The sequence below is a fragment of the Desmodus rotundus genome, chromosome 3 (genome assembly GCF_022682495.2).
Source record: "Desmodus rotundus isolate HL8 chromosome 3, HLdesRot8A.1, whole genome shotgun sequence".
In the NCBI taxonomy this organism is placed as follows: domain Eukaryota; kingdom Metazoa; phylum Chordata; class Mammalia; order Chiroptera; family Phyllostomidae; genus Desmodus; species Desmodus rotundus.
In genome coordinates, this window is record NC_071389.1 from 101,458,131 (window position 1) to 101,580,026 (window position 121,896).

The 121,896-nt window shown below is 38.2% G+C and overlaps 4 protein-coding genes and 2 pseudogenes across 7 annotated transcripts; 2 read left to right on the plus strand and 4 right to left on the minus strand.

Moving 5' to 3' along the window:
- Positions 1-1,130: 1,130 nt before the first annotated feature.
- On the plus strand, positions 1,131-80,690 carry ZDHHC20 (zinc finger DHHC-type palmitoyltransferase 20). Of its 3 annotated transcripts, XM_045188091.3 has the most exons (14): positions 1,131-1,354; positions 17,193-17,219; positions 22,631-22,734; positions 34,650-34,770; positions 37,695-37,764; positions 38,936-38,968; positions 39,594-39,714; positions 46,573-46,608; positions 47,610-47,742; positions 52,654-52,780; positions 61,930-62,019; positions 63,472-63,587; positions 68,824-68,894; positions 70,361-80,690. In XM_045188091.3, the coding sequence occupies exons 1-13, from the start codon at positions 1,237-1,239 to the stop codon at positions 68,859-68,861; spliced, it is 1,134 nt and encodes a 377-aa protein (XP_045044026.1). In that variant the 5' UTR covers positions 1,131-1,236; the 3' UTR covers positions 68,862-68,894; positions 70,361-80,690. The 3 variants fall into 3 exon arrangements, with proteins under 3 accessions (XP_045044026.1, XP_024436516.1, XP_045044027.1); XM_024580748.4 differs by lacking the exon at positions 46,573-46,608 and having other exon boundaries at positions 1,133-1,354; XM_045188092.3 differs by lacking the exon at positions 22,631-22,734 and having other exon boundaries at positions 1,242-1,354.
- Positions 48,077-51,044, minus strand: LOC112323104 (TP53-regulated inhibitor of apoptosis 1 pseudogene; annotated as a pseudogene).
- Positions 80,691-89,539: 8,849 nt separating the features above from the next.
- MRPL57 (mitochondrial ribosomal protein L57) lies at positions 89,540-91,131 on the minus strand. Its single transcript, XM_024580835.4, has 2 exons — positions 90,975-91,131; positions 89,540-90,857 (listed from the first exon to the last, which is right to left on the minus strand). The coding sequence occupies exon 2, from the start codon at positions 90,847-90,849 to the stop codon at positions 90,541-90,543; it is 309 nt and encodes a 102-aa protein (XP_024436603.1). The 5' UTR covers positions 90,850-90,857; positions 90,975-91,131; the 3' UTR covers positions 89,540-90,540.
- SKA3 (spindle and kinetochore associated complex subunit 3) lies at positions 91,119-106,213 on the plus strand. 2 transcript variants are annotated; one of them, XM_024580834.3, is made up of 9 exons: positions 91,119-91,281; positions 95,863-95,924; positions 96,036-96,201; positions 98,256-98,679; positions 100,363-100,442; positions 102,256-102,341; positions 104,006-104,206; positions 105,437-105,568; positions 106,044-106,213. In XM_024580834.3, the coding sequence occupies exons 1-8, from the start codon at positions 91,179-91,181 to the stop codon at positions 105,539-105,541; spliced, it is 1,227 nt and encodes a 408-aa protein (XP_024436602.2). In that variant the 5' UTR covers positions 91,119-91,178; the 3' UTR covers positions 105,542-105,568; positions 106,044-106,213. The 2 variants fall into 2 exon arrangements, with proteins under 2 accessions (XP_024436602.2, XP_053776641.1); XM_053920666.1 differs by lacking the exons at positions 95,863-95,924; positions 96,036-96,201.
- On the minus strand, positions 93,484-95,573 carry LOC112323133 (DENN domain-containing protein 10 pseudogene; annotated as a pseudogene).
- A 6,414-nt stretch (positions 106,214-112,627) lies between the features above and the next one.
- Positions 112,628-118,931, minus strand: SAP18 (Sin3A associated protein 18). Its single transcript, XM_024580854.3, has 4 exons — positions 118,785-118,931; positions 118,558-118,667; positions 113,405-113,527; positions 112,628-113,022 (listed from the first exon to the last, which is right to left on the minus strand). Exons 1-4 carry the CDS (start codon positions 118,854-118,856, stop codon positions 112,866-112,868), a joined length of 462 nt encoding a protein of 153 aa, XP_024436622.1. The 5' UTR covers positions 118,857-118,931; the 3' UTR covers positions 112,628-112,865.
- Positions 118,932-121,896: the final 2,965 nt, after the last annotated feature.

Here is a 121,896-nt window from a genome sequence, read left to right on the forward strand (position 1 = left end):
CAATAAATTTTTGTTGGGTTAAGCCACCCAGTTTGCAGTACTTTGTTATGGCAGCTCCAGGAAGCTAATAGATGATGTGTTGCAAGCAAAATAGCAGAAAGAAATCATTGCCAGCCAATGTGATCGAGAAGGACTTCTGCAGTACATAACATTCGTGCTGAGTTTTAGAGATGGCAGATTTAATTTATTGTGTTTCTGTCAATAATCCAAATACCATTTGAAAGGGTGACCCTTTGAAGCAGGATCTCTGGAAAACAAGCTGAATTTTTTCGCTTTAATGCCTTCAAGCTACTGTCAGCTTTGACACCATCATGACTTTCAAGGTATAAAATCTGGGAGAACAAAACATTTACACACCTTTTAGTATTTCTAGCGCTAGAAATATTATTTGCTTTTATAACCTTCACATTACACTATAAAAGGGGGAAATATGCTTCATGGAGACCTTACTGAAAAATAGACATGAAGTGTCAGCAAATGCAGTTTGGAATTACTTGTATTAAGACATCTTCATAGCGCTCCTTTTTAGGTTATATTAAGATTAATAAGTATTGTTTAGAAGAATACTCCAGTTGTAAATAAATTCTCGAAATTTCAGTAGTACTTGGGGATCAAGGAAAGGGTTGTTGCTCTCCTTTTCCAATTCAGATTTCAGTTTGTGTTTTAAATCAAATTGACAGACTCTACAGGCTTCCATGCTATGGAGGGGTTAGGTCTGAAGCAAAGGATTTCAAAGTTCAGGGTTCCTAATCAGAGGGGCGCATTGGCCTCCCCGAAGGAGCTTTACAATAACGGAAGACCCTGGCCTTCAGTTGCAGGGGCACAGCCTCGCCCTATTTGAAAATGAGCCCCGAGAGAGTAGTTTGTGCACTCGGAGCGGTCCCTAAGTCAGCTCTGCTATCCAGGAAGTGCTTTCTGACTCAGCACACCCAAGGAAGGCACCAGCCCTCAACCCCGGCTGCCCCAGTAGTCTCCGCCAGCTCCAGCTGCCTCGCCCCTGGGCGTCTGGAGCCGAAGGCCCGCCCCAAGAGCCGGCCTTCCCGTTTTGGTCACAGCAGCCCTGCCCCAGGGTGAGGCGACAGCCAGCGCGGGGGCGGGGCCTGGCGCGGGGGCGGGGCCTGGCGCTGCGGCGGGGTCCTTGGGGGCGGTTCCCGGGACTAGCAGTCGCCCGATTTGCGGCGTAGCTACCTTGGGCTCGGTACTCCTTGGGCCTTGGTGCTGCAGCCGCCCCGGAACATGGCGCCGGGACGGTCCTGGCGTTGCTGCCAGCGCGGCGTAGGCTGGGTGCCAGTGCTGTTCATCGCCTTCGTGGTGGCCTGGTCCTACTACGCGTACGTGGTGGAGCTGTGCGTGTGTGAGTACCAGGAGGGCGTGCCCCGCCGCGGAGCCCGAAGGGGTTTCCCTGGGGCCGAGCGGTTGCGGAAGTGTGTGGCGGTTCCAGCGTTGGTACCATTCACAGTGAAGACTCGGGCCTGTTGAGTGGCGGCCGTGTGGACCGCGGAGCGGAGCGAGCTGCGCTGCCGGGCAGCCGCCGGGCCCGTGGGAAGTTCGTTCTTCCCAGTCAGAGTCAGTAACTCTCACTCAGTGCTGTTTTTGGTCAAAGAATGAGTGAGACGCTTAATCCTTTCCGCGGCTCTTTTCTTACGGAGATTTCTGGTCCGCTCCTCCATACTGTCATTTCCTTCAGTGGTTCTCACCCAATCTGAAAAACAGGAGGAACAGCCTAGAACACTTCAAGGATTTAGGGTACCGATTTACTTAGGTTGTCCTTAAGAGGGGAGGAAATGGGCTGTCAAAACATTGATTGGTTATTGATTGATTGATTAAGGGAGTAGTTGATGGGCTTTATGCAGCTGTTTCAGGTTTACATTGGCCTCTGGGTTCTGGTCAGCTGCTTACCTCCGTTCTTCTGAGAACTTGGGGCCACGTGGTGAGTGCCGTTTGTGGACGCAATCCCTCGGTATCCCTAGTCTTTGTGTCCGGACTGAGTGCCCATTATCAAAAGAGAGCTCTCGCATAAAATAGATAAGGATTGTAAGAATGGAAGTGTACCACGCACTCCACTTGAAGGTGGCACAAACAGGACTCCCTGTTGTGTGTCTGGGTTTGCACATCTCTCAAGTGGCAAAAACCAAGTTCTGCGCGTGGAAGAGAGTGCTTTGGCCCAGAAAGTATGGAGGTAGGTTTTTAAGTGAAAATGCCTAGCTTTTAAAAAAATTACTTTGTACTATAGAATATTTAATTCCAAGGAAAACTCCCTGCAAGTAGGCCCAGAATAAATTAGTTGTGGAATACATTTCCAAATAATAATAATTGTTGAATATTATTCAGTTTCATCCTTTTGGATACCAGAATATTTGCCAAAAATGTTTGAATGAAATTGGCTAGATTGGGTGTTTCTTCCGGCCACTTCCAGAAGGTGATGGTGATCATAGGATTCTCATCAGCTTATGATGATACTTTTATCTTAATTACTCTGAAGTGGGCATTTATTACAAAAGTTGTACCAATCTTATTTAATTACGTCGGAAGATTATTCCCACCCTACTTTAATTCCATAGTGGTTTTGAAGTAAAGCTTCAAAAGTTCCTTTTAATGTTCCTTCTGAAGGAACATTAAAAATGTACATTTATGTTGAAATTGCGCATTTAATCAATAGGTGACTTCAAACATGAAGGAAAAGAAGCATGAATTGAGAAGTGCTGTGTGGAGGAGGCATTTCATAGTTCTCCCCTCAATATGCCACAGATGTAGGAAATGAGACTGAGTAAATAGTCCTTTTGGTTAGGTCACACAATTGTTGAGTGGCTGTTAGAATGTGACCCACAACTTTCTATTCAGCATGCAACTTTTAGTGAGCCATGGGGGTATTTTAAAATACTGAAGGTGAAAGGTCTTACATAGAACATGCATTTAATACTTCTAAATTATCTGAGTTTAGGGAGAATTTGGGAGGTCTGCAGTGTTACTGCATTACATAGTTGAACATGAAAGCTCATTCAGCCTCATTTAAAACTGTTCTTTAAACTACTTATGTATATTTATGTTTTCATAAGCACAGATCCACTTAAATACATCAATATATAATTTAATAGCTTGAATTTGAGAGATGTGTAAGTTTTACTTAATGGGCTATTTCAAAAATTTTTATAAAATTTTCATAGCTTCTGATGTTCTTTTTCAAACTAGATGGGAGAGGAAGATAATAAGTAGTACCTTTACATGTGTTGATTTATTTAATACTCATAATAATTTCCATAAAGTTAAATAATTTGTATAGGGTCATACAACTAGTAGATGGCATAATCAGAATTAGAATTCAAATGGTATGGCTCTGGAGGCCATGCTTTTAAAATTGACAATATGCAAGAGTAGTTGTTCATCCAGACCCAGATACTCAGGGCAGATTTCAGTATTAGTTGAGGTCTATTTGCATAAGGTAATATTCTCCTAAAAGATGGCAGAAGAAGTTTTCTAAATATTAGACAATAAAAATGCCTGGTCCACAGCAGGACCTTTGACCAAATAAATTGTTTATGAGAGGCTCTCATTTCATCCCAGCTTCTCTAAAGTCATTTTGTAATTTCATGCACACTATATGTGTGTGTGTGTGTATATGGTCTGTCCAGAAAGTATCCAGCCGTGCAATATGAAAAGTAGGGAGAAACATCATACAGAGGACAATAATACCCCAGTCCCCTTCAAAGTAAGCACCTTCTAACCTTACACAGCTCTCCCTATCGCTATCAGCAGCCCCATCGTACCTTCCTGAATCTCATCAATGGTCTGAAATCTCTTCCCTTTCAAAGGTGATTTTAGTTTTGGGAAAAGCCAGAAGTTGCAGGGCTCCAAAACTGGGCTGTAGCGGGGCTGAGTCACCTAGGTGATTCGATGTTTCCTGGGAAACCTCTGCAGGAGATGTGCTGCATGAGTGGGAGTGTTGTGGGTGAAGCTGCCAGTCACCCTTGGCCCATAGCTGCGGCTTTCTGAATCATCCAAATAGTTTTTACAAGGGAATGTTCAAGCGTAAAGCAAAATTGAATGCAGATTTGTTGCTCTGCTTGCTCAGCCATTTTGAATGCGAAGGCCACACAGAACACGTGCTCACTAAACAGCGTCTACTGCCCTCACTGACAAGTACAGTGAAGTTGTCAATGTTCACACATGTGCATTCCAGTCCACTCTCCTTGCCAGGTTACATCATTGCCAGATTACATTGATGATGTGCAATCGGTTCTCGTTATAACAATGGTTGGACTTTTTCTGCACGTACCTCCTATTAGTCAGGAATTCGTATTACTGGAAGGAGTATGATTGAGGACAAAAATTGAGTGGGAAGTAATACATCTAACATGGCTTTCTCACAGGGGTAATGAGTGGAGAAGTGCCGATTAAGTTAATTAGTAATATTGGTCTTGATTTTAAATTGAACTGAAATTCTCCTTTCATTTCCCCCAAGGCTGATATTTAAATATATGAATTTAGTTATGGGTGGAGTGACCAACTTCTCCCCAGGTTCCCAGGGTTTTTTCAGAGCATCTTGTTCAGGTCATTTGTAGCTGTTAGTAGTATATATGTACCTTTTATTTGGCATGTAGAGAATCGTAGAGTTTAAAGAGATTTTAGAGATTTTCTAATTCGATCCCTTTATTTTACTTCCAAGAAAACTGTTGTTTGGAAGAGCTATGTGGTTTGTCTAGGGATCAATATGCCTTTCATATTTTTCAGAGAAAAATAGGTAGATTAGAACTGTAACCTCTGAGTCTGTATATCTAATACTATTTGTGTCTCAATAATTTCTTCAAATTTAGAATGTAACAAGATAAATAGCTTAAAGATCAACAATGAGCACACTGTTGATTCTCAACACAGTTGATTCCTATGTGTTTTATTGATTTCAAAAGAACCAGCTTTTGATTTGATTTTTCTTTGTTTTTCTATTTTCAATTTCATTGATTTGTAATTTGATATATATTATTCTCTTTCTTTAACTTTGTGTTTAATTTGCTCCTTTTTCTAGTTTCTTAACGTGGAAACTGAAGTTATTGAATCCAATCTTAGGTGTTTAGTCCTATAGATTTATCCTTAAATACTGATTTATTTGCACCCAATCAGTTTTGATATGTTGTATTTTTATTCAATTCAAATTATTTTCCTATTTCACATTTGTTTTTATCTTTGAACCATGGGTTAGTTTAGAAGTATGCTGTGTAGTTTGGAGTTACAGTATTTGGGGATTTTCCTGGTATCTTTTTGTTACTGATTTCAAACTTAATTCCATGTAGTTAGAAAACATACCTTCTGTAACTTAAGTTCTTTAAAATGTATTCAGTCTTGTTTTATGGCCCAGATGTGGTCTGTCTTAGAAGTGTTCTGTGTGCATTTGAGAAAAATGTATTCTATATCCAGCAGTACATTTTGCTGTTTATTGTTGGGTAGAGTATTCTGTTATGTCATAATGCTCCATGAATGTCAATTAAGGAAAGTTGGTAATCTTGTTCAAGTCTTCTCTGTACTTGCTGATTTTCTATTTCGTCAATTAATTATTGAGAGAGGTGGCACTATAAGTGTCGATTTGTCTTTCTCCTTCCAGTTCTATCACTTTTTGCTTTCATGTGTTTTGTAGCATTGTAATTAAGTACATAAAATGTTTAGAATTGTTTTGTCCTCTTGATGAATTGACCCTTTAGCATTGTAAAATGTCTTTCTTGTCCCTGATGATATTGTTTACTTTGAAATTTACTTTGGCAAATATTAACATGTCCACTAATCTTTCTTTTAATTAGTGTTAGCATGGTATGTCTTTCCCTGTCCTTTTATTCTAACCTGTTTATATTTTTATATTTAAAATGCATTATTTGGCCCTCCCTGGTTTGGATCAGTGGTATGGGCCTCATACTGCAAACCTAAACGTCACTGGTTAAATTCCCAGTCAGGACATATGCCTGGGTTGCCCGTTAAGTCCTTGGTTGGGGGTGTGTGAGAGGCAACTGATTGATGTTTCTCTGACACATCCATGTTTCTTTCCTTCCCTCTCTTTCTCCTTCCTTTCCCCTCTCTCTAAAAAATAAATAAATCTTTTAAAAAGTAAAAAATATTTTATTTATTTTTTAAAAGATTTTATTTATTTATTTTTTAGAGAGAGGGGAAGGAAGGGATAGGGAAAGAAACATCAATGTGTGACATTTCCCCTAACTGGGGACCTGACCGGCAACCTAGGCATGTGCCCTGATGGGGAATTGATTGGACAGCAACTTTTTGTGTTGCAGGACAGCACCCAACCAAGTGAGCCACACTGGTGAGGACTGTTTTAGGATTTATAGTGTTCATCTTTAACTTATAACTTACCTTCAGGTGATATACCACTTTACATGTAGTAGCTTATAAAAGCATTCCTTCATTTCTTTCCTCCTAGCCTTTATGCTATTGTTGTCATGCATTTTATATGTTGTAAAACTCACTATATTGCTATTATTTTGTTTAAACAGTTTATTATCTTTTTAAAAGATTTAAATAATATGAAAACAAATGTTACACATTTATACATGTAGTTACCATTTGCAATACTCTTGGTTCATTTTTTATGATTTGAGAGGAACATCAAATTGTTGTTCTACTTTATTTATTTATTTTTATTATTCTTGTTTATTCTGTTACAGTTATCCCAATTTTTCCCCCTTTGCCCTCCCCAGCACCCACATCAATCCCTACACTGTTCTCCATGTCCTTGGGTCATTCGTACATATTCTTTGACTAATTCCTTCCCCTTCTTTCCACAATTCCCCCCACTCCCTCTCCCCTCTGGCAGCTGTCAGTCTGTTCCATGTTTCCATGTCTCTGGTTCTGTTTTGCTGGTTAGTTTATTTTGTTCATTAGATTCCTCTTATAATGACATTATATAGTATTTCTCTTTCATCGCTTGGCTTATTTCACTTAGCATAATAGTCTCCAGTTCCATCCATGCCGTCACAAAAAGTAGGAATTCTTTGTTTCTGCTGCGTAATATTCTATTGTGTAAATGTATCACAGTTTTTTAATCCATTCATCTACTGATGGGTACTTAAGTTAATTCCAGCATTTGGCTAATATAAATAGTGCTGCTATGAACATAGGGGTACATAAGTTGTTTTGAATTGGTGTGTCGGGATTCTTAGGATATATTCCCAGCAGTTGAATCACTGGGTCAATAGGCAGTTCCATTTCTAGTTTTTTAAGGAAATTCCATACTGTTTTGCACAGTGGCTACACCAGTCTGCATTCCTACCAATAGTTCCCTAGGGTTCCCTTTTCTCCACATCCTTGCCAGCACTTGTTTCTTAATTTATTAATGATGGTCATTCTGACTGGTGTGAGGTTTTGGAATCTCATTGTGATTTTTATTCGTTCATTCATTCATTCATTTATATTTTATTGATTGTGCTATTACAGTTGTCCCATTTCCACCCCCCTTGGTTCCCCTCCACCCAGCACACCCCCTCCCACCTGCATTCGCCCTCTTTAGTTCATGTCCATGGGTTGTACATATAAGGTACGACCCCCCCTTTGGCTTCTACATTTCCTATACTATTCTTGACCTCCTCCTATCTATTTTCTACCTACTGTTTATGCTACTTATTCACTGTACCTTCTCCCCTTCTCTCCCCCTCCCACCCCTCTACTGATTACCCTCCATGTGATCTCCATTTCTGTGATTCTGTTCCTGTTCTAGTTGTTTGCTTAGTTTATTTTTGTATTTTTTAGGTTTGGTGGTTAATAGCTATGAGTTTCTTGTCATTTTAGTGTTCATATTTTTTATCTTCTTTTTCTTAGATTTAACATTTCATATAATAAGGGCTGGGTGATGATGAACTCCTTTAACTTGACCTTATCTGGGAGGCACTTTATGTGCTCTTCTATTATAAATTTTAGCTTTGCTGGATACAGTAATCTTGGATGTAAGTCCTTGCCTTTCATGACTTGAAATACTTCTTTCCAGCCCCTTCTTGCCTGGAAGGTTTCTTTTGAAAAATCATCTGACAGTCTTATGAGCACTTCTTTGTAGATAACTGTCTCCTTTCCTCTTGCTGCTTTTAAGATTCTCTGCTCTTTAATCTTGGCTAATGTGATTATGATGTGCCTTGGTCTGTTCCTCCTTGGGTCCAACTTCTTTGGGACTCTCTGAGCTTCCTGGAAGTCTATTTATCCTTTGCCAGATTAGGGAAGTTCTCCTTCATTATTTGTTCAGAGAAGTTTTCAATTTCTTGCTCTTCCTCTTCTCCTTCTGGCACCCCTATGATTCAGATGTTGGAACGTTTAAAGATGTCCTGGAGGTTCCTAAGCCTCTCCTCATTTTTTTGAATTCTTGTTTCTTCATTCTGTTCCTGTTGTATGTTTGTTTCTTCCTTCTGCTCCAAACCGTTGATTTGAGTCCTGGTTCCCTGTAGATTTTTCATTATTTCACATAATGCAACCTTCATTGCTGCCTCAGTCTTTTTTATGCTGTTGAAGTACCCAGTGAATTCCTAGAGCATCCTGATAACCAGTGTTTTGAACTGTGTATCTGGTAGGTTGGCCGTCTCTTCGTCACTTAGTTGTATTTTTTCTGGAGCTTTGATCTCTTCTTTCATTTGGGTCATTTTGTTTGTTTGTTTATGCACGCCTGTTACGTAGTAAGGGCGGCGAAACCCTGTTGCTGTGTTGTGACACTGTATGTGGGGGAGGGGTCAGAGAGGGAACAGTGCTGCTTGCTCCACTCTCTGCTGGTTTTCAGTCACTTCCCCGGCCACCCACAAGCAGTTGGGCCTTTCTGGTGCTGATTCCCAGTGGGTTGGTTTGTGTACATTATAGGACCCTGTGGGTCTCTCCAACAAACTCTCCTGTGAGGCGGGGAGTTTCTCCTGCAGCCACCTCGACCCCCACAGGTGTTTTCAGTCAGAGGCTTTGAGGCTTTATTTCACTTGTACTGGAACCCTGGGTTATGCGTCTGTCCTGCTCCCTAGTTGTCCAGCCCAGTTTATCTGCACGTGAATGTGGGACTGCCCAGTCTGCAAGCCACTGCCTTGCCCAGTCCGCCAACTGCCGCCTCCCCTCACACCCCAGTCCTCCAGCTGCTTGCTGCCTTGCTGCGAGTCCTCTCTACCTGGCTGTCCTGCCTCTGCCCCATCTACCAGTCTGGATGAATGTTTCTTAACTCCTTGGTTGTCAGACTTGCATACAATTTGATTTTCTGTGAGTTCTGGGTGCTTTTTGGATTTTTAAATTTGTTGTTGTCCTTGTTTTGGTTGTTTGAGGCACAGTGTGTCTACCTACACGGCCATCTTGACCGGAAGTCCTTCATTGTGATTTTAATTCACATCTCTCTGATAGCTAGTGATACTGAGCTTCCTTTCATATGTCTCTGGGCCCTCTGTATGTCCTCCTTGGAGAAGTGTCTGTTCAGGTCCTTTGCTCATGTTTAAATTGGATCGTTTGTCTTCCAGGTGTCGAGTCATATGATTTCTTTATATGTTTTGGAGATGAACCCTTATCAAATGTATCATTGACAAATATGTTCTCCCATACAGTCAATTCTCTTTTTATTTTGATGATGGTTTCTTTAACCACACAGAAGCTTTTTAATTTGATGTAGTCCCATTTGTTTATTTTTTCCTGTATTTTCTTTGCCCTGAGAGAGAGATCAGCAAAAATATTGCTCCATGGGATACCTGAAATTTTACTGCCTGTGTTTTCTGCTAGGTCTTTTACAGTATCACAACTTATATTTAAGTCTTTTTCCATTTTGAGTTTATTCTAGTGTGTGGTGTAAGTTGGTGGTCTAGTTTCACTTTTTTGCATGCACCAGTCCATTTCTCCCTACAGCATTTATTGAAGAGGCTATTTTTACTCTGTTGTGTGCTCGTTTCCCCTTTGTTAAATATTAATTGATCATAGAGATATGGGTTTACTTCTCGGCTCTCTGTTCTGTTCCATTGATTTGTGTGTCTGTTCTTATGCTAGTACCAGACTGTTTTAATTACAGTGGCCTTGGAGTATATTTTGATATCAGGTATTGTGATCCCTCCAACTTTATTCTTCTTTCTCAAGATTGCTGAGGCTTTTCAGGGTGTTTTTTTGGTTCTATATAAATTTTTGGAATATTTGTTTTAGGTCTGTGAAATACGCCATTGGTATTTTAATAGGAATTGAGTTGAACCTATAGATTGCTTTGAGTAGTATGGATATTTTAATGATGTTAAGTCTTCTAATCCATGAAAATGGAGTATCCTTCCATTTATTTGTATCTTTCTCAATTTTTTTCTTCATTTTTATATAGTTTTCCGAGTATAGGTCTTTTACCTGCTTAGTTAAATTTATTCCTAGGTACTTTATTTTTTTTGTTGTTCCCATAGTAAATGGGAATTTTTTTCTTAGTTTTGCTTTCTGATTGTGCCATTGATTTCTGAATATTGACTTTGTATCCCATTAATTTGCCATATTCACTAATAAGTTCGAGTAGTTTTTTGGTGGAGCCTATAAGGTTTTCTATGTACACTATCATCTCATCTGCAAATAATGATAGTTTTACTTCCTCCTTTTCCATTTGGATGTTTTTTATTTCTTTTTCTTGTCTGATCACTGTGGCTAGGACTTCCAGTACTATATTGAATAAGAGTAGTGAAAGTGACACCCATCTTCTTCCTGATCTTAAGGGAAATGCTTTTAGTTTTTGCCCATTGAGTATGATGTTGGCAGGCAGTAGGTTTTTCATATATGGCCTTTATTATGTTGAGGTGTGCTCCCTCTATTCCCAGTTTGTTGAATGTTTTTTGTCATAAATGGGTGCTAGATTTTATCAAATGCTCTTATCAGCATCTATTGACATGATCGTGTGATTTTTGTCTTTTTATTTTTTTATGTGATGTAATTTTTGAATATTGTACCATCTTTGCATCCCTGGAATAAATCCTACTTGATCATGGTGTATGATCTGTGTAATATATTGCTGGATCCAGTTTGCTAGTATTTTGTTGAGGATTTTAACATCTATGTTCATCAGAGATATTGACTTGTGATTTTCTTTCTTTGTTGTGTCTTCACCTGGCTTTGGGATTAGGGTAATACTGGCCACTTAAAAAGAGTTCGGTAGTCTTCCCTCTTCTTCAATTTTTTGGAATAGTTTGAGAAGGATAGATGTTAGTTCTTCTTTGACTGTTTGGTAAAATTCACCTGTGAAGCCATCTGGTCCAGGGCTTTTGTGTGGCAGGAGTTTTATGATAACTGCTTCAATTTTGCTAGTTGTTATGGTCTTTTCAGGTTTTCTGCTTTTTTTCTGCTTCTGATTTAGTTTTGGGAGATTTTATGTTTCTAAAAATTTACTCATTTCGCCCAAGTTGTCCATTTTTTTTGGCATGTTCGTAGTAATTTTTTACTATCCTTTGTATTTTTGTGGTATCAGTTGTTACCTCTCTTTCATTTCTGATTTTGTTTATTTGGGACCTTTCTGTTTTCATCTTGGTGAATCTGGCTAACAGTTTATCAACTTTGTTTATCTTTTCTATAAACCAGCTCCTGGATTCTTTGACCCTTTGAATTGTTTTTTTTTTTTACACTGTCATTTAATTCTGCTCTGATTTTGATTATTTCTTTTCTTCTGCTGCTCCGGGCTTTGTTGTTGTTCCTCTAGTTCTTTTAGATGTAGGGTTAGGTTGTTTGAGATTTTTTTGTTCCACTTTGTGCATTTATATGCAACCCCTAACTGGGCTATCCAGCCAGAGCCTCATTATTCTTTTTTATGATTAGTACTCCTCCTCCTGCTCCTCCTGCCTTGGAATGCGCGTGCATGAACAATGACAGTTTCACTGTACTAGTCAGTGGGGGTGATAGACACCGTTTAGTGAGCGTGTGTACCGTGTGGCCTTCGCATTCAAAATGACTGGGCAGGAAGAGCAATGAACCTGCATTCAATTTTAAGCTTGAACATTCCTTTGTGGAAACTGGATGATTCAGAAGGCTGCAGCTATGGGCCACTGGTGATTGGCAGCTTCATCACAACAACACGCCCACTCATGCAGCACATCTCCTGCAGAGGTTTTGGCAAAACATCGAATTACCTAGGTGACTCAGCCCCGCTACAGCCCAGACTTCGATTCCCATGCTAAATTCCACAGTCTAATACATACATGCTTTCTGACATTTCTGCTTGGATATTTAGTTGATATCTCAGACATACTAGGTTGAAAATAAAACTTGAGATTTTTTTTCTCACTCTTTCCTGAACCTATGCCTTCTACTCTAGCTCAGTAAATGAATTTCATCATTCCAGTTTGTTGGTTGAAAAATCATTCCATATCTAATTAATCAGTAAACGCTGTCATTAAAAGTACTGAAATCTGGCTGCTTCGCACCACTACTGCTGCAACTATATTCATTCCAGCCACCATAGTCTCTGTCTTGTGCATTAGATTGGAAAACACGGCCATAGTAATTTGTACTTCCTCCCATCAAGAGGTGGTGTCTGTTTACCTACCTGGTGAATCTGGGCTGGCCTTATACTTGCTTTGATCAGTAGAATGTAGTGGAAGTAATGTGTGAAGTCTGGAGCCTAGGCCTCTAGACAGCATGCATCTTTTCTTTAGCTCTTTTGGAATGTTCTGGTCACCATGTAAGGGAGTCCAGGCTACATGTAGTGTGTCCAACCTTTTGGTGTCTCTGGGCCACCCTGGAAGAAGAGTTGTTTTGGGCAACACATTAAATACACTATGACACGTGATCACACAAAAAAATCTCATCATGTTTTAAGTATATTTACGATTTTGTGTTGGGCCACATTCACAGCCATCCTGGGCTGCATGAGGCTGGAGGGCCGCAGGTTGGACACCCCTGAGCTAGAGAGAGAGGTCTGGCCGAAGTGAGCTAAGCACCAAAACCCCTGTTATAAATGAGCCCACCTTAGATCTTTCTGCCCCAGTCAACCTACCAGTTGACTGACTACATCTAGTAGAAAAAACAGTTCACCTGATTTTTGCCAGAACTGCTGACACACAATTGTAGGAAATAATAAATGGTGGTTGTTTAAAGTCACTGAGTTTTGGGTGGTTTGTTACACAGCATTATCACCTGTAACACCATAGTACCCTTGTATCTTGTCTCTCCCTTCTTGCTCCAACCCCATCCTTATGCTGTACCCTGTCTATTCTCCATGAAGCAGCTAGAATGATTCCTTTAAAATTAATACCAGATTTGTCACTCCTTTTCTGAAAACCTTGTTCAGTGGAACACCTTAAGTCCTTACCATGTTGTCTTCCCCTCATTACTTCTCTACCATAATTTCTTTTCTACTCTTCCTTTAATTTGTTCTATGGCTGCCATCCCGGCCTCTTTATTTTTTTAGTATTTGTTGAATGAGCTCTGAACTTGTTCCCATGCAATAAAATTAGATAATACCTGTCTTACAAAATAATGTAAAATTCTTAGCAGAGTAGGCTTTCAAATGTTTTGGGAGTAGGGGGAAGATTTAAGTAGCCACGAGCATACTTTTTCTTGTTTTCCCTCTTTTGGCAGGTTAGAGTTGTGTTGTTCTCTCTCCCACTACCCCCTTACACATTTTAGTGGGTGAAGGAGCATGTTCTTGCACAGTTTTATACATATATGTATGCATATGTGTATGTATACACACATCTATGTGTGTGTATACACACATATGTGTATGTACACATACACACGTGTATATGCATATATATATAAAGAATATATGTTATTTTTAAAATTAGATGTATTTGAAGATCATATTGCATGTGCCTATTTTTCTATGAGCTTCTGGTAGTATCCGAGTATATTGCCTAAGGGAGGGAGCCACGGCTATTAACTTTTTTTAACTTGGCCTGGCTGGTGGTGGCTCAGTGGATTGAGTGGGGGCCTCTGAACCAGAGGGACGCTGGTTCAATTGCCAGTCAGGGCACATGCCTGGGTTGCAGGCCAGGACTTCAGCTCTGTGCGCACAGAGACAACCGCACATTGATGATTCTCTCCCTCTCTTTCTCCCTCCCTCTCCCTCTCTCTGGAAATAAGTAAATAAAATCTTTTTAAAACATCAGGAATTGATAATTGGATTTTTCAAGTGCCTTTTTGGCATCTGTAGAAATAAAGATTTTTCTTTATTTGTTTTCCAAGTAAACATTTTGTACCTCACACTCTGTTTCAGCACCTGACTGCAGAAAAACTCAGACAATATCTTTGTAGGGAAATCTATTCCTGATTTCTTGCACTTACTCTTTTTAGCATCTCTGCAGATTCTTGCTTGAAACAGTTATTGTGCTGGTTGCCAAATGGTGGCTTTTCTAGTTCCATGATTTCTTCTATATAAGAATTCTACTGTAAAGAAGTTTCCCTCTTTCCCATTTTTAATTATTCATTTAAAGATTTTATTTATTTACAAAAAGAGGGGAAGAGAGGAAGAGACATTGACGTGAGAGTGGAACATCGATCTGTTACCTCTTGTACACACCCTCACCCAGGACTGAAGCTGCAACCCAGCCATGTGCCCTGACTGGGAATCCAACTAGTGACCTTTCACGTTGCTGAATGATGCCCAACAGACTGAGCCACACGAGTCAGGGTCATTTACTCATTTATATGCGCATGGTCTCATGGATTCTTCTTTTATGGGTTATGATCTTACCATTTTCTTTGTTGTTGCTCTGATTCTCCCAGACTTGGCCAATAGGATCTCTTTCAATTTGGTTTCTCTGTCCTTCTGACATGTCCCCATCATTTATTTCTTCCTTACTTTTTGGCAATGTGATTTTTAAGGCTTATCTGATGCTTTTCCTGCCCCTGGAATCTGCCATTACAAAGTGGTACAAATCTGAATGTAAAAAATAAAAACATTCAAGTACTAGAAGAAAATGTGAGTGGATGTTCTTACAACCAGAGATTAAGGAAAGCCCTATGGGGTGGCGGGGGGGAGAGGGGGGAGGCTAGATAGTTCAGAGTAAAAAAAAAAAATGAAAATGGCTCATAAACTTATGAATAGATGCTTACTCTCACTTATGAGATAAATGCAAAGTGAAACTACCCTGCAGTACCAAAATTTGAAAAACACTTTATTGGGTATTGATGCAGATCCCAGCCAGCAGGATCCTGCATTGTGGCAGCAATAGACAAATTCACACAGACTACAGAAGTCCTGTGGAGAAAAAGGGACTCTCTAAGTGAGAGGAGGCGTGAGGGCCAGAGAGAGCGTAAAAGAGAGACCCTCTCCTGCCTGGACAGGCTTTTATTGCTCTTCTGGGCACATTATATCAAGGATGGTCCTCATTTACTATGCACAGGTTCACTTTAGGTGGTTACCTTTTACAGAAAACAAAGGAGAGGATGTTGCTAATTATATCAAAAAAGAAGGATATTTGCAAATATAAAGGGAAAAGTGGTTTAACTGGTTACACTTGTACTTGGAAGGTTTGGCATAGAGTTTAGGAAGTTACTTTAAAGATATGCAGTAAATGTTTGCTGCCTCAATCCAAGGTGAGGGAGTTTTAGCAAAAGCAAGTCTCATAGCAGCCTAGGTACAATGCAGGCCTGATTCCCCACGGGAGAACTTGTCCGTGGTCTTGGGTCCTGCCTGCCCGAACCTCACACCCACTGACTTTTCCAAGTGGGAGCTGGGCTACATTTCCCACACTTGGAACAGTTCCCTATAGGGTATATCCTAGAGAAACAGGCAGTTGCATACATTGCTGGTAGGAGTGTAAAATGGTGCAACCCCTATAATGCGGATTTGAGGGATAAGCAGACAGATTTACTTTTTGTCCAGTAATCCTACTATTGGCATGTACACTGAAAATAAACTTTCACAAATAACACATGCATAAGGTTATTCATTGCCACATTGTAGCATCAGAAAACTGGAGACTACCCAGATGTCTATCAAAAGAGGCCTGAGTGTATCACTGGAACCCCCACACAGTGGAGTACTGTGCAGTGCTGTATAAACAAGCCATGGTTGTGTCTATGTAAGTCGGTGCGGAATGGTTTATAAATGGAGAAATTGGAAATAACAGGGTGGGTAAAAGTAGCTTTACAATTGTGAGTATGTGAAACACAGAGTTTATTCTTGTGTTATTAATTATTGTATTATCATCCATACAAACTCCTGTAAACCTACTTTTGCCCCACCATGTATATACTTACTTGCTTATTTTGCTAAAAGAAATTATAAGAAGGATGAAACAAATACTAATAAAAATGATTACTTGGGATGAGAAATGAAAGCCAGGCCTTTCTGAGTACCTTTTTATATAACTTTGACTTTTAAACCATTGACATTTTATGCATATTGAAAAAATAAAATTAAAACAAAGAGGGGAAAAAAACAAACTGTAAAATCTGAAATCATGATAAATGAACTTAATTTATTAAATTATTTCTCTTTTTTTCTTCTTTTGTTTTTCCTTTTTGTTTTTTTATTTGCTAATTTGAGAGAGAAGGAGAGGAAGAGAGAGAGAGAAGCAAGGATTGGTTGTTCCACTCATTTATGCACTCATTGGTTGCTTCCTGTGTATGCCCTCACTGGGCATCGAACCAGCAACTTTGGTGCATCAGGATGATGCTGTAACCAACCGAACTACCTGGTCTGGGCTTCAAGTGACTTTTGAACATAGTACTCCTTAGTGGGATATACTTTAAAGCCAAAACAAAATAAAATGAAAAAGCTGCAAAGAAATATTATACTAGTATGCAGTTTTTAAACTATTTTATGTATATTTTAGGATAAACCAAATTAATTAAATGAATTGGGAACTAAGATCTTCATTGTAAAAGCAAAGAGATACAAATATTGTGCCAAAGAAATTGAGGAAAAACTCTGTACTCAGAGGTACATCATGGACTAATTAAGTAACTGTGACTGCCATAGAGGAGTCCTGTTCAAGGTAGCACTAAGAGCTAAAGAAACAGCACAACTATAACCGTATGGATACACCTAAAATGAACAAAGTTGTGAAAGAAATGTTTAATGTAATTGCAGTGTCAATGATGAAGAAGAATTTGAGTTTTAGCATTTTAGTGTTTTTAGGATGTTTTAGAGTGTGTAAATCTGAAGTTGCATTAGTGCTTACATTTTATAATTAAACCTTATTTTTATGAAAATGATATTAAGGTGAATAGTCAACCTGTGATAAAATTTATGTACAAAATGTTTAAAGTATATTAATTCACTATTTTTTCTTCTATTCTAGTTACTCTTTCTGGAAATAGAGAAAATGGTAAGGCACTTTTAGTCTCAATTTAAGTAGACTACTTAGGGTATCATAATTGCAACCCACATTCTTTTTATTTAGTGATGACTGTGTGTTTTGTTTTCAGAAAGACAATATATATTTTTTAAGTTTAAGTAATTAAAATGAGATGTAATACTGAGTTCATTTCTATACATTAAATATATTCTCATTTGCATTATATTTATATAAATTAAAATAGTTGTTATTTTGTAAGGCATCTAGCCCAAACTTTGTTGATGTACACATTTCTGCCTTGTGTGTTCTTCAGAACTCTATAGTAATAGTTCAGAAATATTTAATTTCTAGGGTGGAGGAAGGGATTTTATTTTCTCCTGTTTATACATTTGTTAAAAATAGTACTTTAGTACTACTCACAGACATTTAGTTAAATAGACTGTAAATTTGTAAATTGTATTGCTGTTTCATTTTGAAAGGGAATTAACAGTCTTTATCATGACTAGTCAAAGACAGTGACTAGAGGGAAAAATATTTGCTCAGTTCACTTGAGATAAAATTAAATTTTAGGTGTATTGAGATTTCAGGAATAAAATTTGATGATTTGAGATACAGAAATCCAGAGAATTTCTAGAACAGTTTTACAGTTAGAAATTAATATTTATTCTTAATAGTAAAGAAATAATAATAAGGAAATAATGGAAATAATAAGGCATAATGATAATAAGGAAATACTGGAAATAATAAGGCATTAACTATGTAAATCTCAAGTTGGCTTTGAATCTGATTTCTCAGTAACAGAATAAACATAGAATCAATCTTGGTATGTTTGTTTTTCTTCCTTTAAATCAAAACTGTGTCCCATATGTTGAATGAGCACATACAGAAAGCAGAGAATTTCTGAAGATCTTACAACAGAACTTTTAATTTGTATCTTTATTTCTTGGGACTGTTTTCCCCATGTCTTCCAAAGAGTCTTTTGATGAAGTTATTTGCTTGCTTATTGGTTTGTCTTTAATTCAGTTAGAGGTGATTTATAAATCAGGCTTTTTGATTTATACATTCCATTTTTCTTTCAGCTTTGATTTAATTTGCTTAGTTAACTTACTTTATATATTTCTTCTAGCACATATATATGCACAGAAGTTTGTTTTAGCAATAACATTAATTCAGGCTTGTTTAAAAGCAGTGTTTCCTATTTTTTACATCATAATTTTGATGCCAGAGTGGGGAGTCCCTAGTGGGAACTCCAGACCTGAGCCAAGAAGAGTTGAAGACGCAAGCCAGATAAGAGATTAAAGTGGAAAAGCAGGTTTTGTTGAGAAGAGGTAACAAGCAAGAAAACCCACCCCACTCCAGACAGAGAGTAGTGGACTCTCCTCACTAAAGAAGAGAGGCCTCAACTGTCTCTAGAGGTTGAGCTTATATCTGTTTGTAGTTTCTGTGGAAAATTGCTGGTATGGGAAAATGGAGAGTGGAAAGAGGTTGAGATTAATTTTGACCTTTACAAGGTATTTTTTGTGGTGTTGTGTTCTCCCTTTATGGTATGGGTAAACAATAAGGTATGAATGAGTAGCTATTAATCAATCTTAGGCAGGAATTTTCTTTGTCCAGAGGTTCCTCATGGTCTGCTTGCATTTCTAGTCAGCCGGGTTCTGTGTCAAGTAGCATGTAGCAGGCCCCTGACTTACATGGGCTGTGAAAGAATTCACAAAGAGAAGGTACAGAGAGCAAAGTTTTTATTTTTACTTTCCCAAGGGAGGGAAAGGGCTAGGTGTGTAGAAATGCACCAGCCCTGGGAGGTTAGGGCTTTGGGCATTTATCGGGTAATGGGGTGGTTTATAGAGCAGGAGGTTTCAGTTGGGCTGCAACTTGTTTTGAAGGTACAGGGTCCAGTTTGGGTGGTTGTGGTCTGGTATATCCTGTTTCATAAGTTCCTGGAGTCTCTGCACCTGCAGGGGGCTTCCAATAATTTTCTAGTCCTGAAAATAAAGGCTCTGAAACAATTAGGGTCAGTCATGCTTTATGGGGTCCAGCTAGCTCTGGGAAGAAGGACCTGAAAAAAGGGGCTCGTGTCCTATTATTAAGTACTTTCAATATTTCAGGCATTATGTTGAGAGATGTATTTTACCTGCGTTTTGTAAGTGAGAGTTACAGGTTTTTAAAGCAAAAGCCATTTTGTTTTTGTTGTTATGGAGAGCAGAATATTCTAAAAATATGTTAAATGTTTTTAAAAAATGTTTTCAGGCTATATTGTTTTACATTCTAGCTTTAATTATAAGTAACTAAATGGTCAAGAGGTTTAAAGTAACTCTAAGCTACCATTTATTTCAAAGCTATACAATAGTGTATAGATGAGGATTGACAAACTTGACTGAATGTCAGGCCAGGCAAAAATAAAGTGAAGTGAGCTAGGTGAAGATGACAGTTGGTGGTAACATTAGGAGACTGAGCTCCAGCATGCTTTTCCAAAGGAAAAACAAAGAATGGTATTGAATCTGCTGAGTGGACCTTGGTATTCAACATGGAGGGAGCTGAGATGATACCAAATGCGGTTTGAGAAACCAGTCTTTTTAGTGAGGATGACAATAAATTTTAATGGAAGTGAAAAGAAAGCAAATTTGAAAATAGAAGGAGGTTGTAGTTAGGACTTTATCTTGTCATCAAATGTTGGCTTTGAAGTAGTCTGTGACCACTATTGTTGCCTGAGGTAAACCAGTCTGGAAATAGGTTCTTGCTAAGTCACAGGAAATGAATTTTGGGGAGTCACACACAGGAAGATTTGAGCAATAGTAGTGGCAAGATTTAGTGGAAGGGCACACAGGACATAGATGCCCCTGAAGAGGGTGCTGTACTGCCTCTTCCACAACCAGGTGGCTCAGCTCTGTCTCACTTCAGAAGTCCAGCCTCTTCTACAGGGTCATGGTCCCACACTTGTCCACACTGAGTCCAGGAGAGCCAGGGCCCAGAGCTACAGTGCCATGAGCCTGGGATACGAGACTCCAGTAGTCCCTCATAGCCGCTGTTCCCATGTGGTCCCCAAGGCTGCTGCAGAGAGAGAGTGTGAGACTTGGGCCTTCTTTAAGCTTTGATTACATTTCCTTGGGTTTGGGAAGGAGTAAATTTTCTTTCAAACTACACAGTCTCTTTCCTGGATCTTCCTGGGGCTCTGCTGGTTTCCTCCCCCTATCCAATCCGTTTCCTAGATTTTTCTCTTCCCCTTTATGGTCGTTATTTTTGCTCCTGTTGCACATGCCTCAGCAGAGGAATTTTCCCTGTTTATTCTCCCCTTCCCCAGTCCCTGCAAACTGATGGGTTGTTCTCCCAGGGACATTGAAAAGCTGGTCTTTCCTGCCTGCTCCAAAATTAACATCCCTTTGGGGGAGGATGGGGCTCTCATGTTGGGTATCTGTGAAGCATTAGCCTCCTGACTTAGTAAGGCTTAGCCAGTTTTGCTTCCTTCTCTTTTGTTAATACCTAATTAGCTGCCTATGCTAACAATATGATGATGGTTCAAGAAGTAGAGGAAAATATAACTTTAGGTACGACATAGTGAAAACAGCCTTGGATTTTTATCAAGCAGATATGGGTTTGAAATCTGGGTTTCTCATTAAAGCTAAATGAAACTGGGCAAGAGATTAAATTCCCTGAGCCTCAGTTCTTACCTTTGTAAATTGAAAGAATACCTTACCAGACTGTTGTGAGGGTTAGAAATAAGGTCTACCTTATATGCCATCTCTTAGACTTTCAGTGGCAGAAGTGGTGATTTGAATGACTATGGTCAGATATGGTTACTAGGAAGTCCCAGAGTTTTAGAATGCATTCATTAGTTATATAGATGGAGTTATTTCCCAGGAATTTCACTGCTAAGGGGTGGGGGACTAAGCAACACATTTTACACTGTCCACTGAGATGGGTTGGAAGTGAGAGAGACTGGACTGGGGAGACCAATTGACTTTTGCATTAATCCAAGTGAAATAAGCAACGGTTTATGAACTATTGCACTGGCAGTGAAAGTAATGAAAACTTTACTTTGAAAGAGATTTTAGGAGCTAGAATTTGAAGTACTTTTTACTGATGAGCTGTAGGATGTGAGGAGTCATTGAGCCCTGGCCTCCTGTAGGCTTCCTTCCTATCTCCTGGACCAGAATAATTGAAACAGAAAATGCTGGGGTCCAAGGAGTTGTCACTTTTTACTTTAAAAAGAACACTTTTAAAGCCAAAAACATAAAGAAAAATAACCTCAGACCATAGGAAGAACAGAACTTTGAACTGAAAACGTGTTGGCTCTATAAAAGCCTTACCACGTTGTTACTAATATTTCTCATTTCATTGTAGATCAGTGAAAACTTTTATTAGTCCTTCACTTTGGGAAATGCTGACAAAGAATACAAAGAAGAACCACCTTTTGAAAAGAAATTAAAATTCCTGGAGAGTAATAATAACCAGTATTTATTGAGGATTTATTATGTACCAGGCACTGTCCTAAGTGTTTTTGCATTTATTAGCTCATCAGTATTAAGCAGCTAACTTTAATGAATCAAGTTAAAAGGTTTAATTGAAGTCTGAGCAAATTATTTGGAGAGTAGAGTATGAGGGTGTAATGAATTCTGCAGGTAATGGAGAAGGCTTTTGTAAAAGCCTACTTTGGAAAAAGTAGTATTTGACCTGAACTTTAAAATGCTTTTAAAACTGCTTTGTTTTTCAGTGGGTTTGTGGTGTTAAGTTCCAAACTTAGAATTTAAGCTCCTGGTAGATAGTTTTTGCTTCTTGTGGAAACCAGTCCCATTTCTTCCGAATAGAAAAACTACATAACCCAACAAAAAGCTTTAAGTTATTTCAGTGAGTTTAATATTTGGAGATAAAGATGGTGGAGTGTTACACTAATCCATTTGGGAAACAGTTATGGCAGAAATTCAAAGTGGCTAAAATTTTTTTACCCTGTGTTGAAAAGGATAATAACATTTTTAATACCTTTTCTGAACAATCCAGGGATTGAGTTTTTCTGATGTACTGATTATTTGCTGTGATAGGAACTTCTTTTTATTTATTTTCAGTTCATATTTTATTGGATTTAATGTTCATAGTAATGGAATCTGTTTCGAGTCACTTAAAGTCTAACTCTTAGGAAGAGCTTTGAAATGCCATCAGTGAAAGAGGTGTTTTCAACTTAAATCTTCAGCGGCTCAATAAAATCAAGTCTTGTCTCAGACCAATCTTATACTACTTACAAACTAGAATGATAACCCTTAAAAACAAAATGTTCCTTCATATCTGTAACTTTACCTCATGCAGATAAAGGACCTAATATATTTGATGTCTTTAGTATGTTTTAATTTTTTTTGTTATATTAAACCTCCTGACCCTAAATATTGTGTTTTAATGTAGTGCTTTTTCCTGTTTTCACCAGGATTCAATAAAATGTTGTTTTTATTTACCAGGAAAGGCCGTTGTTTACCTTGTGGCTTTTCATCTGTTCTTTGTTATGTTTGTATGGTCCTATTGGATGACAATTTTCACCTCTCCCGCTTCCCCCTCCAAAGAGGTAAATTTAATATTGGTAAATTGCCAAATGCTATAATTAATTAATGGAATTATTTTCCCTGTGTTATCTTTGTTAAAACTTTATTACATGATACATTTGTTCTGTCTCCATTCATGAAAGTGCTTGTTAATTCTGCATTGTAGATGTGATCATCAGCCTATTCTCAGATAGTACCCCACGAACACAGCATAAAGATTAATGATGTGTTAAAGTTTAGCTGTCCTAATATTCCTCTGCCATGTTATATTTTCTTAAATTAAAGATATACTTTATATCACTGGAGTAAAACATTTTTAAGGGACAGAATGGAGTTAGGAAAATGGGGTTTGGTTTTAGAAATCTTCTAACATTTATATTTTCTCAGGCCTGAACAAATATGCTACAACTAAAGAGAGTGATTTGATTGTGAGAACAAATTGTCTAGGCTGTTGCTTGTTACACCTTAATCTGGCCAGTTGAAGGTTCCACCTGGAAAATTAGGTGACTGAACATTCATGTGGAGCACGTTTCAAGACCAGTGTCTCTCTCGCCTTGACATCACCTGAATTCTCCTTCACCTAGAATTTAGTATAGCTCTATGGTTAATAATATATTCCATAGGGTTAGGGTTATCTGAGTTTGGTTTTTCTGCTGTAACACATTGGTTAACGACTCTGAGCCTTGGTTTCTCATTGGAAAATGAAGTTAATAATGGTGCCTGTCTCTGTAGGATGTTTGTGAGAATTAAGTGAGATTCACTCATGTAAGGTTTTTAACATTGTACCTGCCACATGGTTAGGACTCAGATTATTAGCGACGATGATAGTATAATTATTTCTCTTAATAAATTCATTAAAAATTATAGACCAGATGTTTAAAAATACCAACTTCCATTTAACTTTTTATAGAAGAACATATATGCAGAAAAGTATATGTACCATAAGTGTACACTTGATGAATTTTCACAGATTGGACACACTTGAGTATCTACCACCTAGGTCAGAAGCATAACATTATCAGATTCCCATAGCCTTATACTCCCTTCCACTCACCCACTTCATGGGAAACTGCTCCAGTAGCACTGATTGGTTTTGTTTTGCCTGGTTTTGTACTTCACATAAATGGAGTCATATAGGAAAAATGCTTGTGTGTGTGGCTTCTTTCATTAACATCCGATTTGTCCATGTTGTATACAGCTGTGGATCACTCATTTCATTGCTTATGTTTAGTTGAGGTCTGTAACACAGTTTATGTGCCTGGTGTAATGTTTGGTGGGCATAGACATCTGGGTAGCTACCAGGTTAAGGCCACTACAAATAGGGCTGCTGTGAACCTACCAGTACACGGACAAATGCACACACACATGCCTACGTGCACATATATATAGTTCTTTTGGGTAGATGGCTGGGGGTAGAATCTCTGGATCATAAGTTGTATATACATTGATCATTAGTAGATAATGCCAAACATTTTTGCCCATTTTTTTCTTATTATGTGCTTTTGTTTTAAGGGGTTTTATAAACTGTCAATAAATCTTAGTGTTTCTTCAAATATATTCTTCAGACATTGGATAATAATCAACCCTTAGAGTTATGCCATCCATATCTTGATGTTTTAAGTTGAAAAGGACCTGATTTTATTTAATCAATTACTAGTCATGGTGGCTGTTGAAAACATAGCATGCATGTGAGTTTAGTTCTCATTACAGGAAATAAAAAATATAATAGGAAAAGCAATTGGTAATACTTTTGAAAAGCAGTACAGTATAGAGGTTAAGAACTCAGACTAGCTCCATACTGTCAGGTTCAACTCTTATCTCTGCCACTGAGCAGCTGTGTGATGGCAGAGACTTTGCTTAGCTGTCTGTAGCTCAGACCTCTCCTCTGTAAAATGAGGATGACAGTAGTACATATCTATGGGATTGTTGTAAGGGTTGAACCAATTAATAATATATATGATTAATAGATAGTAATACATAATTAATATTGCATATAAAGTGCTTTAAAGAATGCCTAGCACACAGTAAACGCCATCTAAATGTCATTGTCTTTTGTGGTGGTTGTTTTTTGGCATAGCACACCCATTTAGCCTTCTGACCAGGGCTTAAGCCTTTATAGCCACTGCTTCCCTATTTCTGCAAGTTTAGCTGCCTGCCCAATTCTACATCCGGGGACCCTGCTGAGCATGTCTTACCTCCTTGTCATGGCTCTATTATAGAGTATTGTAATTGCCTGTTTTACTATACAAGTCCTGTTAAACTTTCAGCTTTTTGAGGGAAGGGATCATTTCTATAATGTTCTCCACTGGATTCCTCCCCCCACTTTTTAGCACATAGTTGGTATTCAGTAATTACTGAGTGAATGAATGAATTATTAAATCATTAAGGGCTAGCTAAGCTAAGTTGCCTTGACAAACAACAGGATTTTAAGTTTCTCTTTCTGAGTAAGAGTACAGTGTGCTTACTGAGATACTCTGTAAGTAATTACAAATAAGTATTTAATTATGTAATTATGAGTTACAAATAATTACATAATTATAAAGTGATAAATTTAGAAAAAGAACTTCATGTGGTAGAGCACAACAGTAGAAGCTATTATAATAAAATATTTTAGATAGTGTGATCAAAGAAGTCTTCTCTGAAGAAGTGACAGTTAAGCAGAGATCTTTGTTTTGTTTCGTTTTTTAAGATTTTATGTATTTATTTTTGAAGAGTGGGGAAGGGAGGGAGAAAGTGAGGGATAGAAACATTGATGCGAGAAAGAAACACCAATTGATTGCCTCTTGCACTTGCCGCAGCTGGGGACCGAACCCGCAACCCAGGTAGGTGTCCTGACTGGACATTGAACCAGAGGCCTTTCACTTTGCAGGATGGTGCCCAACCAACTGAATCACACCAGTCAGGGTGAGACCTTTTTTGTTTATTGCTGTGTCCCCATTACCTAGAATCAGACCTAGTGTATAATGGACAGATTGCTAAATACATGAATGAATGAATGAATGAATGAATGAATGAATGAATGGTGAGGAGAAGACAGCATATGAATAGCTGGTAGGCATCTTCCATCACAAAGTGTCATCTTTCCAAAAAGAAAATATGTTTCTATCATTTTTCTGGCAACCCTTCAGAGGTTCTCAATCAGCTACAAGATGAATGTCCTGCTCGTTTACATGGTACACAAGATGCTTCATGAGCTAACATCCTACCAACTTCATCTCCATTTGTTTTTCCTGAAACCCAGCACTCAAATAATGTAGTATTGCTTTGAACATACTGTTTTTGCATCGTTGTGCTTCCTATACCATGCATGTTCTTTTTGGCAAAATTCTCTTTCCCTTCCTATCTTCCTGAAAGATTCCTGTTATCTCTCAAAACCCAGCTTAGATACCAGTTCTTCCAGGTAACTGTCATTGACAAACCCCTACCCTCCAAAGGAGCTTTTATCTTACCTTGTAAAGTTAATGTATTTGTTTGCTGATTTGTAATTTGCAGTTCTTCGTTTACATGGCTAACATTTCTACTAGACTGTATGAGTGTACTTTTGAAGGCAAGGTCTACATTTTATTGGTCTTTAGGTTCCTGATACCTGGGACAGTACAAACTCTTAATTGGCTTTTAATATATATTTAAGAAATTTTTTTTAAAAAGATTTTATTTATTTTTAGAGAGAGAGGAGAGGAAGGAGAAAAAGAGGGAGAGAAACATTGCCCATCACATGCCCCCAACTGGGTACCTGGCCTGGAATCCAGGCATGTGCCCTAACCGGTAATCAAACCAGCAACCCTTTGACTCACAGGCCAACACTAAGTCCGCTGAGCCACACCAGCCAGGGCCTATTTAAGGAACTTTTTTAAAAATTGATTCTAAAGAGAGAGAAAGAGGAAGGGTGAGAGAAAGAAAATCATTGATTTGTTGTTCCACTTGCTTATGCATTCATTGGTTGACTCTTGTATGTGTCCCGACCAGGCATTAAACCTGCAGCTTTGGTGTGTTGGAACGACACTAACCAGCTGAGCTACCCAACCAAGGCAGTATATATTTAAATTGAACTGCCTGAACACTGAATTTAAAATGACATTTCATAGTTTGAATTCTGTTTGGTAGCTTTTAATGGAAAATACAGTTCTAATAATAATTTCAAAATTCTAATTCATTTTAAACTTTGCTTTATTCCATACTTCATTTAAAATTCTGGCATCTCTTTAGATTTTCATTTGGTTTAAGCTATTCATAAATTATGACCTTAGTTCTTAAGGAAAAGTAATGATGTTGAGGCCTAGAATACTATGGCAGGCTACAAATAGGACAGCCCAGAAAAATTTGTTCAGATTTTACAAGGAAATTAAAATGGGGTTACAACATCTCCTATCCAGATATGTATTTAATGGCATGTTACTGGCATTGGGGTTTTTAGGTTCCCCAAGAGAGAAATCAAGAGGAAACCCCAGAAAAATTTCCAGACAGATAGAAATTTTTTTTATTTGTTGATTTTAGAGCAAGAGAGGGAGGGAGAAAGGGGAAGAGGGAGAGGGGGGAGAGAGAGAGAGAGAACAAGAGAAACATCAGTTTGTTGCTCTACTTATTAATGCATTCTTTGGTGGCTTCTTGTATGTGCCTTGACTAGAAGTGAACCTGCAACCGTGGCATATCAGGACAGTGCTCTAGCCAACTGAGCTACTTAGCCAGGGTCACACAGCTATTTTTAAGTTACTTTTTAAATTTTTAGTACCATATCATTATTAGTTTAAGGTATACAACCTAACAATTAGATACTTATGAAATGATTACCTTGATAAATCTAGTACTCACCTGGCACCATATATAGTTATTAAAATATTATTGACTGTATTCCTTATGCTGTACTTTACATCCCCGTGACTGTTCTGTAACTACCAATTTGTACTTCTTAATCCCTTCACCTTTTCTGCCCATCACCCCCAACCCACCTTCAACTGGCAACCATCAAAATGTTCTGAGTCTGTTTCTATTCTGCTTGTTTGTTTATTTTGTTTCTCAGATTCCACATACAAGTGAAATTATCTTACATTTCTCTTCCTCTGTCTGACTTATTTCACTCAGCACAATTTCTTCTAGATCTATCCATGTTGTTACAGATGGCAGGATTTCATTCTTTTTCTGGCTGAGTCATATTCCATTGTATATATGCACCACTTCTTTTTTATCCTGTCAACTATTAATGGACACTTAGGTTGCTTCTGTATCTTGGTTACAAAATAATGCTGCAATGAATATATGGACGTATATATGTTTTTGATGTAGTGTTTGGGTTTCATTAGGTAAATACCCAGAAGTGGAATTTCTGGGTCCTTCTTTGTCTTGTTATAGCCTTTGTTTTAAAGTCTGTTTTGTCTGATATAAGTATTGCTACCACACATTTCTTTTTGTTTCCATTTTCACAAAATATCTTTTTCCATCCCTTTATTTTCAGTCTGTGGGTATCTTTCAGTGTGAAGTGAGTCTCTTATAGACTGCATATATAAGGGTCTTGTTATCCATTCAGCCACCATATGTCTTTTGACATATGCATTTAAAGTAATTGTTGAAAGATATGTGTTTATTGCCATTTTATTATATTTTTAATCTTTTTTCTTCTTCTTAAAGAAGACCCTTTATCATTTCTTATAATACTGCTTTGGTGGTAATGAACTAACTCCTTTAGCTTTTTCTTGTCTGAGAAGCTCTCTAAATGTCCTTTGATTCTAAATGATACCTTTGCCGGGTCTAGAAATCTTGGTTGTAGGTCCTTGCTTTTCATCACTTTGAATATTTCTTGCTAGTCCCTTCTGGCCTGCAAAGTTTCTGTGGAGAAACGAGCTGACAGTCTTATGAGAGCTTCCTTATAGGTAACCAACTGTCTTTTTCTTGCTGCTTTTAAGATTCATTCTCTCTGTCTTTAACCTCTGTTTTTTTAATTATGATGTGTCTTGGTGTTGGCCTTTTTGGGTTCATCTTGTTTGGGACTCTCCGTGATTCCTGGACTGTATGTCTATTTCCTTTACCAAGTTAGGGAGATTTTTCTGTCATTATTTTTTCTAATAGTTTTTAATTCCTTGCTTGCTCTCTTCTTCCAGGGCCCCCATAATGCAGATTTTGGTATGCTTGAGGTTTTTCCAGAGGCTCCTTATACTATCCTTATTTCTTTGGATTTTTTTCCTGTTTTCTGTTCTGATAAAGTGTTTTTTGCTTCCTTGTGTTCCAAATGGATGATTTGATTCTTGGCTTCATACACTCTATTGTTGAATCCCTGTAAATTATTCTTCATTTTAGTTAGTGTATCCTTTATTTCTGACTGGTTCTATTTTATGCTGTTGAAGTTCTCACTAAGTTCATTGAGCATCCTTATAACCAGTGTTTTGAGCTCTACATCTAGTAGATTGCTTGTCTCCATTTTGTTTAGTTCTTTTTTATTGAGTTTTATTTTGTTCTTTTTTGGGGGCCATGTTTCTTTGTCTCCTCATTTTGGCTTCCTTCCTGTTTTTGAATCAGGTAGAGCTGCTGTGTCTTGGTGGGGTGGCCTCATGTATTACAGTTAAGTGTCCTTTAGGGCCTAGTGCAGGGGTGTCAAGCTCATTTTCACCAGGGGCCACATCAGCCTCGCGGTTGCCTTCAAAGGGCTAAATGTAATTTTAGGACAGTATAAATGTAGCTATTCCTTAACAGTTAAGTGAGAGCTCAGTGCTGCCGCCAGGTAGAAACAAGGTGGAGGGCTGGATTCAGCCCACGGGCCTTGTGTTTGCCACCTGTGGCCTAGTGGCACAGCTTTCCCGGTGATCAGAGCTGGGTGCTCATGTGAGCTGTGTGCACCCTCCTTTTGTAATTGAACCTTGATTGCTATTGGCATGTCAATGGGAAGGATTAATTCCTAGGCCAGTTGGCTTCCAGGACTGGCTATGATGATTGTGGAGGATCTGCTGTGCAGCAGTCGACCCCATGAACCAGGACTCTCTTCAAGGGCCTCTGGTGCCCACTGAGTCTGCCTCTTGCATATGTTGCTTGTGGAGGTGGTTGTGTGGTGCTTTGGCATGGTTTAAAGCTGTCTGGCAGGTGCACTAACTGTGGATCATCTGGAGAAGTGCAGGCCCAGTTCAGCTGCCTGAGTCCTGCTCAGGGCCAGTGGATATGACCTACAAAGCTCTCTGTTGGCTGCTATTTATGCTGGGATTGGTGGCTGTTGCTACTACCAGGCCCGGGATCAAGCAACAAGTATGGAGTACACAGGGGCTAGATGCTGCTTGTTTGAGAGATATTAGGAAAGTCTGAAGCATGAGCCAAGATAGGCGGTGTGTATGAAAAAGCCACAGGAAATGACTTAGGTGGGCCCACAGTTTGAGTGGGGCAGGGTCTCTGGAAATCAGCAGGGTGGGGCGAACAGTATGAGCTATGTTGATGGAGACTCAGATATGGTGTCCACCTGCTGCTTCTATGTTGGGAGGGCTCAGCAAGAGAACAGTGGCCTCTGCCAGCACTTCTGGGAGAAAGCTACCCCTCCAGCCCTCATACTGAAGCCAGACAATTCAGTTCCTCCCTCTTATGTACCCATATGAAACTTTTTTTTAAAGATTTTATTTATTTATTTTTAGAGAGAGGGGGAGGTAAGGAGAAAAAGAGGGAGAAAACATCAATGTGTGATTGCCTCTTGCACGCCCCCTCCTGGGGACCTGGCCTGCAGCCCAGGCACGTGCTCTGAGTTGGAATCAAACTGGCGACTCTGGTTCGAAAGCTGACACTCAGTCCACTGAACCACACCATCCAGGGCCCCATATGAAACTTTCTGAGTGTTGCCTCAAGGCTGGAGCTCAGAGCGAGTGAGATCATCAGCAAGTTTATGCACAGGCCCTTTAAGAGGAATACCTGGGACACCAGGAGTCCTCAGCCTCACTCAGCCACAATCTTTGCTTTTTATAGCCAGAAGTTATGGGGAGTGCTCTTCCCAGCAGTGGAACCCTATTCTGGGGGGATACATAATGTGGGGCTGGGACACCTCACTTCTCAGGATGTAACAAAGTGGGTAGTCAGTACAAACTGCTGGAGAAGGCAGGGGGGCAGAAAGAAAAAAACCCCAAGGTGGAACTGAAGATTAAAAGCAGCTTACACTCCAGAAGGAGATTCTCCAAGGCAGACAAGCAGCTCGCGTGACTCAGCAGAAGGGAACTTGTACAGAGTATGCATGGTTCAAGACTTTGCCCCCTTGCTAATAAACATGTAGGCTAGAAGAGGGGAAAAGGCAAATAATGGCTGACACTGGCTCTCGTTGGTTGAAAAGCTGGACATTCCCACTGGTTTTCAGTGTGTATGGGATTTGGGGAGAGGCCTTTTAAACAGAAGGTGGGCAGAAGCTCACTCTTGGCTTTTGCCCTCTGGGCCTCTTGGCCTTTTGTCTTCTTGCTTGCCTCACACCCCTGGTTGGAGTGCTCAGGGCTTATGCCTTGCATGTTTGGAAGGCAGCTCCAGGAGGCAGGGTCCCTTGCTGGGATGTGTTCTTCACTGCGCTCCAGCCCTTGGAATGCTACAATCCATTGTAGCATGGCATACGGGTCCTGGGCTGCTTCTACTCTTTCTCATCCTGAGATTAGCACCCAGAGGCCTGAGCTGGGAAATTCCTCACGGAGGGAGCTTCCCTTGCACGACTGTCTGGAGTGTTCTGGCAGCACACCTCAGACCCTGAGAGAGAGCAAGTTGCTATGCGGTGATGGCCACCATGGCTCCAGAGACAGAGAGAAAGCCTGGAGCTGTAGAGATGGAGACCCATTTGAGTAACAACCTTGGGCTACAGATAAGCAATGATGGGGAACTTCTGGACATGGATTTGGACATTAATCTTCCTGAGGGTGGCTGGTTTTCTATGCTTTGCGGGAAAGGTTGGCTCAATGAGCTCAGAGCAGGAATGCTCCCAGCCCCCTCAAATTGGGAACCCTGTTAATAAAAACCTATTTCTTTACCCACAAATCTTTGTTCTATGCTTATACATGGAGGCAACAAGTAGCTGGACCCCATGTTGCCCAGTTAAAAGGGGAGACCTCCACAGACAATCCATCGTTTGTGACCTTTAACTGTCATACATGGGCATGTGACCAGTCTGTTCTGCATCTTTACATTTTGTACCAGTCTTGTAGTGGCTTCTTCATCATATCTGTAGTTGTAGGACTTCTGTTTAGCTAGATTTCGGGAGGTTCTGAATGATGATGGGTTTGTATTTTAGTTGTGATTTTGATGTGTTTGTGGGAGGGGGCGAGTACATCGATTACCTACTCTGCCATCTTGACCAGAAGCCTCCCCAGCCAGATATAATTAAGCTTATGCTTAAATAAAAGCTTATTGAGCACAAGAGAGGCAGTAAGGTCCTTTATTTGTTTATTTATTTATTTAAAGGTTTCTGGTTTTCTTTCTTTTTTAAAAAAGATTTTATTTATTTATTTTTAGAGAAGGGAAGAGAGGGAGAGAAACATCAGTGTTTGGTTGCCTCTCATGTGCCCCCAACTGAGGACCAGGCGGGCAACCCAGGCCTGTACTCTGAACTGGGAATCCAACTGGCGACCATTTGGTTCATAGGTTGCCACTCAATCCACTGAGCCATACCAGCCAGGGCAGGAAAGGTCCTTTAAACTGGGCTGTGCTTGGCTGCTTTTTTATAAGCTGGGGACAGAGTGGGCTTTTATGAAAAGACAGACTTTTTGAAAAAGGTGGGCTCGTGGAATTTTCTGTTTCAGGGACTATCTACTTCCTCTTTCTGTCAGATTGCTTAACGTCTATCTTTGCCCCCTGGGCTGTGAGGGTCAAGATATCAAACTGTTCATTACCACCATCCCAGGAAGGTGGAATAGCAGTCAAAACTTGATCAGCTAGCTGCACATGAGAGTGCTAGTTACTGCATCCGCAGTTAGAAGGGAGATAAAAATAGGCACCTCCGTGTTTCTGAGTAGGAAGTAAAGGGATGGTGTTATTTTTACAGTCTGGATTTCTTTCTGGCCAACTGGTGTCCTTGGGGTCCCAGACCTAGGTCCTTCTCTATCAGTCATACCATAAGATTTTTATTCTCTACTTACAAATGTTTCAGAGACATAGACTTTCAGGGAAGAACTTTCTAACAAGTTACAGTTGCTTTTAAGAGAATGGGCCATCTTACAAAATAGGTAAGTATTCTGTACCTGAAAAATTCAAGAGGGGCTAGATCTCGGAAATGTGGTCTGAAGATTCCTGCCTGCCTGAGGTTAAAGTGACCTTAAGTCTCAACTGTGATATCAGGGGAAATTTCTCTGACTTCTTTCTCTCCTCTTTGTCTATGTCAGTAATTGTCTTTGTCTTTTTATAAGTAATTTGGGATTGCTTGTACCATCAAGATTGGATTGAGGGAGCCAGGCCCGGTAATCTAAATAGACTCTTCCTTCCACTTTGTACATTGTGGTGTTTCGGTCTGGTTAGATCAACAGTCTATGAAAAGCAACAGCATGCATTTTATATTTCACATCAGCAGTACTGGGGTAGACATGCTAGAGAAGAACCCAAAAGACTTGAATTTAATATCAGCTCTGCCAGTAATTGTGCAGCCTCAGACAGTAACCTGAGCTTATTGGGATCAGTTTCCTCAACCACAGCTCTTTCTTCTATGCCAAACTATTGCCTTATTTATAATAGAATAGGCTACATTGATAAGTTAATACTGTTGTTGATGATAAGGCATCAAGAGTATGGGAAATTTAGCCCCAGCCCATATGGTTCAGTTGAAGCACTGTCCTGTAAACCGTAAGTTGTGGATTCGATTCCTAGTCATGGCACACACATACCTAGGTAGTGGGTTTGATTCCCAATCGAGGCATGTATGGGAGGCAACCAGACAATGTTTCTGTCTTACATTGATGTTTCTCGCTCGCTCCCTCCCTTTACTTCTCTCTAAAATCAATGGGCATGTCCTCAGGTGAGGATCAAAAAAAAAAATTTTTTTTTAAGTGTGGGGAGTTTTGGTATTTGAGCTAACAGGCAGTCCAAAATATGTAAATATAAAAAGATAAAATTCCAGATATGATTCCTTAGGCCTTTTTGAGGAAGACTGTATAAGTAAATAAAAATTGAGGAACAGTATTGTTAACATAAAAGCATAATCAAAAGCAAGTCTCAAGCCATATTTAGTTATAAAAACTTTTGTGAAGGAGAGACTGATAGAAACATAAAGCTCCTGGTTACAATGAATAGAATCATAAAACTGGAGTTCCTTACGGTACCGGGATGACATCAAAAGAATAACAACTGAAGTCCTTTGTAGGGAAAATGCTACTTGAGAGATGAACTATATATGCAGGTTATATTATGGGAATAAAAACTTAAATGAAAACTGGAAACAACTCCAAAAAGGAGTCTCTGCTTGAGAAAAAGATACTATAGCTTGCCTTGACGGTCCTTAATAATTCTGGAGACAGTACTTCTATTTGGTTAGCTTTTTAAAAGCTAAAACAGAGTAGTAAAAGAATGACTTTTACTCATTGAAGGCATTTGGCCAGAAAATAGTAGGACCCCATGGTTTATGATTTAGTCTTGTAGCCAAAGCAAATGAATCCTTAGACATTTTTCCAAAAATTAAAAATCTTGACACTTAACTTTCAAACACCAAAATTTTAGCTAGTACATATTTCATTACCTTTTTGATGGAGGAATTTTCTCTGCAAAAAAAACAAGATGCAAAAATATTTAGTTCATGTTCTTTGTTACTATTATTAAGTAGACAAAATATTTTTAATATGTCAAAGGTATAAATTTTATTAAAATGTACTTGATTTATCTTCTTAAAGAAATTTGAAGAAAAGTTTTGCCTTTGTAAGGAAAATTTTGGGGTTTTTTTCCTGTTCTGGATAAACTTTGTTTTTTTGAGTGTAATAGTTCATAATTATGGTATTAAAAAAATTAATACTTATTTCTGCTTTTATAGTTCTACTTGTCCAATTCTGAAAGGGAACATTATGAAAAGGAATTCAGCCAAGAACGACAACAAGAAATTTTGAGAAGAACAGCCAGGGAGTTACCTATCTATACCACATCAGGCTCAAGGAGTAAGAAAACTAATCTTAACCTTTCCTGCTCATAATTTTTATAATATGGTCACTCCTGCCAAGATATATTTACGTGATTTGACTATTAAATGGATATTGTGATTCCACAGATACATGGGCAGGAACAAGATTTCCCTGTGTTTGTATCTTCTGTGGTGTTTTAGATATAGGTGTATACATATATTGATAGATTTTTTAAGAGGCTCTCCTTAATGTGAGTGTCTCTTTTCTTTGCATATTCTTTTTTTTTCCTTTCAACTTAGTCTTTATGACTAAAAGTTTCAGTTATTATTCTTAGTAAACTATCATTTGGAAATTTGGGTTTGAATTTTAATATTGTGTGTCATCACTGAGTAACTTTTTAAAAATCAAAAATGTGCTAACTTGAAAGGGAGAGAGGTAAGACACAAAAGGGTAAAAAACGTGTTCAGGGTTATAAAGCTAACATCAGCCAGAATTTGAACTTAGGTTTTTGTGGTCCCGAAGCCGTTGGTATGTCCACTGTCCCACTGCCTCCATAGAGAGAGATGTGAGTACAGGAGCAGCTTCCTTTCCTCAAGGGTAGAGCCTTATGACTGGGGTGAAACTATGCGTCAACAAACTGTTCGTTTAAATACAGGAAATTGTTTTAAATTATGTATTATGTAACTCATTAATTCATTCAAATGCTAGATAATAGTAGTAACTAACATTCTGTTCTAAGTGCTTTGCACTCATGAACTCATTTAAACTTCACAACAGTCCTGTGAGGGTGATACTGTTGTCTACACTTTGTACAATAGGAAACGGAGATGCTGAATGAAGGGCTTAAGTACTCAATAACCTTTTCAAGGTCACACAGATATATGTGAAAAAACAGGTTTAGATTGAAGTACTCTGGCTTCACCATGCTTGTCAATTCCAAGGGAAAATAAAATTACTTTCCTTTTGTATAGTTACATACACATTGTGAGTTTTTAAAAGTATAAAGTTTGCACAAGATTTTTAGACGGTGTATTTGACCAAGTTTTTAATTTTTTTATGCACTTATTGCTGTCCTTTCTGCATAACTGGTATATTGCTGTATGGAATGAAAACATGGATTTCAGGTCAAACGTCACCTTTTCCATTACTAGTACAATGAGAGTCACTTAAACTTTCTAAGCCCTACTTTCCTCATTTTAAAATGAGGATAATAATATCTGCCTCTCTGGGTTAGTGGAAGTATTAAATGAGATTCATAAATGAGATAAGCACTTAGTGTGGATCTTTGTATGTGATAAATTGTCAGTAAATGATATCTAATTTAAAATAATCCTTTTTTATATTTAATTATGAAAGGACTGGTTTACAATAATTATTAGTAGTTATAGGTCTACAGATTAGATCTTTTTAACTCAGGGTCTAAGATTTCAGAGAATTTATGAAGCCCTGAGATTATATACAAAATTTTGGGTCATTTTTCAAGTAACCTATTCATAGCAAGAGCATCTGATTTTAATCACAGTATATGTGCCCCAAAGAGTTAGGAAGCATGATGTAAAACCTTTACCCTTAAAGCTTTACTACCTTTCATTATTGATAATGGCTGTCCTCTAATCTGAGCAATACTCTTTATGTATTGAACACTACTTTAGAATCATGCCAAGCACTTTATTGGTAATTGTTTAATCCTCAGAACAACTCTGAGATGGGTGCTGCACTTGTCCCCATTTTAGAGATGAAGACATGGGGTGCAGTGAGGTACCCAGTGTTCCCAGTGGCCAGGTCTGGGACTTGTGCCTTATGTTCTCACTACTGGCAAATCCTGCTCTGGGGAAGCATGTTATACTGGATTTCAACTGCTTAGAATCCCAAATGCTGGGGCTTTGTGTTTCTTTTTTCTTACTATAGAAGCACTACACATTCATCTTTAGAGAACAAAATTACAGAATACGTGTTATAGAAAGTCGACCTTTTATAGACTAGAGATCATTGAAAGTAATGGAGCTGCCTTCACAGAGAGGATTTGGGGGCCCAAGTACCAGGGTGGACCCTTCTCACCGAATTCCTTTTTGTGCTTTTTCAAGCCATGTGGACATCATTATCTATGCAGAAAACAAAATGTGTCTTTATAAACCTTCTCCCCTCCAGTCTTGATTCAACCAGTAGTTATCTCTAGCTTTGTCCCACACTGTTTCTCTGTGTCAACTCCACTAACACATTGTCCTTCTCTACTTTTTTTTTTGTCTTTCCCTCTGCCTGGAATGATTATTTTTTCCTATCTAAATCCAGCTTAAAGTTTTAATTCACTGTCCACCTCTATTCAACTTCTATTCATTTTTAACAAGAAGTGATTTAGAAAGTCTTCTCGGAACTTCTCAAATTTCTACCTGGTAGACTACAAGTCACTGCCTTTTAGTTAACAATTTCCATCTCACCTCATTAACTTTATGTAAGCCTCTGGCAGCCAGGAGTTCTCCCATGGTCTCTAACACAGTGTTTCACTAAACAGCCATCGGGAGATATCTGTGGAGTAATCTGTTCCTGGGTGTCCTCCATTATGGCTCTTTGTACACTTTTTAATCTCCCTGGTTTTCTTTCCCGCACTATCTTTTCCCATCATAGAGTCTGACTTTATATTTTATTAGAAATAATAATTTTATTATACTTACTGCTTAATTGAGAATCGGAAATATTCTAGGTTTCATTTTAAACTGAAAAATAGTTCATTATACTTGGTATAATTGGCATTTACAGAAGAGGAAACTGAGGCTTTTAGAAAGTAAGTTGCTGACCCAAGGTCACAATCTAGTCAGTGGAAGAATTAGTATCAAAACTGATGACAGAATTACTACTTGTCAATTTCCCCAGAACTGTTTATAAAAGAAATGAAAGCAAATTTTATAGTCAAATTCACTGACCTTGTGTATCCTCAACAACTTCCTTTTAATTCTTAAATGTAGCCATCAGGTATTGTGAAAGATGTCAGTTGATTAAACCTGACCGTGCGCATCATTGCTCAGCATGTGACATGTAAGTGTTACCCTCATTTGCTTCCCTTTACCCCAGCATTGGAAATTGGTGATAGGAGAAAAAAGGGGAAGGAACATTTTATATGCTTTATACTTAGCAAAAATAACACTTCATCCTCTCCCATTATTTGCTACACATGTGGACTAAAGTAGATATTTCCATAAGCTACAGTATGCTTTGGAGTAATCTTTGATCACAGTTCCTATAGTAGTTGATGGAATTTTCTTTAAATATATTTTCTTTTTTTTTCCTTTAAATATATTTTCTACGTTCACGCTTAATATAATATTGATGAGCAAATAATAACCCTCTTAAGAATAACTTTTTTCCTAGATTAAAAAAACCAAAATTACAATTTTCTTGTTTTTTATTATTGTTGATATTAAAACCTAACAAACCACACACAAAAATGTTTTTTAAATTTCCACTTGTAACATTGTTCCCAGAAAAACTTGAAAGATTTTATTCCTTGTGTGCTTGTGGGAAGGTAGTGTGTGGAAGGAAAGATCCCTAGTTTGGGAATCCCAGTTAATCCTTGAACTTGAGTTAGACAAGCTGTTTAAACTTCTGGGTATTATTAGTTTACTCATTTATTATGTTATTTGAGATGATCTCTGGTTTGACTTTATAAATATATAGGTTACATATACTTGTGGGGAGGTAAATTTTGGGATTTCTTTTTCTGATTGTAAAAGTACAGTAGTGCTTATCTGTGGTGTAGAATTTTATAAAATATGTGGGAAAAATAATCATCTATAAACCTATCAGAGTTAATATTTTAACACAGTTGCTTCTGAAGTTTTACTTTTATGACTTGCACATGTTTAAAATAGAGATTGTCTGTATTTCACCTTATTTCCTTCAGCTGATCTGTGAGTTGGACTAGCGAATATACCAAGTGCTGTATGCACCGTATCTGTATAGTAAAATGTCACTTGATATGGTCCAAGGCAACTGTCTATGCTCAGCTGAATTCTCAGTTTAAAAAAATTGTTCTGTCTTACCTGTGAAAATGTTGGTTGGAAATATCAGAAATTTTCTCTAATCTAGTGTTTACCGCGTTGATTTTTCCAAGATGTATTTGTAAAAAGACACATTTGAGGAAAATTATCTGCAGTTAGAATTACAATAATATTCTGCATGGATTTTCTTACGCTTATTTGTTTTTTAGATGTATTCTTAAGATGGATCATCACTGTCCTTGGTATGTATAAAAATACAGGAAGTCTCATATTGGGGTGGGGAGGCAGGAAGGAGAGAATTTAGAGTGATTTATAAACCTCAGCATTCCTAAATTTTCAAGGGCAATTTAATTATTTGTATACAACAAGATTGATATATATGTATATATGTATGTATATATACACATATATGTATGTACATGTTTATATTAAATGTTTTCCTTTAAAAATATTGTCTGATCTTATTTGTCCAAATAATTATATATATTAAGAATTAACATTAAAATTCCAAATTCCTTATAGAATTTATTAAAAACACATACCCACAATTAAGACATAGCTCCTACTTCCCAAATGACCCATTTCCAAATAATAATAACGATTTTTGAAATGCTTTATTTATTATTGATGTGGTAAAAAAGAAAAACATACAGTTTACCACCTTAACTATTTGTAGTGTTCAGTAGTGTTAAGTATGTTCACATTGTGCAAATAGTCTTCAGAACTTTTTCATCTTGCAAAACTCCATCCACATTAAACAACTTCTCATTTCCCCTCCCTGAACCCTGGCAAACATTCTAGTTTTTGTTTTTGTGAGTTTATGGATTTGTCTTTATTTTTACATTGTGACCCTCTGTATTCTTCTAGGGTGAATAACTGTGTGGGATTTTCTAATTACAAATTCTTCCTGCTGTTTTTATTGTATTCCTTATTATATTGCCTTTTCGTGGCTACAACAGTTTTACAGTACTTTATAAAATTTTGGATGGTAAGTCTTTTTCTATCTTAAAGCATGTATTTAAGACTTCTTAAGATCTCTATTCATAAAGAATTTGTTCTCTACTACAAGTAGATATACTTCATTTTAATTTTATGAGTTAGAATTTATAGTGCATCAGAGGTCAGAGTTAATATTTCATTCACATATACGTGTTTATTTGCAAATAAATCAATATTAAACAGCTTATAGTGAGCTTCTTTTTAATGATCCAAACTGTTTTCTGCCACACTGTAATAATAGACATACCAATTTTAGTGAAGTAATTGCTTTTATTCGAGTTGATGAGATTTACTGCAGTTTTATAGTAATCAAAGCGATATTCCCAGGCCTAGATAATCTCTGATCTCCTCCCTGTCTCTATAGACATTAATCCTCTTTCTGTTATTAGTTGGAAATGTTTTTTCCATATTTTCAAGTTTTATCTTATGATCCTATTTTACTTTGGTCAAATCAAAATTTTACATTTTAAAGCAGTACTTTTATAACTTCTGGTTTTATGTTTTTTTTTATTTAAAAGCTATGTGTTTAAATTATGATTTCTGGCTTTAGTCTGTTTGCTATAATTTGTTTGTTTGTTTGTTTGCTATAAATTTATACAAGTATTTACCTATGTTTTCTTCTGGAATTTTTATTGTTTTTGTTTCACATTTAAACCTTTGACTTTTTTAAAAAAAAAAATTTAATTTATTTATTTTTAGAGAGAGGAGGAAGGATGGAGAAAGAGAGGTAGAGAGACATTGATATGTGAAAGATACGTCGATCAATTGCCTGTCAGATGCCCCCAAGTGGGCATCTGGTCCGCAACTCAGGCATGTGCCTTGACTGGGAATCGAACTGTCAACCTTTCGGTTTGCAGGCTAGCACTCAATCCACTGAGCCACACCAGCCAGGGCTGATGTTTTTTTTAATCAAGAGAGAAAGAAACATTGGATGTGAGAGAGAAACATTGATTGGTCGCCTTCTCGTATGTGCTCTAACTGGGGACTGAACCCACAACATGGGTATGTGCCCCAACCAGGAATCAAACCAGCAACCTTTCAGTCTACGGGACAATGTTCCAACCAACTGAGCCACACCAGCCAGGGCAAAACACAATTATTTTTTCAGGAAATATGTAATACATTTTGGAAGGATTTTATTTAAAACATTATTAAATTTTTAAAGTTCGATTATTTAAAACTAGGGGGTACTGGCATTGCCTTTGTGCATATTAGAAAGACTACCCCATTTCTGTGTGGTCTTACCCTAGTGAATTTTGGCCCCTATTGTTTCCCTACCTGGTATCTTTGTTCAGTTTACAACCTACTTAACCATACTCGGTGGCCCTGTTTAAAGGAAAAGGATTCGGTGCCAGATGAATGAAGTCCAAATTATAGAATTTTACATTTCCTTATCAGAAACTTCAGCACTGTTTGCATGTAATGATTTATTAATTAAAGAATAGTTGTTTCTTAACTTTTTTAGATTAATTATGTTAAAGAAGTACTAGTAAACTTAATTCTACCTTTTTATTTATTCAACAGATATTTACTTAGTACCTATAATGTTGCAGGCAGTATTCTAGGCAGTTGGGATTTATCAGTGAACAAAACAAACAGTCGTGTCTTTGGAATTTACTTTTGAGAAGAGAAAGTCAAATAATAAACATCATAAATAAGTAAATTATATATTAGGAAGTAAATGCTATGGAAAAAAATAAACTAGGGTAAGGGAATTTGGCAAGTGTGTGGGAGTGGGTAGGATCAGGGCAGGTTGCAGCATGTAAAGAGAGTGATCAGATAGACCTCGGGAAGAAATTTTGAGGGAAGACTTGGAGGAAGTTAGTGGATATCTGAGAGAACAACATTTATGTATCCAAACCAGGAGCACCTATATATATAAAGTAAATATTAACAGACATGAGGGGGATATAGACAACAATACAATAATAGTTGGGGACTTTAATACCCAACTTTCATCAGTAAATAGATCATCCAAACAAAAAAAAAGTCAATAAAGAAACATCTGCCTCAAATGACATGTTAGTCCATATGTACTTAATGGACGTGTATAGAACACTTCATGAAAAAGTCACAGAATACACATTCTTCTTAAGCATACTTGGAACATTCTCATCTCAGAATAGATCTTTGGTTAGTTCAAAAAACAAGTCTTACTAAATTTAAGAAGATTGACCTACAGAGCATCTTTTCTAAGCACAGTGGTTTGAAACTAGAAGTCAATTCCAAGAACAAAACTGGAATATTCACAAATATGCAGACGTACTATGGTACTGAACAAACCAGTGGGTAAAGGAAGATATAAAAAAATACCTTGAGACAAATGAAAATATAGGTACAACACACCAAAACTCATGGAACGCAACAAAAACAGTTCATAGAGGGAAGTTCATAGCAATAAATTCCTATTAAGGATAAGAAAGAGCCTTGGCCAGGTCGCTCAGTTGGTTAGAGCATTGTCCCAATACCGAGGTTGAGGGTTCGATCCCCACTCAGGCACATACAAGAATCAACCAATGAATGCATAAATAAGTGGAACACTAAATTGATGTTTCTCTCTCTTCCTCTCCTCTCTTCCTCTCCCTCTTACTCGTCCTTTCTCTCTCAAAGCAATAAATAAATGTAAGATCTCAACCCAACTTTATACCTCAAAGAACTAGAAAAAGAAGAAAAAGTGAACCTCAAGTCAGCAGAGGGAAGGAAATAAGGTCAGAGCAGAGATAAATGAAATAGACTTTAAAAAGACAACAGAAAGATCAGTGATAGTAAGAGCTGGATTTTTGTAATGAGAGGCAAAATAGACAAACCTTACCTAGACTCACCAAGAAAAAGAGAGGACTCAAATACAATAAAAAGTGAAAGAGGAGACATTACAACTGATGTCACAGAAATACAGAGGGTTATAAGAAACTACCATGAACAACTGTATGCCAAAGACATCCTAGAAGAAATACATTCCTTGAAACATACAACCTTCCAAGACTGAATCATGATGAAATAGAAAATCTGAACAGACTGATTACTAATAAGGAGATTGAATCAGCCATCACAAGCCTCCCAACAAAAGTCCAGGACTACATGACTTCACTGATGAATTTTACCAAACATTTAAAGAGCTAATGCCAGTCTTTCTTGAACTTTTCCAATGAATGAAAAAAGGATGAACACTTCCAAACTCACTTTATGAGGCCAGCATTACCCTGACACAGAAACCAGACTAGTCACTACAGGAAAAGAAAATTACATGCTAAAATCCCTGGGGAACATAGATATAAAAATCTTCAACAGAATATAAGCAAACTGATTTCAGCAATACGTTAATAAGAATCATACACTGTGATCAAGTGGATTCATTTCAGCTATGCAAGGATGCTTCACTGTCTGCAAATTGATCTATGTGATACACCACGTTAACAAAGTGAAGGATAAAAATCATATGTTTACTTAAAACAATAGATGCAGAAAAAGCATTTGACAAATTCGATATCTATACATAAAACTCAACAAAGGGGGTATAGAGGGACCGTACTGCACCATAATAAAGGCCATATATTCCAATATGCTAAGTGTACAGCTAACACCATGCTCAACTCTGAAAAGCTGAGAGCTTTTCCACTAAAATTAGGAACAAGACAAGGATGCTCACTTTTTTACTCAATATTACATTGAAAGTCATAGCCAGAGCTATTTGACAAGATAAAGAAATAAAGACATGATATTGGGAAGAAAGGAGTAAAACTCTTTTCCTAGATGACATGATAGCATATGTAGAAAACTGTAAAGACTCTCAAGAAACTTTAGAACTCATAAATCCATTAAAGCTACAGGATACAAAATTCAGTAGCATTCTCTGCACTAAGAAATTATCAGAGTACTTAAGCAAACAAACTCATTTACAGTTACATCACAAAGAATAAAATACCTAGGAATAAATTTAACCAAGGAGGTGAAAGACCTGTTACACTGAAAACTATAAGACACTTGAGCCCTGACCATTGTGGCTTAGTTGGTTGGGCATTTCCCACAACGTGAAAGGTCGCAAGTTTGAAGCCTGGTCGGGGCACATGTCTGTGTTGAGGGCTCAGTCTTCAGTTGGGGTGTGTGCAACAAGCACCAAATCAATGTTTCTCCCCCTCTTAAATAAATAAAATCTTTAAAAAACTATAAGACATTGTAAGACATTGATGACAGTATCTGAAGAGGACACAAATGGAAAGATAGTGCTTATAGATAGGAAGAATTAATACTGTTAAAATAGTCATACTACCAAAGCAATCTGCAGATTGAGTTCAATTCCTATCAAAATTCTAATGTCATTTTCCACATAAATAAACAATTCTAAAATTTGTGTGGAGCCAGGAAAGAGTCCAAATAGCCAAAGGAATCTTGAGAAAAAAAGAAAGCTGGAGATGTTATGATTTCTGATTTCAGACTGTATTACAAAGCTATAGCAATTGCCCTGACTGGTGTGGCTCACTGGGTTGGACGTTGTCCCACAAACTGAAAGGTCTCAGGTTTAATTCCCAGTTAGGGCACATGCCTGTGTTGTGGGTCAGGTCTTAGGTTGGGGGTGTGCAAGAAGCAACCTACTGACGTTTTTCTCCCTCCCTAACCCTCTCTCTAAAAATAAATAAGTATAAAAAAATAAAGGTGTAGCAATCAAAACAGCATGATACTGGCATAAAAACAGACACATAGATCAATGGAACAGAATAGAGAGCCCAGAAGTAAACTCTTCTCTCTATGGTCAATTAATCTTTGACAGGGGAGGCAGTAATATAGGATGGGATAAAGACAGTCAATAAATAGTGCTAGGAAAACTGCACAGCCACATCCAAACGATTGAAACTGAACCCCTATACTACACACACACATACACACACCCCCCCACAGCTCTCATAAACTTCAGCATAAACTTGAAACCGTAGATCTCCTAGAAGAAAACACAAGTAGTAATGTCTTTGACAGTTCTTAGTAGTGATTTTTTTGGATTTGACAACAAAAGCAAAAATTAACAAGTTTGACTACATCAAAATAAACTTCTACACAGTAAAGGAAACCATCAACAACATAATAGCTTAATGGGAGAAAATATTTGCAAACCATATATTTGATAAGGGGTTAATATCCAAAATATATAAAGGACTCATATAACTCAATGGCAAAAAAACCAATTAGATTTTACAAATAGGCAGAAGTCCTGAATAGACATTTTTTAGTACAAGACATGTAGGTGGCCAGCAGGTATATGAAAAAATGCTCACCATCACTTATCAGTAGGGAAATGCAAATCAAAACCACAATGAGATATTATCTCAAACCTGTTAGAATGGCTATTACCAAAAAGACAAGAAATAGTGTTGGTGAGGATGTGGAAAAAAAGAATGCTTGTGCGCTATTGGTGGGAATGTAAATTGGTGCATCCACTATGGGAAAAGTATGGAGTTTACTCAAAAAGTTGAAATTGAACTACCATACGACCTGGCAATTCCACTTCTGGAAATACAGTGAAAGGAAATAAAAATATTACATCAGAGATACCTGTACCTCCATGTTCACAGCAGCATTATTTACAGTAGTCAAGACATGGAAACAACCTAAGTGTCCATCAGCAGATAAATGGATAAAGAAGGTGTATCAATATACAGTGGAATATTATTCAGTCAAAAGAAAGGAAATCCTGCTATTTGGGACAACATGGATGGATCTTGAAGGCAATTTTATAAGTGAAATAAGTCAGACAAAAACAAATACTGTGTGATCTCACTTATATATGAACATAAAAAAACCGAGCTCACATATAGAGATTGGTGGTTGTTAGAAGTAGGGTGTTGTGAGTATGTGAAGTGGGTGAAGGCAGTCAAAATAAAATAAGTAAGTCCTGGAGATGTACCGTATGCCATGGTGACTGTATTTAATAAGGGTATTTGAGGGTAGCCAAGAGTAGATTTTAACAAGTTCTCATTATAAGAAAAAGTTGTAACTATGTGAGGTGATGTATGTTAACTAGATTTACTGTGGTGATCATTCACATTTGACATATAAATACCAAATCGTTATATTGTACACCTGACACTAATACTATGTTATATGTCAGTTATATCTCGACTAAGGAAAAGAAAAGAGTGATCAGGGTAGACCTAAGTAAGGAGGTAATATTTGAGCAAGAACTTATTGGAAGTTAGGGGGTATCTGAGAGAATAACATTTCAGACAGAGGAAAAAGAGGAAAAGACTCAAAATTAGGAGCTTCCCTGCCATGCTTGAGAAGCAGGAGGGAGGCTAGTGTGGCTGGAGGGGATGAGCAAGAGTGAGACTAATGGGAAGTCCTGGAAACGGGCCCCAAAAGTAAAGAACCTTGGAAAGTGTTGTAAGGACCATGGTTTCTACTCAGTGAAGTGGGAACAGACCAGTGATGTGTTCTGACTTGTAAAGGATCACTGATTGCTGTGCTGACACTAGATCAGAGAAGGGCAAGTGACAACCTCTTAGAAGGATATTGCAGTAGCGATTAAGGTGGTAAGAGATTGTCATATCTGGTTCTTAAAAATGGCTAATCAGAAGTTTTTTTCAAAGCTATTTACTAAAAAATTTAATTTTATTCTATGCTAGATACAAACCTCTGTTTTAAAAACTAAATGGAAAAATATGTATTTAAAGTGTACCTGAAGTGTGCTTGAAGAGTTAAATGTTCTTGTCTGTTTTCTAGTTTTGAAGAAAATGTTGTCAATGACCTTTAGAGAGCAACATCTTAGTGTTCCTTCAAAGCAAAAGATTACTAAGACTAGTGTTCAGGAAAATTTTGTATAAAACATGGTTTCTTAATACATTGTCTCTATTTGTACAAGCTTTGCCGCAGGATATCTACAGAGAGTTGTCCAGAGGTAAAATACATTACTGCTATGACATTCTTGTCATCTCTTTTATGACATTTATAGTGAATGTGTGTGTGTGTGTGTGTGTGTGTATAAAAATACTCATTTGCTTCACAAGATGAAAAGATAGGAGAATCACTTGATGTATTTAAAAGGTACGGTTACTCTGGGAAAGAAGAGAAAAAGATGAGTATCAGAATTATGTAATGCTAAAAACCTTCCTTTTAGCCTGTAAACAGTGTTTAAGTCACTAGGGACCACTGTTCTACCAGCTTCTGTAATTTCATTGTAAGAGCTAACACTTTAAAAGCTTCCTCCTCCTTTCATTAATATATACTGATGTGTTCTAGGTTAATTAAGACTTTGCTTCTGTTGAAATGAACAGTCATAAGAATGAGTAACTGAGAAACTGTTTTCATTCGCTCATACCTTGTGTTAAATTCATTTACCAAAATTGCTAATTATCAGAAAGGGAAGGCTCTGTAAGAATGAAGCAAGGATTAAAAAGGTAGGAATCGAAGCAGCTCGGGGGATAGGCAGATTTGCAGTGGTGTTCCAAGAAAAGAGATTAGAAAAGTACAAAAATAAATCTGTCACAATTAATTTCTGATTAACAGCATATATAATTAAAATAAGCAGATACTTTAGAGTTGATGGGGAAACCCTCCTACATCCTGGATGTTGGGGGGGAGGCTTGCATATATGCAGAAAGTACAAAAGAAAAATGTTGGGTAGAGTCCATATTTTTATTTTATTACTGGAAGTATTGCTAAATTTTTTAGTTTAGTAGCAATTTTTTTTAAATGGCTCTGATTTTATGTAAGCAAGCTCCTTTGATGATGCCAGTTTTCTGCTTTCAAAATGTTATTTTTGGATATATTATTTAATTTATTATATTACTCTTCATATCTGGCAAGTTTTTGGTAGATTCAATAATTTTTTAGGAAAACCAAATATAAGAGTACATTTTAGAGACTGTCTCCAAAATTAACACTTTTTTCTTTCCTCAGAACGAACTCACAGATACACGTGCCAAATTCCATGTACTGTTTCTTTTCTTTGTGTCAACAATGTTCTTCATCAGCGTTCTGTCACTTTTTAGCTACCACTGCTGGTTGGTTGGGAAAAACAGAACAACAATAGGTAAGGAGATCAAAATAAATCATAATTATTTACTAAAATGACCACCCATGGATATGAAATCTAGAGAAGGACAGTAGATAATAAAGAAGTATAAAATAATTGTGTGTGAAAATTCACTGTGACTGGACAGGAACAATCAGTATATATAAATGTAAAGGTTCATTATTTTAAAGAAGGTTGAGGAAGTAAGGTTGGCTTTTATGTATTTTCTCAGTAGTGCATTGTATATAGAGAACAAACCATATTTTATAAATGTTAATAGAAATTGTTTCCTGCATTTATACAGTGTCTTCAAAAGTTAATCTATGAAAGATGAATAGATTTATGTGTTAATAAGGTAGTTAATTGTCAGATTGCTAAAAAAATTAAATTCTTAATTATAGCTCATTGTTTAGTTCTTTACTTTTTTCCCCAAATGTTTCATGATTGGGGCTAAGGAATAGTGTTCTGACATGGTGAACCATTTCCATCTTTGTGTCAGTTGACAGTGAAACTTATGAATTATATCACTAATATCAGCATTTATGTCTTATTTTGCTTTTTTTAAGAAACTGATCCTACAATTTATTTCATATTCATGATTACATTACAGAGCAGGCTGAGTAAACAAGACAAATAAAGCAAACTCCTTTCTCCCCCTATTTAACCAAATACAGCATTTTTATGTTTTCATGATATATAGGTTGACTTAATTAATTCATTGACTAAGGGTGAAAGCTGGCAACAGCAAATTTTTGCAATTTAGAATCTTCATCCTAGCATACTCCAAGGATCTTAATGATGGAACTGCACTATGAGTTCTGAAATGGTGCTCATTTTTAACATTCTTGAGGCTTTCATGTCTTAACCTGAAAGGCAGGGAACTGTTAAAAGCTTCCTCTTGGCTAACCTAGTCCACTAGAAATCTGTAAGAGTTAAGTTACTATATGAAAATAAAACTGCTCCCAAGCATTGATTGAAACTGTTGTGCTAGGATCCCTTTTTAGAGCATTAGCTCCCAAGAGAAAGAGGTCCTAACCAGTTGCTTCCATGAACAGTAAGTCCAGCATGTTCTGCCTAATGTCCTTTGAAGCATAACTCAAGAGGTCAGGCAACCATGATCATCTGACAAGTTTATCAGTGTTTATTGTACATACAAGGTATATTTAACACTGATTCCAGATGAAATAAGATAACTATAATCTCAAGAAATTCAGTTTTAGCACAGTGAGTTCCTGCAAGATGCCAGAGCAAGTGAGAAATCATCCCAAAGTAGAATGGTTCATCATCTTTTACAAGTGAGAGGAAAACATCTAGAAGGAGGAAATGCCCCACCCCAAACTTCTCATTAAATTGATGGCTCTCTTCACAGCTTTAATTGACAAAGTCTAGAGTGACTTATTTCCTTACGTAAGTAGTCCGTTTTCACGGTGACTGTCAAGGTCAAGAAGACTTTTCAGGCTTTTCTCTACCATGGTCCTTCAATGGGAATGTCCTTCCCCTTTATTGCTTCCTGAACACACTGCTGGTAGTACTTGAAGAGGTCAGTGCACGGACCCCAGACATGTGTCCCCTTTGAGGAACTTCTCAGCAAATCAGCGATGAAAGCACTGATCTTACTCATGCTTCATGTCAGTGCATCCCTCCCCCATGCTGTTCATGGCAGCAGCAGTGACGGCACACTTTGTTGTCTTATTTTGCTCATTTTTAAAAGTGGAAATATAGGGGAAGAGTTCAGTAAAGTATTGAAATAATTGGACAAACATTTGAAAAACAAGGTGATGTGGCATTGCTCGAACTGAGTTGTTGGCAAGTAAGAAGCACCACTATGCTATCATTGAAATATTTAGGTATCAGCTAATATACCATGTTTTATAAGAAAGTTAAAGTCTGCCCTGCTATCTAAAGCCATGTATCTGTCAGGTGAATTAGAAGGGGACAGATTTTAATAGATAAAGATGAAGACATTTTACGGAGGCTTTTAGATACTTTTATTGTTGGATCATTTTAAACTTCTGAGTCCAGCTGAGTCACCTAAGGGATGACGGGTCTCCAGAGTAAAGGATTTCTGTGCAATTCCTACCTCAGCTCACTCTTCACTGTTGAGCTCTCTAGTTCCATTGTGCCTTCATCCTTTTTCCATGTAAATTCTATTATATCTGTTAATTAATTTGTTAATCCTCTTCATAGAATCACCTGCCATTTTCTTATCTATAATCAGAGATGAAAAAGTACAGCCTACATACATAGTCTAGCCCTTAAGATCTTCCACAACAGCTAAAAACTTAGAGATTTTACATAGAAAAGTAGATTTCTTCTTAACTGATTAATCTGGGATTGTGGGCCCTTTTTTCCACCCAGTGTCATTCAGATACAGCTAAGTGGCAGCTGACTCCTTTAAATGAGGCATCACTAACTTGCCATAGTTCCCACCCAACCCATGGTGGGTGTTTGAGAGACCAGTGAGTGTTTCCTGGGAAGCATTGTTCCTTTTAAACAATGTTTTCCAAACTTTTTTTGCCAGTGACTACAGTAAGAAATGCATCATTTTTTATAACCTAACACATGCACAAATATTTGTAAAGTTATATAAATAAGCAAAAATTTCACATAATATTATTATTCAGCTCTACTATGTACAGTGTATGTTAAACCACTGAATTAATTTTGCAGCCTATTACGGTATTTTAACCCACACTTTGAAAATACATGCCCTGGCCAGTTGGTTGGGCATCATCCCTCAAATCAAAAGGTCGCCAGTTTGATTCCTGGTCGACGCACATGCTGTTTGATCCTCTGGGGAACATACGGAAGGTGGCCAAGTGATGTTTCTCTCTCACATCAATGTTTCTCATCCTCTTTTTCTCCCTCCCTTCCCCTCTGTCTTAAAAAAAAAAAAAATATTTAAAAGACAAAACATTACCCTAGCACAGCACTTGCCCTTAGAGCCTTCCCTTCCACACCCCTGGGTTTTGGCTGGTTCTCCACTGCTGCTTCCAAATTGTTGTCTTTCTGTTCTTTGAAGGTATCTTATTCTGTCGTTAGGGGTATCACCTCTGCCCTTCTTCATAACTGTCATCTGCATACCTTGAGATAATTTCCCCACATTAAGAGTTTCTGTCGTCAAACTACTACCATCCAAAACAGGCAGAGCAGCCCCTTTGATTATAGTGGCCAGTCATTTCCATAACTAAACACTGAACCTTTTCATTGCTTGAAACCGAAGAGTCCCTGAAATTTTCAACTTCAGTTTCCATTTTGTGACCATAGTCTTTGTCCTTTCAGCTTTTTTTTTCCTGTAGTCTAATTCCTTTTTTTAGTTTGCTGAGTTCTCTGTTTTCCAACACTTTTCTTCCAAGTGTTTTCTTTCCCTTCTGGTTTCATTTCCCACCCTTTTCCATTCAAGACCTTATAGTATTGAATAAATGCCTTTAACAATTCTTAACAGTACCCTCATGTTACACCAGGTCCCTAAACTTTCTCTTGTAATGCGTTTGCTAATCCATGACCTTGGCTGCTATAGCTGTCCATTTTATCTACATGTGCATCTGAGCTGTAGGAAACTGATGAAGACAATCTCACTCCCATTGAAATTGTTACACTACAGATTTAAAGTACCAGCCTTCACCTCTATGTGGCAGTATGTCATGTTTCTGATCAGGTTGGTCACTCATTACCTACAACAGTTTTTCCAGACTTTCACCATTCTCTAATTTTCTTACCCAGTTTGTGAGTCCTGCTTGGAAGAATTAGAAGTTGTCACAAGTAAATTCTAATCTTCTTAACTTTATAACCTCACACAAACATTTCTACTTTGAAATGCATCACTGTTACCCTTCCTCTAACTTCTGAAGATGTCTTTTCTAGAATCTAAGGCTAATCTTTAGAAGTCTTCTAGACCCCATCCCATTTCTTCTGGAATTTTCTTCCATCAATTTTTACATTACTTTTCTATGTTATCAACCTTTCCCAATCAGTCTCTCCATGGCTTCTTATCCTTAGCCTATAAAACATGCTGAAATGTCTATTTTTAAAGTCAAAACAAAGCAAAAAAACCCACTTTTTTGGGGGGGTGAAACTTAAGGCTTTCTCTAACCCTCACTCTACATAATTTTACAACCAAGCTTAAAAAAATGGTCTTTAGCCCTGGCTGGTATGGCTCAGTGGATTGAGTGCAGGCCTGCAAACCAAAGGGTTGCCGGTTTGATTCCCAGTCTGGGCACATGTCTGAGTTGTGGGCCAGGTCCCCAGTAGGGGGCATGAGAGGGGCAACCACACATTGATATTTCTCTCCCTCTCTTTTTCCCTCCCTTCCCCTCTGTCTAAAATTAAATAAATAAAATCTTTTTTAAAAAAAAGGTCTTTAATTACCATCTGCTTTCTCACCTGTTCAAGATCCTTCTCAAGTATTACCTCCTCCATGTTTCATCTTACCTTACCACCACCCCCAAAACACACATATCTCTATCACATAGTAATTTTGTTAGACTTTGATTCTTTGGTAAGAATTTCATCCAATTTATCTTTGGATCGCAAACACCTGGTAATGTGCCATCAGGCACATAGTAGGAAGTATGTAATGAGTGAAGTTGAAAAGTAATATTAAGAATTAAGAGTAGTAATTAAGAGTGAAGTTAAAGAATATTAAGAAAGACAAGTAAAATAAGATACATTAGATATACTTTAGTAGATTTTCAGTAATATTAGATACTTATTTTGACATTTTTATTTTATAAGGGTGATGAAATATTCAGAGGTGATTTTTTTCTGCAGTAAGTTTAGAAGTTTATCTTTTAATTGTTATACTATTTATTTTTAAATTATATTTACAACTTTTCATAGTAAAGATGTAAAACAAGAAAGTTGGTTCTTTCATTCCTCATATAATTTTAAATAGAATAACTTATTGTTTTTTATGTACACACATAACAGAATCATTCCGGGCCCCCACATTTTCATATGGACCTGATGGAAATGGTTTCTCTCTTGGATACAGTAAAAATTGGAGACAAGTCTTTGGCGATGAAAAGAAATACTGGCTACTTCCAATATTTTCAAGGTAATTTATAAATTGCAGGTGTCAGAAATTATGGATATTATAGTTAAATGTCTTCAGACTCAGAGGATACCTGATTATATTAAATATTTTATTTTTCATTTTTTTTATTGGTGAGGGTAAAGGAGAGTTTGGGCATATATTTGAATGGAAAGTTGAAAAAAGATGATTCATAAAAAAATAAGAATCACTCTTTTTCCTTCAGAATGAAAATAAATTGTTTGAAGTAGAAAATCATAAATATTTGATACTTACTTAGCTTCCGACCAAGATGGAGGTATAGGTAGATATGCTTTGCACCCTTGCATAACCAAACGAAAGATAACAACCAGTTTAAAAACAAAAAACAACCAGAAGTGCCAGAAATCTGAACTGTATGGAAGTCCGAGAACCAAGGAGCTAAAGAAGAAACATTCATCCAGACTGGTAGGAGGGGGCAGAGATGGGCAGCCAGGATGGAGAGAACACCCAGCAAGGGGGCATCTGGCAGACAGGGCAGTCAAACATTTTCATGTGGACAAACCAGGAGGGAACAGCTGGGGAGCGAGACAGTCCGCGGAACCCAGGGTTCCAGCTCTGGGAAAGAAAGATTCAAAACCTCTGGCTGTGAAAAATCTGGGGGGGTTGCAGCAGCAGGAGAAACTACCAGTCTCAAAGGAGAGTTCGGTGGAGAGACCCATGGGGTTCTAGAACTACACAAGCCCTCCTACCTGGGAATCAGCACCAGGGAAACACCTGAAAGGGCACAATTCACTTGTGGGTAGTGGAGTAGTAGAGGAAGTGACTGAAAGCGGGGCAGGAGCCGAGCAAGCGATATTGTTCCTTCTCTGACCTCACCCCCACATACAGCACCACAACAAAGTGAAGTGGGTTGCCCCACCTTGGCAAATACCTAAGGCTCCACCCCTTGCAAAGTAACAGGTGTGCCAAGACAAAGACATATGGCCCAAATGAAAGACCAGATCAAAACTCCAGAAAAATAACTAAGCAGCAAGGAAATCACCAACCTATCAGATGCAGAGTTCAAAAGACTGGTAATCAGGATGCTCGGAAATGATTGAGTATAGTCACAAAATAAAGGAAGAAATGAAGGCTATACAAAGTGAAATAAAGATAAATATATAGGGAACCAACAGTGAAGGGAAGGAAACTGGGACTCAATATCAAACAGAAGGAACAAAACTGAAACATTCAACTGGAACAAAATGAAGAAACTATTAAAAAAAAATGAGGGGCCTAGGAACCTCTGGGATAACTTTAAACATTCCAACATCTGAATTATAGTGGTGCCAGAAGGAGAAGAGGTAGAGCAAGAAATGGAAAAGTTATTTGAAAAAATAATGAAGGAGAACTTCTCCAATCTGGCAAAGGAAATAGACTTCCAGGAAGCTTAGAGAGTCCCAAAGAAGTTGGACCCAAGGAAGCACACCCCAAGGCACATCATAATTAAGTTACCCAAGATTAAAGATGAGGAGAGTATCTTAAAAGCACCCAGAGAAAAGGAGACAGTGCTACAAAGAAGTGCCCATAAGAGTTGACAGCTGATTTCTCAACCTTGCAGGCAAGAAGGAGCTGGAAATAATTATTCCAAGTCATGAAAAGCAAGGACCTACATCCAAGATTACTCTATCCAGCAAAGCTATCATTTAGAATGGGAGGGCAGATTAAGTACTTCTCAGATAAGGTCAAGTTAAAGGAGTTCGTCATCACCCAGCCCTTATTATATGAAATGTTAGAGACTTATCTAAGAAAAGAGGAAGATCAAAACCATGAACAGTAAAATGACAACAAACTCACAACTGTGAACAACCGAACATAACAAAACAAAAACTAAGCAAACAACTAGAAGAGGAACAGAATCACAGAAATGGAGATCACCTGGAGGGTTATCAGTGGGGAGAGGAAGGGGAGAGAAAATGGGTAAAGGTACAGGAAATAAGAAGCATAATTGATAGGTACAAAATAGGGGGAGGTAAAGAATAGTATAGGAAATGCAGAAGCCAAAGAATTTATATATATGACCCATAGACATTAACTAAGGTGTGGGATGGAGTGCTGGAGAAAGGGCTGGTGCAGGGCAGAGGGGGTAAAGGGGAGGAAAAAAAAGGGACAACTGTAATAGCATAATCAATAAAATATTTTAAAAGAGAATTTATTACTTAATTAGCCATATTTTTAAAAATTCCATCACAGATTATATGTTGTTTTGTCTTAAAGACCCTATGCAAAATGTAATTTTTACTCAAATGCAAAGAATATATGCTTAAGATGTTATATAGTTTAGTTTACATCCAAATTTGTAGCTATCCTAGGCTACCTAATACAGAAGTCATTATAGAAGAGAAAAAAATATTTGAAATTCAAGTGACATATTTGTGAGTATTATGGGTTTCTTAATTAACTGCATTGTCTATTGTGTGAAAGTGAGTTATTTTGCCTTCATTTTTGAAAGACATTTTTCCTTGGTGTAGAACTCTACATATTTCTTCACTGTCTTCTGGCTTACGTTTTTTTCTGATGAGAAGTTTGAGGTAATTGTTATCTTTTTTAGTATATCTTTTATGTGTCTTTTTTCTCTGGTTGCTCTTAAGATTTTGTTTGTAAGTAGATTCATGAAATTAGGTTTTGATGTGCCTTGTTATAATTTTCTTTGTGTTCTTGTGCTCAGTAAGGGTTGAGCTCCCTGGATCTGTGATTTTATAACTTTCATAAGATGGGGAAAATATTTCAACCATTATTTCTTTAGCTGTTTCTTTCAGGCCCCTCTCCTCAAATAACATGTATCTACTCAAAGAAGTTCTAACCACAGCTCATTGACGCAATGTCCATTTTTGTGGTTGTTGTCCTTTTCCTGTGCGCCATTGGATAGATCCTATTGCTATATCTTCAAAAGCCAATCTCTTCTGTGTACTGTGTTTCCTGTATTCTGCATGGCAAGGTTTTTCCATTCTGCACTCTGGTTGGAATATAGACTTTCTTTGAAGATTTTGTTCTCTACTCGGAGATGTCAACATTATGGGTTTTGTTTTTTTTTTCTTTCCTTTAAAGATGAAGTTGCATTATCTTCCCATTTGTGGTAAGAAATTAGCCTCACTCTTATCTTTATTACACTGTTTGTAAATTTCCCTCTGGCTACTTTGAAGATTTTATCTTTTTCAGCTGGTTTTAGGTAGTTTGATGATAATGTTCTTGGTATGGTTTTCTTTGTGTTTGTTCTTCTGGAACCTTAAATCTGACTACAGGTTTCATCAGACTTGAATCATTTTCATCATATGTCTTCAGTTGTTTTTGGTGCCTGCTTCTACTCTTTCAGTGCCCTTCTCCCACTAGCTTTTCAGATACTAATACTGATAACTGTACATATGTTAAATTGCTTTATTGTGACTCACAGGCCTTTGCTATTCTGTCCTGCCCTCTCTTTCCCTCCCCATCGTTTTTCTTTACTTTAGTTTGGATAGTTTCTACTGCTATGTTTATAAATTCTTGGTCTTTTCTTCTGTAATGTCTACTCTACTGTTAAGCTAATCCAGTTAATTTTTCATTTCAGATATTATATTTTTCAGCTGTAGAAGTTCAGCTTGGTTCTTTTTTCTCCTATATTTCTCTTTTCATTATATCTACCTTTTCCTGTTAACTCAGAGACATTTACAGTCACTATTTCAGTCTTTACTTCTCATTCTTTTGTATTGACTTTTTTTTTCTATAATTGTGTATCAAATTTCCTTGCTACTTTTCATGCTAGTAATTTTTTATTGGATGGTGGACATTTTGAATTCTGAGTGTTTAAATTTTGTGTCCTTTTAAAGAATGTTGAATTTTGTTTTGGCAGATATTAAGTTTTGTGCTTCAGCTTCTGCATATCTCCCTCTTCCTCACCTCTGTCTGATAGATTCAAGCTGCCTTAACTTCTCAGAATTCCTCTGTCACCTCATTCAGTGAGACCACCTTGCTGTGTGTGTCCCTTCTTTGCCTGGCAGAGGCTGGAACTCACTTGGTCATTTCTCAACCACAGTTTGTGCTGTTTTGAAAACAGTATTGAGTATACTGTTCAATTTTCTAGTTGTTTAAGACTGGAGGTCAGATTTCCTGGTTAATCCATCTTTGCTGCAAGTGAAAGCCCTTGTTGTATACAATTCTGATGTTTTTAAAATGTGAAAAAAAAAACCCTAGATTTTTGGATTGTAAACGTTTTGAAGACACAGATTTCCTGCTCTTTTGTTAACTGCTAGATCCTTAGGGCTTAAATTACTACTTGTAATTTAAGTAGTAATTTCAGTAAATATTTGTCTAATGAATGCTTTTGAATGAATATGTGTGGGACTTCTATCTTGAATTCCAACATGAGCTTTTATGATGTCTTAAATAATTGTGAGGATCGGGTCAGTTACCCAAATACTTGGATACTTGTGTTTGAGATACTGTAATATTCACAGGCATCATAATCTTAATAGTCATGGGAGATATTTTTTGTATTAAAGTATAGTTGGCATACAATATTATAAAAGATACTGTTTTTAAATATACATCAATTATAAAGAAAAAGGTTTTTTTTTAAGTTTTTTTAATCCTTACCCAAGGAAATGTTTATTGATTTTAAGAGAGAGAGAAAGACAGAGAGAAACATTGATGTTAGAGGGGAAAATCAATTGCTTACCTCCTGGATGTGCTTTAAACTAGGACTGAACACTCAGCCTAGGTGTGTGCACTGACCGATGATCGGACCCACAACCTTTTGATACACAAGATGATGTTCCAGCCGAGCCACCCGGCCAGGGCAATAAAAGAAAAAGATTTTCAATAACAAACTAACAGAAAGGGAAATTAACAAAACAGTCCCATTCACAGTTCATACAAAAAGAATAAAATACATAAAATTAAACCTAACCAAGGATGTAAAAGACCTGTACTTGGAAATTATAAGACACTAAAGAAGGAAATTGAATAACATAAAAATAAATAGAAACACATAACATGTTCATGGATTGGAACTATTAACGTGATTAAAATATCCATATTACCAAAAGCAATCTATAAATTCAGCGCAATTCCTATCAAGATCCCAATGACATATTTTGTAGAACTACAACAAATGTTTCAAAAATTTATATGGAACCACAAAAGGCCTTGAAAAGCAACAGCCATTCTGAGAAAGAAGAACAAAGTTGGAGGAATCACACTACCTAATATCAAACTGTACTATAAACCCATAGTAATCAAAACAGAATAGTACTGCCGTAAAAACGAACACATAGATAAAGAATAAGTAAATTTAGAGAATAAATTCAAAATGGGTCAAAGACTTAAATGTTAGACCCAAAACCATAAAAATCATAGAAGTAAACAGGCAGCAAAATCTCGGATATTGCTTGTAGCAATATTTTATCAGATGTACCTCCCCAGGCAAGGGAAACAAAAGGACTACATTAATGGGACTACATTAAACTAAAAAGTTTTTGCACAGCAAAGGAAATCATTAACAAAAGTAAAAGACAACCCGCAGAATGGGAGACCATATCGGCCAGTACATCTGATTAAGGGGTTAATATCCAAAATTTATAATGTACTTAACAAAGCTCAAAACCAAAAAAACAAACCACCCAATTAAGAAATGGCAAAAGACCTGAACAGGCACTTCTCCAAAGAGGACGTACAATGGCCTATAGACAGATGAAAAGATGCTCAATGTCACTCATCAGAGAAGTACAAATTAAAACCACAATGAGTTATCATCTCAGACCTGTCACAATGGCTGTCATCAAACAAACAACAAAGTGCTAGCAAGGATGTGGAGAAAGGGGAACCTGTTTGCCCTGTTGGTGGGAATGCAGACTGGTGTAGCTGCTGTGGAAAGCAGTATGGAGATACCTCAAAAAGTTAAAAATGGATCTGCCTTTTGACCCAGCAATCCCACTTCTGTGAATATATCCTAAGGAACCCAAAACACTAATTAGGAAGAACATAAGCACCCCTATGTTCATTGCAGCATTATTTACAATTGCCAAGATATAGAAGCAACCCAAGTGTCTATCAATAGAGTGGATAAAACAACTATGGGACATTTACACAATGGAATACTACTTGGCTGTGAAGAAGGGGGAAATTTTACCCTTTGCAACAGCATGGATGGACCTGGAGAACATTATACTAACTGAATTAAGCCAGTCAGAGAAAGAAAAATACCATTAGATTTCACTCATATGTAGAATCTAATGAGCAAAGTGAACTAACAAGGAAAATGGCAACAGACTCATGGATGGAGAGCTAGATGATGGCTGGGTGTGGGGGCAGTGGAGGTTAGGGGGTGGAAGGATTGAGGTAAAAGGAAAAAGGACTCATGGACATAGACAACAGTGTGGTGATTGCTGGGGGAGGGGGTTTAAGGGGACTAAATGGTAATGGGAAAAAATACAATAAAGATTAAATTTTTAATAAATTAACACATAAAAATTTTTTTAAACTACAACCAACTACTCACATAGAAGAAAATAAAGTTAGATCTTACAACATTAATATATAAAGCAAACTAAATGAAAGACATGAGAAAAAACTAAAAATTCTAGAGGAAACTTTATAAGAGTATGTGTATAACTTGGGAACTGAGGAAACTTTTAATCAAAATGCAGAACCAAAAAGCTATAAGTATAAAATTCTACATATCCTACTATATAAAAAAGTTACTTTTTGTATGTGGAAAAATAAGCCAAAACAATACAAAGTAGACAGAATAGATTGGGGAAAATTATTTGTAATGTGGATGACAGATAAAGAATTAATATCTAATATACAAAGAACATTCACAAACTTATGTTTAAAAAACTCAAACTGTTCAGTCCTATCTTCATGGACATTATATATATAATGACACCAAAAATACTTTCAGGATTGACAGTATGCTTTTTTGGTTATTTAAATATCATGAAATATGGGACTTCCGGCCAAGATGGAGGCATAGGTAGACACACTGTGCCTCCTCGCACAACCACAAGAAGGACAACAACAATTCAAAAACAAAGAACAACCAGAACTGACAGAAAATCGAACTGTATAGAAGGCCAACAACCAAGGAGATAAAGAAACATTCATCCAGACCGGTAGGAGGGGCAGAGAGGACTCGGGGCAAAACGGTGGCTGGCGGACCTAGCAAGGTGGCGGATTGTGGAGCAGGGTGGGCAAAGCTGCAGCTGGTGGACCAGGTGACAGACCACGCAACGCAGAGTTCCAGCTGCGGGGAAATATAGCCTCGAACCGCTTGTTGAAAACCCCTTGGGGGTTGAGGCAGCAGCAGGAGAAACTCCCAGCATCACAGCAGAGTTCACTAGAGAGACCCACAGGGTCCTAGAATGTACACAAACCCACCTACTAGGGAAGCAGCACCAGAAGGGCCCAATTTGATGGTGGGTAGCAGAGGGAGTGACTGAAATCCGGCAGGGAGTGGAGCAAGCACTACTGCTCCCTATGGGACCCCTCCCCCACATACAGCATCACAGTGCAGTGATTACCTTTACCCCGCCCTGGTGAACACCTAAGGCTCCGCCCCTTTACTAACAGGCATGCCAAGACCAAAAAAAAGGCCCAAATGAAAGAACAGATCAAAGCTCCAGAAAAAATACAACTAAGCAATGAAGAGATAGCCAACCTATCACATGCACAGTTCAAAACACTGGTAATCAGGAAGCTCACAGAATTGGTTGAATTTGGTCACAAATTAGATGAAAAAATGAAAGCTATGCTAAGAGAAACAAAGGAAAATGTACAGGGAACCAATAGTGAGGCGAAGGAAACTGGAACTCAAATCAACAATGTGGACCAGAAGGAAGAAACAAACATCCAACCAGAAAAGAATGAAGAAATAAGAATTCAAAAACATGAAGAGAGGCTTAGAAACCTCCAGGACATCCTGAAATGTCCCAACATCCGAATTATAGGAATACCAGAAGGAGAAGAGGAAGAGCAAAAAATTGAAAACTTATTTGAACAAATAATGAAGGAGAACTTCCCTCATCTGGCAAAGGAAATAGACTTCCGGGAAGTCCAGGAAGCTCAGAGAGTCCCAAAGAAGCTGGACCCAAGGAGGAACACACCAAGGCACATCAGAATTACATTACCTAAGATGAAACAGAAGGAGAGAATCTTAGAAGCAGCAAGAGAAAAGGAGACAGTTACCTACAAAGGAGTTCCCATTAGACTGTCAGCTGATTTCTCCAAAGAGACCTTACAGGCAAGAAGGGGCTGGAAATAAGTATTCCAAGTCATGAAAGGCAAGGACTTACATCCAAGATTACTGTATCCAGCAAAGGTATCATTTAGAATGGAAGGGAAGATAAAGTGCTTCTCAGATAAGGTCAAGTTAAAGAAGTTCATCATCACCAAGCCCTTATTATATGAAATGTTAAAGGGACTTACCTAAGAAAAAGAAGATAAAAAATAGGAACAGTAAAAATGACAGCAAACTCACAGTTATTAACAACCACACCTAAAACAAAAACAAGAGCAAACTAGGCAAACAACTAGAACAGGAACAGAACCATGGAGATGGAGATCACATGGAGGGTTGTCAATAGGGGAGTGGGAGGGGGAGAGAGGGGGTAAAGGTACAGAGAATAAGTAGCATAAATGGTAGGTAGAAAGAAGACAGGGAACGTTAAGAATAATATCGGGAATGTAGAAGCCAAAGAACTTATACGTATGACCCACAGACATGAACTATAGGGGGGAAATGTGGGAGGGAGGGGGTATGCAGGATGGAGTGGAGTAAGGGGGGTAAAATGCGACAACTGTAATAGTATAATCAATAAAATATATGAAAAATAAAAAGTATGAAATGTTTATTTTGTTTTGTTTTTATTGTGATGTAATTAATATGTAATATTACATTAGTTTCAGGTATATATAATTAATGAAATGATTCAATATATGTATATGTTATGAAATGATTACCACAATAAATCTAGTTAATGTCCATGAAAAAGAAAAATGTTTTCTTTTCTCATGGAAAATAATCACATTCAATTAGAAATCTTAGGAAATTTTCTCTGAAATGACAAGTTATGATAATTTCTTTATACCATGTCTCTGGAAATTTGGAGTTAATTTGACAACTTTGATTTAACTTAATATAATTTAAATTATTACTGATATTTTTTATTATGCAGTTTGGGTGATGGTTGCAGTTTTCCAACTCGCCTTGTGGGAATGGATCCAGAACAAACTTCTGTTACAAACCAAAATGAATATGCCAGAAGGTGTGCTTCTTGTCATTATGTTTTTCAGTATTCATTATAAAATAAACTATATGTATATATACATATAGTTTGTATGTATGTGATACATACATATCTCATAGATAAATATAGTAGTAATTAGCATAAGGGAAATACCCTTTAAATTTTTTTAACTGAGGTTTAATGTGTAATATATGTCTACTTGTAAATTATATTGTTATATATTTCTTGGGTACATATACTTAACATGCTTAGGATAACCGTATGTTTTATCATTGAAACCAGAACAATTTTCTGAGTAAGAAAGAGAATGCTTGCTCTTACTAGATGAACCAAAACAATCACATAAAACTGGAAATGTGTGGGCAAACAAGGAAGCATAAGCTGCTCTGAATATACTGCATCTTCCTAGAAATTAAGACATTCCTTCCTTCAAGACTAGATTTAATTTGTTTATATACTATATTTTTTCACAGAAATTAGTGATTGTTCTATTCACTGTTTTATTTTGATAAACAGATTTTAACTGTAGTGTGAAAATAATATTAAGGATTCAAAAATACAAATATAAAATTTTCTCTCATTCATTCATCTTAGAGGGTGTTTTCTCCATATTTGCATGACAAGCAAACTAATTCACACATTCAGTGTTTAAGTGATATTTTAAAGAAGATAAGAGATACTTCTGTCAAAGTGATAAAGTTGGAACTTATTTACTACAGAAATTGTGAGGGAGAAGGGATTATTAAGTACAAGCTAACATATTAACATCACAAATATGTAGACCTTAGACTAAGGTTTTAAGACCTTAGAGCTCCAACATTTATTGTGGGTCTAAACAAGTCATTTAAACTACTGGAGCCTCAGTTTCCAGTTATACCTACCTGCAAAGTTTTTTGTGAAGGTTGAGACAATGGGTATACAGCACCTCGCACAGTGTCTGACCCATAGTAGGTACACAATAAAGATTAGTTCCTCTTTCCCCCTTTTTTCATTCCTCCATTCCTTCCCTCCCTGGATCTCTTAAGTAGAAAAATAAGTCTATGTTAAATCACTTAATCATTTTTTCCCCTTAGATCTAATCTGCAGAGGTAGAAAGCAGAAAACTTGGGAAATGACAGGTAATTTTTTTTGTCCTGGCCACAGACACGGATCCTCACTTGTCCTTGCGCTCCCTTATGGCTCTTGGTTAACACATATTAAAAATGTTTCAGGCTGGCCTCTGAAGCTGTTTTCTTTTGCCTAATTGTTTTCATTGGCAGTGTTAGAGTACATATTCTTGGATCTGGAGAGCCATTTAATGGGGAATTGGAGCATATTTTTATTTTAAGATAGAGTTTTTTTTCAGAGTGGTGAGATATTTTAAGTTGCCCTCACATGTTTAGGAGAAGGAGTACTAATTTGAAGCTTATTAATTAAATATTCTTAATGGAGCATTAAACTGTTTACTAAATTATTTGCTCTTCTTTTCAGTATTGGCTTAAATCAACCTTTTCCTATCAAACCACTTAGTGAATCAAAAAACCGATTGCTTGACAGTGAATCTCAGTGGACAGAGAATGGCTCTGAAGAAGGCACTCTCATATCAGGTAATGCTTGTCATCTGAAAATATTGCTTCATGTGATTAAAGTGAAACTCACCAGATTTAATAAATGTATAAAAATCAAAGTAATGTGATATTCTAAAATTCTACAGTATGCCCTGGTTGGTGTGGCTCTGTTGGTTGGAGCACTGTCCTGTAACCAAAAGGCGTAAGTTCAATTCCCAGTCAGGGTACATAACTAGGTTGCAAGTTCTGGCCCCAGTTGCAAGTTTCTGGTCCTGTCATGTGCGATCCCCATTCCTGGTACATATGGAAGGCAACCAATCTATGCCTCTCTCTTGCATTGATGATTCTCTATCTCCCTTCCTCTCTTTTTAAAAAGCAATGGAAAAATAAAAAGTCCTCGGATGAGGATTAAAAATATTAAAATACTAAAATATGTGAAACTTTTAAATAATGTCATATATATGAGGTGTTAGTGTTTATTGGTAGCTTTTATGGAGAGGGGCGTTGAGTGAGGAGGGATAATGGCTATTGCTGTGTCTTCTTTGGTTCACTGTTGGATTTTTTTGTTGTTGTTGTTACCCAGCTGTATATTTCTTTACTGCACACATAGAAAGTTCTTTTGGCATAATATTCTGAATAAAATTTAAACAAGGTGAGTTCTGGTCAAGATGGTTGTGTAGGTAAACATGTGCTACTCAGAACCTCCCACAACCACATCAAAATTAAAACTAAAATACAGAAGAGCCATCACTCAGAATGCCTGAAATCTAGCTGAACTGAAGTCCTGCAAAGAAGGATATAAAGAAGCCGCTGCATCAAGACTGGTAGGAGGGATGGAGACATAGAACAGGCTAGTTTCACACCCATGGATGGTGGTTAAAAATTGGGAGGAATATCTCAGCTGTAGAGGTCTCCACTGAGTCGTGAAGGTATTGGCCCCACATCAGAACTCCCAGCCTGGGGTTCTAGAGCCAGGAGGAGAGGACCCCATAACTTCTGGCTGGATTGTGACTGAGACTGAGGGTTTATGGAGTCCCAGGGCATTCCTTTCAAAGGGCCCACATGGGCTTACTCGGACTCACCCCCTCTGAGCTCCAAGAGTGGGACAACAGCTCAATAGGTGCCAGGGACATATGGGGAAGAACTGAATTGTTTGGCTTCAGAGTCAGGGCTGGAGGGGCAGCTTTCTACCAGACAGAAGTGCTAGCAGAGGCCATTTTTCCTTTTCAGACCCCTCCCCCACACAGAGCCCCAGGCAGGTACCATATCTGAGTTTCCAACAACCTGGTTAATTCTGTTGGCCCTACCCTGCTAATTCTCTGAGACACCCCGTTACCCTCCACCATATGCAAGCCCACCCAAGCCATTTCCATACAAATTGCCTATTCTGGCTTATGCTTTGGACTTCTGAAAATATCTCAAATAAGCAGCCTCTGCTTACCCCATACCTCTTGCTAAGTGGCTGCCAGCCTTGGCTTGCGGCTTGGTCTTTCCCAGGTAACTTCAATAAGCACAGATAGCGAGAAACTGCAGGTCACTCTCAAGCTCATGCTGGGTGGCCCTGGGTGGGGCACAGACCTTGCATCTGTTGGGAGGCCCCAGAGCCAGCACACCCAGTGGGCAGCTTCAGACCACCCTGGATTACAGTTCAGTCTCTTCCATAGGAGACACACTCCAAGGCTAGACTTGGCCAGCATCAAAGCCTCACTGAAGCGAGTCTTGCTCCATGGGGTTGGCCCCTGCACAGCAGCTCCTCTAATGCAGTCAAAGCCAATCCTCGCAGCTGATCAGCCTGGGGGTCATTCCTTTCCAGTGGCTTGCCAACATCAATCAAGGCTCAACCAATGGGTTGGCCGAAAAGTTCATTTAGTTTTTTCCTTAAAATAAAGGACACATTTTTCATTTCCACCAGTAACTATTGATTTGGGACCAGTTGTGAATGAAGGATGAATGAAGGATTATAAAGATGCTCAATGAACTTAGGGGAAAAGTAGTTGCACTTAGTGCAAACTTCAACAAACAGGAAACAAAAAATTCAGAAGACGTAAATAGCCAGTCAGAAACGAAGAATACAATAACGGAAATGAAGAATAGTTTAAGGGAATCAAAAGTAAAGTCAATGAAGCAGAGGATCAAATCAGCAATTTTGAAGATAAGGAAGCAGAAAGCAATCAGAACAGCAAAAAGAAAACTCAAAAAATGAGGATGGATTTAAGGAGCCTCTGGTTCAACTTCACACATACTAATGTTTGTATCATAGGGGTGCAGGAAGAAAAAGAGCAAGGAATTGAAAACCTATTTGAAAAAGTAATGATGGACTACTTCCCTAACTTGGTAAGGAAAATAGGCATACTTGTCTTGGCTGCCATGGCTCAGTGGATTGAGCACTGGCCTGCAAACCAAAGTGTCACTGGTTTGATTCCCAGTCAGGGCACATGCCTAGGTTGCAGGCCAGGTCCCCGGTAGGGGGCACATGAAGGCAACCGCACATTGATGTTTCTCCCTCTCTTTTCTCTCCCTTTCCCTCTCTAAAATAATAAAATCTTTCTTAAAAAAGGCATACAAATCCAGGAAGCACAGAGTGTCCCAAACAAGATGAACCCAAAGAGGCCCACGCCAAGACACATCATAATTAAAATGCCAAAGGTTAAAGACAGAATCTTAAAAGCAGCAAGAGAAAAGCAGTTAGTTACTTACAAGGGAGCTCCCATAAGACTGTCAGCTGACTTCTCAACAGAAACTTTCCAGGCCAAAAGTGATTGGCATGAAATATTCAAGGTGATGAAAAGCAAGGACCTACAACCAAGATTACTTGACCCAACAAAGCTATCATTTAGTATCAAAGGACTCATAAAGAGCTTCCCAGACAAGAAGGAACCACTTCTACCACTAAACCACTATTAGAAGAAATGATAATGGGTCTTATTTAAGAAGAAAAAAAGATAAAAAACATAAGTAATAAAATGGCAATAAACATATCTTTCCGCAATTACTTTAAGTGCAAATGGATAAAATGCTGCAATCAAAAGACATGGTGACTGAATGGATAACAAAACAAGACCCTTATACATGCTGTCTACAAGAGACTCACTTCAGATTGAAAGACATACAGAGACTGAAAGTAAAGGGATGGAGAAAGATATTTCATGACATGTGGGAACAAAACAAAGTTGGGGTAGCAATACTTAATACCAGACAAAATAGACTTTAAAATAAGAATCAAAGACAGACCCAGCATCTTCACTTCCTGGTATTTATCCAAAGAAACCCAAAACACTAAATCAAAAAGACACATCCATATGTTCATTGCAGCATTATTTACTATGGGTGTGCCTAAGTGTCCATCAATAGATGAGTAGATAAAGAAGTGGTGCATATATTCAATGGAATATGACTTGGGCATAAAAAATAATGAAATATTGCCATCTGTGACAACATGGATGGACCTAAAGGGAATATTGCTGAGTGAAATAAGTTGAAGAAAGACCAATGCCATATGATTCTATTTACATGTGGAATCCAAAAAAAAACCCAAATGAACAAGCAAAATAGAAACAGACTCATAGATAACAGAATATTTTGGTGATTTCCAGATAGGAAAGGGGTGGGTGAAAAAGGTGAAGGGATTATGATACACAGATTGGTAGCTACAAAATAGTCAGAGGGATATAAAGTACAGAATAGGAAATACAGTCAATAATCTAATAACTATGATGTCAGATGGGTCAGGGTGATCATATTATAAGTTATATAAATGTCTAATCCCAAGGTTGTATACCTGAAACTACTTAAACTAGATTATTATTTAGGGTCCTAGCTTTTGCTTATTAGAAAGTAACCTTTCAAAAAGTATTATACTCTCACAGCCTTGTTATAAAAAGATTGCACTTCAGTGTATTTTAGCCTTTCTTTTAAAGGTTTTATTTATTTTTAGAGAGAGGAGGAGAGAAAATGAGAGAAACATTGATTGATTGCCTCTTGCATACATGCCCCCAGCTGGGGACCTGGCCCACAACCCAGGCATATGCTCTGACCAAGAATCAAATCAGTGACTTTTCAGTTTGCAGGTCAGTGCTCAAGCCACTGAGCCACATCAGACAGGGATATTTTAACCTTTTCTTGATGACACAATCATTTCATGAATTATGGATGCATTATAGAACAGTTGATAGGGTAGAAGTAGGCTTTTGGGCCCTGGCTGGGTAGTTCAGTTGGTTAGAGCATCATCCCAATTTTGCCCTGGTTTCAAGTTCGATCCCCAGTGAGGGCACATACCAGAAGCAACCAATGAATGCATAAATAAATGGAACAACAAATCAGTCTCTCTCTCTCTCTCTCTCTTGCTGTTTCTTTCTCTCTCTCCCCCCTCCCCCTCTCTCTCCCTTCTCCTTCCCTCTCCTTATCTCTCCTTCCCTCCTCTGCCTCCTCTTTCTCTCTCTAAAAATAAATCAGTAAATAAATTAATATTTAAAAAAGAAGTGGGCTTTTGGATCAGGCCTAGGTCTATAATATAGTCTGGCCGTTTACTAGTGTTACAGCCTAAAATATATCTGTCATAGTTCTTAATAATAATAGTAGTAATATTGTCATTGTCTTCTTTAACTGTATAAACATAATTTGGACATTCGGGTCAATTTGTACTACAGGAAATAACAAAAATTTTAAAACTTGCTGTCACATTTTCTGATGTTTTTTTGTCTTTTTGGATTTTTATAGCATTTAAATTACTCTCTAAAATTAGTATAGTTGGAATCATTAGATTCCTTGTATAGGATGAAGAGAAGGATTTTTTAAATCTTCACCCAAGAATATGTTTATTGATTTTAGAGCAAGAAAGGAGGGAGGGAAGGAAGGAGGGAGAGGGACACACACACGTTGATGTGAGAGAGAAACACTGATTGGTTGCCTCTCATACACACCCCAGTCGGCAGTGAACCCACAACCTAGGTATGTACCCTGGACAGGTATCGAACCTGCAACCTTTTGATATATGGGACAATGGTCCAACCAACTGAGCCACACCAGCCAGGGCTCTGTTGAATGTCTTTAAAGCCAAATGACATTTTTACAAAAATTAAAATAAAATCAGACTTCTAGCTCTTAGCACTGCTTTTCTTACTTCTGGGTTCTACAAGACGACACATGGTTAACACCATATGCCTATTTAGTGCATACATAAGAATTGCTTTTACTTTAATCATCAATTTTGATATTTAGCCAGAAACTTAATACTTTTTGTTTTTTGGTCATGTCGTATGTAATTATGTGCTCACAGGGACAAAGAACCATGTCACAGTGGCAATAGAAAATTGAGTACCACGTGTTCATAACTAACTGAATAAGAAGGTAAGACAATACAATGGTAATTTCCTTGAACAAATGCAGTTTATTTGAATATTTCACAATCTTAAAGCAACTTGTAATTCAATTTTTACTCTTTCAATTATATCAGCAGAATTATGTAGTTCAGGAGAAATCAGAAGTAAGCTGCCTAAATCTTATTTTCCATACCAACCCTACCACAATTTTAGTAAATATTTATTGGTAGATTAATGGAAAAACCAGTAAAAATTGTTTAGGATTGGTATACTGACAACCAACCTTTGTAGTAAACAGTCCCTTATTAATTACCGTAAAGGGAAAAGGGGACGTTTGCCCACTATTGAAAAAATTTGGCCCAGAGAAGTGACTAACATTAAAGTCTGAAAAAAAGACTTAAGAGGTTCATTGATGTTATTTACTTTGTAAAAGAAACAGCAAAAGAGCAATTTACAATAGGCAAGTACATGGATGAGTCGTTCTTTGCTGTGTGTCCAGGGTCAGGAGCTATACAGGGGGTATCAGTTTGAGTCAGCAGTCTGAGCAGTGAGGGTAATGCCTAACCTGAAGTTGAACTGCAGGGAGGTCCTGAAGTCTCTCCTGACGCTGAAGTCAAGGATACAGCTCTCTGCACTCAATCAGGAGCTGAGCTCAGTGCTCTGTGACATCCTGTGAAGATGTTCAATTTTCAGTAAGCCTACTTAGAGTGTTTTGGTTACCTGTTGCCCTGTAATGAATGCTCAACAAGTCGAGCAGCCTCAGATAACATGCATTCATCACCATGGTTCCTGCTGTCATGAGTTTTTTAAAAGGATTGTAATCCGCAGTCTCAGAGAAGCCTCTGCCTCCTTGCTTGGCATTTGTCACAGGCATTCGATTCTGTACAAAGGACCTAGCTCCCTGTCCAGAGTTATGGACAGAGCCTGAGACCCAGACAGAATCAGAACATAGGCACTCAGGCTGGGCTCTGAAGATGAGCAACAGGAGTGCTTGTCATGGTCACAGTCCTGGTCAGTGCCACTGACAACTGTGGCGGTGGTACAGCACGTGGGCCTCAAATGGGGGTCCTCAGTCCTGGCTTTGTTTCTTCTTGCTGTAGAGATAGTGGCTGCTACCAGTGGTGGTGGAAAATTCCCAGCCGAAGTTCCTAGAACTGTTGCCAAAGGGTCTTTCCTAAACCCCACAACAGTCTTTGGAAGGTGGATAAGATGTCTCCTCAGATCATGTCCCACTTAACAGTAAGGGAGAGAACCCTGAGGGTCTGCCTGTTGTAAAATGCTCTCCTGATGCTTCAAGGGAAGAAGTCAGTGATATCCCTTATTTACTGCTTACAAAAATTCTTACTATTATTATAGTATAATAGTATTAAAGCATTTCTTTCTTATTTTGTTAGTAGGTTTATACCTTAGCCCACAGAACCACTTACTAAATCTTGTATTCAGAAATGTAAAATCAAGTTTTAACCAATAATTCACTTGTTTCTGGTTTTATAGGTTTATAAAAACATATTATGGACTGATATTTTCAGTATTATTTGCAAGAAAATCATCAATGGGATGAATAATTGAAGTATAGCCGAAGATATATTTTTTCAAAAGAAACGTTTATACAGATCGCTGGATCCACAGAAGCGCTACTTAAGGCAGAGCAGGAAGATGCCTTAATCTTAAATAATTTCAGCATTGACTTATAGCTGCAAAAGTGACTTAATTTTACTTTGCAAATAACACCTGTTATGAGATGTTATGTTAGATCACATGTTAACATGGCATATGTACTTTTTGATACTAAGTTACACTATCAGAGTCGTTTCTCAGTATCCATGTGAATTGTCACTCCAGAAACACAAGCTAAAAACGTCTTAATTGAAGCACATCTAGGGCAGTATGATGGCTGAAAGTGAGTAATATCCAAATCACTGTTGCTTGTACTATGTAAGGAAAAGAAAAGAATTTTTAAAAATTGGGTGTTTGATAATTTGTAATTACTATTTTATACTTTTCAACATTTTTAATAAAAGTTTTTTATTGTTGGCTACACAATAACACTCAGAAGGATTAAGATATCTAAATATAATGATTTAACACATGGAGCACATTTGAATAATTCATTGAAGGCTTAGTTCTAAGCATTAATACAACAATGTTGTATAATGTGCTCAAAGCTTAAAGGAAACTTGACAGTATAAGAAATATTTTAGTTTCTGTTTTAAAATTACTTTTTGTTGAATTTTTATTAGTATACATGCATGCAACAAAAAGGTACATGTGTTGTAGAAATATTGGACAAAGTAGGAATAAGTAGAAGTGGCTAGAAGAAAAGTAAGGAAAAAGACAGGCTGTTGTAAGCTGTTAAAAATATTTTCAGTCCTGAGGTATGTAAAATGCAACATGTTACTAAATTTTCAAATTTCAATTTAGGTAATGAAAAATTACTTTGGAACTTTTAACGATAATCCTATAACAGCTTAAACAGTGAATTAAAATGCAGTTTCAACTAGAGTGAAACTTTAACATAAGACTGCTCTCAGGAAAGAAATTTTACTTGAGTAGTCATTTGAAACTTCCAGTCTCTGACAGGTAGGTCCCACTCTTAAATGCAAATATACTAAGCCTGAACTCTTGCTGTCCAGACATGTACCCTGTTTCCCTTTTGAAATCCAGTCAAAGCGGCAAGAATTGTTGGAATACTTATAAAGAAAAATACAGTATCTTATATATGTTAATCCTTCTTTATACTGTTTAGTCACATATACACACACAAACCAAAATAATTGATTGCATCCAGGAATGGATGGAAATAAATCTGTGTGTGTGTGTGTGTGTGTTGGCAATTTTTATTTCTTCCTTTGTGAATTATTTGAGAACCTAATAAGTATCCAGCACTGTGCTACATGTTTAAAAACAAGTACCACTAAGTCTTCCAAAGAACCATACAAGATAAATACCACAATCTCAATTTTAGAAATGAAAGCTGAGGCATAAAGACTTTAAGTGTCTTCTCAAAGTCACACAGCAAGTAAATGATGAAGTTTGGCTTCAAATTCAGATCAGTGATCACTAATTTCATACTCTGCTTGAGATACCACATTGCTTCACAGAGATAGTTTTGAAATGTGAATTTACAGAGGGGGTAAGATTAAAGAACTCCTTTGCTAGCGATGTAAGAAATGTTGTGCGACTGCCTATTGATGTCTACGTAAAGCTTTGAAGGTAGAGAAGAGTGAATGAGAGAGCCTTGGACACCTTTTTACAATTATAAAATCCAACTGCATCATTTTAACAGACCCTGAGGAATTAAATGACTTGCTAGATATGGTGGTTTAACCTAAAGATGGAAGAAAAGTGGGTAAGAAAATACAAATAGCACAAGAATCTGACATGCACTTTCATGCCTCTGTGTCTTTGCAAAATGGGTTTTCTGTTTGGATTTCTTTTCCCCATCCACCTGGTGACTCAGCTACAACATTAGGTCCTCTATAAAACCTTCCATCATTTTTTTTTCTTTATTTTTAAATTTTTTAAATCTTTATTGTATTTTTTTCCATTACCATTTAGTCACCTTATACTTCTCTCCCTCCAGCAATCACCACACTGTTTTCCATGCCCATGAGTCCTTTTTCCTTTTTGCTCAATCCTTCCACCGCCTCACTTCCAGCCCACCCCTACGGGCTGTCATCCTGCTGTCTATGAGTCCGTCCCCATTTTCCTTGTTAGTTCAATTTGTTCATTACATTCCACATATGAGTGAAATCAAATGGTATTTATTCTTTCTCTGACTGGCTTATTTCAGTTAGCATAATGTTCTCCAGGTCCATCCATGCTGTCACAAAGGGTAAAATTTTTCTTTACATCCGAGTAGTATTCCATTATGTAAATGTCCCACAGTTGTTTTATCCACTCATCTATTGATGGACACTTGGGCTGCTTTCAGATCTTGGTGATTGTAAATAATTCTGCAACAAACATACAGGTGCTTATGTCCTTTCAAATTAGTGTTTTAGGTTCTTTAGGATGTATTCCCAGAAGTGGGATTGCTGGATCCAAAGGCAGATCCATTTTTAACTTTTTGAGGTATCTCAATACTGCTTTCCACAGTGGCTGCACCAATCTGCATTCCCGCCAACAGTGCAAAAGGGTCCCCCTTTCTCCACATCCTCACCAGCACGTATTGATTTATTGATGAAAGCCATTGTGACAGGTGTGAGATGATAACTCATTGTGGTTTTAATTTGCATCTCTCTGAGTATGAGTGACATTAAGCATCTTTTCATCTGTCTATAGGCCATCTATATTTCCTCTTTGGAGAAGTGTCTCTTCAGGTCCTTTGCCATTTTTTAAGTGAGTTGGGGTTTTGTTTTGTTTTGTTTTGGTGTTGAGTTTTATAAGTTCTTTAAACTTTGGATATTAACCTCTTATCAGATGTATCAGGAATATGTTCTCCCATTCTGTGGGTTGTCTTTTACTTTTGTTAATGATTTCCTTTGCTGTGCAAAAACTTTTTAGTTTGATATAGTCCCATTTGTTTTTTTATTTTCTTTTGTTTCCCTTGCATGGGGAGATATATCTGATAAAATATTCCTACAAGCAGTGTCAGATTTTTGTTGCCTGTTTTCTTCTATGATTTTTATGGTTTTGGGTCTAACATTTAAATCTTTGACCCATTTTGAATTTATTCTTGTGTATGGTGTAAGAAGGTGGTCTGGGTTTATTTTTCTGTATGTATCTGTTCAATTTCCCCAACACTATTTGTTGAATAAACTTCTTAGCCCATTGTATGCACTTGCTTCCTCTAATACTAATTAACTATAAAGGTGTGGGTTTATTTCTGAGCTCTATATTCTATTACATTGATCTTTGTGGTTGTTTTTATGCCAGCACCATGCTGTTTTGATTACCATGGCCTTATACTACAGTTTGGTATTAGATAGCATGATTTCTCCAACTTTGTTCTTTCTCAGGATGGCTGTTGCTGTATGGGGCCTTTTGTGGTTCCATATAAATTTTTGAAATATTTGTTCTATTTAAATTTAAATTGGAAATACATCATTGGGATCTTGATAGGAATTGTGTTGAATCTGTAGATCGCATTGGATAGTATGGACATTTTAATGATGTTAATTCTTCCTATCTGTGAACACGTTATACACTTCCACATATTTGTATCTTACTCAGTTTCTTTGTTAGTTCATTATTGGCATATAAAAATGCAGCTGATTTCCAGCTATTAAATTTGTATCCTGCTGAATTCATTTATCACTTCTACTAGTTTCTTGGAATCTCTGGTGTTCTCTATACACAGTATCATGTCATCTGCAAATAATGCCAGCTTTTACTTCTTCCTTTTCAATTTGGGTGTCTTTTTCTTCTTCTTGTCTGATTGCTATGCCTAGGACTCCCAGTATCATGTTCTATAAGAGAGGTGAAAGCAGACATTCCTGTCTTGATCTTAAGGGGAACACTTGTAGTTTTTGCCCATTGAGTATAATGCTGGCAGTGGGTTTGTCATATATGGCCTTATTATGTTTAGGTATGTTCCCTGTAATCCCACTTTATTGAGAGTTTTTATCATAAATGGGTGCTGGATTTCATCAAACGCTTTTTCTGCATCTTGATATGATCATGTGGTTTTTATCCTTTATTTTGTTTATGTGGTGTATCACATTTATTGATTTGCAAATATTTTACCAACCTTGCATTCCCAGAATACATCCCACATGATCATGGTGTGTGATCTTTTTGATGCATTGCTGTATTTGGTTTGCCACTATTTTGTTGAGAATTTTAGGCTCTGGGTTCTTCTGGCCTGTAATTTTCTTCCTTTGTATTGTCTTTATCTAGTTTTGGAATTAGGATAATGCTGATCTTGTAAAATGAGTTTGGGAACCTTCACTCCTCTTGAATTTTATAAAATAGTTTGAGGAGGAGAGGTGTTAGTTCTCCTTGGAATATTTGGTAAAATTTTCCTGTGAAGCCATCCAGTCCAGGGCTTTTGTTTGTTGAGAGTTTTTTGATTACAGCTTCAATTTCACTAGGTATGATATGTCTGTTCAGATTATCTCATTCTTCCTGATTTAGTTTTGGAAGAGTTTGGAAGATTTTTATATTTGTAGGAATTAATCCATTTCATCCATATTGTCCAGTTTGTTGGCTATAGTTGTTCATGATATTTTCTTATTATCCTTTGTATTTCTTTGGTGTCAGTTGTTATTGCTCCTCTTTCGTTTCTAATTTTATTTATTTGGGTCCTTTCTCTTTTTTTCCCGATGGTCTGGTTAAGTGTTTGTCAATCCTGTTTATCTTTTCAAAGAACCAGCCCTTGGATTCATTGATCTTTGTATGGCTTTTTTTTTTTTTTTAAGACACTATTTCGCTTATTTCTGCTCTAATCTTTATTATTTCCTTGCTTTTATACACATTGGGCTTGTTTGCTGTTGTTTTTCAAGTTCCTTTAAAGTTAGATTGTTTATTTGAGCTTTTTTCTTGTTTATTTGAGATAGGCCTGTAATGCTGTGAATTTCTGTTAGGACTGCTTTCCCAGTGTTCCACAGGTTTTAGATTGTTGGGTCCTCATTTTCATTTGTTTCAAGGTATCTTTGATTTCTTCCTTGATCTCATTTTTGACCCATTCATTGTTTAATAATATATTATTTAGCTTCCATTCTGTGTGTATTTTTCATTGTTCTTCTTGTGATTGATTTCTAGTTTCATAGCATTGTGGTCAGAGAAGATGCTTGATTTGATTTCAGTCTTCCTAAATTTATTGAGACTTGTTTTGTGTCCTAACATGTGGTCTATCCTAGAAAACGTTCCATGTGCACTTGAAACATATGTATATTCTGCTGCTTTGGGATGAAATTTTCTGAGGATATCAATAATCTTCATTTGATCTACTGTGTCATATAAGGCCACTGTCTCCTTGTTGGAGAGGAGTACTCTACCTGAGAAAGATGGCTCCTGCAGATTTTCCATCTGGAATGCCTATCCACTGAAGTGAGTGGGGTGTTAAAATCCCCGACTATGACTGTATTTCTGTGAGTCTCTCTCCCTTTATCTCCATCAAGATTTGCTTCACACATTTAGGTGCTCCTGTATTGGGTGCATAAATGTTTACTAGTGTTATATCCTGTTGTTGGATTTTTCCCTTTATCATTATGTAGTGTCATCCTTTGTCTCTTACTATAGCCTTGGTTTTAAAGTCTTTTTTGACGTAATTACTACTACCCCAGTTTTTTTTTCCTTTCATCTGCATGAAGTATGTTTTTCCATCCCTTTGATTGTATTTATGTGTCTTGTTTTCTTATCCATTCAGCTATGCTATATCTTTTGGTTGGAGCATTTAAGCCATTTACATTTAAGGTGATTATTGATAGATTCGCATTTAGTGCCATTTTATTGTTAATTTTTCTTTTTTTTTCTTCTCCTCCCCCTCCTCTGCCTTCTCCCTCTTCTCCCCACCTTCTCCACTCACTACACGCCCCCCACGCCCACCCTGCTCCGCTCCTCTGCCCTCTTCTTTTCTTCTGGCAAGTCCTTTAACATTTGTTGCAGAACTGGCTTGGTGTTAACAAACTCCTTTAGCTTTTTCTTGTCTGGGTAGCTCCTATTTCTCCTTCAATTTTAAATGATACCCTTGCTGGGTAAAGTAGCCTTGGTTGTACATCCTTGCTTTTAATCACCTTGACTATTTCACACCACTCCTTTCTGGCCTGAAAAGTTTCTGTTGAGAAATTAGATGACAGTCTAATTAGTGCTCCCTTGTATATTACTACCTGTTTTTCTCTTGCAGCTTTTAGGATTCTATCCTTCTCTTTAAGCCTTGTCATTTTAATGAAGATCTATCTTGGTGTAGGCCTCTTTGGGTCCAATTTTTTGGGGAGTCTCTGAGCTTCTTGGACTTGGGTTTCTTTATCCTTCACGAGATTAGGGAAATTTTCCGTCGTTATTTCTTCAAATAGGTCTCGATCCCTTGTTTCCTCTCTTCTCCTTCTAGTATTCCCATGATGCAGACGTTGTTATGCTTCATGTTATACAAAATGTTTCTTATACTCTCCTCATTTTTTTAAATTCTTTTTTCATTTTGCTGCTCTGCCTGGATGTTTTTTTCTACCTTGTCTTCCAGATCACTAATTAGATCTTCTGGTTCATCTAACCTACTGTTTATTCCTTCCAGTGTATTATTTACTTCAGATATTGCTTTCTTTATTTCTGTTTTTTGGGGTTTTTTTGTTTGTTTTTTATGGTTTCTATGTCTTTTCAGTGCTGTTGGGTATCCTGATAATCATTACTCTAAATTATCTGATAAATTGCTTGCCTCCATTTCATCTAGTTTTTCTTCTGGAGAATTCTCTTGATCTTTTATTTGGGGTCTGCTTTTTTATCTTTCCATTTTGGCTGCTGCTTTGTATTTTCCATTTTAGTTGTTAGACTGATCAGTGATATAGCCTCAAGCTGTAATCAGCAGCCTGGATTAAGCTCTACAGGGTGGAGCAGAGTAATTCTTGTGGATGGGGCTCTTGCTTCTCAGGCTGTTGCCATTTGGAGAGGAGTACTCTATCTGAGAAAGATGGCTCCTGCAATATAAGGAATGACTCAGCACAGGAATCCTGGTATCTCTTCCTTCAGTTCTCTCCCCAGAGCCAGCAACCCCAGAATCTCTTCAAGTGTCTCTAGTCAACTCTTCCCTCTGTCTGCCAGAGCCCAGGGTAAATGGCTGCAAACAAAATTTTTTGTGTTGACCCTATAATAGTCTCTCTGCATCTCCAGCCATCTCTCCCTGGCAAACAGAAACCCTGCTGCTTTTCACAGGTGGATATTTTCTGCGTTCCTTTCCAGTTGTGGTTCTGCAGGCTAGGCAGCCCAACTTGGGTTTTAGACCCCACATTTCTCAGTGGGAACCCACCCACCCCTTTAATATTTCTCCAGAACTTCAGCTACCACCTGTGGGAGCCCAGCCAGCCCTCTTGTGCCTCCTCTACACCCCCTACCAATCTTGTTTCAGTGAAGTGATTTCTTCTGTCTGTCCTTGGTTATAAGGCCTCTCTTCAGCTAGTGTTCAGTTGGTTATTTGGGATGATTTCACTACAATTCAGTTGTAATTCCAGATTGGTACTGGGAGGAGATAAGTGTATCTTCCACTTACTCCTCTGCCATCTTGGATCCCGCTAAAAATAAATCTTAGCCAGCATCTATAATTATCTAGAGTTATTGTTTTCTTATCCGTAACATCGGATTTAGGGGAGAGGATGTTACCAATGAGTTGGACTGGGTGACCTCTCACGTTCTTAGATTTCTGATTTTGCAACTAACCTTACTTTTTATTCAACAAATACTTGTGGGAGTACTTTCTGTATGTCAAACAGTATACTAGGGATAGCTCTATAATTTCCTAAAGTCACATAAATTTTATACTCAACTATTCCAGGCTTAAAATTTATAGGATTTGGCTAATTCCACTGTCTAATACTAATAATAGACTTTAAAAGAATATGACTTTTTCCCCTTTGAATGTGCTAGCTTTAAAAATATAATCTGGAATCCTATAATATAACATGAATTCTTCCACCTTCATCTCAAGTCTTAATAATATTGATTCTAGAAAACTTTTAAATAATGAGAGCTAAGGGATATCAGTTACCAACCAAAATCATCACTGCATTTTGACTTTTATATATTATAAGGAAATAATAAATGTTTAAACTTACTACTTTCAGAAACTATCTGGCACTTTTTACGAGTATTTCTACATTTAGATAAAAGGATTTACATGTACCTGATTAACAAGTGAGGAAACAATTTCCCCTTTTACGTATTCAGACACTTGTAGTGTTGTAGTCTTTCTCAGTTCTTTTTAAGTTTTGTTATTTAACATCACCTTTAACAGCATAGTAAACATCTTTTCAGACATATTCAGTTAAAACTTTTTACTTTATTTTTGGTTTAATTCATGACCAACATTTTGCCACATTCTGAATAATATTTGGCTGAGTTTATTCATACACATTAATGACCCTTCATCAAGGGCCTACAGGTGTGTTATGGTATCAGGGAATGGCTGCCTTTTTGGTATTTAATCTGGTATTGATTAGTGCTGTCACTCTTTGGGGAGAAATGTGAAAAATGAAGCCCTGTGAAAACTGATTAATACTGCTTTATTGTACTCAAAACACTTGAATAAATGTGATCTTTAAGGAAAATTAAGTTGAATTTCAAGTCTCGCCATTGCCATTAAAAAAAAAAAAAAAGGAAAACAGGAGACTTGGTTTTACCTGGGTACAAACTTACTTTAATACTCAGTGTCTGAGGCATCTGACCAGTATCACTTTGCCAAACCAAAGAGCACTGCAGTAAAGCAGTTATGAAATAGGAACATGTTTACAGAGTTTAGTTTCATCTTTACATATAGATGATTTTAAAAATCGTTTTACATATTTAATGGTTATGATTCAATGTGTCATAAGTTAATATGACTACAAGATTAGTTTAAATCAAATACACAATGTTTACTTGAATTTTACTTCTATTAGAAAGCAGATTCTTTGTTTACAGGAACGTTTAAATTCAAGATTATCAGACATTCAGTAAAATAAAGCAAATGTATGTTAAGTGGTTGGTGTTAGGATCTGCATATTTGGGGCACTGAACAGTGACAAATATGTTCAGCTTCCGTTTTGTTCTAGGACCACCATTGTTAATGGAAAGTACTTTTAATCTGTTACAAATAATTTAATCATTTTTGCATTTCAGCCAACAGAAAGACCATATCTGATACTTAAGACACAGGTAATATGTAAACCTGAAATCCTCGTATTTCATGTAATCTGAACTATATTTTCAAATTTAAATTTAGAATGCAATATAGATTCAGAAAGGTCCATATTTTTCTAACGTGTTCACTTTGTATTCTTTTGCTGGCTTGCATAAAGAAGCAGGAATTGTATTGGGTTAGCCAAAAAGTTTGTTTTTTTCTGTAAGATGGCTCTAGTAGCACTTAGTTGTCTTTAATTTCATTTGAAACAGTTTTGTTAGATTGTATTAAGACAGCTGTCATATCAGCAGGCATTTAAAAAAAAAAAGTTGGTGAGTTTTTGTGCAGCCATTTTAATATTGAAGACAGAAGAAAATATGCAACATTTTCAGCATATTATGCTTTATTATTTCAAGAAAGGTAAAAACATAACTGAAATGCCAAAAAAGGTATGTGCAGTTTATGGAAAAGGTGCTGTGACTGATTGAACCTGTCAAAAGTGGTTTGCAAAGTTTCGTGCTGGAGATTTCTTGCTGGACAATGCTCCACTGTTGGGTAGACCAGTTGAAGTTGATAGAGATCAAATTGAGACATTAATTGACAACAGTCAACGTTATACCACATGGGAAATATTTGGCATACTCAAAACAACCAAATCAATAAAGTTACTGGTGAAAATGAAGAATGTGTCTTTTATTTTACGGAAAAAACCACATGGACTTTTTGGCCAACCCAGTATTTCTATTAAAAGTTTGAGAAAGCTAGTGGTCAAGTTTATTATATTTGTACATGATTGCAGATAAGTCTATGCTCATTTAAAAGACGGACACTTTTAAAGTGAACTTTAATGTTTTTATATAAACATATTTGAAATACAGTTTACTTTGGTTATCTTTACTAATTAAGCCCCATAAGTCTTGTATTTGTTCCCCATAAGTATAACCCTGAACGATGACTTAATGTTAATTGTTTGCTTTGCCTTTTGGACGGCCTAACCTACATTAATGTAAAGGTTGAACATTTTAAACTTTTTAAAATAAATCATAATTTACTTTATTAATAAATGACAAAGCCCTGTATTTGAACAGTTTATTGTTGTTTAAAGTAACATTTACCAAGTGAGAGAACAATTATTATTTTGGTAAAAAATCTGGTAAAATAGTGTTAGAGATTTGGATAATAATTTGGGGTGACCATATCTAAGACAGGTATTATTTGAATACAACATTATTGTAGTTTACCTAGGCAAAGGGTGTAGATTGTTTTATTCAAAAATGTTTTAACTTAGCTTTTACTGAATGTAATTTTCAATTCAGAAGTCAGTTTTGGATAGTGGTAAGCACTTTGATGTGGGAGGGCTCCACCCACAGAGCTCCCCTGTCCGCCAGGGATGAGAATAAGTCTACCAAGACATGATCTACTTGGGGAGGAAAGGTGGCCGATCTCTCAGAGGAGAAGGGCCTTGAGCCTGTTCCTCACTGGGCTTTTATTGGATGTAATTTGCACAGGAATACAGGTAAGCTCATCAATCATTGTCAGGCGGTAATGATCAAACAATAGATAACATTCGAAGAACTATGAGGGCTTATTCTGATTCACAGATAGCTAAAGGGCCATAAAGCTTTGGGGGGACAAACTCATTTTATGCTTGGACCCTTATCAGGAAATCGAGGGCATTCTTAGCAAAGCAGATTTCACAGGATTTTATGCATTCTTTTCTTAAGCCTGATTGCCCTGGGGAACCTGCCCTTTCCAGCACAGGGCTGCACCCACCTCTGGCATTGTTTTAGGCTTAAGTCAAGTGGGGGATGTGGGCAGCCAAGGGATTAGGATACTTTTTACAGAGAGAATGAGTACTCAGGCTACGTCAAAGCCGAGGGGTGAGGGTCCATCACCCCCTTTTTCTATAGTCCCCCAAGTCCTTCCCTGATGGCCCCATCACAACCGTGCCTGACTTAGGTCATCCCTCCCTTGAGGAATCTTACCCTTCGTTGATTAACCAGTCATCTGCCTGGGGCCAAGCAGGGTGACGTAAAGGCGGCAGAGGCAGCACCCCTGCCAGGGAGGTAAGCTTTGTCTCCTTAGTGGCTTATGGTTCCCAAGTTCTTTTTACTCAGCCTTTGCTGTGGGGGGTTACAGTTTCTGAGACCAGGCAGGGCAGTTCCCAACACTTTGAAAACACTGGAAGTCATTCAGTTGTGGTTGTCAAAATACCGAATAGTAGATTATATTTGTAGAATTCCTTTGTGGTATTTGTGTTATAATTCCCCTCCAAAGGGACAGATAATTCAGGCTGCTGAATGAAACAAGAAGGATCTGAGATGGAAATGAATCCTAGGAACCCTCAGAGGCTAGTAGAGATGAAGCAACCTTTGCAGAGGGGGCAGGGAAAAGGTGGGAATGGTGGATGCTAATTCAGCAGTTTGGGCTAGGGAAGAGGATTAACTACTAAATGACCAAGTTTTGACTCTCTTTTTAAAGATAACTAATGACATCTTGTCCTTTATTTCTCCTTTCCCATAAAGCTAGCTTTTCAGAACCACTGTGGGAAAGTTGAGTGATGTTGGCCTCATGTACTTGTTTTACTCATTCCTGTGCACATTACCTAGAGGAGTGAGAACTAATATTTAGTTTCTTCTGTGTAACAGCTTTTTATGTGTGAGATTAACCATCCTTTTGGTTAACCAGAAGGATGGTTAAGCTCACCAAAGGAGTTACTGTCCTTGTCATTGTCTTCAACCCTTCAGTGACTTCCTTCTGACACAAAGGATTGAAGTGCTGTTTCTACTCCTTAATTCAGGGAATCCTGTTTTCAATGAACAGGCTGACTTAAGGGGAAAACTGAGACTCAGAGCTGACTATGGGCTGTACCTGCAGTTGCCACGGTGGGAGATACTCCCAGTCTCACATGAGAATTCATTGAAAAGTGCGCCAGAGATGAGGGGGCAAGCCGCACTGTTCCCTCTCTGGCCCCTCCCCCACAGGCAGCAAAGAGGGTTGCACTGCCTTGGTGAATATTTAAGGCCCCGCCCCCTTACAACATATCAGCTGCACCACGAGAAAGAAATATGGCCCAAATGAAAGAACACAGCCATCCCTCAGAAAGAGAGCTAAGCGAGAAGGATGTTGCCAACCTATCTGATGGGAGAATTTAAAGCCCTGGTAATTGGTGAAATAAGCCAGGTGGTGAGGGACAAATACCATATATCTCACCTTTAAATGGAACATAATCAACAGAAGAAAAAATATAACCAGAGACATTGAAGTTAAGAACAATTTAACAATAGGCAGAGGGGACAGGGGAAGGGACAGTGGGGAGAAGGGTTTTCAGGAACTACTATAAAGGACACACGGACAAAAGCAAGGGGGGAGGGTGGAAGCAGGGGAGGGAAGTGGGTTTGGCTGGGGTAGGGTAGAGGGGTGGGGAGAAAATACAGACACCTGTAATTGAACAACAATAAAATTTGTTTTAAAAGCCCTGGTAATCAAAATGCTCACAGATCTGATTGAGCTTGATCGAAAAATGAAGGATACCCGATGTGAAATAAAGCAAAATATTCAGGGAACCAACAGTGAAGGGAAGGAAACGAGGACTCAAAGCAACAATTTGGAACAAAAGAAAAACATCCAGAAGAAAAGGAAGAAACAAGAATTCAAAAAAAAAAAAAAGAAGAAGAAGAAGAAGAAGAGGCTGAACAACCTCTGGGACAACTTGAAACGTTCCAATATTTGAATTTATAGGGGTGCCAGAAGGAGAACAGCAGCAGCCAAGAAATTGAAAACTTAATTGAAAAGATAATGAAGGAAAACTTCCCCAATCTGGCAAAGGAAATAGACTTCCAGGAAGCACAGAGAGTCCCAAAGAAGTTGGATCCAAAGAGGAACACACTAAGGCACATCATCATTAAGTTACCCAAGATTAAAGAGAAGGGGAGAATCCTAAAAGAAGCCAGACAAAAGGAGACAGTTACTTCCAAAGGAGTTCCCATTAGACTATCAGCTGATTTCTCAAAAGAAACCTTGCAGGCAAGAATGGGCTGGAAAGAAGTATTTGAAGTCATGAAAGACAAGGACCTACATCCAAGATTACTCTATCCAGCAAAGCATTCATTTAGAATGGAAGGGCAGATAAAGTGCTTCCCAGATAAGGTCACGTTAAAGGAGTTCATCATCACCAGCCCTTATTATATGAAAAGTCAAAGGGACTTATCTAAGAAAAAGAAGATAAATAATATGAACAGTAAAATGAGAACAAACACAACTATCAACAAATGAACCTAAAAAAAAGAATAAAACAAAACAAAAACTAAGCAAACAACTAGAACAGGAACAGAATCAGAAAAATGGACATCACAGAGGGATTTCAGTGGGGAGGAGGAAGGGAGGAATAGGGGGGAAATGTACAGGGAAGAAGCAGCATAATTAGTAGGCATAAAGTAGATAGGGAGAGATAAAAAATAGTATAGGAAACAGGACTCAAAGAACTTATATGTACAACCCATGGGCATGAACTAAGGTGGGGGGGATGCTGGAGGGTTCGTTCAAGGGGCAGGGTGGAGGGGGAATAAAGAGGGGGAAGTTGGAAAAACTGTGAGCATAATGAATAAAAAATATTTTTTTTTAAAAAGAATGCAGTGGATTGAGTGTAGACCTGCAAACCAAAAGGTTGCCAGTTCAAATCCTCCTTGCCTGTTCACCACGTAAAGTAATTTTTCTCATCCAGGCTTTGCTACTCCAGTAGCATTCTTCCACCACACTTTCCCTGGCCTTCAAACCAAGTTTACATTTCTGTGCTTCCTGGAATCTTATACTTCTATCTAGTACTAATACTTGCAAGTCAACTCACTATATTATAAATTCTTGATGACATTTTCTTTGTACTGACTACCCACAAAATGAACACTGAAATTTGAAAAACAATTGCAGTGAATTTAATGTCCATTAGACTTGTTAGCTGTTGTGCTGCCTAAGTTTTCAAAGAAAAGTGGGCACTAGAGCCAATAAAATTATCCCAAACTTGAAAAATATTAAACTGTCTTTCACATATTTTAGAAGTATAAATTTATGGTGCAGTATCACTGGAGAGCAATTTGACAACATCAGGTTTTCAAATACCCATATTATTTGACCTATAGGTTCTACTTTTAGGAATTTTACAGATTTACTGATGCATTATGAGTAACAAGTTACAAGGATATTTGTTGAAGTTCTGTTTGAAGCAACAAAAGACTAAAAACAACATAAATGGTTTATATTCTTAGGCAGAATATCTGAAAGGAGACACAATGAGCTATTAATGGGGTTGCCTCCAAAGGAAAATGAAAGGTCAGTAATAGGTTACAGTCCACTGTGTGCTCTTTAATGCCATTTAATTTTCTTACCTTGTGTGTATATTGTAAAACAAAAACAAACAAACAAAAAACGTGCCTTAGATGATCCATAGATTCATGGGGAAGAGAGGTTATTTGACTATTTGACATGATGCTGGACCAATGTGCTAGTCATTTGGAAAAACGTAATGATGCTTCTATGGTTTGCCTCACAACAAAGTAAGTTCCAGATGCCTCATGGACTTTATTAGAAAATGAAAGTAGAACGGTACAACAGGAAAAGATGAGTAAAGTGTTTTATAATAGGAAAGGAAGGTTATTCCTATGCAGGTATACTGCTGGTTATCATAAAAACAGATTTGAGTACATGAAACTTTGAGAGAAAAACTGGCACTAATAGGAAAAAGTGATAGAACAAGATGAAACTCAAAAGAAATAGGGCTGATCAGTAACAGCATGGAGAAAAGATGCTCTGGTTCATTAAAGAAATGCAAGTGAAGTCAGTAATAAGATTATCTTGTGTAATAAGCACGTCACCACTGTTGCTGAGGATGAGGGCAACGAAGATATTTTGGTGGGAGTGTAAAATGGCTTAACTGTAAAAAAAAAAAATAATTTGGCAATATGCATCAGAGTTGCACTACGTAATCTCTACAGGCAACCCATCTTAAAAATTCATATAGAGCTCTGGCTGGTGTGGCTCAGTGGATTGAGTGTAGACCTGCAAACCAAAAGGTTGCCAGTTCAATTCCTGGTCAGGGCACATGTCTGGCTTGCACGCCAGGTCCCCAGCTGGGGGCGTACAGCAGGCAACCGATTTATAAATGTATCTCTCACATATCGATCTATGTTTCTCTCCCTCCCTCTCTCTAAAAAAAAATATTTTAACAAAAGACTTCATATAGGGATATGTATATAAGGTGTGAAGTAAAGAAAAAATATATATTGGTCTCTGCCCCCAGTTCCTGGCAGAGTTCCTGAAGCCCTTATAATTTCCTAAATAAGAGCACTATAAGCATCTCTTGTTCTAAAGAGGTGATTAGGTGGGCTCTTAGAAGGGGAATGGTCGTCAGAAAGACTAGTAAAAGCAGCTTGGAGTTTTTCGCCCTACCTCTCATTCAGAGGGGAGAGGGGCTGGACATAGAGTTACTTGCCAATGTGAGGAAGCCTCCATAAAAATTACAATTGTAGGGGTTTTGGAGAGCTTCCAGGCTGGCACCCTAACTCCATGGGGACAGAAGTTCCTGTGTTTGGGACCCTCCCAGACCTTGCCCTACGTATGCAACTCTTCATCTGGCTATTCATCTGTGTCCTTTATCATATCCTTTAATAAACTGCTGATGTTTCCCAGAGTTCTGTGAGCTGCCTAGCAAATTGATCAAAACTGAAGGGGTTGTGGGAACCTTCAATTTGTGGGTAACCTGGGACCTACTACTTGGAAGGGTCATCTGAAGTGGGGCGGGGGAGTTTTGTGGGATTCAGTCCTTAACCTGTGGGATCTGATCTATATCTACATGGATAGCATCAGAATTGAGTTAAATTGTAGGATATCCAGCTTGTGGTGCAGAGGAATTACTTGGTAGGGGGGCTAGGGAAACCTCCACATTTGGTGACCATAAGTGAAGTGTTTTGTGTGAATAGTAAAAGAGACACACTGGAGAGAAACACAGAAGGGAAGAACTAGGTTTTTCTCTGCAAGGGGAAAAAAAAAGTTTCCTACATGTAAGACTAAATATTTTATCATCCTCACCCAAGGACATTTTTTCACTGCTTTTATTGAGAGGGGAGAAAGACTTCTATCAACTACCTTCTCTTATGCAACCCTACTGGGGATCAAAACTGACACCTGGGTATTGTGCCCTAACAGGGAATGGAACCTGTGATGGGATGACACCGGAAGCAACTGAGCCACACCAGCCAGGGACATAAGGCTAGTTGAGAGGGTTTTTTTAAAAAATCAGTAAATAAGGGAAAACAATGTCAGTTGGAAATTAACTAAATTGTTACTGTATTGAGAGTACAATGAAGCCTTTTAAAGGTCTTGATTTGTTTTTTTAAAAGTCCTTATTTAGACGGAGAGGGAGAGAAACATCAATGTGTGGTTGCCTCTTGCACAGACCCCACTGGGGGACCTGGCCCGCAATTCAGGCATGTGCCCTGACTGGGAATCAAACCAGCGACCTTTGGTTTACGGGCCAGAGCTGAATCCACTGAACCGCACCAGCCAGGGCTATAAAGGTCTTGACTTTTTACATTCATAAAAATTGAAGTCACTCCATGGCAAAGATCTTAAAGACGTAACCGGTAAGTGAAAAAACTGCAGAAATTAGGACTTCCAGCCAAGACGGAGGCATAGGTGGACACACTGTGCCTCCAACCCAAAAAAGGACAACAAATTTAAAAACAAAAAACAACCGGAACTGACACAAAATTGAACTGTGTGGAAGTCCAACAACCAAGGAGTTAAAGGAGAAACATTCATCACGACTGGTCAGAGGGGTGGAGACAGGCAACCAGGCAGAAAGGACTCTTGGCAAGGCAGCAGCTGGAGGATGGTGTTGGCAGTCCCATGTTTGTGTGCAGATAAACTGGGTGGGGGGGAACAAGACAAACCACACAACCCAGGATTCCAGCATGGGGAAATAAAGCCTCAAAACCCCAGACTGAAAAACCCCATGATGGTTAAGGAAGCAGGAGAAACTCCTAGCCTCACAGGAAAGTTCATTGGAGACCCACCGGGTCCTAGGATGTACACAAAACCACCCACCCAGGAATTAGCACCAGAAGGGCCCGATTTGCTTGTAGGTAGCAACAGGAGTAACTGAAGGTTGGCAGAGAGCTAAGAACAAGCAGCATTGTTCTCTTTCACACCCCTCCCCCACGTACAGTGCCACAGTGAAGGATGTGGATTGCCCCGCCCTGGTGAATACCTAAGGCTCTGCCCCTTACTATGTAACAGGTGTGCGAGACCAAAAAAAAAGAGGCCCAAATGAAAGAACACATCAAAGTTCCAGAAAAAATACAACTAAGCCATGAAGATAGCTAACCTATCAGATACACAGTTCAAAACACTGGTAATACGGAAGCTTACAGAAATGGTTGAGTATGGACAAATTAGATGAAAAAATGAAGGCTATGAAAAGTGAAATAAGGGAAAATGTACAGGGGACCAACAGTGATGGGAAGGAAACCAGGACTCAAATCAACGGTTCGGACCAGAAGGAAGAAATAAACAGTCAACCAGACAGAATGAAGAAACAATTCAAAAAAATGAGGAGAGGCTTAGGAACCTCCAGGCCAACTTTAAACGTTTCAATGTCCAAATCACAGGGGTGCCAGCAGGAGAAGAGGTACAGCAAGAAATTGTAAACTTATTTGAAAACATAATGAAGGCAAACTTCCCCAATCTGGCAAAGTTGGAGGTCCAGGAAGTTGGACTTCCAGGAAGTCCAGGAAGCTTAGAGAGTCCCAAAGTTGGACCCAAAGAGAAAAACACCAAGGAACATCATAATTACATTGGTCAAGGTTAAAGATAAGGAGAGAATCTTAAAAGCAGCAAGAGAAGAGGAAACAGTTACCTACAAGGAGTTCCCGTAAGACTGTCAGCTTATTTCCCATAAGAAACCCTGCAGGAAAGAAGGGACTGGAAAGAAGTATTCCAAGTCATGAAAGGCAAGGGCCTACATCCAAGATTACTCTATCCAGCAAAGCTATCACTGACAATGGAAGGGCAGATAAAGTGCTTCTCAGATAAGGTCAAGTTAAAGGAGTTCATCCACTAAGCCCTTATTATATGAAGTGTTAAAGGGACTTATCTAAGAAAATGAAAATACATGAACAGTAAAATGATGATAAACTCACAACTATTGACATCCAAACCTAAAAAAATACAAAAATAAAAACTAAGCAAAAAACTAGAAGAGGAACAGAATCACAGAAATGGAGATCACATGGAGGGTTATCAGCAGGGGAGTGGAAAGTTGGAGAAAAGGAGAAAAGGTCCTGGGAATAAGAAGCATAAATGGTAGGTAGAAAATGGGGAGGTTAAGAATAGTATAGGAAATTGAGAAGTCAAAGAACTTACATTTATGACCTATGGACATGAACTAAAGTGGGAAAAAGCAGGTGGGAGGCAGTATGTAGGGTGGAGGGGAATAAAGGGGGGGAAATGGGACAACTGTAATGGCATAATCAATAAAATATATGAAAAAAATTTGCAGAAATCACGTACTGTGTGTGTTCGGCCTAGAGGTCTGAAAGTTCATGTGTGTACCTGTGTGGACTTTCGTTCACATTTGTTTTCAGAGTTGGGTGCGGGGGACAGAAGGCAGTGAAATTTTTCTATTAAACACAGACACAGTAGTTTAGATTTCTGGGTAATACAATTCAAGTCCAAGACACTGTCATTACTGGGAATGTAATTTTGGAGTTCCTTAAATGTTTCTTCACAGGTAAAACTGTCTCAAATGATAGTGTTACTGGAGGACTTCCACCCCCAGGAGCTGGACCTGCCGCTGCCTGGCAGGGTCCAGAACCTTTCATGCATCGGGGGACCTCCAGGTTCTTGATATGTGCAGGAAAAATTTCAAGACAGAGTCCAGGTGAAAATAAGTTTATTAAGGCTTGGGACAGTGATGCAAAGGAACGGCCCTTCGAGATAGGCTCAGAGGGTATGCTTGGTACAGCTGCCATTGTCATTGCTCCCCTGGGTGTGGCAAAGTACATGCCAGAGGTAAGAGGAGTGTGCTCAAAGAGCCAAGGTGGTGTTCCTAGTCCTGAGACTTTATCTGTTTTCTATAGGCAGTAATTTCAGGGGAGGTCCCAGGGGAGGACCTCAACAGAATAATCATTAAACTGAATATAATGGAGTTTGGGGTCATTTTCTGGTTAGTTTCACCTCTATCTTGGATTACCTATTTCCCTAAGGTGATTTTAAACCACCTGCTCTTAGATACCTTTGGTTAGGGAGAATAGAATCTTGTGATTTAACAGCTCGCTGTTATTTGCACTGTGGTGACTTTTGTCTCAGTTTTCCTCATTCCACTTGCCAGGGAATCCTAGTTTCTTACTAACCTGCCTCAGTAGATTATTTTCAATGGTGACTCTCATAAAGTGATTGACTATTTTTAGTCAGAACAAGGTTAGTTGAAATTAAACATCTACAACTGATCAATTGTGTAGTGTTAATTTTATCCCAATCACGTTAAAAAAAATAATACTCCATGTACCAGTTCTGATAAGCACATTTTACTTCATGTAAATGTCCACTGCTGTTGGCAAATCCCAGAAGAAAAAGCTATTTTTAGGAATACGTTTGAATGACAAAGCTTGTTCTCATTTACGTTTTAGGCAGTTATTCGGTGTCACATACACACACCTCAAACCACACTTTGTATATTTATCGCAGCAGTTACCCAGAATACACCTTACATCACCATGACCCCTGGGAAAAAGACACATGACACTTTTAGAAACAGAAACACGACACAAGAGAGAGAAAGCTGGAGCTTGGAGCCCAGGTGTTCTCACAAATCTGGTCCAAAGGTCGTATTTTTCTAGGTCTTCCGGTTCCTGCGACGAGGGGCAGCAACTCTGTGTTAGGTCCACTTCTTGGTGACATTGAGGTGGCTGAGCTGGTCGACCAGCAGCCTGTGTTGCGGGAACTTGGCCTCACTGGCCGCCTTTATGGCCTGGAAGGCAGCTGCTCTGCGGGCCGCAGCGTGCCCGAACTCCTGTGCGGCGGTAAGGAAGGGTGTGCTCAGCCAATAGTGGTTCTCTGCCTCTGTCTCCAGGCGGCGGATCATGTTCTGCTTCCCGTGGAAGGTCACGAAACGCGGCCGCCGGTGCTTCCCGATCCACTGCCGGCCGGGGATGCGGTTGCGGCGCAGCAGCGCGGTCAGGAACATGGCGCCCGCTGCGAACAGAGACCGGGAACGGACTGGCTGCGGGCCCAGCCGCGGGAGAGCTGCGTCCCCGTAGAAGTGGAATCCCACTCACTATCGCGAGCGCCCACTAAGGACAGCAAACTCACCAGAACCGCACGACTCACAAGCCCAGGTTCCTCACTCGACGGCTAACGCGCCGGAAGTGCGTTCTCTCCTCGCCGCGTCCACCTCCATCGCGCGAGACTTCAACTTCCGCGAGAGATCACTCGTCAGCCGACCGCGGCACTAAAGACGCTTCGGGAGCCGGAGATTCAAATCCTTGGCGGGCTCTGTGGTGCTTTGTGGTCACCATGGACCCGATCCGGAGCTTGTGCACGAAGCTGCGGTCTGTGGCGGTCACCTTGGACCGCGAGACGACGCGGCTGCAGCGTGCGCTGGAGGGGGAAGACAGCGGTGAGTGGGACGGGTGGGTGGCGTAGAAACGGGCACACTGATTGGGAAGGCCGTTTTTCCGCCATGGGAGGGGGTCGGCGGCGGAAATGCAGCGCCCAGAGGTCGCCGGGCCACTCTCCCTAATTCCCTCATTCGCCCCCAGGGGCGGCGTGAACCCAGCGTCCTCGGGAAAGGAAAACAGCGCTGTACTCTGTAGCCCGGCGAAACGGGGACAGTGAGAGTAAGACCTAAGTTGAGCTCAGCATGCATACCTGATTTACACTTGATATGCTTGCTAGTTGCACAGAATCTGTGCTTATCAGTAACACACAATAGGAACAAAATTAGTGCAGTTGTTCAGCACTGCCCTCCACGTGTATAGTGAGTGAATGACTTGTCTCTCCCAGATGGTCCACAGTTGCAGTAAGCGTCTATTTTCCCCAACAAACCGTGTGGCCAACACAAACACCAGGACTCAATACTGCTCTTTTTTTTTTTTTTTTTAGGTAAAGCAAAATTCTTCATCATTAACCTTTGTACTAGGGATTTTTAAAAGTTGCAAAAGTAGTTCAGGCTTCATAAATTTTATTGTAATGTGCCTTAAAATATTGCACCCTGTAGACACAGAGTCCTTTTACTTCAATTATTTTATGAATGGTTATCCAGCCATTTAAAAATATTTATTCTTGTGACTGTAAAAACAGTACAGGGTGGGGCAAAAGTAGGTTTACAGTTGTTCTATGGAAAAAACAGAATAATTAATAAATAATAATACAAAAATAATTTGTGTTTCATGTACAACTGTAAGCCTACTTTTGCCCCACCCTGTATGTGTGCGTGGCAAAATGTTGACATACGGAAAAGTGAAAGAGATATGTTCAGTAACTGCACCATCAGAAGACATCACTCAATGTTTTAGTAGCTTTTCTACCATTCTTATTTTTAGAGTTGCTTTGTTTTTCTTTGATTTTGTTTACATAGTTGAGATAATGCTATAAGATAGAAAATTTTATTAGCATTTTTGAGTTCTTGATATGTAGCTGAATTGCTTTCCACAAAGCTTGTGCAAACTTTCTTACCAACATATTACTTATGTACAAGAATTCTGCATTTTCTTTTGGTTTTACAAGAAAAAGTTGGATTAATTTTTCAAATTCAGGCCCGTATGTATTACAGAAAATATGGAACTGTGAAAATTAGAGAAAATGATCACAAAAAATTTTTACCTTTTATGATCTCAGTAATGAGACATTAAATTGGTTGACTTTTAAACATCTTTATTGAGATGTAAAACATTCACATACCATTATTGGCCACTTAAAGGATGCGATACAGTGGCTTTTAGTGTATTCAGAGTTGTGCAACCACCATCACAATAAATTTAGGTTTTCATCACCCCCAAAAGAAACCCCTGTGACTGTTAGCAGTTCATAGTCCCACCTCTACCTACCACACTAGCCTTATGCAAACTCTAATCTACCTTCTTTCTTTATAGATAGCCCTAAACTGCACATTTCATATAAATGGAATCATACAATATGTGGTCTTTTGTGGCTGACTTATTTCACTTAGCGTAATGTTGCAAGGGTCATCCATATCAGCATGTATTAGTAATTCATTTTGTATTCATATGAAAGTTTTTGTGTGAATATGTTTTCAATTCTCTGGGTATACACTTGGAAGTGAATTGCTGGGTAAGCCTATGTCTAACTTTTTAAGGGATTGACAAATTTTTTTTTATGGGCTGCTTATTTTACTCTGCCATGTAAGGACTGGTATCTTTTTCAAAATAATATTGCTAGCAACAAGGTTAATTGAAGAGTACAAATGGCTTAAGTTTGCCAAATGCTCACCTCTGAGTCAGTATAAATACGAATTATTAAAGTTGTCTGCACAAGTATAAAATCTATGCAAAACCCTCATAATAAAAGCAAAATGTTCAAAGGCCAAGAAAAAAATTTTCTTTTATAAGAAAGTGCAACTTCAGGGTCTTTTGAATGATCTTCTAGATGGCTCTGCAGAAAACATAGTAGTTTGGCTCAGAAAGTAGAGTTCCTCATGAGGAATTAAAGTTCTTCCTAGAAGAATACAAAGCAAAATTTCAGGCAGCTTTCTGAAAATAAACATTAGTTTGTAGACCACAATGAGACAAACAGGAACCTATAATAAGGAAGGTGTTCATACTTGCTGTGATTTACACAGGAACTTGACAGAGCTCTTCTCTGACCACAGGCCCTCAGGCCGCCTCATAACCTATGTGTGGTAGTTACAGTGCTTGCCCAGCACTGAGAGTGGGCGTGAAGCTAATCAGATAAGAGAAAATCAGAAGTGTTCTCATGTGTGTTTCAGTACTTTTCAGGTCGTATATCAATACTTTCAAATAAATCATTAAAATATACCATTTATTTGTCGTTCTCAGTATTGTACATAGTTAATGGATAATCATGGTCACAGAGCTCTGTATCAGTCCTCACTGATACATTCGGACATGCAGTCAGATTTTCGGCATTTGTTTGGCTGCAGCTAGATGGTAAAATTTTCTGTCACTGGTGGAAGTTGTCTTTGCTTTAGTGCCTCCAAATTGAGAACTAGCTTTTCTCAATCACCCAAAACTTCTGAAAATGGTGCCAGGTTGGCAAAGATTTCTCTTGTTTTCAGGGAAATATCCTGTATAACTTGGCTGTTGGATTTCTCTGGATCTTCTGCATACTTAACAATTAAGCTGGCCAGTTTCTTTGTGCAGTTTGCCCATTGTCGTGGCCTCTTTTGCAAGCAGAGCAATGGTAATCTAGTAAGTCTGCCATATTCACAAACACGTCTTAGAGGTCTGATCCACCTCCAAGTCTACAAATCTGGCGACGTAACCTATGCACATCTGCAGAGCTTCCAGCTCATCGGCATTGAGGTGCAAGTACAAGTGCAGTATGGTCCAGTCCTGTCGATGCCACACCAGGGCAGGCAGAGTCCTGGTAAACTCCTGGACAGCTTCTATTTTGTGGTAATAACTGAGATACAATGTTTTTGATAGAGTCTGCAAGGTATGCTTTTTGGGCACCAAAGTCCTTGCTGAGGACAGAGCCATTTTCTTCACTCTGGCATATCCCCTTTGTAAGAACTGCAGTATAGCTCTCCATAATTTTAATTGGGCTCCCATGTTTCAGGTATATTCTATACAATATCCTAGTGAAGGCAGCATATTTCTCTGGGTTAAAATCTTTAGCGGTCAGAACAATAGAAAAATGAGTCACCATTTTCAAAACTGAAGAATGTGGAACTTCCAACTGTTGTGATATAAAACCATGTTCTGTACTGACCAAAGACAGGGATGGAGGAGGTTGTTTTTATCTGTAAGGCAGCATTTTCTCAGCAGCAGATTCCTTTGAAAGTAGCTGTTGTGGAAGGATAACACCACACCCACAGAACTTCTCCATTTGTGTCCTTTTCCATGAGCCCAACTCCAAACATCAGCTGGGTGTCCACCACCTCAGCCGCAGCTGCCAGAACTGGCAATTTTTTTCCCCAAAGTGGATGCACCATTGTATACTTCCACCAGCAATGAATTGGGGGGGCGGGGTTGCAGAGGTATTTCATTTTTTTCACATCCTCATTAACATCTGTTATTATCTGTCTTTTTTGATTACAGACATCCTAGTATTTATAAGGTAGAAAATCATTGTGATGTAGATTTGCATTTCCCTAATGAAAATGCAAAAAAAGTCCTTGGTTGACTTTTAACAGGTGGAAGGAGAAGATCTTCAAAGGAGGCATGTTTTAGGAAAGAGAAATATAATCCTTAAAAAAACTACCCTCACCGGTGTAGCTCAGTGGACTGAGCGCAGGCCTGCAGACCAAAGGGTCACTGGTTCATTCCCAGTCAGGGCACATGCCTGGGTTGCAGGCCAGGTCCCCGGTAGGAGGCGCATGAGAGGAAACTGCACATTGATGTTTCTCTTCCTCTCTTTCTACCTCCCTTCCCCCTCTCTATAAATAAATAAATAAATAATTTTTTTAGACCTGCTCTTACGTATATATGACCACCTGATTAATAAGAAAGGTGACAGACAGTACAGTGTGCAAAAGATGTCTTTTCAGTAAATGGTGCCAGGTCAATCGTACACACATGGGAAAAAAGTGGATCTTGATCCTTACACAAAAATCGATTCCAGGTGGATTTTATCTCTGAAATCTAAAGAGAGCAATAAACTCCGAAGAACGCGTAAGTGTTGTCATTGGCAAAGATCTTTGGAATAGGAATCAAAAAGTGCTCCCGTCAGTGAAAAAGTTGCTCCATTGGACCATGTTGCCATCTCCTCTTCTCCCACCCTCCCTGATCTGATTGCTGATTGCATTTCAAAGTGTTTGCTTTGAAAGGTCATCAAACTATGTACTTGGGATTTCTATACTATTCTGTGTGTATGTTACAGTTTAATAAAAATTTTAAGGAAAGGCCTTAATATTAAGGCCTTTGTGATTAACAGGATATTAATTATAAATTAATAACTACAAGGATTTTATAATTCTAAGAAAATATACTAAATTATATTTTCTGTTTTTCCCTCCTTTTCCTTATTGAACGTTTTCCTTTCAATATTCATATTGAAGACTTTGAAGGTTATGCAATGACAATTTTAAATGACCTTCATTCAGAAGTTCGGACTCTAAAGGTATCACTGCTACAATATTAATTTATCATTTTTATGTAGTAATTTTAAAAATCTAAATAAACTTAGTCAAAAGTTGGAGAAATTTTCATGTGCTTTCTTTCTTCCTAAAAGGATAATGTCAATATTCTTCTTGATAAAGCAAGTTTGGAAAGTCAAGAAAGCATTGGTTTCATTAAGGCAACAAAAGTATTGATGAAAAAAAATTCAGCGGATATCATGAAAATAAGAGAGTTTTTCCAGAAGTATGGATATAATCAATGTGCCAAGAAAAATTCAGGTGTGAATAACTTGCATTTTAGAACATGATTCAGTAGACTATTTTTAGCTTGACTGTGGTTTGTAGTTCTTGCTCTGCCATTCATGTGACCATCATTTGATCATTTATTCAACAACCAATGTGCTGGATGCAGTGCTGATCAGTGGTGCAGTATACAGTTCCTGCTCTCCTTTCCAAAATGCTGGACGAGAACTAACACAATGCTAGATGCAAGAACAGTACAAGATACCTCTGTGTTACTTCAGGATACTTGGTTTCTAGTTAGCTCTGCTAGTAAATGGGAGACTGACCTTCAGGCATGTTTTATTTTTCTTATACTCAAGTTCCTCTTCTGTAGAATGAGATTATTTTTGCCTATATAAATTGAGAAGGTCGTTGTCAGTTTTAAAATTCTAGTGAAGGGGAATATGGCATGGTGGTTTTAAATTCAGAGCCAAACTGCCTGAGTTCAAATCTCTGATTCCACTTTACTAGATGCATTGTCTTTGACCAGCTACTTAGCCTTGCACCTCAGTTTCTCATGAGGTTTCTCATTTGTAAAGTGGAGATGTAATAGTCTCTACCTTTCAGGTTGTATTAGGATTAAATAAGATAAAATTTACTGAGAACAGTACCTGGCATGTTAATCAGCAGGTGTTAACTATTGCTATTGTTGTGCCCTTTGGTTGACCAATTTCAGTGAGCTTCAGTGTCATTTCCATTATGAGAGTAATCTTTTACATGAGTAAAACAATTTCAACAGATATGTACTGAGGATGTGTATGGAAGTTATGTAAACAGTCCACAGCAATTCAGCTGACTTTGGTGTGCATGAGCCATGGATTCAAACACTGGCTCCGCTGTCCACATACTCTATACATGTGTAACGTGGACAGTTTCTCTAATTGCTTTCCCCCACATATGAAGTGGGGGTGATCATGGTGATGATTTTATTTTATTAATCTCATCAATGACAGCCTTGTGATAAGTACAAGAGGTTTTTGGTAGTTGTAACATTTCAGAATTAAAAGAAAGCACAGTGTCAGAACAGAACTCAATGAATCAGCAGCCAACTCTTACAAGGGCCAAAAACCATGAAATCAAAGTTTATTATAACTTTTTTTTAATGTGTCTTGGTTTATGCACAGAAGTAGTACCTTATCCTGCTTAACTTCCAGTTGCTGATCAAAACAAAGTGTGCGTCTCCACACTCCCTCCAGTCTGTTGGATATCTTAGCTGCTCAAATAAATGTACAGCCTAAATTTACCCCTTTTCTCTTCCTTTGGACCCATAAGACTCTGACAGGGATCTCTACCAGTATCTATAGACCCTATTTCAACTATAGACCTTTCTTTAAAAGATGGAGAAAACAGAAACAAAAAAGTACTTGGTGTTGAAGGTACTATCCTGGATCATTTAAATCAACTTCAGTTCCATTCCAAATTCATTCACCAGTAATGTACCTGAGAAATTACAAAGGACTATGGGGAAAAGTAGAGTTGTTAGTCAATTATTTAGTCTGAAATGCTCGGTGTAGTGGTTAAGCATGAGGGTTTAGAGCCAGATATAACCTTATTAAAGGATGAGGAAATACGTATCTTTCTAATGCTGTTCTGTTATTTCTCACTAGGCTTTTGATACTGTGTTCTAGACTGACAGGATTAAAATTTATCTATGTATAACAGTATTTCCTTTATAGGCATCTGTGAGTTAAATATCTAAAATAATATTTTTATACTTAATGTTAAATCTGGATTGTGTTACGAACAACTGCTAAATTACATTAATTGGGGAAGTAAGGAAATCAGACATATTTGTGGGTATTGATTTTTCATCTTTTAACACTTTAGTTTACTTCCTTTCTCTAATGTCATCAAAATGGGATACGGGTGGACAAGAGGTGCATGTCAGAAGTTTATTAAAGGTAGAAGTAAAACAAAGCTTTAGAGGCTAAGGAAAGAATCACGACTTTTGCTGATTTTGGACATTTCAAATGAAACTGGTTTATGTTCTGTTAGTACTTGAGATTTCCTGATTTAATGTTTGAACAGAATATGACCTTCTTTTCTCCCAGAGGATGAGCAAGAAGTTGTTGACTCTAAACCAGAGTTCATTAGCGATGACAATCTTCAAAAGTCTGATGTGAAGAATAATATATCCAACAACAGGGACAACAGTAATGTTGTTCCAAGCAGCTCTGTTTCTGAGAAGATTCCATGTAGTCCACAACTTTCAGATTTTGGACTTGAGCGGTACCTGATATCTCAAGTTCCACTGAACCCTCCACAGGTAGTAAACAACCAAAAGGAAGAGCCAAAAATGTTAACTCCATCTTCGAAACAATCACTAGTTAAAGTACTAAAAACTCCAAAATGTGCACTAAATATGGACGATTTTGAGTGTGTGACTCCTAAGTTAGAGCATTTTGGTATCTCTGAATATACTATGTGTTTGAATGAAGATTACACAATGGAACTTAAAAATGTGAAGAATAAAAGGTAAGCAGCTTTCTTAAAAGGCACATTTTATCTGACTTTCTGTATGTTTTCTATTTATTGATTTTTCCTAGAAAAAAATAGGATATTTAAGAATATGAAATTTTCAGATACTTCTTATTTCAAACTTCCCTGAATAACTAATTCTATCAGTAAAATGTGCACTATTGTGTTTTTGTGGGGGGTTTTTTGTTTGTTTGTTTGTTTTAGGTAAGATGCTACAGAAGGAGTGACATGGGCCGGAAAAAAATGGTGTTTGGTGAGACAGAGAAGCAAGGGTAAAATTAGTAAGAATTTGTGTTATTTTAGTAAGGAGACTTGGGAAGAAAAGGGGATCAGGAGTCAATCCCAGATTTCTGATTTGTTGCCTGGGGTGGCACTAGAAAAAAACTAAGAAATACCTGAACCTTGGAGGGACAGGAGATATGTAACATGTTGATTAAATTTGCTCTTAAATTTAATGCTCTTAAATTTGAGTATTTTAATATGAATTTGAAATTCAGTGATTAATTTCATGCTAAAGACATTGGGAGTGATTAGTAAGATTTTTAGAAAGGTAGAATTGATCAACCTAAGAACTGATTCTTATTTAAACATAAGTGCAAATGAACTAAGGGCTATGTTTTTTATTTTTTAAGCTATTAGACATAGTACAGAGTATAGTACTGGGAAATTGGGGAAGTTCAGATAAGTGAAAAATAACCACTTAATATGCTTTCCTATATTTTATTAATAACTAGTTGGTAAATATAGTGGGAAAAATCCATTCAGATTTGCAACAAAAAATGTAGAATACCTATGTTAGTTGTAGATGAGAGGCCTATGTGATTCAAATCATAAAGCATGTCTGAGTTATATACAGCAAAAATTAGGATGAAGAGAGATATTATATTCCTGAATCAAATGACTACTATTAATGTTTATCATATTAAATTAATTTATAGGTGTCATGCAATTACAACAAAGTCTCCATAAGATGTTTTTTAAGGTGGAGAAAGAGGGATATTTGACAAAATGATTCTAAAATTTGTTTGGAAGAATAAAAAGGATAGCTAAAAAAAAAAATGAAAAAAAAATAATAAGGGGAGTTGATCTACTATATCGGGGTGTCAAACTCATTTTCACTGGGGGGGCCACATCAGCCTCGTGGTTTTCTTCAAAGGGCCGAATGTAATTTTAGGACTGTATAAATGTAACTACTCCTTAACAATTAAGCAAGAGCTCGGTGCTGCCACTGGGTAGAAACAAGGTGCCGGGCCAGATAAAACAAGGTGGAGGGTCGGATTTGGCCTGCGAGCCTTGTGTTTACCACCTGTGTACTAGATATTAAAATATATAAAGCCATAGTAGGTAAAACAGTATAAAACTTCAGAGAATGGACCTGTAACTGAAAAAAATAGACCAGAAAAACACTAGTTTATAATGAGTTGAACTTATGGCTTTCCTTGTAAGTCAGAGTTTCTTAATCTACTTCTAAGTCAAAACTGTCAGTATAAAATGGTTCTTAACCTTTTTTGAGCCATGTTTATACATTAAAAAAAAAATTGTTCCATGGGCTTTCTGTTCCATAAAATAGGACTGAACGTTTGTCCAGACTTGATGATTTATAATAAGTTTAAGTTTACCAAGAGGTTTAATAATATTAACTTTTTTATAACCTTATAATTTCCCTATTAATCATGACAGTAAGGAAGCCATAAAAACGGAACCAGTGTCCAATGATTGTGCCACTTCTGGCGTAATGAACAACCAATTGGAAAAAAATGGTAAGCATGAAAATCAAGTTACTTCTCAGCTATGCTCTTTGCAGATGATCTTTGTACAAAAATGGTTCTCTCGCCATAGGTTTTCTAATAGCACTCAGTTGGTGACCTCGAGTTCTATTAAGAACCATTCCATTCAGTCAGCATGATATCATATAAGAGAAAGATACATAATTTTCTGACTTGCTTTTCACTCTTCCTTGTTATATTTAGCATTTGCCAGGTTTTCTTTTTAACATTTCAACTTAAAGCATATAAATATATATTTATTCACCATTTAAAAAATATATTTTATTGATTATGCTATTACAGTTGTCCCATTTTTCCCCCCTTAAATCTCCCCTGCATTGCACACCCCTTCCCACCTACATTCCCCCCACCTTAGTTCATGTCCATAGGTCATACATAAGTTCTTTGGCTTCTACACTTCCTATACTATTCTTAACCTCCCCCTGTCTTTTTTTACCTAACAATTATGCTTTTTATTCCCTGTACCTTTTTCCCCATTCCCCTCCCCGCTGATAACCCTCCATGTGATCTCCATTTCTGTGATTCTGTTCCTGTTCTAGTTGTTTGCCAAGTTTGTTTCTGTTTTTTAGGTTCAGTTGTTGATAGTTGTGTGTTTTCATTTTACTGTCATATTTTTAATCTTCCTTTTCTTAGATAAGTCCCTTTAACATTTCATGTAATAAGGGCTTGGTGATGATGAACTCCTTGAACTTGACCTTATCTGGGAAGCACTTTTATCTGCCCTTCCATTCTACATGATAGCTTTGCTGGATAGAGTAATCTTGGATGTAGGTCCTTGCCTTTCATGACTTAGAATACTTCTTTCCAGCCCCTTCTTGTCTGCAAGGTTTCTTTTGAGAAATCAGCTGATAGTCTAATGGGAACTCCTTTATAGGCAACTGTCTCCTTTTCTCTTGCTGCTTTTAATACTATCCTTCCCTTTAATCTTGGTTAATGTAATTAAGATGTGCCTTTGTGTGTTCCTCCTTGGGTCCAACTTCTTTGGGACTCCCTGAGCTTCCTGGACATCCTGGAAGTCTATTTCCTTTGCCAGATTAAGGAAGTTCTCCTGCATTATGTTTTCAAATAAGTTTTCAGTTTCTCGCTCTACCTCTTCTCCTTCTGGCACCACTATGATTTGGATGTTGGAACTTTTAAAGATGTCCTGGAAGTTCCTAAGCCTCTCCTCATTTTTTTGAATTGTTTCTTCATTCTGTTCTGGTTGACTGTTTATTTCTTCCTTTTGCTCCAAACTATTGATTTGAGTCCTGGTTTCCTTCCTGTCAGTTGGTTCACTGTACATTTTCATCTATTTCACTTTTCATAGCCTTGACTTTTTTCTCTATTTTGCGACCATACTCAACCATGTCTGTGAGCATCCTGATTATCAGTGTTTTGAACTCTGCACCTGATAAATTGGCTCTCTCTGCATCATTTAGTTCTGTTTTTGGAGCTTTGATCTGTTCTCTCATTAGGGCCTTTTTTTTTGGTCTTTGCACACCTGCTACGTAGTAAGGGGTGGAGCCTTAGGTATTCACCAAGGTGGGGCAACCTATGTCGAAGCCTTGTCGGGGAGTGGTCCGAGAGGTAACAATGACACTTGTATGCGGGGGAGGAGTCTGAGAGGGAACAATGCTTTATGATTATGATGTTTCTCTCCCTCTCTTTCTCCCTCACTTCCACTCTCTGTAAAAGTAAAATATTTAAAAAAACAAAAAATACACAAATGATATTGGCAAGAATTATAACTTAGAAGTTGAAATCTGTGTTTCAAATATTTATTTTCATGCAATTGTATGTCTTTTAGATGCTGAATGTACAAAGTCTCCCTTGGCTCCTACGTTCTCTACACCAGGTTTGAAAATTCCTTCTACAGAGAGCAATACAGCCTTGGTAAATTTTCATAAAATTGAAAGCCCTAATATTGTTCCTAATGACTCAGATACAACACTGTTTCCAAACACAGTCTGTTTAAAAACTTAGAATAATGCATATCTTAATTGTATATTTACTTTATACTTAACAGAGGGTAATTTAGCAGCACTTATCAAGAGCTTTAAATTTTTTCATACCCTTTAGCTATGTCTCAGAATTTATTCCTAAGGCTCACTGGGACATGTTTACCAAAGCAAGTTATTTTTAAGAGTAAAACAGAAAAAGTCTAAATGTCAAATGTTAGAGAGGAAGTGAGATACATTGAAGTATGTCAGTAAAATCCAGTGTTACCTAACTATCATGTTTTTGAAAAACAGATAAGTTTTTAAGAAATATTTAATTATATGGAAAATGACATGTATGTATATGTACATATGCACACCCATATACAATAATCCTCTCATCCATGGTTTTGTTTTCTGTGGTTTCACTTACCTGTGGTAAACCACCGTCTGAAAATATTAAGTGGAATATTCCAGAAATAAACAAGTCTTAAGTTTTCAATTGTGCTCCTTTGAGTAGAGTGATATAATCTCTCACCCTCCCACTCCATCCCATCTGGGATATGAATCATTCCTTTGTCTAGCGTGTCCACACTGTAGATACTACCCTCCTGTTTTAGTCACTTCATAGCTGTCTCAGTTATCAGATCAACAGTCAAGGTATCACAGTGCTTGTGTTCAAGTCACATAACCTTTATTACAGTATATTGTTAAAATTGCTCTATTTTATTATTAGTTATTATAGATCTCTTAACTGTGCCTAATTTATAAATTAAACTTTATTATAGGTGGTTATGTATAGGGAAAAATATAGTACATATAGGATTCAGTTCTATCTGGGGCTTCATGCATCTACTGGGGATCTTGGAACATATTCCCCGTGGATAAGGGGGGACTATTGTATTTTAAGGAAAAAGAATAAATAGCAACAAACCAAAATGCAGCTATTTATGAAGCTTTTTCCCCCCAAATTTTCCCTAGTGAACAAAGTATAATAAACCTCATCCCTTTTAAATTTTGATATGAACACTTAAGACAGGCCATGTGGTAGACCAAGTCATCTAACAGAACTTTCTCCATTGATGGAGATGTGCTGTATTCCATGTGCCCAGTATGGTAGCTACTAGTCACAGCCAGCTATTGAGCACATAAAGTGTGGCAAGTGCATATGTGGAACTAATTATTATTTTTTTTAAATTTTACTAAGTTTAAACAACGCAGGTGGCTGCGGCTCCTGTGTTGGACACTAGCTGTAGAGAAATAAAATCCTGGGCTTCCCTGAGATAGGCTTTCTTCCTCTTGTGGGTGAGGGCCTGTGGTAACTTGCTCATTGGTGCTGTGACTGTCATCTGGCCCAGTTGGTGGTGTCTGAGATCAAGGGGGTGAATCATCTAAATGTGGGTTCAGTTCATTTTTCATATTAAGCTGTAGCTCAGCCTTTATTGGTAATGGAGATAGTACTTTGTTTTCCATATGCCATTTCTTTGTTTTCTTGATTTTATTTAGTACTCGATCAGGGAAGAGGGGGTCATTTATGGCCTATTTAGCAACCCCATCAGGACTAGTAATTTTTATTTACTTTATACCACCATAATTTAATGATTTATTTTTATTCATTAGGTATCCACAGGTTATCAATTATCAGAAACAAATAGTTCATCAGATGATTTGGAAGTGAAAGACTGTACATTAATTTTAAATTCAGACAAGTGCTTTGAGAATTGTGCTGCTCCTTCTTCCCCTGTGATGTCTTCTTATGAGAATCTGCTCAGAACACCCACACCTCCAAAAGTAACTACAATTCCAGAAGATGTTCTCCAGGTTATTTTCCAGGCTGTTTTATTTTATGATACATTTATTTCAAAGTTAGATATTTATATAATCTCTAGTGTAAACTATGATTTATCATTGCGCTATGTGCTGGTTTGGATATTGAAAAAAATCTAAATTCTGGCCTGCTGGGCTTTTCTTACACTACCTGGCTAAGATTCTTCTGAACTGAGCAAAAGCTAGTGTTGAACTCATACTTGTATGCTATCGGGGCATTTTCTCTTTAACTTCATATTCAGAAACGTATTCTTATAGTATTTTCTAATAGTTATTCAGCTGTGGTGGCTATGTTGACCATTGTTTCCATGGGAGGTGTTGCTGGCCAAGTCAGGAATGTCATTTATCCTACAGTTCTGCAGAGGGAGGGGGGTAATATGAGTAACTTAATTAGTGTTTCTTGAACTTCAGATGTCTTAGACCTCAGTTTGAGAAACACTGATTTAAATATATTGGAATCTCTGATTCTTTAGTATAACATCATTTACTACTAGTCAACTACTGACTTGTAACAACTGACAAATCTACTAAACCACCACCATTCTGATTCTTTGAGCTTTCTCCTCCTCCCCCCATAGGAGTTGTAGTGTTGGACACTTACAATAACCATTCTAGCAACCTTTCTAGCTTATGGAGAGCTATGATAAAGATAAAACTACTTGGCAAAATATCCAAATGCAGTTAGAACAGACTCATCCTAAAATATTAGTAAAGGGTTTATTACCCTCTTTTCTTTTTTTTCTGGGCATTATAATAAATTAAGGAAGGAGCAGCTTCTGTCTATAAGGCATTATATACAGCCCCATTTCCCTTTTTATTTGTGTTAAAAGAGGGAAACCTTGTCAATCATAGCTGAATATTTCAGCTTTTTATAATTATATAATTAGCAATCTTTCTTTTGAGCATTTATTTTGCCTCTTCTTGTATATGTTTTCCCTAACATCTTTGTAAAAGCTTAATTTGTTCACAGGGACACACTGGTGCTTATTTCCATTACCCGCAGTGTACATTTTAGAAGGCTTTAGAAATCAAGCCTCCATAGGCAAGTTAAATTTCTAATATTGCCATCATTTCTGTGGTGTTGAACTGTGCTGATAATAGATTCTTAATGTTTCCAACAACCCATACCTTCAAATTTTCCTTGGGTTTCTTGAATGTTTTGTAACACCTTCTAAATTTATGTTGTTCATATGACTTAATAAAAACTATTTTGCTTGGTTTTAGATTTTATCAAAATACAACCCAAACCTAGCTACTACTCCAGTAGCAGTTAAGGACATGCCTCCCAGCAAAGGATTCCTTACTAGATGCGAAGGACAAAGCAGCTGAGATATTGGCAACAAAAAAACAATGAAAGTGAGTATGTTTACCATTCTAAAGAACATGTATTTTGCTGTGTACAATGTTCGCTCTTTGCCCAAATATTTCAGGGAAAAATGAGATGTGCATTATACATGGTTATAATGCTTATGTATCATGGGTATAATAATCCCATGTTTAATGTGCATAAAAACATGGGTGTGCATTATATATAGCAAAATACAGTACTTGTCTGGTATTTGAGGAGAACATCTGAAAATTAACATTTGAATGGATGTAAAAATAATTTCTAATTGACATTTGGCAGCTTGGGTTAGCAGCCTATGTCTCTCTATGTATGAAACTTGGGATCTCTAAATCTGACTCCCACAGTAGCAAGTTTGATTGATAATGTCATTGGGAATCTATCCCTAATTTTTTTTACAGAAAGTGCAAAACTATATAACCACAGTGGTGTGTCATTTGTTGATGGTTATTAATTATACCTGATTTTTTTTGTGTCCTTTTGCAGAAATTCTAATGGATCCGTCCATCTCTTACAGAAACTGAACAGAATGAGATGAAAGCAAAGCTGGACTTATTTTGTTTTTCACATTCCCGTGTCTCCTTGTGTAAAAACCAACCCATATCAAAGATGGGCATGGACACTGATGTCATAATACATTTTGTATTAAGTTTTGACTCAGTAATTCAATTTTTAAATAACATTAGTATTTCAATGATTTCAGATTTACCATACAGATTTACCAATCCAATCTAACAGTGGATTAAGTAATACTACTAGAAAGCAGGATCAATAATTTTTCAAATTTAAGTGTTACTGTTTACAGCTCAAATAAGGTCACCTCCACTCTTCTCCAAGCTGGATAGTTACTGTTGTCTGCTAGACAACACTTCTCCCTTAACCCTAATTCTGCCCTCCTCTGTCTCCTCCATGACTGTCCCAAAGTCTCTTACACTTTTTATTTCAACATTGCTCTTTTAAAATACAGTTGTTTACAAATGACAGCTTAATTTAGGAAAAGAATAATTTACAGGCCAGGATGACTACAATGTAGTAGGTCTCAGACATTGGAATCAGGGACTCATCTGCTGTCTGGATGTATTTCTTTCTTTTTACTCCCAAATTTTACTTGGTGTCCATTTCATCAGGTCAACTCAGCTCTTTCTACACACGGTGTTGGCCTCTCCAAGTTCCCCTCCAGTGGCTACCCAGACCCTGAGGCCACACTCTCTCTGGAAGATTCTGATGCCTCTTCCTAGGCCAGATGCCCTTCTCCGGACTGTCAGCTGTGGCTACAGGAACCAGGAGACTGCGTCTAGAACCATCTGATAGCTTCACACCTTCCAATATAAGTACAACTGAATAGTAATTTTACCCAAGTTCATGAAAGTACTTTAGCAAGTGTCTCAGATTACAGTCAATGGGAAAATAAGAACCTAGCATATTGTGAAGACCATTTTAGAATGAGAAGAAACGACTGACAAGTACCATGACAAGACACTTCACAGGCTTAGCTATGGGAAATTGATGCAGTTGAGTACCCTCTTCTATTAGCTATGCCTTGAAAGTCAAAGGTAAAGACTGATCTCTTCATTTTGTCAGAAAATTGTCATTAAAACAAAACTTGATTTATTGTGTTCTAGGAATTACTGTGTAGTTGTAATTTTTGTTAAATATGTAAATTTCTACCAACCTTTTCGCCATTTACTACAGCTGCATGGACAGAAATGCACAGGATGGGTGGACTGTGGAGGGAGGGTCCAGTGTCCTAGGACTGAACCTGGTAGACCATCAAGCAAAGGAGACTGAGGTCAGTAAGTAGGAAGAAAGGATTTCAAGGTCAGTATTGCCGAGAATCCAAGTAAAAAAGAGACAACTGACCATTGGACTTCGTGGCAAAATGGATATTGATGGCACTGATTAATTTTGATTGTGTGCTGGGGACTAAAGAGGGAATTGGGTAAGGAAACATGGTGGACTGAGATCACTTTTGATGAGAAGTGGTACAGCAGTCAGAGGGGGATAAGGAGAAAATGTGTCTTCTAAGATGGAAATGATTCATTAAGCATTTCTGATGCCTGTGTGGTGTGTCTCCACTTGTTTTGTGAGTGTCCTTCAAATTTAATTTGTTCAAAGTTTCTCTTTCCCTGATCCTCCTGTGATCACAGTTTCTGTTCCTGAGAATTAATGATGCTTCTAGCTTATCAAACTTCAAATTTGAGGATCTTTCAAGCTTATCTCTCTGCTGAAAATTATGTCTTTCCATTCCTGTGAAAATTAAACTCAAGTTTGACCCTATGTTCACTTCTCCCTCTCTTGTAAGTATGCTGTCTGCCCAGATGTGTATGGGCGGGTGGAATCTGTGACTTTGTCTTCATAGCTGCCTGGTCATGACTAATCCTTTCTAACAGAATAAACATTCCTCCTTCAAGCTTGTTCCATTGCAGACTCCAAGAAATTATACCTGTTGGCAAAATTACCTGTATCTAAGCAATAAAATACAAGAACACGGACCTCACTTGGCTACTCAAACTGGGAACTATGACCACCTCTCTTTAAAAGAAGTGGGTTCAATCCCATCAGGGCACATACAAGAAGCAACCAATGATGCATTAAGTCAGGGGAACCACCAATTGATGTTTCTCTCTAAAAATCAATCTTTTAAAAAAGATGTTCTGCTTTGTATAAAAACTGAAACAGGTCCACAACTCCAGGTGACTATCCCTTGACAGCAATTTAGGATGCAGAGGATAACTTCCCAACAGAAGCAGCATCACTGCAGTGGCAAGTGTGGGATCCATATTGCAACGAATTGAGGATCAAAGAAACTATGAAACAACACTTTGCAAATGTAGTTTCAACTAATTTATTGTTGGCCTGTTACTTAAAGCACCTCTTAATTTCACCTGCAGGTGGAAACTAGTCATTGTAGCTCAGCGATGAGATAATGCAGTGTTAAGTTCCTTAACACAGAAATCTGACACAACGAAGCACTCAAATTATACCGTATTTCCCTGTGTATAATTGTGCACTTTTGTACCCAAATTTTCTGAAATACCTTGCATCTACTGTTGTGTTTTCTAATCATTACATAAAATTTCTTGTACCATATATTTTCAGGAGGGGTATCTTAGGAGTGAGGAGTCCCAGCCCAGGGTTCCACTGCTAGGAAGTCCCCACAACTTCTGGCTGCAAAAATCAGCAGGGATTTCATCAGTGAAGAAGCTGCTAGAGTCCCAAGCAGTTCCTCAAAAAACCCACACAGACTCACTCCATCAGAGCTCTAGTACTGGGGGCACCTCAAAGGGCACCAGCAGCATACTGGGAGAGGGTGAAGTGTCTGGCATTGGGGTGAGCAGAGGCCACTGTCTTGTTTCTGAGCCCTTCCCCAACAGAGCTTACAGGCCAGTGCCATATTTGAGACTCTATCAACCGGGCTAACATTTTGACCTGCCTTGGAGAGCCCCAGAGACTCTTCCCCCACCCAATTTGCTGGCATACCCAAGCTGCTTTCCATATGAATTGTTGGCCTTGGCTCATGCTTCACAACTTCCTAAATCCTATTAAAAAGCAACAGCTGGCCTCAGTAAGCTCTAGGCCCCACACTAATAGCAGCCAGATTAGTTTCACAGTATGGCTTTGCCTGGGAATCTCCAAGCCCAGGTAAGTAGCAGCCATCTCAGATTGCTTTACAGCTCAGGCAGGGTGCCCTGAGCAAAACAGGTGGAGGCTGACCTTGACCTGCACCACCCAGGAAACCTCAAGGCCAGTGTACCAACTGGACAGCTACAGACCACATCAAAGCACCACCACCACCCTGCCCCTGCATAACTGATCCTCCATGGATGGCAGAGGTTGGTAGTAACTGGTCACAGCCAATCCCTGCAGCTGACTGGCCTGGCTGGGTAAATCCCACTGATCTGCCAACAGCAACCAAGGATCAACTACAAGAAGAGGGTGTACTCAGCCCACACAAAAGGTATACCTCAAACACCCAGCTTGGGCAATAGAGATTGTGCCACTGGACCCTACAGGACATCTACATTAGGCCACACTATCAAGACACAGTCAAAGCAGCTCCTCCACCTAGTAATAGAAGCAAACACAGGGAGGCTGCCAAAAAAAGGAGACAAAGAAATGGCCCAAATGAAAGAATAGATCAAAATTCCAGAAAAAGAGCTAAACAAAGTGAAGGTAAGAAATCTATCAGATGCCGAGTTCAAAACAGTGGTTATAAGGATGCTCAAGGAACTTAGTGAGGACCTCAATAGCATAAAAAAGACCCAGTCAGAAGTTAAGGATTCACTAACTGAAATAAAGAACAATTGACAGGGAAACAACTGTAGAGTGGATGAAGCCAAGAATCAAATCAACGATTTGTAACATAAGGAAGCAAAAAATCAATCAGGACAAGAATTTAAAAATTCCAAAAAACAAGGGTAGTATAAGCTGCCTCTGGGGGAAATTTCCAGAGATCCAACTTTCACATCATAAGGCTGCCAAAAGGAGAAGAGCCAGTAATTGGAAATCTACTTGAAAAAATAATGAAAGAAAGCCCTAATGTGGCAAAGGAAATAGACGTGCGAGTCCAGGAAGCAGAGAGAGTCCCAATCAAGTTGGACGCAAAAAGGACCACACCAAGACACATCATAAGATGCTAAGGGTTAAAGATAAAATCTTACAAGCAGCAGGAGAAAAGCAGAGGTTACCTGCTTTAGACTTACCTACAAAGGAGGCCCCATATGACTGTCAGCTGATTTCTCAAACTTTGCAGGCTAGAAGGGGTTGGAAAGAAGTACTCAAAGTGATGAAAAGCAAGGACATACAAGCAAGATCACTCTATCCAGCAAAGCTATCATTTAGATTGGGAAGGGGAGATAAAATGCTTCCCAGACAAGGTAAAGCTAAACAAGTTCATCACCACCAAGCCATTATTGAATGAAATCTTAAAGGGGCTTAATTAAGAAAACAGTGATCAAAACTATGAACATTAAAACAACAAACTATCAACTGAATCTAAAAAATAAAAACTAAGCAAACCACCAGAACAGAAACAGAACAGGCATGGGGATCATTTGGAGGGTTATCAGCTGGAAAGGGGAAGAGGGAGAAAGAGGGAAATGGTGTAGGCATCAAGAAGCATAATTGGTAGTAATGAAATAGATAGGGGGATGTTAAGAATAGTATAGGAAAGGGAGAAGCTAAAGACCTTACCTGCCTGACCCATAGACATGAACTGAGAGGGGGGTAAGATTTCTGCAGGGAAGCGGGGTGTGGCCTTCTCTCTTCTCTATGGAGGAGAGAGAAGCAAAGGGGGGGGAAAAATGGGACAACTGTAACAGCATAATCAATAAAATATACTTTAAAAAAAGAATTAAAGTTTAGAGAATTTTAAACCTTGCCTAGCAGTTTAATAGCTCTCTCTTCCCCTCACACCTGCTTCTCATATGCGTGCACGCACACACACACAAATATGAAACATCACCTGAGCTAATGCTTACTCTGGGTTTAAGTAACAGTCCCAGCTACATTTTGTAAAACTTACGTATAACATTATCATCGAGACTTCCTATGAAGGATCTGGTAAATAACTGAGTTCATGTACACAGTGAGAAAACTGAGAAGCTACCGCAGACAATGCATGTGTTAGAACTCAACACTCCAAAGAGAAAAGAAACCCCAAAATATATCACAAGCAAGTGGAGCAGCCAGAACACTAAAGCACTGAGTAAGGTGCACTCACAGTGACCATTAATTTCCTACTTTACATTTGAGGAAACAGTTCAGTTACTCAAAGCCATAAGCTTACCAAAGCCAGAGATAAGAAGAACTAAACACAAGTCTGGATTCTTGGCATTATATTCAATAATTTCACTAGGTGTTAACTGTACTTTTAGTAGACTGAAACCTTTGAAGGGAAAAACCCCTTATTGGATCCAAGAAAATAGTCCACATTATTTTAAGCTAGTGAGAGAATAACCAAGAATTAAAAGCAAGCCCTCATTGTAGGAAGCTCCTACCACTATGAAAAACTGACCTGCAAATGTCTTAGTTCCTGCCTTCATCTGCATAGTAAATCAGTTTCTTCCTCACAAACAGGAAGCAATCATGGCTCTTCTCCAAAAAGTTAGGTTGAAATTAAATGTATGGCTCACAGTACTCAAATCTACCTAGTGTGAATGAATGAAGAATCAGGGTTTCGGGTAAACTAGAAGAGGCACTAGATCTAGTTCTTGGCTTGCCTCTACCACCTGTTGACTGACTTTGCAATAGACACACTAATTCCATGTAATGACAAGATTTTAAAAGGCTGCCCTTTGTCCAGGATATCCACAGTTAATGCTACCCACCTTCCTGTTACTTAAAATAGCCCTCAATTGTCATAATTCTATTTATTAGTTATGGTTAATCTCTTACTGTCCCTAGTTTATGAATTAAACATCACAGGTACAAAAGAATAGGAAAAGACAGTGTACATCAGGGTCAGTACTATCTACTATTTTAAGGAGTCTTGGAAAGTATCCTCCACAGAGAAGGGGGTATGACTGTAGTCACATAAGCACTTACCAGGACATGTGAATACCCTCACTCTACTTGACCTTATCCCTGTCTCTTTTCTCTTGGCCTTGATTCCTCTTCTATCCCTTCCTCCATTTTTAAATTTTCTTCAGGGTAAACCTTTCCTTCCTTACCTTAAGTTCTAGCCCTTGTTTCATCTATACTGCTTCCTATCCTTCCCATCTTTAAAACAAAAAGCCTTCACTAAGGTACCAGTTCTCCTCTCCTCTAACTTTTTGAAGAGTTGTATTTTGATTGTACCATGATTCAGGCAGGCCAATTTCTTCAATCACTGATCGGTTCTTCAAGTTGCCTTAGCTCAAATTACTCTGAAATGCCTCTGTTGCCATGCTCAGTCACACAGGTCCTTTTTCTAAGTCCACACCACTGTCTAAGCCACAAACTCATGCTGTTTAATTAATATAACCCTACGGCTTTTTGTTCTGCCTACCTGGCATTAAATACACAAACCTCTACTTAGAATGAATCCCAAATACCCAGTTCCCGTGCATCCATTAACTTTCACACTCAGGTTGATTGCACACGTATATTTAACAGCTTTACATAGAATGCTAAGAGCACTTACTTTATAGGACTTGAAACATGGACTTTCTATTAAAATTCATACCAGAGCACAGCCAAACCTAACTTCTAAATAAATGCATTGCAATTTGTTCAGAGCTTAAAGGCTTAATGGCAATAACGAGGGGAGGGAAAGCATAAATTTATTTTACATAAATGAATGAAAAGTAAAGAAACTGTCAACAAAATTTAATATGGCCTCATGCGCCCCGAAGGAGGTGGTGCCCGGTTCGGAGGGGTGATTGCTATGTCCAGATAATCTCCTATCTGAAATTTCTGCGACTGCAGGGTCATGGAATCGTCAGTCCCCTTTCTCCCGGACATGGTGCTGCCAATCTCCTTTACTCTGCAGAAGAAAACTGACTGTTAATGTAGCACAAATCCCGCAGCTCCATACATACTACAGTGAACACAGGACTTGATCTGCTCCATTACCTTACAGCACAATAAGTTAGATAATAATATAGTACAAATCTATACGCACTCCCCCCCCCCCACCATGAGATTAACTAAAGATGTTACCCCTAGCAATTTAAAACATCAAAACCAATGCAGGTTCAATCTCTGGTCAAGGCACATACAGGAGTCAATCAACAAATGCATAAATAGGTGAAAACAACAAAATCTATGTTTCTCTCTCTAAAATACATTGAAAGTAAGTAAAAAGTTTTTAAAATATGTCAAAACCAAAAAGACACTATAGAAATTAAAAATAAAATGTTACCTACCGATAGCCAGGTCTTTTAATATCTGTAAAAACAATTGCAAAATTGAAGTGTGTGCCCTTCTTCCTGGCTTCTGGGTAGACTTCTTTTACTAAACTAGTCAGTTCTTTCAAGGTAGCATCCATCCTGAATTTTTTTTAAAAAAAGACATTGTATTTGATTAATCAGCAACAATATAACAAGGATATGGACATACAAAGAGCTAATTAAATGTGTCTGAATTGTGATGTCAAAAACTGTCAAGGTTTTATAAATCAGTTATTTTTAAAACATCTAGTAATACTATCTGCCCCCAAATACTCCCCTTCCCAGCCTTAATGTTTGAAATTTTGATGAGTTAAAGCCGGACTGTCAGTGCTAACAGTTATTATAAATGCTATCTTTTGCTGCTATGTAATACCTTTTTGGCCTAGTGCTTTACCCCTTTAAAGGTAACTAGTCCAAATTAATTCAAGCTTAAAATAATTATGTTTTATTATTTCTAAGATACAAACTTTCCCACATTTAGCATCTCAGGAATTGGAATGCATATTGGAACAAATGTGACAGGAGAGCATTTTCATAAATACGTGCAGTGTTTTTTCCTAAGAAGGAATCTTATGTCATGTTTTACAACAGATAGAGTCCAAAAGCAAATGAAACATGAAAATTTCATGACAAAGCACAGGCTCCTTTCACAATGTATATTCTTGTCCTAAACGTATTTATTTGAAACTCAGAATTTAATATGGTGCAATCTTTTAAAATCTAAGCATCTTGGAAACAGTAACAATTCAGTATAAATTTAAATATTGTTTCCTTTCATGACAACTGGGAAAATGAAATGAATGACCTGAAACTTCCAACAGCACTGCCATAGGGTGCAACAAAATGACACAAGAATACCAGGAGTCGATGAAGAATAAGAACTCTAAAATATATCATCAAGCAGGGAGTCATATGCCCAAGAGGTCATTTGGTTTTAACTTTGCACCCTATTTACAAATCTCCATACTACATCTTACTCAAGTAAAACCATGGCTCTCAAAATACCCACGATGACAGCATCTCCATTCCCTACTGAGGCTGACTCTTTCTCATATGTCCATAACAGAACAAAACAGTACTCCCCCCACCCAAAACATGCCCTTCCTCTCTCATTACCATCAAAACTACCATCACCTGCTTAGTTGCCCAGGTCACAAACCTAAGCACTGTTCAATTCCTCCCATCTTCATTCTGTTGTATCTACCTCCTAAATATAGGTCAAATCTATTTTTTTCTCCTTGACCACCATTACTGTTTTACTTCAACCTCTCATTAGTTGACTCTTTGGTGACTTTGGCTCATCTGTCTCTCAGTTTTCTAAAGTTTGTTTTTGTATAGTATGTATGTCAAGCACGCAACACCTGTTCCCATTTTGGGGGAGGAATCCCATTGTTGGGAGGGCAGCAAACAGTATAACATCTACCACCAGAAGCAGCATCCCAGGACAGCACCCCACTCTGTGGTTTGCAGGTGCCAGGTTGCCAAGAAAAACATGGACAACACTTTATGCGCACAAACACAAGCAAGACCAATTTCAATAGTGAGTGCATGTGGGTACCCCACTGCCAGCAGGTCGCTCACTCTGTAACTGATGCAGAGGTGGTCTGCATGCATCCCTTTTGTGCTGCAGGTGGAGGATTCTGCATAGAGCAGCAGGGTTGATTAAGTGCCATATGACACTTAAGCAGAACAAAGAACACACCAAGCCCAGAACAGGAAAAGAAACTCCCAAAGAGATGTGCCCAGCACAGGATGTGAGGGCTCTTTATTTCTTTACAAGGAAATACTCTGGGCCCAAGGCTACTTCTCTGCAGTCTCTGCAAAGGGTAAAAAGCTGGGGAAGACTGCCTTTCCCAACTTGATACATGTTCATTATTGAAGGAGTGGGAAAAAGCCACATGCAAGAATACAATAAATTATAGGCCAAATTCACCAACCAGAAATAGTGGGTTAACATCATTTTAGGAAGGCACCTTTTTTATGCCTTTCTAGAGCACATACACAATGCTACAGAAAAAGAATTTAACATTATCAAGCATATTATACATGTTGAGGTAATAACAAATAAAGTTCATGAGATACTATACATATTTTAAGCAAATTAAGTTCAACTTGAAATTAACAGAAAAAAAAAAACTGAAGTCAAATTGAAGGAACTGTAAAACTTCAGAGATTTTGTTACTCCCCTTCCTCTCTCTCAAATCAATACACATGTCCACATATCCTCAGGTAAGAATTAAAAAAAAAAAAAAAGCTGTTCTTTCAAATAAATAAATAGATAAATAAATAAGTAAATAAATAAAAAGCCTGAATATAGGGGTGAAGAATGCAAGAGCCCCCTTGGGGCTTTAGTCTTTGCTGGGTGACTATGAGGATCACTGTCACATGTCATTGTGATGAAGTTGAAAATCAGTTACTCAAACACGAATGCATGTGCTATGTAAGCCAGAGATGGTCCCAGACTTATAAGATGTGACCACAAGGGTAAACAACCAATACTTTACAGTGTAATTATATTAAATTCATTTTCAACTTACAATGGGTTTATTGGGACCTAACCCCACAATAGGTCAAGAAGCATCTGTATTTTGTAGATGGAATTAAAGTCTATCCTCAGTTGGATTTTAAAGAGATTATTCTAGATAATCTGATTATACCTGATTCAATCAGTTGGAAGAGCCTTATCAGGCAGCAACTACAGCTTTCTAGCTCCTGTTTGAGAGTTCCAGCTGGCCCTTCCTGATAACCTGTTCCATGGATTAGGAATTTAGGAGCCTAGGCCCAATTTAAGCCAATTTGCAATAAATCTCCTAATAATATATAGCTCCTACCGGTTCTGTTTTCCTGGTTGAACCCTGATACAGTGACCTATGTTATTCTCTTTCAATAACCTGTTTGAAGAACACCCAAGTATAGGAGAGATACCACTCTTGTGGAATCTGGCTTGTGCCCCAACTCTGCAGAGTGACTTGGACTTCGGCAAACCTCGCTTCTTGACTTCCATTCCTTTTCCTTGGCTTGTCTTAGGGTTGCCTACTTTATAGTTCTTCAGTCCACTTCTACAAATTGAGAATTCCCAAGCTTTTTTAACCAATCTCCCTCATTACCGCTTCTGGAAGTGGGGGCAGAGCTTTGTGCTACACCCATACCAACCATCGAGTCTTTCCATCTTATTTGGGCACCATTTTGAGGTATAAGATAAGGATGTCTTTCCTTGTTTGACTGCATTTTATGGACCGGATAGCTTAGGACAGAATTTTTTCATAATCTTTTTTCTTGACTGGGAGTCAAGGGTCTGTTAAACAAGCTTACCCTCTCATCTTCACTCTGAATTCGTAAGTGTTCTCATGTGCTCTTGTAAACTCACTACTAGACTGAACTCTCCATACACTTTACTATATGGAGATTGAGTTTACTTACTGCACCTTTAATTTACATCCTCAAGGCCTAAGCACAGCACCCAGTAAATGGGAAATCTTATTTGTTGGAGAAAATACACACTTCAATCTCTAAACAGGAGATTGGGATTTTCATCAACCCATTAGTAACAGTTCTTCCCTGTAAGTTAAATCAACCTTCCCAGAACTGTATTCTGGAATGAAACTAAACTGGAATAATACTATTAAATAAATTTAACAAAAACCTTCAAATAGACAAGAGCCCAATTTTCAAATAACATTGCGGAATGTAAGCTACTGTGTGAAATAGTTTGGCAGTTCCTCAAAAAGTTAAACTCAGAATGACCACATGATCCACTAACCCCACTTCTGAGTATACACCCAAAAGAACTGAAAGCGGGGACTCAAACAGAGACTTGTACTCCCATGCTCATAGCAGCAGCATTCACAATAGCTCAAAGGCAGAAATAGTCCCCCAAATGCCCATCAATAAACAAAATGTGGTGTATCCATACAATGAAACATTAATCAGCCATAAAGAGGAATGAAGTTCTGTTATATACTACAACATAGATGAATATTGAAAACATTATGGTATGTGAAATAAGCCAGACATAAAAGAACAAATAATATTATGTAAGTCCGCTTATATGAAATGCCTAAAATAGGCAAATTCATATACACAAAGTAGGTTAGTGTCTACTGGGGCCTGGGAGAAGGGAGGAATGGGTAGGTGTTGTTTACTGGGTACAGAATTCAGGTTGGAGGAAATAAAAAAGTTTTGGAAACAGATACAGGTAATTGTTGCACAATGTGACTATTTAATACCACCAAATTATACCCTCAAAAAGAATTAAAATGGCAAATGTTAGCATAACACCAATTTTAAATAATTATATGCCCTTTATTGTTACTACAAAGCCACTATGGGCCCTGGCCGGGTGGTCAAGTTGGTTGGAGCGTGTGTCCGTGTCCCATCCCGTCGGGTCCCATCCCGTCGGGTCCCGTCCTGTCCCCCTCCCCGCCCCAAAAGGTCGCGGGTTCTATTCTGGGTTGAGGCACATACCTGGGTTGTGAGTTTGATCCCCTATCAGAGTGAGCACGAGAGGTGATCCAGGGATCTTTCTCAAATCGATTTCTCTGCCCCCCTCTAAAATCAATAAACATATCCTCAAATGAGGATTTTTTTTTAAAAAGTCCACTGACCTCAAACCAAGGAATTCAGACAGTCTGAAGAATGTAATTTGGAGGTACGTAAGGTAGAAAAGGGATAAACACTGGGCGGCAGGTAGTTCTACACTGAACACGTGTCAGGGGCTTTTCCATTACGCATCAAATCAATTATTCTGGTTGTGTTGATTTGTTCAGGATGCTAGGGCAGCTAAGATTCAACATCACGTGAAGTGCTCCTTGAGGATGATATCCCTGGACAACACGGCTCCTCTGACCCTGCTATCCCAGTCTAACCCTGTTATCCCAGCACCATCTACTTGATCAGGAGCCCATTCAAGGTGCTTTACCGCATTTTAAAGGTTTACAAACCATTTTCGTGCGGAGCAGCCCCAAGTGCAAAAGGTTCACCATTAAACGCAGAAGCGTTACAATACGGGCCAATCCTTTCGCCCAGCAGCCCCCTCACTGTGCGAGACGGTACCCGCAGGCCCAGTGGCGGTGGCTCCCCCACCCCTCTCCGCGGAGACCGGTCTCCGCCGCCTGCGCGTGCCCGCTCACCAGGTGTAGATCTGCAGCTCGCTAGAAGGCACGTTCCCGCGAGAGAACTCATCCATGCGGTGGTGGCGCCCGTTGTTGGTGGTGAAAACGCGCAGCAGCAGAGGGCATGTCTGCGGGTAGGAAGAAAGGCACGAAGTGAAGCAGGGCAGCCAGCGCGGGATCTATGTCTCCTGCTGACTCCGCTCTGCTCTCTGCCAGCCCTTCGCCACCTCATCCCGACCACTTACCTTCTCCCGGTCGATTGGCTTCTCTGGTTCCTTCTTAATTTCCTCCTGGGTGACGCGGGACTCCACCGCCATCTTCCTCCGGTGGCCCGCGAGAGGTTCGCTAGACTTCCGATTTACGCAGCGAGCGGAACAGGAAGACGAGCATCTCGCGACAAGCTCCAGGCTTTCCAGCGAACCGGAGGTGGGGAGGGGCGGGGCGTTCCTCCGCACAGACGCACTTCTTCGTGCACGGCGCAAGCCGGGGGCCCGCGGGTTGCGTTGTGCACATAGCGCCCTCCAGCGGGACGTCTACTGCACAGAGTCGGACTGTATTAGCCAAGGAAAGTCCCAAAGGCGTTTTCGCACGAAATGATAAAACCTTAACACAGAACCCTTAAGGACAGTACATCAGCGAAAAACATGTTTGAATTAGCAAAGTATGTAGCTCTTCTTTTTGGTGGAGGATGGATAGCATGCTGTGAGAAGGACTCGAACTGGGACACGGGGGTTCGTGCCCAAGGAAGCCCTCAAAGCTGAGGGAACGAAGAGCATGACGTGTACTGAAGGAAAGAAAGACTCTCTCCCCGTCCGCACACGCACAATTTCTGGTGGATCAAACACCTGAGCGGGAAACGCAAAACCAGGAGTTTCGGAAATAACACAATAGACTATCTTCATGGCTAATGGGTAGGGATAGATGACAAAAAGCACTAACCAGAGAGATGACAGATTTGATTACGTTAAAATTTTTTTAAAAAAGAACACCCAACCTGACCTTCAAAATATATCATAATGGATGCTTATGACTGACAACGGTAGTGTCCAGGATATGTAAGAACTAAAGCAAAAGACAGACATCACAATAGAAACGTGGGTAAAACTATTGAATGGTTGCTTTTAAAATGGAGAAATCCAAATGGCCAATAAATACATATGGTGCTTAAGCTCATTGCTAATTAGGAAATGCATTAATATCACAGTGATTGGCGTTCATTGATTGGTTTTAAAGGAATTACACGCAATAGCTTGGCAAAAATTAGAAGTTCTGACAGTTGTTGGTAGACTAATGGGAATTCTCTAGTGGGGTGGTGAAAATGTCAACTGGTATGCCACTTTGGAAAGTAGTTTAGAATTATTTGGTAAAGTTAAAGACATACTTTAGACCTGACAATTTCATTGGTATTTACCCCAGAGAAAATCTTGCTCAGCTGTATCCAGAGACATTACAAGAATGTTCCTAGCAGTATTGTTTATAAAAACAAAATGTTTGAATAACCAATTGTGTATCAACATTATAATAGTTCAAAGAATTGTAGTATATATACAGCACAAAACTATTAAACATCTTTGGGAAATGGAACGTAATACATGAAAAACAATGAACAAACTATAGCTACATGAATTTCACAAGCATAATTGTGGATGTACAAAGCTGAAGACAAAAGAGTATATACTATTGGGATCTGTTTTTGTAACATTTATGAGCAGGCAATACTATATTGTTCAGGATGCATCACCAAATGATAAAACAATAAAAAGAAAAGCAGTGATTACCACAAAATCAGAATGGTAATTACTTCTGAGAGAAAAAAAATTACCTCTGGTGGGGGAGAAGGGATTGTGATCAGGGAGGGGAAAAGGATGTGCTTCTGGAGTGTTGGCAATATTCATTTTTTTTAACTAGGTGATGACTACATAGTTTTTTTTATTTTAAATTGGTCTTTAAACAGTACATTTATGTTTTACATACTCTTCTGTATGAATGCTATATGTTGCTATTTAAAAAAAAAAAAACCAAAGAAAAACAGAATGCCTGTAGATAAGAAAAAGACAAACCATCCAACAGAAAAATGAACAAAAGGCATATAAGTCTCTCAAAGAAAACACAAATCACATGTAAATATGAAAAAATGCCCAACCTCATGAATAATCATAGAAATGCACATTTAAGTCCCATGAGCTAACAGTTCACTGTACTAGACTGGCCAAAATATAAAAGTCTGACAACCAAGTGCTGGCAAGGAGATGAAGAATGGAGAATTTTTATAGGCTACTCTCATTCACTTTGTAAAGATTGGTGTCACCTAGAAAAATTGGATGTGTATACACAATAAGACCCAGCTATTGCATTTCTGTTTGTGCACCCTAGAGAAATTGCTTAACATGAGTACCAGGAAACATGTTGAATAATGTTCAAATAACAAGTCAGCATCTGAATGTCTACCAAGTGTATAATTATAAAATGGAATACCATAGACTTGAAAGTAAATGAATGAATCAATATGCTTTTTTTAAGGTAAAATAAAAGAAGCAAGTGACAGAAAAATACATTCAATAGGATTCAACTTATGCAGAGCTCAAACATAGAAACGCACTCCCCCCCCCATTAAAAAATACTGTTTAGGGAAACAAACACAACAGGTAAAACTATAAAAAGAAGCAAGGGGATCGTTAACACAAAATTCAAGATGATGTTACCTTTAAGAGTAAGCTGGGGTGACAAATATTATGAATGGCATCCAGGGAGCTTCTCAAATACTACTAATGTATTTCCAACTAGAGGGGAGTGGGCTTTGATTCTCTACTTTAGCTATACTTGTTAGATACATGTGTGTGTGTGTGTGACTCAGATCTATGTTAAAAAAAATTGATTTACCTTCTTAGGAATGGGACCTTGAGTGCAGTCAATATTCATTTCCTTTATTTTTAATTTTTTAATTTTTATGTTTATTTTTAAATTTTTTAAAGTTTTTTTTATTTTTTAAATATATTTATTGATTATACTATTACAGTTGTCCCATTTCCCCCCCTCCACTCCATCCTGCCCACCCCCTCCCTCCCACATTCCCCCCCCCATAGTTCATGTCCATGGGTCATACTTATAAGTTCTTTGGCTTCTACATTTCCTACACTATTCTTACCCTCCCCCTGACTATTTTCCACCTATCATCTATGCTACTTATTCTCTGTACCTTTCCCCCCTCTCCCCCTCCCACTCCCCTATTGATAACCCTCCATGTGAGCTCCATTTCTGTGGTCCTGTTCCTGTTCTAGATGTTGGCTTAGTTTTCTTTTGTTTTTGTCTTAGGTGTGGTTGCTAATAACTGTGAGTTTGCTGTCATTTTTACTGTTC

Coding starts and splice junctions, on each gene's coding strand:
- SKA3 (XM_024580834.3), top strand. CDS start 91,179: ATGGACCCGATCCGGAGCTTGTGCACGAAGCTGCGGTCTGTGGCGGTC. Junction 102,342..104,005: donor CAGAGAGCAATACAGCCTTG/GTAAATTTTCAT, acceptor TTTATTCATTAG/GTATCCACAGGTTATCAATT. Junction 104,207..105,436: donor TTCCAGAAGATGTTCTCCAG/GTTATTTTCCAG, acceptor GCTTGGTTTTAG/ATTTTATCAAAATACAACCC.
- MRPL57 (XM_024580835.4), bottom strand. CDS start 90,849: ATGTTCCTGACCGCGCTGCTGCGCCGCAACCGCATCCCCGGCCGGCAG.
- ZDHHC20 (XM_045188091.3), top strand. CDS start 1,237: ATGGCGCCGGGACGGTCCTGGCGTTGCTGCCAGCGCGGCGTAGGCTGG. Junction 17,220..22,630: donor TTCTGGAAATAGAGAAAATG/GTAAGGCACTTT, acceptor TTTATTTACCAG/GAAAGGCCGTTGTTTACCTT. Junction 38,969..39,593: donor ATGGATCATCACTGTCCTTG/GTATGTATAAAA, acceptor GTATTCTTCTAG/GGTGAATAACTGTGTGGGAT.
- SAP18 (XM_024580854.3), bottom strand. CDS start 118,856: ATGGCGGTGGAGTCCCGCGTCACCCAGGAGGAAATTAAGAAGGAACCA. Junction 118,668..118,784: donor AGCCAATCGACCGGGAGAAG/GTAAGTGGTCGG, acceptor TCCTACCCGCAG/ACATGCCCTCTGCTGCTGCG. Junction 113,528..118,557: donor GAGCTGCAGATCTACACCTG/GTGAGCGGGCAC, acceptor AAAAAAATTCAG/GATGGATGCTACCTTGAAAG.